Raw genomic sequence first — 144,179 nt, 5'->3', positions numbered from 1 at the left:
TTTTAAGGTGTAGCCATTTCTCGTGTGTGTTTCTTCTTATTCAAATTTTCGTTGATGAGAAATTGAGTATAATTTTGCCATGCTCCTACCGTCATCATAGTGCGGCAGCTAAATGATAATTAAGATAATAGCTGGGCGTGGCTCGAGGGCGTGGCCCAAATCATTATTATGATAAACGACGACCACACTTATTCTGACCCACAAACTCCTAGCATGACGTGATGTAGACCACCTTTTTGATTATCACTTTCAATCATTTTCCAGTTATATGTAAAACATCAATCAGCTTCTGCATTTCATTATTCTTTTCCTGAAATGTCGCGAAACATTGAGCTAGATTATTTTTTGTAATTTGCATGTTTTGTAAGTTGATATTTTGTACGCAGTGGTACATGTGGTGGTGATATGCTTCCGAGCAACAACAATTTATTATGCTTTTATCACCCCTGACCAGCAGTAGCACTGCTCCATTCTGTATTGTTTGTTTTTATTATGTATAATGCCATTTATGATTATATCATGATTTGGTAGAATTATAAATAAATAAATGATGGTAATATTAATGACAATAATTGATTGATTGATTGATGAAATTGAAGAATACCTTGACAGGATAGCCCATGAAAGCCGAAAGGCTTATTTCCAATGGGGTCCTATAATAATGATAATGCCAAGTCGACTGGAAACGTTTGAAATCTTAAATTCTCAATTCCTGGTAATAAAATTTGTTTAGGCTATTCTCGTTTTTAATTTGCGAAAGTGGCAATAATAATATCCGCGTTTTAAGTCTTTATATCTACTTTAGGTTTATTTATACAAACCAGCGTCATTCTTCAACGCTGTAACGATTAGACCTACGGATTACAATTTTACTTTGAAAGAGCATTGAATACACTGTCTTGCAAAATATTGATCAAAATAATGGAGAGTTTGAGAAAACCTTTAATTACAAAAGCATTTAAATATGATGATTTAATATTGGATACTTTGATATTGTCGAGAATTACAATGTAACACTATTTATTTCTAAGTTCAACAGACAAATCAATGATAAATCACAATAAAATAGCACAGAGTAAAAATATAACAAAATATTAATTAATTCAATCAAATTAAGGGATTACAATTCGATTTATTTTGTCGAAAAGGGCTCATTATTTCATGAAGAAAAATATTTTGTATCATACAACCATCAGGGTACTGGTCATAGAATTATTTGCTCCCTCTAAATGTAGTCATGGTAGTGTAAGTTTCAGAATGCACTGTGACTGCATATCATGTGAAACACTAAAGCTTGCTTAGTTGTAGTTTTCTGAAAGGAAATACGACAGAACTGGGCTGCATTATAACAATGCTTTCATCACAAACAGGCTAAAGATCGGTTTAAAGGATGATGAATCAAGTAATCTTTCATTCAGAAATCTCTTTATCAATATCATTCATGCTGATAATATTGATGTTGCAAATGTCCCATTTGGGCAAATCCACTTACCTTTGAAAGTGAATAAGACTATAATGGAAAGGGAGAGAGAGAAATGGAATTCTGGTCGAACTCGAAGTGTTTTCCAATTTAACACGTCTATACAAAAATATCTTTGATTTTTATGTGTGTATATATATATACACAATATTGTTTCATGAAGAGAGCTTGGTACACTTTAGATAATTCCTTGAGATTAATCAGATGATGATTAATAATCACATTAATCTCAGAACTTATCCGTCAAAGCTACCGAATACTGATCTCGCGAACCCCACACTTAGAGACCCAATAAAAGTACACACGATTCGCGCGTTGCCGCCAAAAAAAGTACAGAAAGCTCGAGAAACGGGCGGATGCGAGAGCCGCCCAAGACGCAGGGCAACGCGGCGGAGTTCTGAAGAAATTGCTTGGGCCGATAAAAGTGCAACATATCGTAATCGTCAAGGGAAATTGAGCCGCCGCTTTCCCGGACGCAATCTTCAAGAAAACACTTTGATCTCCTTCCCCCAAATTTGGTACACAATCGCTCGGTTATAGATAAAGCAACAGCAGGCAAAATCGTAGGCTATTTTTCAAACATAATACTTGACACTAATATTCGAAATGCATCTATATATTTACAGTAACAATTTTCATTCACAGCACAAACTGCTGTCTGTATTTGTAAACAAACAGAAAGATTCACAATATTTACTCGAAATCATGTTTTCTCATTGTGCAATTTCTTTTCAATTGAAAAAAAAGTAACCTTGTGAAGGTTCGTTTTGTTTGTCTATATCACGAGGAATACAGGAACAAAATGATAAAACCCTACCCTGCAATTTTCATGGTATTCCCAAAAGTTTCTAACTTTTCTTCTGTTTTGTGTGTTTATTCCTATATGATTCAAAATGATATCTTGTAGATCATTTTGATAGGCCCACACCTCGAAACGACATACTTCTTATCATTATGACCATAAATTCCATGCTACAGAATTCCTTGTCAAAACCTTGTCAGAGAACGGAAATTATAAGGACCACAAGAACAAAACATCTGTAAAACAAACACATGCGGTTGAAAAAAACATAACGAGGTGTATTATGCTTCATATTTTATTTGAAGGCCATTTTTTTTCATGTTTATGGTTTTACCCTCATTTTTCGTATTAGCTTTCTTTTGCTGTTATGTAAAGCTATGGATGTAAATTCATAGTGTGTCCTTGGGGACTCCCCACTTTACCCACCCACCCATTCAGGGGGGATATCAATATTATTTCAATAATCGAAAATGGTTCGAAATTAGTAGTACCTCTATTGATTCGGATTATAAACCCAAACTATAGGGATTTAACTTGTGTTAAGTCATCGTGGGTCCTTGAGTTTGATGTTATTATCGTTAACAAGGTATTTTGATGAAATTGGACCGTCTTAAATGATTCCCCAATCACAACGATTTGTCATCTTCAGTAGATAGCGATGTGTCACGTGCTAGTCACGTGACTTGGGGTCATGTGAATTAAGGTAATAATGTACCTCTTTCTATAGTTGATTTAAGATTAAAGTATCCTCACTTTTCTTCTCTTTTAGCAGATAAATAATATCCTCTACGTTTATAAATAAAAAACTAATAACATGTCACGGAAACAACAGAGAATGAGAATTTGAAAAATATAAGCCGATTTTTAAGATGAGAATAAATATAATTCTCATATCAAATCAGTTGACTAATTGATATTTATGAAAATGATACGTAGCAAAGAGTATCTTTGAAGGCTACTCCTCTGTCACTTACTATGTTTCTGTTTGGCGGTTTTATCAGGTAATTGTTCAGCACAGACAATCATGCGTTTGGATTGTCTTTTGCTGGCTATTACATAGCATGAACTTCTAGGATATTATTTGCTCTGTAGATAATGATGAAAAATGGCATAAAAGGCTGACATTTAAGTCCCCTCCGATGACCCAAGTTTTATCGATAGGAATTGGTGAGGAAATATTGACTTGAATATTTCAGAGGAAGAAAAGCGCAGCGAGGGAAGAAAGAAGCAAATATCGAGATAGGGAAGACCAAATGAGCGCCACAATTAACGCTAGAGGGATGACTGGAGTAATTCAGTGTACCTAATCAACCTGAGAAGATACCAAATATTTAGACATGATTAAGGGCATACAACTTCAAGCATTATTATACCTCTCATCGCTAACTTGTATATCTGGTCCTTTTATTCCATCTCTCTCTCTTTTTCCTTCTCTTACTCTGTCTCCAACCCCTCTCTACTTTCTATTTTGGTTTCCATCCTCTCTGCCCTATTATATAGTTTGTATCTTCTTTTTTAAATAGTCTCATAAGCCTGTAAAAGACTCAGTGATTCATTAATCTTTGAATGTATTTAAAAAGAGGAAATTCTTCCTCTATAAATCTCTTAATTACTCCCTTCTTCCCCTCCCCTCTCTCTCTATACCTTTCTTCATATCAACACACACACACCCACCTTCTTTCGCCAACTGTAGACTCTTGTCTGCACCCTCCCATCTTTCACCCCCCCCCTCCTCCCCCTCTCTCTATCCCTCTCTCACAACACACACACTCCACATCCACCCCTCGAAACACGTTCTATCGCCAACTGGGCCAGCACACACATCTTTCACGCTCTCTCTCTCTTTCTATCCCCCTCTTACTATACACACACACACACACACACCTTTTATCACTCTCACCAACTGTGTATCCTGCACACTCTTATCTCTCTCACACCCACTCTCTCTCTCTCTCTATCCCTCTGTCACAATACACACACACTCCCACACCCACCCCATTAACCACTATCTCTCACCAATCGTTGACTGTATCTTGCACCTTCACATCCATCTCTCTCTCTCTTACTCTCCCCCTCCCTCTCTCTCTCTTCCCTCTTCCATAACAACACACTGATACGCACACACTCACGCACACACACACCCACCTTCTCTCGCCAACCGTGGACTGAATCTTATACCTTCTGCACGCCTTCTCTTTCTCTCTCCCTCACTATCTTTCTCCCCCTCCCTCTCTTTACCAGTCTTCGTCTCTTTCCTAACCCTATTTCTCCTGGGTATCTTCACGCCATATTAAACCTTTTCATCGAGTTAATTGGTCGTGTTGGTAACTTGGATGGTAATAAGCCTTCTTGATTTATCCGGTAGACCCATCTTCCAGTGCACGGGGTAATTATCTTCCTATCGACTCTTAGGCCTCCTTCCCGCCGACAACTCGCCGTCTTCGGAGCTTCTCTTTATGCCCTATCTCCAGCGGCTTGGCGGTGCCTTTACTCATTTTCAGTTTCGAGAAGGAAATTATAACATTCGATCTTAATTGAGAGAAGACGCCGAATCTATGTACCGAAATACTGTAGGATATGCCAGTAATATAGGTCTATATAAGAAAATATATCGGTCTCCTTCTTGCTTTCAAACGTTACATTAAAAAAGTTCGGGATATTATCAAATTAGATTCTTGAAGAGCGAGTTTGCGTAATAAAACAAAAACCCAATAAATTCTTTAATGACCTTAGCTTCTAATCTTGAAATGATGAAAATATGTGTTTAATATCAGGCTGGGTCTTTGAACGGAAGGTAATAAGATCTAAATTGCAGTTCAACTAATCAAGCATGTCTGCACTTAGACTTTGTCCGGAAATGGCGTAACGAGGTCTTTAATCTCGGCTTCTTTTTATCAGAATTACATGAAAGGCAATATCATTCCAAGCTTCTTTCATCATAGTACTAAGATATAGAACATGACAGTCGTTTAAATAAAAACACGCAAGGATCAACTCTACTTTTCTATGACAAATGTATAAGTACAAAAAAGTAAATAAACGGTTATTTGAAATACAAATGCCAATTCTTCTTTCAAAAAGTGTCTTTTTTTAAGAGGGCACTATGTTTCCCGTGAGAGACGTGAAACACAAGATTATTATTCACAAGGCTTGACGCAGGCAGCTTCTAATGTGTTTGTCATTTTAGGTGATTATTTATATATATCAATTGATTTTATCGTTTCGATAAAGGCTTTTAGCGAAGCCTCAAAAGATAAAGTGAAAAGAAAATTAAAAAGGCAGACTTGAGGGTCGAGAAATAATCAGTATGATCGCTTTCTCTGGTTCCTTTTTAGTTTCCCTTTTAAAACTGTGGTACAGGTGAAGGTGTTTTGGGGACAGCGACGAAGAAGCGCTGTCTTATCTTGCTAATGTAAGTGAGAGGTTTACGGAGAGAGAGGCGCGATAATCATCAGCTTTATACAACAATTATTATGCATCAGATTTCTAGTATGGAAATAATGAAAGATTTCTTTCTATTCGTGATATCTTATGCAAGGAAAGAGAGCAAAATCAAGAGAAGTAGGAAGAGAGAGGGAAAGAGAGAGGGGATGGGGTTATAGTGATACAAGCCCATCTCGGTGGATCTTTAGTGATGTTGTTAAAGTGATGTATCAGATCAGAGCTAGCGATTCTAAGAGCAACCAAAGATGTGATCTTCAGTCGGCATCGCTTTGATCTTCCTCCTTGCCTCATCGTCGGCGCTCTTTTCCTCTCATCTCCCTGTTTCCTTATCATCATCCTTTCCTCTTACTTTTCCCCCAATCTTTTCCCGTCTTGCCCCTAAACCGCTAATAAATTCCATCTTCAGACTCGTGCACAGATGCTAATAGAGCAAGACTGACGTTAGAATGAATATCCATCCTGACCCCCTTTTTTTGTTGGTAAACGTAGGAAGTGTTTATTTGGAGTTTTCGGCCGGTATGATATTTTCTGGCTCCATTCTTTGAAGGCTAAACAAGCCAATTGTGGATGGAATTGTTTTGTGAACTAACAGTCTGGAGTCTCGTACCACGTGATTGTTATGCTTCCAAAAGTACTCGTGACCTTGGCTAAAGGGATGATCTTTGATTCTGAGTTATATACCCAGGTGCGTTATGCTCTGCTTAAACATCACGCGCTTCCAAACCATATAGTCAACCATTGCAATCTATCTTAAAATGTTTGAGTGCATGTATTTAAAAAAAGAACATGAATAATATTTTCGGCTCTTTGATCATGTTGATTGTCGATGAAACGATTATGCTACGGTCATTAATATCACAGCTGGCATTGTAACTATAGTGTTTGGCTTAGAATAATGTAAAGATGATGGCTAGGGTTTGATTTAGCTTTGGAGGTTATAGGTTCTTTTGACCTAGCGTGCAGATTTTTCAATCGGAGCAATTGTTATTGAACCCGATTGGCTTCTTTGTTTTTCTTTTGTATTGGATTAGACGTCACTGTTACACATCAACACAACATACACAAGTAAAAAGCAACATATTTACTCTCGCTGAAAGCAGAATATTGTCTCGTTATGAATGATTATAGATTTTAGATTTTGATTGAGATTTATTCATTTTCCGTTCACAAAAAAGCACAACAAAATCAAACAATACATAGTCAAATTTAAAGTACAACATCAATCGAAATAAGGTATAAACAATGGGAACTAATGCAAACTAAAGTAATTTTGACTATAATAACTATATAAAACAGAATAGATGTTGCAGTTCAGTGGATAAGGTCTACGGACTTTGAACTACAATGTCCGGGATTCAAAGCCTGCCGTGTTTGTATGAATATCGAAAAACACGGACACATATTTCCAGATCCTTGACAAGGCGTTTAGGGCTATACGATACATTTACCACTCTCCACCCAAGTGTAGTAAATGGGTATCTGGCCGGAAGAAATCCCTTTAATGCTCGAGCATCCGATCAGGGTCGTGTGGTCCAGTGGTTAGAGCACTGGACTCATAATCGCAAGGTTGTGAGTTCGAATCCCAACTCTGCCATTGTCTCCACTTTGATAAAAAGGCCCGAGAGTGATATCTGTCGTCTATAACGTCAGCCACTATGACTGATTAACATAGACGTTAAATGTTTCATTGGTAATTGGTTATATACCAGCTTGGCGTTTACCAGCAAAAAATGCTGTCCTGCCGAGTTCCTACGGGAGTTACCAGAAACAGAAACAGGGTAGCCGTGATGAAACCAGCGGGAAGTAAAAGTATGCTCCACGCAGAAAAAATGTATTGACGCTCTGTAAAATGTTGTATATCATTACTATCAATAAGTTGCTCTGTTGATAAAGGCAAGGGCTCTATAGTATTTTCGCATATAGCAAACCATAAAGATCGTCTACTTTCGTAATCAATAATTTTTTTTACAATGCTAAAGAATAATCATGCATCTCGTTCAATAATGGTAATCGATAACACCCCGTTGGACAAAAGATATCGTGATATATTAATTATGTGATAGATTTGGCAAACAATGGTAGGCATAGATTAATGAGTATTGTCAAAAGTTGAAGTGACGTAGATGCGTTATCTTTGCTATCATCAATTATCGTGATAAAGATCGTTGATAAAGAATCGCTATATTTATTTGCTGTGGTTTAGAGTTCCAATAGCATTCAATGTTAGCTGAGTAGAAAGCACCTGTTTGTGGCGGATTAAATGAAGGTGCTTAAAGGAAACCAAAACCCAAGAAGAGAAGCAATCTTATTGCAAAGAGTAAAATGAGAGGAACAAATAAAAAAAAAGTTTCATCAAAATCGGTTATGAAATAAGCAAGTTATAGACATTTAAAAAGTCTTGTTGTACTTTCTATATAGATCGTCAAATTGGCAAACGTGCTTCAAAATGGCTGATTTTGTGGACAACTCTCCATTTGTTCTGTACACAAATTTTCAGATTTTCCCCTTTATTTTAATATTTCATATTATCTCCTGACCTCGATATCATGTGGTGTGAATTGTATTTCCCCATGACATATGACATGCTCTGAAGGTGGCAAGATGCAATTTGAAAGATAATGAGGAAAATCTGAAAAATTGTGTACAAAACAAATGGAGAGTTGTCCACAAAATCAGCCATTTTGAAGCACGTTTGCCAATTTGAGGATCCCCATAAAAAAGTACAACAAGAGTTTTCAAACTCCCATAACTTGCTTGTTTCATAACCGATTTTGATGAAACTTGTTTTAAATTGTTCCTCTCATTTTATTCTTTGCTATAAGATTGCTTCTCTTCTTGGGTTTTGGTTCCCTTTAATAAACTTTGCTAAAATGAAACATGATTATTTTGAAGCGTTGCTTTTTTGAAAAGTTATGCAACAACTTCATTAAGTGTTTGGAACAAGAACGTTCAAGCATAACGCACTTTAATGTGGTTTAGAGGAAAACAAGCAGAAACATCTGCATTGAATTGGCACGAGTCTTGAAATAAATTGTAATAAACTGTGATTAAGTGGACAGTTTATATTTACATGCGTAATATATATGTCTGTTGCAACTTCAAATCCTTGAGACAATGGATCGTTACCGTAAAGGACATATCGGGTACCATACATCCGACAAAATTCGATTTATCCGACAGTTACCATGGAAACAGTCAGACATTTGTACGTATCGGCCGATCGGAATCGAGGGAAGTTGTCAGACAGCAAAATGTTACGCGCTCTACAAGAGACACAATTCATGTTAAGTTGGAGTTTTCCAAGTCCCTTTCAACCATCCTATCGATTCCAACGCCAAAACGAATTAGAAACAACTCCATCAAAGTCTTCTTTCAAAACAATTCCTCTGCTTAAACTGACATGATTCCAAAATAACACCCCCTCCCCTATTCAGTAGATATCTAGAACTAAAAGAAACGATAATATTGTGATAATCTACTCAACACAACATAATAAAAATGTCCAGCACAATTGCGCCCCCTTTTTTTTTATAAAGGAACCTTTTGTGGTGCACCGCAGGGCTCTGTTCTGGGACCAACGTTTTTTTACCAAGAGTATCAACATGATTATTTTGATCATTGATTATTTGTGAATGATCGCAATGTTTTTTGCATTCATCGTCCTTTAAATCAAAGAGACTTAATTTTCGCCCGAACAATAGGCAAGTTACATTGTGCAACTATAATAGGTGCGATGCTAATAAAATGTCAATCTGTATACAAAAAATGAAATTTCATGTAATTTTACGGTGAAAATACTGGGGGGTCTCATACGGTATACCGTAATAATCATACGGTACAAAGTCGTGCAGCATTTCAGTTGCCATGCATAGTGTTCGGTATAATGTTTTAAATTGTACAAAATTTACCTTTCTCTTTTTATTATTAATTATTTCACCCTATATCACCCTTTTCTTATGCACGTCATGGTCTTACTATGAGTTTTGTTCTAGATATTTTTATGCTACCTTAGATAATACTTTGATAATTCTCTCATAATAATTATGGGTTCCATTGCCGGAGAAAAAAAAATAAAATACAGAAATAATTATTCACATTTGATTTAAAGCCCGTTGACTTGTTGGTTTCATTCATTAAACACATGGATTTCAGGATTTTCTGAATAATTGCTTGATTATTTCATTTCTTTTCTTGCACGAAATTTATAGTATATGCAATGTCGCATTTCAAATTTATCACTGTACCTCGCATCTGAAGACTTTATCCAGTGATTCTCTGATTTTTAATTTTCATAATAATCCTATATCTTGCCTATACCATCCTCGAAGGAGATCCTCAATCCTTTCATAAACCACAATGATACACAAATGTTGAATTTATGATGTCCAAATATTATTTTACTGTGTGTAATCACTAATCATAATCTTTATGTGAAGTTGATTATGATATTTCTTCTTAAATCTCCTCTGATAGCAGTTTACGTTGTGTAAATACATTTAGACCTTGGTTATGATAATCAGAATGCTGTAATTAAATCATCTTCTGTCATTTTACTTCTTAATTCCGTAATGTTTAGGTCCGGTGTTAAGGATTTTGTTTATGCGAATTTCGGAATCAGATTTTATTTAAGCTCCTGACAACTAATTCACACATGTCAACTAAAGTATTTAAATATTGAGATAACATTGTGCAAAATTTCATGTTATAAGTGAAAAAAAAAAAGTGGACGTGTCTCAGTGGCCAGGTGAGTTGCATACCACACTGGATAGCCTGCATATACCACTTCCTCATAAAACCATTATGTTGTCGTGAGTTTCCTATACTTTACACCATCCTTTGGTAGATTATTTATGTCAATTCAAATTGATGTTTGCATACATGTAGACTTACACTCTTAAAAAAGATTGGTCAAAGTATAGAAATATACTCTGTTGGTCGGTGCCACGCCGCTAAAAATGGTCGATATCAACATATGAAAATTCTGGTAGCTTTGTAACCAATGAATTGATCGATTTTGATTATTTTTGTTGGTTGGACACTTTCGTGAATAAGGCATGTTTGACCGTTTGATCAATTACTAGTATATTCAAAGTTTTGCCGTTATGGAAAAGCAACAATGAAACCTACTTGAAATCTCCATTTCAATTTGGAACCGTAATTTTCCGGAAATAAATCTATTTTGCTTCCTTTTTAGATGTTATTCGTGTTGTCATTCAATAAATGACCCCGGAAGGGGATCAACCGTGGGCTGTGCAGGATGCAATTGTGCGTATACATTGATATCCATAAACATAAATAATGACTCATCATTTGTATACAATGTGTTATTCATTAAAGGGACTCCCCGTAACATACAAAACAATTTCCACCTATATACCACCACAAAACAAACAATTTCACCTGATATAGCTTATACATCCAACGCAAATATCAACATTCTCAACAAGGTTATAAAGTATGACAGAGAAGTAAATCAATCTCGAAAAACAGAACTGTAGAGTCTTTCTTAAAAATGCAACTTAATTTTAAGAGGTTCAAGGACACAAAATGTAGAGATGTTACGTCAAGTTCTATTCTCTATATTCTATTTTCCATTTATCTGTTTGTTGACGATGATATAAGTACTATCTGCTGTTTGCATATATATTTTCGGAGTGTTGACTTTCCGAAGCCGCAGAAAGGGGATGTTATCTTCATGGCGATGATCAGGAGGCCGAACCACGATGACAACAGTTGGCGTCCGTGTTCGGCTGAGCATGAAGTAATACAGAATACACACTCATTGTACGCAGACGACACCCACCCTAGCTTTCCCGCGCTCCGAGATGGCGCGCTAATTAAAGGATTCAAACCACCGAGTTTGTTTGTCGTCCCATTACCTTTATTTCATTGATAAATCTCCTGAGTAATTTACTCATCCTTGAAAGACACGAAGCAGCCGAAGAGCGCTCATGAAGTAGTCATCCCCCGCCTCTCTTGTTTGTTCTTTTGTCCTCCGTATCTCATATTTTATTGATAACTAATCATCTTGTCAGAGTATTATTACCACCAGGCGAAAGCTAATGACTTTTGATGCTGCTCAATATTCTTCCAACTTGTGGGTGTCTGAAAGAACGAATATCAATAATGCAGAGTTATCATGGTTATCATAGAACACAAAGTAGTTTTAGAAATGAAGATTTGAAGACTGTGCATCTCATTTTGGCTATTACGCATCAATTTGTTATCAGCCCCCATCACATTTTCCTCCCTCTATTTTGGCGGGAGAAATTACGACATTCACTTAAAGAGCGATTGTACCGTCGAGTTTTCAGTGCTCCATACTCGCAGGCTACCACACTGAGATGCGCTCTAGCAATTATCGGCCAACGTTGATTCATAAATGTTTCATGTAGGCACGCGCAAAAGCAACACTAAAGAGCCCCATTAGGTAATTGGGCAGAAGTGTATCGAATTAAACTAAGGATCTCGATTTTCATCAGCTTTACAAGTCGATCGGATAATCACCAATCATCCAAACGCGCTCTCTCCATTATTTTGGAGCTTAAGATATTGACACCATTTTGCGCTATCTGTGCCTGCATTTCCTGTCAAAATACCTTGTCTGTGGAGGCACCTTGAACGTGAAAGGCTTACAGAACGGATATTAAAACGACGTTTATCAATATGAAACCTCTTCTTGATAATAATGAATGAAAGCATTATATTTATACATACTTCCAAACATTAAAACAAAAGAACACAATTAAAATTCATAATCAAACATAACAATAAAAGATATACGTTGTAGAAAATGGAATCCCCAAACATAGATTATGGTTTTAGAGTGTTTGACGATTGTGAAAACATACTGGCGAATCTCGTCAGTAAATTATTGTAACCGATCATAAACATTCGAAGGAAATTACAAACCATCAGACGGCATTCGAAGTAGACAGTTCATGGCTTCAACCCATTTCTATAAGTTAGAAATCGAAAATAAGGGCATAATGATCATCTGCTCCCGCCATCCTACTTCTAACCATGCGATAATGAGCATTATCAATGGATTGGCATTACAATCTTCATAATGTCTGCAATTAATTTCACGGATATTTGCCGATTCTCTTTAATTGTCAATTCCTTCTTAAATCACAAATTTGCGATCGCATGGATGTGTCTTATAGCACTGACGGCATTCTGTTTGCATATAATACAGCGGCATCAGCCTGATTCCGATTCAGAGAAGCCGGGTTTTCGGCCCGGTTTTCGGCTCGGAAACTAGTTTTACTGACATAAGAGATAAACTCGAGTCAAAGCAAGACTATTATGGGTCGGTGTACTTTCGGTGCGCGGTTTTCACTGATAAGAGCCCGAAGTTCTCTGCCAACATTACTGAACATGCCTGTTGAGTATCAGAGAGAGAGAGAGAGAGAGAGAGAGGGGGATAGAAAGCCGGGGGGGGGGGCGTAACTCATTAAGACATAGTTTTGTACTTATAGACGCAATATAAACAGAAGCGAACTTGCAGAACAGAAAATCTAGCTAAGAGTTTTACAAGCCAAGCATCGAGTAGTGAGGATTTTGGTATCATCTCAAGCCGATGCTGGCGAACAATGGGTAAGAGACATGAAAGTCGGTGCTTTCTTGCACTATGACGCCGCGTTAAATGCCGCTCCGAGATCTTTCGCGCTCACCGCCATCGTCGATCGTATCGAGCGAATGATGGTCTCCCTAATAACGCATTAAATCCAGCTTTCTCCCAATGTTTCAATTAAACGCAATCTCTCGACAACGTTTAATAGTTATTGAAAGTCTGTAGTTACAGCACTTTTTCCCCTTTATCAAAGTGATGGTTGGTTGCTCTTTAAAAGTGTTAGTTGATATAGAGTTGAAACTTTGAAGTCTTTTTGGCTCTTGGTGAGCTGGTAAATGTGTTCTTAATTCTAATTCTCCCTGAATAAGCAAGCACTATCTAATAATGGATAATTGAACCAAAATATTGATGTTTGAGTTCTCTTTGTTTTATGTCCCGCCCTACAAATGAAGCTTTTTTTCTATTTGACCAAATAATTTGGTACAAAGTCAGTAGCGGTGAGCATGGTATCCTTGAATCGCAATTTTCCAAAGCAAAGCAATATTTCCCTCTCAGTTTTAATAGCCCAAGAAATTAACGAAAACATTGGAGCAAAGGGCACACATGAGATTCCTCTTTACGACCAATTTGAATCATTATTCGTTGAAACATGGTCAAAACAGGGGCGTGGGCGTTTTATTTCTATCTTAAATCGTCCTCTGTCTCCCTCGAAAACAAGACTTTTTATTTCTCCTATTTCCCCCTGTGAACCGTCTTTATAATAAAGTTCAATTCTGGGTATAGCTTATTCCTCGTTACAAGAGAACCGGCAATCAGAATTTCCCGCCAAGTTCACCGTTCCCTTTCTGTGCGGTACCTGACTGCACTCTTTGCGTGGTGCGCGTTCGAGATCTTCAAAGGAATCTCTTTTGGCCATATGTCGTCAAAGTACAACCTCTCAGGGTTCAGGCCATCACTCCATTTTTACTTCAAAAAAATAAGAGTGATCTCTTGCCTGCCATTTCCCCTAAAATATCTTCGAAGGGTAGAAGAGATGGTGAACGTCATTGCTTTCCAATACAAACTGTAATATTGTAAATCTTCGTGAAGGAATAGTTCATATCGTATCAAAAGCTTGCGCCGCCTTCGGTGGGATTTGATTAATGAAAGACCCAATAACATATACCTTAAACTTCGAACTTTTTTTCCACTTCGACATTTGGATTTTATGAAAATGACGGTATCTTGCTACATTACTGACATAAAAAAATGTATTGGATTGTATTTCAAGATATCAAACTTACAATTTCTTTAACTGATTTCTCTACTTAGTTAGAGATCCTCCCTTCCTTCTTAAACCCAAAAGAAATCAAGGCTACATGAGCAAATCAAAAATATGCAACCAAAGTACATTAAGCTCACCTATTATTGAAAGATTTTAATTACTCACTTTCGGTTTATAATGAAGTAAACAGTTAGTCAAAGTCAAGGGAAATAGTTAACCACAGGAATGCCTCTAACGAATTTCCAGCAAATATTTCCTGTTCTGATTTAATTCTAAATTGTAATTTATGTGATTTGGGACAATATTCTTAGTCAAACCCTAAAGTTTAATAATAAAGTTTGGTTTATTGTGTTTTCAGGATACTGAATATGAGTTATGAACACACGAGTTTTGAGAAAGAGAATTATAAACTGAACATAATTGAAATGTTTTACACCACTGAGGAAAACTTAAATACGAATGAAATTACCTCAAAAAGTTTTTCTTTAAACGCTGAGTGCAAACATTAATTGTGATTAATATGGAATACAAAAAGTGCATTTTGACTTAAAAGATTCGCATTATGGACATCATTGAAAACAAGCAATGTACTTTGGTAAACAAATATTTAAAATATAAAACCCAAATGCAGTTTAAAAGCGATCGATTCAATGTCAAAAAACTTCAGCTTATTTTATTTCTTTCTTTCAGATTTTGACCAAAATGAAATATTGATTGATTTCTGTCTTAGTAAATTAGCGATTGAAATGGGCTATTGTATTTTTCCCGATTTAGTTAACTAACTATCTTAACTAATTTAGAATTAATATTTTTTAATATATTCAATGTGCTCGTTCTATAATGGGTATATTGCATAAATAATTTTTGGGCCATCAATGGCAAAAGAACAGTGTTTAAATAAATTACTAGTGGAACTAAAAGATCCAAAAATATAAATAAACGGAAAACCAAATTTTCCCCAATTAAACTTTGCTCTAAATTATTCATAAAAGAATTCAATTCAATTCATTTATTCACCATATAAAAATCTTTAAATACAATGTAAAATAACATAATATATAAATGCATAAATATAACAACGCATACAACAGATAAATATACAACAAATAAATACAATTTATACATTCAAGTAAAGGAAAAATCAACAAATGGTAAGAGGCAACCAAAAAGATTAAAATCTTGTAGGCAGTTGCCCCTTTACAAGTACTCAACTAATCATTAATAATCATAACGTAATCAAAATACATTCACACATCAAACACAGAATCACCCACATTCAACACACATCCATGACCCATTGCACTCAAACAAAAGAGAAAGAGAGAGTAGAGAGAGAGAGGGGGAGAGGAGAGTATGTTTAGAAAAGGGAAAAAGAATCAAGATAAATAACCACTAATTAATTGTCTTTTAAGTAAAATTTTAAATGAAGAGGCAGTTGAACAGGAACGATGGAGATATACATCTATTTTGATGATCATTCACACGATGAAGATACATTGATTTCTGTATTAATAGACAAATAATTTCAGTGCATATATTCAATTCTCTCTTTGATCGGGAAAAATCAATTGATCATTATACCACTGCATATCTTGAATTATCACTTTCGATCAGTAAAGATTCATTTATCAATCTTTTATCATGGAATTCGACCCAGTGAGTGAGTTTCTCCAGTCTCCCCGCTTTGAGCCAAGAAGCGAAAGCCGAGGACAGGGGGAGAAACGGGGTCGATCTGTCATCGTCCCATTGCTATGGGAACTGGGGATGTCGTCCCGTCCACGACAGCAAATCACATTACCCTTTGCGTGCAGCCCTGAAATTAGGAGATGTCACAAAGGTTGAGAAAGGTTTGTTTAAATCGGCGTAGGAAGCGTCACCACAAACGATGGCTGCTGATACTTTACCCCCCCCCCCCTCTCTCTGTCTCTCTCTGAAATGCTGATGGAGGGATTAGGAGATGGAAATACATGTATAAGGTTTGATAATTTTCTTCGAAGCCAGAAATAATTTTTTTGTATTAAATAGTTTTTATTGACAACTTCAATATATATACAAAGTAAAATATACACAACAATTAGAAGTTTGATGTCATTACAAATTGATAAATACCTTGACAACTCATAAATTTAACACCATTGTTTTCTTGGGTGTTACAATAAAACACAAGATCAGACATCTTCCCATACATAATTATGAATGACATTGATGATAATAATATGCATTAAAACTAAACTTCTGCAATACATTTAACATATGGAAATTTTTCCAGTGTCAAATATAAACATAAAAAAAGAGATTTTCCAAATACTTTTTCATTAATAAAACCTAAAAGAATTTGCGAAACCTAAACGAATTATGATCGATCTAATCGATTCTATATTAAATATAACGGTAAGCGTCCAGTGCTATGGCATAATTTGAAAGCTAGGACAGACATCTTAATAAAGTTGACAAGACAATGCCAATTATAGTAGTCATTTTTTGTATGATGCATCGAGAATTGCTCGTTTCATTCACCAAAAAAAACACAATATTTTAGATGAATGTACATTTACTAGTATAGTAACACTTTACCTTTCCCAGTGTACAATGTAATACTGCATTATCGTAGAGCGCTATATAGTTCTGATAAAGTAAGTGCATAATTAGCAAGTATAAAGTATTATGAGTACACGCCTGTGAATGGAAATATATTAAAAAATTTGAGAATATGATACTGATTCAAGATACTAAGGCCAAAAATTACTTACGAAGATTAAAATGAGCTAATAATGAAAAGTGATCAACGATCTTAACTCCCCACGCAGACGAGACAATGGAAAATGATCAATAGGAGAAACGATAATTTGGTTCTTACTGTTATTTAATATTTTATTGTTATCAACTTTTCAATTTCGTGATCCTTTGCCACATGAGTTAACATTTTATTCCATTCAGTTGGGCTTGAAAGTCTGCGAAGATGAGATGTCTTCATGAGAGGAATAATAGCACATTATTCTGATACTTAGCAGTGATCGTGGATAAGAGAATATAAAAGCTAATATATTACTATTGACCTTGACAACATGGTATAGCCTTCTTAATAAAGCCCTTAAATGACAGAATGTAGTCAAACAGGCGAGTGACAGTGATTCTGATGTATGTTCTTTACTTTGAATTATGAAGATTATTTCTCTCTCCCTCTCTCCACCCTTGTTCAGGGCTCGCTGATTCCAAGCATGTGATATGATAGACTGAAAGCGTGTTGCACACTCGAAAGATCTCGCCAAGATGAGCATAATATTTGATTCCTCGCTCAGATAATTTGTAATTCGTGGGGGGAAACAAGAAAGAACATCAATCAAAGGCAATTCGTTCCTTGATGAGATCTTTACATATATCGTGACAATTGCCACAAAATAGCCGCCGAAATGGAGATGAAATCTTGGATGTCGTATTCCGAGTTTAATCAAAGAATCGAAAAAGGGGGAAGTGAAAAACGCGGGAAATGACGATGTTCGATCGTGCAATACTACACGCCACAGTGCATGCATGGTACACGTATCAATGTATTAGCTTTACGGTGTCGTTAATGAGAAAATGTGTAATGCAACAACAAAAGGCAGGGATAAAACGTGCTCTCTTGGCCTCCTATACCAATTCCACTCGTACCGTTAGACATACAAAATAAGATTCTGGTGGATAGTCGATGCTTACTTGATAAGTCTCTTGATTTATTTTATTGACTTTATTTCAATTTCCACGCCATTTCAATCAGTGTAGCTCATAAGGCTAACAAGGCCTGACGTTGATCATCGAGTCAAGGAAATGAGAAGTTGCTTACTTTATTATGCTAGCAACAAGTCGACCACCTAATTTTGAAGTGATGGAAAAGAATGAAGATAGCAGAGCGTAACGGTCTATGCAACATCATTAGTTACATTACGAATAATTTCATTCACTCTGACCAAAGTAGAGACAGAAAGAAAATTAGTATAGGCCTATAGAGATATGTTATAACGAGGTCTGTTTCAATAAGGTGTTCTTGTTCATAGCTCTAATTAGCCTTTCCTTAACACATAAGTCACCGTTTTAAGAAAAAAAGTTATGACATCGAGTAATCAAGGGGGGGGGGGCAACTGACATACTTTAACATCTCGACGTTTTAAAACACTTCTTTGCCTATCAAAACCGATGCGGAACAACCCAGAAGAAGCTGTATAGGGGGATTATTCACAGTGAAATTTGTTTTACGGAATCTTCGTCTACAATTTGCAATGTTCGTGAGGTAAGACAATGTTATATATGTTTTAGCCTAGGTCATTCCTATAATCAATTTCTTTACAAATTTGGTATTTAGTGAAATCACTCTCTCAATTCCAGACTCCTCTTAGAGTAAAAAAAAGGGACCGGTCATTTTGGAGTGGGGATTTGCATCTTTTGAGAGTGCCTTGTAACTCCTTACGGAGTGAACAGTGCATATTTGCTTCTTTTTTTTACATTTTCACTCCAGAATGAGCAATAATCCACTATCACAAGATGCAAATTCCACTCCAAACTAACTGGTCCCTTGTCTCACCGTCTCTGAGGGGGGTGTGATTGGGGACCAGATTAGCTCTTTAGCATTGATAGTGTAGCAGTTAAACATATGAGAATTACAATTTTTGTTGTCGAAAGTAGATCAATCAGTAACAATGACAACAGCTTCTCTAGCCCGCCCTGTTTTGAGACGGTCTGTAACTGTTTCGTTAATAACACCACCACTATCACCACGACCCACAGTCAGTCGCCATGCACTGCGATATGACATGTGTGTATCTACGATAGGTCTGTTTGCGTTGTAACAAAGTGGGCGCCAATATCGTGAATATAGTTCTGATTCCAATATCCAGTCTATACTTTGTACATCTGGGGCCTGTTGAATAAAACTTTTTACCTGAGAAAACTCTGGTAAAAACTGAAAACTAAGGTTAGTCTGATTTCTGCCATTGACTTTATCACAGGGCAAAAACTCCGGTAAAAACAACCTGAGTTTTCTCAGGTAAGAAGTTTTATGCAAAAGGCTCCTGAAAATCTTTCGAAAGCGTATATAAAGCCCCTTTCACAATTGACGTATGACCTCTTTACGACCGCCTGCAACAGTTTTTTCTTGTTGCACGATCGATCCCTTGGTGTCTTGCGAGCACTCGCAGTCGTTGTAGACGATCGCACGAACTCGAGGTGGTCGTGACTGGTCGCATCTGAACTTTGAACATGTTCAAATCCAAACGCGATCAAATACGATTGATTCACTCGCATCAGGTCGTACCATCGGTCGGGCGATCATCGTGTGAGTGTTGTTCAACGTTGTACGACTTGGTGCGAGAGGTGGCACAACTAAGTATAGTCGCATTTAGTCGACTGGAGGTCGTACAACACTTGCACATGTGCTAGAAACCTTGCAAGACCGATCGAAATTACGACTTACAACATTCCACTACCGTTGCATTCGCATGTATGCGACCGTTCAGCCCCTTCACAATTGACGTCCGACCTGTTTACGACCGCCTGCAACAGTTTTTTCTTGTTGTTGCACGATCGATCCCTTGGTGTCTTGCGAGCACTCGCAGTCGTTGTAGACGGTCGCACGAAGTCGAGGTGGTCGTGACTGGTCACATCTGAACTTTGAACATGTTCAAAATCCGAACGCGATCAAATACGATCGATTCACTCGCATCACGCCGTACCCGGGATCGTACCATCGGTCGGGTGATCATCGTGCGAGTGTTGTTCAACGTTGTACGACTTGGTGCGAGAGGTGGCACGACTAAGTAGTCGCATCTACTTGACTGGAGATCGTACAACACTTCCACATGTGCAAGCGACCTACATGTACAGAGACCTGTCTTGCGACTGGGTGCGATAATAATATGGGCCATAAGACTGTTGCAAGACCGATCGCAACGGCCTACAACATCGCACTACCGTTTCATTCGCATATATGCGACCATTCCACTCGCAATCCCTCGTGCAACACTCGCATGTGATCGCACGAACACAACAAGAGCATATGCGACTCACTCGTGCAACGGGGTTTACTGGGTGTTTTTGTTGTACGACAGCTGTTGCAACTGTGAAAGCCTCTGTGCGATCTTATGAGATGACCAGCGATTGATGCCTGTTGCAGCCTGTCGCACGACCAAAAGGTCGCAAATGGTCGTACGTCATTATTGTGAAAGGGGCTTAAAGTAGGTCTTCTATGCAGTGCAATATGAAGAACGTATATAAACGAAATCAGCCTCGTGCCGCAGTGCATTCCCTGGCCTGGATGCCTAACCCATCGGCGGCAGACTAACTCAAGGACCCGTATTCTGAAGTCGGATTTAACTTAAACTCAGGTTTAAAGTCGTGGTTTAAGTATAGACAGCCAATTGTTACATAAATTACTAACAGTAGAGATATCATATTTCAGCTCATTTGGTTCTCAAATCATTCATGATATGTCTAGGAAGTATAACTAGATGATTGTCTTCACAATTGATAATCAGGAAAGAGCACAATAAGAGACATAAAAAGTGATATTTTTGGCTTCCCATAATTTAAGCACAGAGTTAGACCATGGTCTAAGTTAAACCTGACTTCAGAATACGGGCCAAGAAGTCAAAAAAAGGCATGGAGTTCCCAACCCATTTCAGGTAAAAACAGCGATGCTATATAGGCTAGTCACACGAACGATACGTACTACAAACCGATACTACGTTATTTCCAATAGCATACCATCGATCGGTTTGGAGTCGTTATCGTTCATGTGACTGTAAAATAATGGAAGGTAGCCGGAGTTTAGGGGAGGGAAGCAGGCCGCGCTTCCTGGGCTTGGATGGGATATGGGGGGGAGTTGGGTTTGGAGGGTGTTTTACTTCTAATACCCATTCAGTTCAAATCGCGTCGCTATAAATTCTTTTCTGTTATATCTGTATTTTTTTCTACAGACTAAATATTTACTTTGTTCTAGAATTCTAGAATTTGAATGTTATATTTTGTATTAATTTGTATTTTTTTCTTGCATTATGAATAAGTATTTGACTCTGTTAACAATGTTTTGTTGATATATACTTGTATGATTTTACACTGAATGATTTTAATAAATACTATTACAAAACAAAACAAAAATAATTGACTGAATCTTCAAAATCTCGATCCAACCAACTTTTTTTTTCTCTCTCTCCTTTTCCCTATCTTTATGTATTGTTTATTCGGGAGGGGGAGGGATTGGGTAATGAAGAGTGGCTGAGAGTGTGTTTTCCTTGACCCCCCTTTTTTTCAGAACTTCCTCAAATTATTTTGATTCAATGGTATTGTAAAGGAGAGCTTCATGTTCAACTTGAGATTTATCTGTAGATTATAAGTATGTTTGTGTCTTATATTTATATTCAAAGAGATTTCCAGAACACGTAGAAAGTTTTGTTCTGTATTACAATTCTCGTTGTGTGTATAAGTTGTTAAAGAAATATGTACAGATTGATTTTAAGATTACAGTTGGAATAATCAATTAAATGTTTTTTTTTGCATGACTTCTAATTCAAATATGTTAATGATTTCGTGTTAATCATTATCTTCACATAATGACGAAGAAATAAAATATGAATAAAAATAAAACGATACCAACATTGCTATAGTCACACAAACGAATCCGCCTCCAATTTAACTAATTATCTACCATTGATAGCAAGATGTTTATCCCTTTGGTCACCCTAGAGTCCGTTTGGTTGGTGTGACCAGTTCAATAATTTAACTTGCCAGGATCGCCAATTTTAGGGGATGACGACATTCATAATTCACTGGTCACTGAAAGGCTAAGAAGAGAAATCAGATAACGATCTGCATGCTTACTATATGGACATGATGGAAGGATGAAAGATTATAATCAATCAGTATTAGATTTCCGACAAAACTAAGTTTTCTTTCATGATTTCTCTGACATACTGATGTCATCACTTTATGGACACTGCTATTATAATTCGAGGATAATACCCAGTGCCTGTAATGTTAGAATAATTCTAATAGAATCAGAATCGAAAAAAAATCCTCCTCTTTTGACATAATGTAGCATCCTTTGTGTATGTCCAATAAAATGTTATGTTGTATGAGTAAACCAGTGAATGAAAGTGTAAATGAAATGCCCATATTAAGCATCATTTTCATCACGATTGAATATTTCTCTTTTTAGCTATATATTTTGTTCCAGAATATGATCGTTATCATTATGAAGTCCTAACACAGAATACATCTTCAAATCATACAAGTTAACATGCTTTCTTTAAATGATAATAACAAAAACAGCACCAGTGATGTCTTCGTCAGAAGATAAGTTTTCTAAATGTCCCATTTCTTATCATTTCCCCTCTTCACTATTATAATTTATGATACTAGAGACCGTGGGACTAGATACATTGAACACCTAATCATGTCTTGTAAAGATCATCAAGCATGAATATAGACTAGATTGCGTGCATAGAGTCTTATTTTCGACAGCTTCTTTTCTTTGATTTCAAAATCTCCGACAATGAATTTCAATAACTGCCGCTGCTCGAAGAAACCGGCAGACCGTTAAACCATGCTGTAGCTCTGAAAAGAGATAAAGAAACTTGGCCTTCCAACTTCTCGTCGTAAACATATTCATCAAAACATCTTTTCATAAACCGCCATTGAACCCTTATGATTAAGGCTTAACGACGAGGATTCTTGCATTCCAATATTTTCTAAAGATGTTCCGGCCTAGCTGGCCCCTCAGTTCGAAAAAGAGAGAGACGCTATTCACCCCACGCCTATTGTGAAAAACCTTGTTTCTTGCGGTTCGTTTCTCGCAAGAAATGCGGGCATGAACTTCCCTTTCAGTTCCAGAAAGATCATAAAATTTATTCTCAGATTGTTAATTTCTTGGTAAATGCCTCAATTTTTCTTTCCATTCTAAGGCCTGTGTCGGATGGGTGCATACGCGGTCAGATCGGATCAGGTCCAATAATTTCCTGATACTGGTCCTATATATTTTAATGTTTCCTCAAAGAAATGTACAGTCCAATTTAAGTTGTTTACGAATTTATTTATCGCTTTGTTACTGAGATTGATGTTGGCTTAACCTCAGTTTATCATGTTTATGGCTAGTCTTAATTTTACTACACTATTTTTTGTTATTTAATCGGATCGCTGTAATTTTCTTGATGTTTCTAATATCAAAATGATTTACGAAGTCCTATATGGACATAGTTATGAAAATAATAAGGTTACATGCACATTATGTAGCCAATAAACGTGAACTTAGGATTCAGTATACAGAATTTACCAATATGATCATAATTATTACCCATGTTGAATTAGCCAGAGATCTTCGGGGGGGGGGGTCAAGAGGAGGAGCCAGTAAAACGATGCGAAAAAGGGAAGAAGATCATCTCCATGGGAAGATTAGATTAACATTAATTTAGACACGAAAATTAAATGTAGGCGAGACATGAATATTAACTATGCGAGAGATCTTAGCAACGAAAAAGAGAGAGTTAGAATTTTTTTTCAGCAGTGAAGTTTTAAATTTAGAACGTATACTGAAAGGATAAAATTTGATTTTAGTAGCAAAGAGGCGATTTGTGGAGACACCTGCAGTGGGTAACTTTCACTGGTAGATTTCGCATTTTGACTCTACAGTATGTTCTTTAAAAACGACCCTGAAATAAAAGGGCATTTTTTGTATTCAATAAAACTATGTACTTGAATTTGGCCCATAATAATAATTGTATGAAACTTTACATGCAATATCGGGAATATATCGATGGTTGAATGCTTTACAGTTTACCTAAGACTTTCAGCATGGTCACTGCTGATCATTATGAATAAAACCTGAAATGTACTTGTGTCATTAAAAAAATAATAATAATGTCTGACGTCGAACCTATTATGTAAATAAAAAATACAAATAATTTTTCAGTCACTTTAATTTAAAATATTTGTAAAGAAAATAAAGAGAGTAATTTATATCCATAACACCAGTGCATTAGATGGAGTTAAATGATGTTACTTGAACGCTACTAAACTATTGTACAGCGACCAATAAAACAGGCAGTTTTCAAAACAATTCATATTGACAAAAATTAATGCATCCGATGTATGGAAATGAAACAAGGATATTCATATTGTTCACTCCACTTTATGTGGAAGTGAATTGCATGAATTAAGTTGAATTGATTAATGATTACGGCTTGAGTTAGCTGCAAGTATACCCGTATATGTGAAGTAACACCTTGCATTTCGTTAATAACCATCGCTTTGTTATATATTGTCCGCGAATAGAATAAAATTACAAGTAAAGTGTAGATGCATATTATTTACTATACAGGGTACTAAACGATTTGGTTTTTCATCTGTATATGCTTGACCCGGTTAAGGAGCATCAGCATGGCTAACCTACGAAATATCTCAGAAGACAAACAAATTATGATTGAAAAAAAAATGAGCAGTAGAGCCTATCATAAAGAGATAAAGGAAGGGGATGTATTATAGGGAAATGCGAGCAGGAGGGGGCCTATATATTTTTATTTTGCTGAAGGGGCGGGGATGTACGACCTAATGAGAAACGCGGATCACCGGGTAGGGGGGGGGGGGGGGGGGGGTGTCCCCATTTCGGTGATTTCTAACTCCCGTAATTAATGTGGTGTTTTCCTTGTATTACTCACTCAATATCATGGAGACCATAAAAGCAGTCTATGATAATATCGTTTTAAATCAAATTTTCCTATTATGCAAATAATATGTTTACTTGGCAGTACTAACAAAGTGGGATGGGTGATCGAACAAAAGAGTGGAAAGCAGAAATAACATATGAAAATAGAAAAAGAGAGAATACAGAAAAAGAAGGGGAAAAAGAGTGATGATGAGAGACAAAGAGAGGAAAGGAAAAAAAGGGAAAGAGGGGGGGGGGGGGGGGGGGGGGAGGAAGAAAGAAAGACAGTGGTAATATATATATATGTATATATATATATATATCACCCAATTTGGGCAGATTTTGTTAAACCAGTAGTTGTGTGGACAGTTGTGTGTTGCCAAGGGTTGTTTGTGCAACCGAGAGAGAAAGAAAGAAAGAAAGGGAGAAAGAGAGAGAGGGAGATACACGCACACGCACACACAGACTCCAGACAGAAAGACAGAGCGAGTGTGCAGGTGGATTGGTGTCAAAAGACAGAAGATGGAGAATACAACAAAATGATGGAGTATATAAGACGCATAAAACCAGAGCATGTCAATTTCCATTGCCAACTTCTCATTATCAGAATATTACCGGATGAAATGAAATTATGAAAAATATGGCGGACCAACCCGTGGCCAACGATGCATTATATTTCATTTTCCAGAGAAAGTGCATCTGGCGAAAAGCAACAAGTGTTTGTATCTAGCTGTATTCCTATCTCAATCTACCCCCCGATTCTCCGGGTTAGCAAGTTGCTTGATGCCATGACTACCTGTGGAATATAATCATCAAGTCAAGGAGCGCTGGAGGGAGATATCCACCCCCTCGTCGTGCTCGTCGTGGTCGGCTGCGCATCCCGAAGAAGACCGCAGCTAATTTACCCTACCCAGGCCAAATCGTAATGCTGGCATTGTCCTACAATTTCCTTCATCCTTTCATTTCCCATAGACTTAATGAAGTACGAAAAAGAAAGACCCACTAGCGCGTCAGAATAATTTGAATTAATTTTCTCTTTGTGATATCCTTGATACATCTCCAATTATTGCTCGAATCCTAACGCAACGACTCCTTCTTATTTCCTGTTGCACTATAGGAGGTATCATGAATTCGTGTTTTTCATTATACCACTTATATCTCCTTCATTTTCTTGTATAATTGGCATACACACCACAGAATGATTATTTATCACGGTTTGATTAAAGACACACGAGGATGATATATCGGTGTCGAAAACTAAATATCCACAGTAAGCTGGGGTTGTTTTTTTTTTAGAAGTTTTAATTTGAAAGCCAATGAATGTCATTGTACTTCGTATTCTAATGATTGATTGTATAATAGAAACTTGAAATAGATTCATGAATCTAGTTTTGAATAGCTTTGCATTTTCGTCAGTAATTATGTTTACATCAATATGATTTCGACCTTTTTGTTCTTTTTCTATTTTTTCTTTCCTGTATTATACGCATATATGAATAAGTCGACAATATTTTCTTCATTTCTAAGGGGGATCCACACTTGACAAGCTCTGCTTTTAGGGACCCTCCCCCCTCATTTGTGCTCAATATTATATTGTTTTGGGTTTTTTTTGCGCAGTAAGAATACTCGTCTGTAAAATTGTATTTGATTTATATTAATTTATATCACTTTGTATAATGTTTTGAATGGAAATGGAATAAAGAATTGAATTATAACCATACGTATAAATCGACTTGTTTGTAACTTAAAAAAAAAAATTAGTGAGTCATTCAGGTTACATAATAAGTGTAGCAATCAATGCAGAGGTGCGCCAGGATATTACATCACAAATACGACTTAAGAATGTACTTCATTTTCCTTATACATGAGGAAGAGTTTTCTGATAATTATGAGCCTTTGCATTTATGTACTAATGTATGTGCTCATTTTGACGTCGCGACATTTTCTTGCTCTTTATACAAGATCCATCAGTCACAAAAATTGTCTTTTCGTTTTCATTAGATATGTGACATAATATGTCAGAGATATATTGAAATGAACTATCAAGTTAAAAATGATAACCAAATGTCTTACAGTGTACACTGTAATAACGATACGTTGCAACGTTGCGCCACTAATAGTAATATTTTCCAAAATATCAGATTATGGTATCATTTTGAAAGTTACAGACCAATGCTTTATACACTTAGAACACCTTGTAAGTTGTAACTGCATATTTTAGAAAGGGGGACTCGCCTGTAAAATGCTGCAATTTTGCATCCTTCGTTCTGCATGATGCAAAGTTGCATCTCAACATTTTTTTTTTCAATTCAATTCAATAATGGTTTATTCAAAACATGCCTCGCAGCCAAAGGCTGAATAAAAACATGTGTACAATTTACAATAGAAAAATACTTAAATACAAACATGCAATGACATAAGATTACTAGAACTTCTTATTGTAATGCAAGGAAATAAATTGTTGCAAGGAAATTAATTGTAAATTAAATCATAATTGTTTTGAACATAATAAATATTAAGTATGCAAATTATAAACATAATGAGGCACATTTTACATGCATGAATAAAAAGTATTAAGATGGGGAAGGATAAAGACGGCATAGGGAGACAGACAGAAAAAGTGAGAAAGGGGAAAGGGTAATTAAACGGAGATATAAATAGAAAGTACAGAGAGAAGATTGGGCCAGAAAGATGAAGATTAAACATAAGGTATGCATGTATGACAAGAAATTATGTACAGAGTAGACTGAGTGGGCCAAGGCGTATAGAATGAGGATGACTATCCTAGCAAATAAAGAAAAGTATAAAGAAAAGTATATCAATCATACTTAACATGTGCTTCCAGTGAGACATTGAAAGTGCAAAGTTGCACCTTTAAATGAACGTCCATGAGATTTATAAGGTGCAAAGTTGCACATTTGCATTGTGCCCCCAATAAGACATTCGTAAGGGTGCAAAGATGCAGCTATTTTCTTAGATAATATTATTCCTTACTTATGGCATTAGCAAATATCAAGCATATGCCTATGCCTACAGCTCTATAGATTACTAATTACTATGAAATAGCTAACTAAATTATGGTTAATATTTCGCCGTGAGTTTGCAGATTTGTGTATGTTTGTGGTTACTGAATGAAGTCCTTGGGTGATTCAATCTCGTGGAATCTCACCGACGATCCGAAGATTAAACAGCTAAAGACGTGATCAAGTATTGATATAGCATTACTCAAGGAGAAATTATCCTTATATATGATTTGATTTCTTTCAAATTTCATCTTTCTTGATGTTCTGACGGCTGCAGAATGCGTCAGACGGATGTGACTGGATTAACGTGAGCTAAGGGGTTGATGGAAACACACCTGACCGATTAGAAATACATTGAAAGTAAGAAGGAAGGAAGAACAACGTGATCGCAATGTTGTTACCACATAATAAAATCATTAAGAAAGTATGCTCCGATGAATGTACTTTTGAGCGCTCACATTAAACTTTGTTACCACATAATAAAATCATTAAGAAAAGAACGCCTCCATGAATGCACTCTAAATCACATTTATTTGAAAATCGCGTGAGTTTTACTCTCTGAAGTCATTCATCACCATTCATCGATAAGATAACGAATTATAATATATTTCCCCCTGCCCCCCTCCCCCAATATCACGAGACAGTATCACGTACTTATATAATGGAGACAAACTGGAGATACTTGATTATCATTGTGAAATGTAATCACACACTAATGAAGTAGTAAAAGAAAAAATGCAATTATATTAAATTAAACGAAGTCAAATTCATAGAAACGATAATTATCTATTTATTATCTAATGATACTATATTGCGCAACAAAAGGGTTTTAAAGAACTATGACGTCATAAAAGTTTTTGAAGTCATCACTAAGTTTAAAGATTATAAAAGAAGTACAAGCACCTTCCCCACGATGGATGCCTAAACGTATTTCCTATAAAGTTTACGGATCGCGTGCAGAAAATGATTCTGCCTTGGCAATTACTGGTAGTGTGGCCTTCCAGCCCATGTTTCATAAACAACAGATTACACATTCCGGCAGTAAACAATTACTCGGAGACCTTAAAAAGACCGAAACCAACCTTCCTTCCTCTCATCTTTTAAATTAAAATACCAAATGAGCTCTTTAACAAAATCTATTATTTTACTCCTCTTTTTTTTCCTTTTTTTTTTGCTACTCAGTTTGAAAGAAGAATGGATCTTCATATTCCGGTTGACACATAAAAACAGAATCATTAAAAACGAAGTGTAAAGAAACCTCAGTCAGATAAGCTACGATTGTTTTGTGTCATTCTTGGTTTACATCCGATTGTAAGTTGTTAATCCCATATAAGACGAATAGCCAGATTAAGGGATTAATCTAAATCACTCAGTGATGAAACTTGATCGTGAAATATGATAATTGTGTGTGTTCTGCCGTTTTTGCCAGTCCCTGCTTGAAAAAGTACGCCATAAGAATCGAGTGTCGGGCAGTTGCATTTTCAGTTGATTTTTTTTCTTCTTTCCAAATTTTAAACCTGAGACATTGAAAGGAAGGCTGGGAAGAGTTGAGTTTCAGCCAGAGCAATTTCTTGAAACAGATATGACAATAATCAGAAGTTATTTTAATGACAGATAAAGAAGCAATAGAATTAGTGTATTCTTCCTGTATGAGATGATTATCTCCTCGGTTATTCATTACGCAGTGAAGTATATGAATCATTCTAATAAACACACAATCAAACACCCATACGACCAGCGATATTCAATATACGAGAGAGGACGACTACATTATATCCTTGCTTGAATCTAAGGGACATTGAATATTTTGAAAAAAATAATTATTAAGATCTTATTAGCTCCCAAGGCAATGTATCAATACAGTCAAGTTCATCTTCATACATGTCTCTACATTTAACATTAAAACTGTAAACCCACGCCGGAGCCGAGCTGCGAACATTATCATTGCTTTTCTAAAAATGTGTGAATTTAATCATTATCGAGATAAAATACGCCTGTGAATGTTTGAACTTTCGATTCCTATATGAATTCATCTGTCATAATGCAGAGACTTGGTAACTTTATCGGAGAAAAAGAAATAGAGATGGAAAGTCAAATAATATTCGTCTTCATTCATATTCCCTTCACTATTTTCAAAATGAATATTTGAATTATTAAATGTATAATACTTAAGATCAATTCCATTTCACAAACCATCCTCTTGGAAGCATGCTTTTCGAACAGCTCCTTGTGAAGAATTATTTGCGATTTAAATGTCAATTAAAGACAGTGATTTATAGTTTCTTTGAGAGAACGATTGTATCTAAAGTGTCATAATATTTACTCATCAAACATATCAGCAGTATTAAGACATATTAACACTTTAAATCTTTACCTAAAATCATTTATTCACACATCCATTTACTTTCCTAAGAAAAATCCTCATTCGTATTCATTTTTTCACTTATCCACTCACTGAAACCGGTACACCTCTATCCCCAACGAACTCATTCATAAACCAACTCAACAATCCATTCACATCCTCATTCACTCGCTCATTCACAGTGTCATTACCTCGATCACTTTATCACAAACTTACACGTTACCCAATTAAACTCAGTACCCCATTCACTACCTCATTCACCAATTAAATGCACTCCATTCACACATGCTCTCACCCACTAACTCCACCACTTGTTCCAACCATCACTCACTCAATCGCCACTCACTCACTCACTACCTAATTCACTCACACACTCACCCACTAACTCAACAACTTATTCCCATCCTCACCCACTCACTCACCCACTACCTCATTCACTCACACCCTCACCCACTAACTCACTTACCCAACAGTCACTCACTACCTCATTCACTCACACACTCACCTACTAACTCAACAACTTGTTCCCACCCTCACTTACTCACTCCCTCACTCACTCACTCTCTCACTCACTACCTCATTCACTCACACACTCACCCACTAACTCAACAACTTGTTCCCACCCTCACTTACTCACTCACTCCCTCACTCACTCACTCACTCTCTCACTCACTACCTCATTCACTCACACACACACTCACCCACTAACTCAAAAACTTGTTCCCACCCTCACTTACTCACTCACTCCCTCACTCACTCACTCTCTCACTCACTACCTCATTCACTCACACACTCACCCACTAACTCAACAACTTGTTCCCACCCACCCTCACTCACTTATTCTCAAATTCATTTACCAATGAAACTCAATCACCCACTAACTCAACGACTCAATTACACCCTCATTCTCGCTCTCACTAAATTCGCTTTATCACCAACTCACTAACACGTTCACTAACTCATCCATTCACTTACTCACTCATCCACCCACTACTCACTACTTCATTCGCCAATTAAACTAACTTGTTCACACCGTCACTCATTTATTCACTAACCCCTTCAACATAATGCATTCACCCACCCAAGAGCTCATTACCTCTTTATCAGTTAAACTAGCTACCCCATTCACTCACTCACCCACCCTCCAACTCGCACAATAACTCAACAACTTGGTCACAACCCTCATTATTGTACCAACTCATTGAAACACCTTCAGTGCCTTATTCACTTATTCACCAACTCACTAAATTTGTACTTTTATCACTCACCACCTTATCCACATCCACCAATTAGATTCACTACCTCATTCATTCACTCACATGCTCACTCAAACAACTCATTGGCCCGTATTCTGAAGTCAGGTTTAACTTAGATCACGGTCTAACTCTGTGCTAAAATTATGGGGAGCAAAAAATTAAAAAAATATGTTTATACTGTATATCTCTCATGTTTACTATTTTGTTTCCTGATGCTTTTATAATGAATCGAAATATTTCAATTATTACTCCCAGACAATTATGAACAATTTGAGTGTCAAATGAGTTAATAAATTGAATGTATACTGTTAGGGATTTGTGCCCCAATTGGTTATCCATAGTTAAACCACCATTTTATACCAGGGTTTGATTTGAACCTGAGTTCAGAATACGGGCCATTAAGTTTTACAACTCCTTCCCATCCTCATCAACTCACTAATTCACACATTTACAATCTCACTTTCACAATTCACACATTTACAATCTCACTTTCACAATTCACACATTTACAATCTCAATCTCATTCTCATTCACAGTCTCACTTGCTCAAAGCAACTGACTCTTTATTGAACTCATCAACTGCCTATGTACTCACTTTTTGACCAATTCATTCACTCCTACACATTCCAAAGCTGATTATTAAATTTGGTATAATTTTTTATTCACATCATATATGTATCAGTTGATCTCAGTGGGAGAATTCAAAATACACTCACTCACTCAACCAACCAATCAAAATTCACTCGATGAAACTAGGCAATACAGCAATGCAATTTACGTTTTCTTACCATTTTATTTTCGGTATCCCTAGATGCCCAAATACACCATAAACAAAAGAAAATAAGAGAAAAAGGAAATAAAAATCAATACCATGAAATTCATCTGACATCATATATACATATTACAGCTACCATAAAAGTAGGGTATATCTAGAACAAATTGTACCTAAAATTCCTGACAAAACAAACAATGACATCAAGCCATTTACAGACCTGATAACACTCTCGATAATACATCATTATTTCATATTCTGCCTACAATAAATATCCATGTATCAAATATTATAATGTAAATACTCAAAAACAATTTATGTCAATCCAGTTAACAAGCATGTGAGCACACTTCCCATTGAAACCACATTTCTTTCTCTCTTGCTGGCGATAAATAAATGAGAGACTAAAAATAATATGAGATGTGATAACCGAACCCCCAATACAGTGCTTTTGTAAACAAAAAAGCTTTGTTATATAATACAGTAAAATATAAAATATGACACTTTCAAAATAATTGAAAAATTGTGTTGGGGAGATGATTTAGAAGTGGTCATCATAGCTTTGTGACAAGAATCGTGTATTTTGGCAAAAACAGTTTACGTTTCTTATGGCAAGCTTTTTTTTTGAGTTGGTCAAATTAGAGTTTCAGTTATTTAAATTTCAAACAAGTATACTTACTGAGATACACAAAAAAATGAAATATCCCAATTCTAATCATGAAATCATAAAATCCCTTATTAGAAACCTTGAACAAACCAAAAATATAAGACAAATATAGGATGGGAAGAAGTGCCACAAAAGCATGCCACTTTGAATATATGCCAACCCAGAATAATCACTTTAATGCAAAATTAATTTCATTCTCATTTTACATCGTATGTCTATGCTAAGTCTTATTCAGAATACAAATATACAATCTAAATTTCACACAATATTAAAATTAGGTACTCATAAAAATGTTCACACATATGAGGCACATTATTAAATCTTTCAGCCTAGTTTTCTACAAGAACACACTGCCAATATTTAAGAGATCCTTTACGAAGTTATTTTGAAGTAAAATGGACAGCCACTTTCATGAGCTACGTCAAATTACTGAATAAAAAAATTGTTTTTCAAACATTATTAAGAACAGTGAGTCATAATGCCACACATTTACGTACTTAGTCCCATTCCTGGACATACAACACACCAGGAATCAATTCGAAATAGGATCGGTTAATCAGAGTTGAAAGAAAATCTAAGCCCTTTTCTTATTAATTTGAATATTTTGAGGTAGACAAAATTTACATAGCTATCGGATTCAATGTGAAGGAAAGAGGGAGAGTTACACTCTTAAGAAAAATAGGGTTCAACTCTGCACCATTATTGGGTGCAACCCAATTGTACAATGGAGGATCTTATCCTGTTTAGAGGTGCAACTTTGCCCATTTTAGATCAGAGGGGGTGTGAAATTGCACCTGTAAACAGTACTCCAAGTGTGACATTGCTAAATGAACCATCACATTTTTTTTTTCCTTTGAAATATTGAACATAGAGAAGAAAAAGAACATCAACCCTATCACATGATCTAGCTAGTATCTCAATCAATAAATGGCAAGAGTCAATTAATATGTGGGCTGTAGCATGCTTTCATCATTATCCTCCATATGACACAAATTGTTTAGTACTGTTATAGATTCTCCATTAAACTAGGTGAAACAACCACAATCTCATTGTTTGAAAAAACCCTGTATATCCAAGCCAGTATCATTAGAAATTCAAACATAGCAAAATTCAACATCCTGGTGAGATCGGTGTGTGCCTGTACTCCAACAAAGAAATATAAGAGGAAGAACGTAGGCATTTTCTCTATCAATTTCTTTCCAAGAAATAGTTATTTGTATTGATGGCATACAAAAGATACTTGTGAAACTGATTTCAGTAAATTGGGTGACTTCAGAAGTTTGTCCTTTAATTTGCTTCTACTTTAACATCATGACTAGATGAATATAACTTTAAGGTAAGTTAAGACCTATTGATTCATAGCGAATATTCAAATAAAGGACTGATTTTTAATGTGAATTGCTATTCCTAGCAAAAATCCATGCCCAGCTCTACTCCTGATAAAAATATTAAGGGATAGAGGCACTCTTACTCAGAACAGTCTTGACTACAATAAATATTTCAATGCTGAAGAATCTATCTCTACATTCTACTGGAATGTCAAATACTATATTTTTTTCAATAATTTTTTATCAATAGCTAGAAGAATGGAGTATAAAAAAGAGGCACTGCCATGGAAAGAGTCCACACCACAGGCACTACAAGTATATAAAATACATTTGAATATTACTTTCAAATATACATCAAGAATGTTTACAAGAGAGAGTTTGATGAAAATGTAAAATTACTTTGAGTGCTTGAGTTTAGACTATCAATGGGTAGGAGAGAAACAATAGGAATAAAATAAACATGAATTAATAGACAAGGATGAAAAAATAAGACCCAAGGATTGCAAAGTCCCAAAATGAGATATAAAGAAGAAAAAAGAAAGAAAATAATAAAGTGATTATTGCCGACCCTGCCTGAGTGGAAGTAATCCTATTTACAGATTGCAGTAAGTGGTCAGAATTCTGATCAATATAATTTAAAACAATGATCATTATGATCATTTTAAAGGGATTGATGTAATTCTTTCCATTTATGACCAACAAAACACATAACTAACTTGGTATTAAGGACCAGATCTGAAAGCTGTTCAGAGTACTCACAATAGCTTTATCATCAGCAAACAGGGCAGTTTCTGAAGATCATGATTTATAGTTTCATAAATTCAATACACAATCTATGATCTTCTAATCTGCCATTCAAACAGTTAAATAAAAGCACTTCTAGTGAATGCATGTACACGGATCAGGGCAAATATACATCTTCATACCCCTTTTCCTTAAAAAAAAAATCACACATGATCTGATAATATATTTACAGCAAATCACATATAATTTACCAGTCTTCAGCAAGTGTTAATCAAAGCATGGTTTAGTAAAAAAAAGACTAATGGGTAATATACAAGCAGTCTGAAGTGCAAGTGCCCGTATGAGAGCTACTTCACTTCAGACGTGCAGACGAAAGCTCTCCGGTAGCTATCTTACGGGAGACTGACTTGAGTGCTCAGTACGTAGACTCTACTTGATCTTGGTGCTATGCACTCAGCTAATGTCTATACTATAAGCAAAGCTTTGGTTTCTACACCTACATTCATCACCTGGTCGACATATCAAAAAGCCAAGCACACACAACTCAAACAAAACACAACAGAAATCCTTGAGAGCACGTATTTACCGACTTTTGAGTTTCCTATGCTTTTCTTTGTCGCACAAAAGATGCAGCACGTTACCACCTTAAAAAAATGTTTAATTGATAGATGTCCCTTTCCATCAAATCACAAACTAATAGTCTAATAATATTTCATATTGCAGCATACATTGATTTTATTACGATTGTCTGTGAATGACATTCCTCTTTAACCCCAATTGCTTTCTTCCTCCAGGTTTGCATGTATCTATCTCTGCGCTACATAGGCTACGTTCAAATCCCTAAATCTCGAAGGATGAGCTATAATCTGGAGAACTAGAAGGAAGTGTTTATGATATTCTCATGACATCACTTGTGTGAACTTTCCTTGCAACAAACTCTTTAAACAGGCCAAGAAAATCTTCGTTTTCATTTTTTTTGTATAAATATTTCTTGGCATCCACCAAAGAATGATGACACTTATTTTTTTGGCACAAGATGTAACAGATTGAGCAGCACATGACATGACAGGTCTCCTTGTTTATGATTCAGTAAGAATCATCTCGTTATATCTAATACTTTGGTCAATTTCCTCTTCAAAATTTCTTGGTTAGGAAAAGAAAATTGACTTTCAGATTCACTTTCAGATGCCATCCCCATTTCCTATACAGTAGATGGTCTCTTTCACTTGCTCATATACTGATCTACATGATCTTAATAATAAAGAGTAATGAAATATATTATTGAAACAAATTGTTACTCTTTCTATAATATAATTTCTTTGTAAGAGGTTAGTTATTTGTATAGTGATTATTCACCTTTTTGCAACAAAATAAAATTCATCATGTGACCAAGAGTTGTGAGACAAAATGGCAAGTACAGTGGACTCAATCATTCTTTCAATTTCTTTGTATGGTCTAATTCAATGCAAATATCATTAAATAAAATAACATTATCTACTGATTGCTTGACATAAAATACTAATTATTATCAGTGCATCCAAAGATGTAAAAGGTTACCATGGAATATCTTTCTTTTTTTCTCTCTATCTCTGAAACATTAAATTGATCAAGACAGCAGTATGATCAATATCACGCCACACCTTAATACGCCAAAGAAAGCATCGAGGTGTTCTGATGTGGCAACTTGGAAAAAAATATTATTACATCTTCCTCTTTGGCTTAATGAATCAGGCAAGCTGGTTCAGCATTGTGGGCCTGGTTCCATGGACTCGGGCCAGAGTCTAGGCTGCTTATCAAATTGGCAACCCAAGCAAAGCAAGGCATGATCCTGAAGTGGTTTCATGCAGAAAGCCTGGCTTCATGCTTACTTCAAAAGGGTTTCAAGGTGGGGATATAAGAGCATGGTCAACAATTAAAATAAATGTCATATGAATTTTTTCTTCAATCTCACTTTTGGCTCCGGGTAAGTGGCTATGACAGGGTCGTTTTTAGTTTAATTTCTTTCTCCCTCCTCCCCTTTTCTTTCTTTCTTTTTTTTTCTTTGTGAATGTAGATTATGGATGACGGCCTGGGTACTTGACATGAACAACAGTGTGTTGGTGGGACATGGTTTGCAAATAGCCAAGGTGCGAATATTATTGGCTTCATTAATCATACTTTGTGTATTAGACATGTTGTTTTCATGACTGCTTCATCATCAATCTAATTCATACATGCTTCCTTTAGCACTTCAAAAGCTGCCTTGAGAGAGTGAGAGAGGGAGAGAAAGAAAGAAGGGGGGGGGGTAGACTTGTTGAATTTTATGATTAACTTCAATATGAAGCACTGAATGTTCATATTCAAATCATAAAAGCAATTTTGTGAGATATGATCACATAGAAAACACACCCAAACAAATGCAATTTTTGTTGAGTGTTAAAATCTAAAAAGAAATCTTGAAAATAAATTTGAGTGGTTTCTGCTTAATTAATTAAAGATTTAATTTAATAAATCAAGTCTTTGTACAATGGTAATGTCTTTGTTAATATGATGGTGCCTTTGTCTTGCTCTCAAAACTGAAAATGCTTTGGATTTATTTTATTTCTATTGTGGACATGATTTATTCAATAAAATGAGGAAGAATGCTTTTGATATAGTTCATGCACACACATATCCATAGAAATATGAACTAATAACTAATAATAAAGTAGTAATATATAGGATTATTTCAAGTTATCAAAGCACTGCATTTAAATGGCAAATGAAACTTTCAAAGACTATACTAGAACTATAAACTACAAAACTATTTTTTTTTCTGAGAATCAATTCAGAATATGGCACAATATTCACAATTCTTTTTTTGCAATCACATACAATGCGACTGCTTCAGATCGAATCAGCATATAATATGGCAGGCTCTTGTATACATGGTTTCGTTCTCACAGCAGCGGAGGAAAATGGCAAGCCTAAGGTTTTAGGAAGCTAGAGGAGTGTTTGATATAAGAAAAAAAATTGTCAGACGGTGTCATCAATCATGGTGGTCATAAACTTGTGTTTTGTGATTGAGATGAGTTTTAAATGGTGGGGATACATGAACAAAAGAGATGATAGCAGATGTACAATGGGGGCATGCTTTGCCGACTAAGGACTGTGGTCGGTATGAATAGGTTATTGCGGTCTGTTGGTCGATCCGAGTGCATAATGCATTCAAGCCCCTGTGGCGCAGGGAGGCTTCTCGCCCAGGGACTGCATTGGGGTGCAGCAGATAAATCAACTTTGTCTTCCAGCCTCTTTGACTTCATCAAACCATCTTTTGAATTCATGACAAATCACGAGGGAGGACACCATATTAGACAGAGCTGCGTAAAATGATTAGCGTTTTCTTCTAGGATTCAAGAATTATTCCTATTTCATGGTGAGCATCCTTTCTAGGAAGCGACCAAGTTGATTCTCAAGCAAACAATACAAGCAAGGGTGGAAAGAGTTAATTACTCGGTGAGATCCCCCCAAAAATTGGAAAATTGTCAAGCATAAGGCAGAAAGACATTCATCAGGCAAAAATGCAAGGGGTTGTTTATCACTTAATCAAACTTCATACAACTCTGCGACTTCGTTCAAAACCTTTAGCAAGAAAGGTGACAAATTCAATTCGAACCGGCCAGCCATCTGGGGCTTTGTTTGAAAAGAGCCCTCGTAAGTCACAGCTTTCATTATTATGCAGGGGGCAAGAATCAATTAGCTATCACAGAAAAGATCTTTGCAGTAATTAAAGATATCTAGAGTGGAAAACTTGACGAGATCTACGTACATGAAAGACATGGTTTCTATTCACATTGCTATACACTTAGAGGAAGCAACATACCGAAAAATGTATAGTTCATCTCTTATTGTACAATAGACCAAACAGGTGGTGTTCAGACAAGAAAGAACTACTGATCAAACACATTCACACAGGATAAATACATAGTAAGAATATAGAGAAGACTTTTTTTTCAAAAATGGAATATAGAATTCGAAATAGGAAGGGGAATAAGTACAAATACAAAAGATCAATTCACCAGAAAATTCATCACAATCGGCTTGCCTATGGTGGAATTTGCCACAGTTTGTCTCTTCAATATCATTTGCTTCTCTCGGTCTCGATGCTCTTGCTTGAAGTATGATGTTGCTATTGAATTATCAAGCTTTAGTTTTCAGTTGTTCCTGCTTTTATACGCAGTTCTATAAAAATTGCAAGATATTTTCTGGATTCATTTTGAAAGAGATAAGTTTACATTTTCCAGACTGCTCTTGGTTGTCAGAGAGGCAGTAGATCCAGGCAGTTTGGATTCTTGAAGAACGGAGGAAGGGGTTCATCCAGTTTGCTAATCACCTTGTAGATAGTCTTCTTCCAGGAAGGTTCGGTGTCTTTGCCGGACTTGATCGCTGTGAAGAACTCACGAAGCGTCGTGGTAGACACGTGCAAGAAGCCTTCGGGTACCTGCAAAAACACACAAGATGTATGAAATTGTTAAAATGGTTGAGAAAAGAAAACGGGCATGATTCTTTATCGATGAGATTGAAAGATGAAATATAATTTTGTGTGCGGTGCATACAAGGATGATCAACAGGGCAGGAAATGCATTAATGTCTAACACTTGATATATACATTCATAAAGAGGATGATCATAAACTAAATGTTTCCATGATACGGCCAAACATCTATTTCCAAATACATGGACATAGAGGTTTTCATTGGTAATCACTGATACACATCAATATTCTGTTCTTTTCCGACATAATTCCATTAAGTTATATTATCATGGACAAACAAGAGACAAAAAAAAATCTTTCATTTTCTTAGTGTACATTAATCATTCATTGCTAAACCATCTTTGAGATCAAAGGAATTTTATCAGGATAGAAGCACTAAGCTACTAGCCATCAAGAGGAGCCATGAGTCAAACATCAAAGATCAGCTATCTCACAAGATCATGGACTTGAAATTAGCATTATGAGATATTGGCTAAGCCAAGTTGATCATCAAAGATCATAACATGTTGAGTGAATACTAACAGGTGTGGACTTATAATGACCAAACAAACATATTTCACACTTCAGATTAATTATTTGTTTAATATTTAGAGAGTAGAAATGCCAAAGAAGTGTCACCGAATTTTCGTCAACAATTGAAGGCAATTAAAATTGAGAAGGTCCCAAAGAAGCATTCTTAATCAGCTAATGAGACACATTAACAGTCAAATCATTCTTAGTATGGCTTAATGAAAGAATCAACAAAAATGACCTCAGTCACAATCAAACATAAGATGGTAACATCCTTCCTTAGATATTGAAGCTACTTGCACACCAAATCTCTTCAAAATTTCTCCTTATTTTAAGATCACATTGAAAAACATGGCTTTTATGTTGACATGAATTTGCTATTACAAAAGTTTTAACCATGAGCTTAACTATGAACCTTGGTGAATGCAAAATGGCACTCTTAGTAAAAAAAAGTGATAATGAAGATGGAATAATGACAAGAACATAAATAATGATGCTGAACACAACAAAAACAACAATGAAAATACTTGCAAACAATTATTATAAGACAAGGGTAATAACATCCAAAATCCTGTTGAATTGCATAGAGATGTTAACAAGATATGCAATGCTGTATTTAAGATCGAAATATCATTGTTATCAAAGTTCACATCACCAAAATATGATATGTTACCCCATGCATGCCATCATGTCATTATTTCAGTTACCCTTGTGCCAAGAAGCACTTTTCTCATTCCTTTTCTATGCACAGGAATAAATACATTATTCTCAATTGCTTCAGGTGGACATTAATTTCAATTTTAGTTAGTAAGATGGAAGTCATTCTTCAGCTTGATCTCCGTGTGTCACTTTTCTGTCATTGTTGACAGGTGATTCATGATATTGTCAGTCATCACAATTCATGCTTCTCACAAAATTAGATTCAATTGGAAATAATCATTGAGGGAAGTGGAGATAAGAAGAGGCAGTTACTGAAAGAAACAAGAGATAGAGCAAAATAGAAAGAGACAATGAGAGAAATGTCATAGAGAGAGGTTGATAGGGATGGGGAGGGGAGAGAGAGGGGGGGGGGGGGGGAGGGGGAAGGGAGGGGAAAGGAGAAGGAGAGAGAGAGGATGAACCTAATCATAAAGACTAGTAGCAAGTGAAATAGAGGCTAATTTATTAATAATGTTCAATCATTTTATCCACATTCACCACAAGACAATAATTGCATTTTCACATTTTATTTCAATCCATTTGCTACCACAGATTTCTTTACTACATATAAGGCTACCCTGAAATTAACCTCCTAATTTTCAATAGATAGGCCCTAATTCATTAAGTCAACAAAATTTGGTCATTTAGTTGTTGGATGCTTGATATTTCTAATAACTGTGATATAATAACTAAGCAAAAAAATGATCTTACAGGATAAGGTAAATTGGCAACACGACGGCGCTGCGGACAGTGAGAGATTTACATTGAATTTATTTCCTGGCATTTTTTCAATATCTCTTTTGTTGAGACTTTGCTGCATGGGTGTCGGTAAAAGTAAATCAACTTAACCTTGTTCCGCCAAGCCAAGATATTAGAACGAAAATGAGAAAAGAGCAGAAGGTGATGCGTATCATCATCTGTCATCAAGTCTACCACACCTTAATGGCATGTGTGTAAGAAACTCAACAAGAGTTGACACAATATAGTAAATAATACCGGACTGAAAACATGGAAGGCGTAAGAATTCATAACAGATGGTTAACATGACAAAGAGATATAAAGATGAAAGGTAACAGTATGAATACTCATGACGGGATACATGCCAACATGAATATACCAAACAGGAGTCATCGTACAGATAAAAGTTAAATTAAAAGAAGGAGAGACAACAGAAAGAAAGGGAAACTGAACAACAGAGGATTGTAACAGAGAGATGGGGTTTTAAATCTTTATTTTTTCTTTTATTATTATCTTTGGGTGGAGGGGGCAGAAAGCTCAGATTATTTCTGCTTATAATTATGGCTGATTAACGAAATGTACAAATAGCTATGGTAGATTGTTCGTTTTTATATATACCATATAGAAAAGGCATGTTGATGCCATCCTTGGTAGGGGTAATTAAAAGAGAAGAGGGGGGTGAGGAGGGGGGCGGGGGTAGAAAGTTTAAAGTTATTTTATTTGATGCATAGAACAGATATAGGAAATGTATACTATTAGTAGCTATATGCTCTATTGTTTGTTTATTTTTTTTTACACCATATAGAAGTCATGTTGATGCTATCCTTGGTAGGGGTAATTTGAAAAAGGAGGGGGTGAGAAGAATGTAGCTGCTTGATGAGAACCACCCACTCCTGATTGAAGACAAGTGTTGAGGCCATGCTTCCTACCAGAGCATTGGATCTATCAGCACAATGGTAAATAAAGGAATTAAGGTATGAATATGAAAGAAATAAAGAGCCATTGGGGGGAGATGGAGAAAAGGGGTCTTTCCTAATCTATCCACCACCATGTCTAGGATGCCAATGAAGTGTTGACAAGCAGAGGAGTAAGGAATCAAAACAATGAAATGGTTTGTACCAATGCACTGTGTGGTTCATGGTCATCTGCAACACTTCGCTACACTGAAGGAAAGAGAGAGATGGAGAGAGAAGGGGATAGAGAGAGATAGACATAGAGGGGGGGGGGGCAAGGAAGAGAAGGGGAGGAGAGAGACAAAAAGGATGCAAACAGAGGGAGAGAAGGGGGATATACGATGAATGAAGGTTGGCATAACGGAATATGAAGAGAGAAGAGAAGAATGTTGACTGAGCCAGGGCAGGGCAACGTGGGTGCCCTTTCCTGGAGAATGATGCTGGTATGCAGAAGATGAGTTTACAGAAGAGACATACCAACCAAATCAGTGAGACAGGAAGAGAGAGAGAGACAAGGAGAGAGAGGGAGAGAGACAGAGAGAAGAAAAAGTACTATGAACCTGAGATGGTAATGGGAGTCCCTGACAGAGGATGGGCAAGGATGAGTAGTCTACCAAATGAGCCTTCTACAAATAGGCTCTAATTTGTGGGGATGACACAAACAAGGATGTAAAGACCAAGGGGTGTGACTGACAGAGACCCTACACTCATATCCATTGTAATCCAATTACACCAGCCCTTTCGCTTCTTCAAGATGCGCTAAACGAAACAACACCCCTACAACCCTCCCGTCTGATTCCGTGCAGCGCTGCTTCCGTCCCGAATACCACAGCAGCCGACCCAGCCAGCGATTCTGCAATTCATTGTCCCAACTGTTTATCTCCTAATCGGCAGTCAAGGATTCCCTTATTGGCATACAAAAGTGTAATTTTCCTCCCCCTTTTATGCAGTAATTTTCTACCAATGTGGCTTGAAGGAGAATGGTTAAAGTGACTAAGTGGCATATTCCTTTCCCTCTGTAATCCTAAGGCATTAAGTAAGCTTTATCAGTGTCTCCTAACCATAATGCACTTATACCGGCAAGAGTATTCATTGGCAAACCAAGGATCTAAATAAAACCCTAGCGTTTCCTTAGCAACGCAAAATACAGACCTGTTGCACCTACTTGTAGATTCCCCACAGAAAAGTACAGACGAAGGGCAAAGCTTAGTTGAGGACTAACAAATCAATTAAGGCTTTATGTACCTTGAAACTCTTCCTAAGCTCTCATGGATCACACTCCGTCCAATACCACTTTCTCGGTAATCACTCCATTTTTTATTAATAAACTCAGATTTGCGGAGTGGTGTATCCCCGGTAAGGATCTAATAGACGCTGTTTAATTTCTCCTGCACGCTACCTAAGATTTCCTGATATTAGGCGCCGATGCTGAGGATTTTAGACACAAGAAGTGCAATCAAATTGCAATATATTTTTGAAACCTCTAAATGGCAGGATGGTATGATGCGGTAATTGCTTTTTTATGACGCGACTCCCAATTAGCTAGACATTTAGACACTTGGAGGTAGATATGGGGAGCTGCAAATGAAACGCAAGTAGCTGCTGGCGAAGGGCTAATTTCTTTCAAACTGGATGAAATTGATTTAATGTTGACTTGTACAATATGGGAATTAATCCAGCCCCAGCACTTAATCACCATGCCTGTTGATTTGTCGTTGATGGCATATCACTTGTTGGACAAAGTTTCAAGGATGTCCTCTTGTTGATTTCAGTCTTTATTATAAGTAATTCATGATGACATATCAACATAGTGAATTTCAACTGGGGTATGAAAGTTTACATCACAATCGTGATTGTAATGCCTAACAAACTAATCACGCAATTATCAACCATTTTCTCTGACAAATTGAGAGACAGAAAGGTTTGGGCATTCATTTAAGAAAACTAGGATTTAGCATGTTGGCAACATTTCCTAGGGACAGAATCTAGTTGTTTGCACTATGCGAACAACTATAACAGGCCGAAAGTAGTACCAATTTTACAGGGATGAATAAAATAAACTGCGCTGAAGGAAATTATATCGTGGCGCTTTGCACTATGCGAAGAACTATAACAGGCCGAAAGTAGTACCAATTTTACAGGGATGAATAAAATAAACTGCGCTGAAGGAAATGATATCGTGGCGCTTTTTTTGAGTGTTTTAACAAACCAACCTGTAATAACCATGTACCCTTGATATTGTGAATGGGTAGATGGTGAACATTTATCAAGATTGAGACATTGGTTATGCTCATGACTCAAAAGTACTTTGAACTCTGGCTTCCTTTGAACCTTCTGTTACATCAATTACCCACCCGCTTTCTTTCCTCTCTATGTTAATGGGAGTGCGAGGGGTGGAGGGAACAAACAGAAAAGTACAAGATGAAGGATGGATGGAGGCAAAGAGAAAAAGAATTAAAAATAAAAGAACAAGATTCCACACGGCACAATTTTGAATCCACCAGCCTTGCTTTTGGGCCATCAGATGCAGCCTCTTTCCCCATATTCTTTAGTACTTGTTTATTTCTTTTATTACCCCCATTAACAAATACAACCTTGACTCAGTCACACGTTGGAGACTCTCAATTGTTACACACCCAGCTTGTTGGGAGAGCTATGCAAGGGAGCTGGACGCAGCAATTAGATTCAAGAGTAATCTGTCATGTCTTATTGTATGCCAGGCCGAGTGAAAGATGGTCTGCTGTTAGGGCACCCATCATCAAAGTCATCGGGCTGGAGAATGGTCGGTATGAATACCCGTCACCCATGTTAACCCGGGGATGGTTTTCTCATAAGGAAAGTACCGGTGAACCAGCCTCTTGGAGGTGTAAGAATCGGTGAGTGATGGGGGAGGTCTGACATGGCCAACCCTAGAAAATATCATGAGGACAGGGGACGAGACGGAAAAAACGGCAGAGGGTCCGGGCCAATATGATCTGATGAGGGAGGTGTGACAATAGCAGCTGGTTCACCACACTTCAGAAATTGAATCAAGATCACCATGAGACACACAATGCCACTAACACCTTAACTGGGTCTGGGGGCCGGCCAAGTCTTTACCAATCAACCTTGTGGCAAGTTTGTGCCACCTCCAATTACCTGGGACAATGTTGATTGGTGATGCTATGGGGTAGGGTGGGGTGGATGGAGAGCAGTGAGTATGCTTTCTGCGAGATGCTCTGAGCATGGGCAGTTAGGGTCTAGAGGAAGCCCGACTGTGGGAGTGGACAAGGATGGATGAAGGTGATGCAAGTATACGGTATCATCAAGGACACCAATTAGAATGATTAATTACTCTCAATCTCTTTTTACCATCATCTCTCTTGACATTGCTAGGAATAAAAGACTCCGGATGAAACCTCTTTTTATATCTTATCTATCTATTTACTTTCTTTGATTTCCTTTCAAACAGTAACGTCGCTTGTTTTAAGAGAACAAAAAAATGTCATTTCAGCTTAGAAAATAATACTTGACAGGTCTGATGTTCTCCTCTTTAAAACTGATACACAGAACTCATTCAATCAACTCAACATCCTTCCTGAGAAGAAATCCTATCTGTTACAGATTATCTTCAAATCCCGCAAGAAACAAGACATTTTTTTTTGCTAATCCATTTTTTTTCTCTCGCAAAAACAGATATCTATGCCAAGCAATAATTGTACGTCTGCCAGTCGTATTTTCCTCAATTTACATTCTTCTAATCATCATGACCAAGCAAATCCAAGTGGATACACTGATCAGGAAATGTATTAACCATTAAATTGTATCTTGCTTTTACTTCCATGGACAAGGAAGTTGTGACATAAGAATGAGGATAAGAAGGAAACATAAAACACATATTCTTTTCTTTCTCAGCAAGATCAGTGTCACTTCCTCTTTTAATCTGTGAAGACACCTTTCTTTGTACTTTCTTCAAAGCATCCGACTGACCATGGAAATTATGAGTCAACTATCATTATTAATTGGACCTATCTTACTCTGATGTGAACTGTCCACTTGTCAAGGATACATCAAGAAACCTTCGGGATTCTTAGACAAGCAACAGACTCCCTCTTCTTCTAATGTCCAAAAAAGAGGTAGAGAAAGAGTGGCAATGGCAAACTTAAAGATTGATTTAAAAAAAGTTCAAATCAGCCTGAAAGAGTACTAAATAAAGTTAAGTGGTGCCTTCTTAACCCAGAATATTCAATAGTTAAATGCACAAGTCCTATGGTACACAGAAAATCTTGCATAATCTCGAAACACACAATCATTTATAGAGCATGATGTAATGCCAGTTTAAACCCAGCAAGTAGAATCAAGAAACAGATTTTTAAACAGATTTTCTTTCTCAACAACATCCGGTTATCAACTTTTAAAATCAGGATGGTAATTTTTTCCCAATCATCTCATCAAATCATTGACAATTATGATGGAATTAATATAAAAGCTATTGGATAATAGACTTTATCAGCCCTGCTTTTTACCTTACATACAAATACAAATATAATCATTATCACTGTCGTTACTTTAAACCAAAATTTTAGTCAAGTCAAAGTCAAGAAACCAAAATCTTAATCAAATAGTTTGAAAAAGGAACTGGTTTGAAAATTCTTATTGCTTTTTGAAAAAAAAGTTAAAAAAATGAAAATATGATGCCTGCTGCTAATAGAAATGGCAAGCCACTTAAAATTCATCATTACAGCTTCCTTTGCGGACAATGATTTGTTACCAATTGTTTATTTTGAGTACAGCTCTAGCAAGAGTGAAAAACTAGGGTCTTCTAATTTCTTTTCGGAAAGGATAATACGCAGGCAAGGTCAGTGTATTATTGATTCAGGAAACTTTGTTTTAATGATGGAGTAAAGTGAAAAAGATATATTCCAAATAGGTATCTTCCTCTAACTGACATGTATCCTATTAGTTATTTCTGTTTCTTTTTCTTGACACAAAACACGCACTTCCACTGATGAAAAGGCCAGGTAGATATACAGGGAGCAAGTAAATGCTATTTTTGTTTCCTTTTCTTTGGCTTCTGAATAGTACAGAAGGCAATGTCCTTGCCGATGACACGCAATTTGGGAAGAAAATGAGATTTTTTTTCTTCTTATCGGCAGCTAGGGCTACCTGAACGCCCAGCAATAGTGTAATCAACCTATATATGATTTTCACAAAGACTAGGAGCTAATGATTAAGAAAAATTCCTGCTTTATGGACCCTCTCCGTCAAGAAAATGACAGAAAATGAGTGAGCTGCTCATTGGTTGAACAAGTAGAATAAAGTAATGGGGTGGGTAATTGTCTTGATCATAACATCCATTGGAATGAAATGTCATTGTACTTTTTTTTCGGAAGGAATTCAAGATAACCAACTTTTTTTGTGTTTTTTCCCCCCTCTCCTTTTTCTCGTTTCCGCGGCATCAATTTGGGAAGCATGTAAAAATGAGGACATTAACATCGGACCGAGGAATTTTTTATTCATTCATGACTTTGGAGTTGGTGTCCCAGATTACGTGAATGACAAAGTACTGAGAAAGTATTATCGAAGATTGAATTGGTAAAAACATAAATAGTAATAATAATAATAAAAACATGTCATGAAGTGCATCTATTCTTTAAACAAGGCCGATGACCATAAGGATGGATTGGGATTAGAGGGAAATTTGAAGAAAAGAAAAACAGATAATGAGAAACATATACAATTTGAGAGCTAAAATAGTGAAATAACAAGATGAATTAAGGAAAATAGATGGAGAGAGAAACAGCAAGGGGGGGGGGGGGCTAGAGGGGAGTATAAAGGTATAAAATACTGAAATTATATCAGGACTGGCATGTATATCAGACAGTATATGAAAATGAAAGGAGATACAAATACAACGGGACACATATTTACTACAATGGAGATGAACCAATGTAGTGCAAGGAAATTAACAAAGATATTGTTAAATATGAATACATTGATTGATCAGTTGTAGAATGATCAAAATGACGGACCAAACATACAATTTCTGGAATTTAAATCTTCACCAACCCACCCAGACGCAAAGAAGCATGATTTGTGTATATTTTTGTCCATTGATATTCACCTAGCAATTGATCAGCTGACCACAGTGCAATGCACTATTATTGCCCATCTAACCTAAGTGGGAAATGCTCACTGAGATACCTTCCTTCCTTTACTAATTCAGGATTTACAAGCCGTTACACAAAGGAAAAAGAGGGCAGCAGACATGTTCGTTCCAAAGAAAACGTCAAGAACCCGTTTTGGATCCAGTTCTCAAGAGAACTTGCTGAGATGTAATCTAATTATGTATACTTCAAAGTTTCATATCTATGAAAGATATATGGATGACTTAACACAGCTAAGATTCTAATCGCTTCTCAGATAACAAGCACTGAAATGGAGAATATTGATTATCTTTGTAATAATGGTAGGAATGAATCGTATCTTAACTCCCAGGAGATATTAGCATGTATTCATGGATTCGTCAATTATTTTTCACATCGATTGATTGATTATCAACGTTACCCTTATTCAGATTACAGCCTGTTATTTTGTGAAGCACTTTAAACCTTAGATCGACAGTATTTTGCAATTGTTTCCTTTTAAAACACGTCTCCTTTGAAAAGAGGGTTGAGCGTTGAGATTATGATTTAGGTGCAGGTTAATAAATTTCTTTATTCATAAACCATTACTATTCGACAAGAAAGGACAGTATGATGGCTTGATTATATTAAAACAATATTCCAAATGACAGGAAAGGGATAAAGTAAAGTATTGTTAATCACAGGAAAACCTTCAGTACTTATTTCCAAGATATTACCATTTTTTTCTATTTGGGATAATTCCAGGATAATTGCACAATGAATGCTATAAATCTCACTGTTTCATTATTCAAGAATTCATGGTCACTTCCATGTTCATTAAAAAGTTATTCATAGTGTCAAAGTTAAGGTTATAAAGGCTATATGAGAGCAACTTGAATAAACAAACAAATAAACAAACAAACACAATATCTGTGCTCAGCAGTTGTAAGATAACTGGGGCATGCTGTCAACCATGAACTTTTTGGCAACAGCCTCTTTTCTATCAACAAAGCAATAGGCCAACTTTTGTATGGTGCAAAGTAGTTAGATTTCAGGACACTTAGGATGTAAAAACTATTTTTAAAAATTGGAATATTAATAAGGAAATCTGCACCCTTTCTCAGAAGAGTATCCAATATTAGATGTTACAGAACATGACGCGATATAAATATGTTTATAAATCAAATAATTAAGTACCGGTATGATTTATCAAGTAGGCCTATGTTTATTTATCAAATATATAATAAGTACGTTGATTTATCAAGTATGTTTTAATATCAAATCATGAAAATTGAGACATGCATAGAGTCACTCTCATTTTCACACGCACACAGATGTGTAACGTCATTGTACATGTATGTAGTGCTAAAACAAAGATGACAACCTCATTCATTCAAACAAGCAGCAATCATTAAACATTAAACATTGATGTGATGGACAATGCAACCTACCAATGTGGTTTAAAGATCTGGGTTTTCAATTAGAGAAGATACACTTAGTCATCATTAACAGAAATAACCATATCAGCCAAAAACAGCCAAACAATCGATGAATAAACCCAAAATTTACACAAAAACAAGAGACAGCTTAAGAATATCATTTACGGAAGCATCTATCTCATCTTAGCCTTGTTCGGCTGACTAGTCACGTCAACAAGTTAAAGTAAATATTCAAGTCCTTTCAAATTAAGTTTCAGTGGCTGACAATGGTCATGGATTATTGATTCTCATTTTTTATTGATTAAAACCTATTTTCCTTACTGCTGGTTAAGGAATGTCCTTCCGTAAACAGATCCGTTCAAATATTACGAGGACAGGGTATATCATTTCTTCCATCATTGATTAGTGACGAACAATTTGAGAAATTATCACAGAATTTTCAATCTAAAAGGGACAGTGGGAACTTAATAATCTCTTTTCCTTCTAAAAACCACCCCTTCCTTATTAATTGTTGACATACTTGCATATAGAATTTTATATTTGTTGGAAAATTTGACCAATTTGTTCAAAGACAAATCAATGTCAAATAATGAAAAACATTAATCAAGGGAAGAATAGATTGATTTTTGTTTTCATAGCAAATGACCTGCATACATAACAGAAACACCACTTTGTCTGTTTTCTTCACACTTGTGAATAATAGATAAATCAAAATCCTGAAAATAGATGTGCCGGGGGTTGTTTTGTGAAATAAATTCCACAAACACCCACACTCGTCTTTCAAGTCAATATAGCAGAACAACAAACAAATAAGCAGAGAAATAAAAAAAATTTTGTCAATAAGTCTATCATAAATATGACAAATTGCCATTTACTCATAAAGAAGCTTTTGATTGCAAGAATATTAGGCGAAAAATGTAATAAATATTTATTTCCTTCATTTTCTCAAAGATGTTTAAATTCCCAAGATTTCATAGATGCTCAAGGGTAGCTATAAAATAAAAAAAAGTTAATCTATGAATAAACAGTCTGTTGGTTTCAAATGTGGATAGATTTGTTTTCTTTAATGAGAGAGAACATTGGAAATGGACTTACTGTAAATTCATTGCTCTTGTTGTAGTGGAGATTGAGGGCCCGGTAAAGCTCTGAATCCCGGGTCACCTTAAGATCTTCAGCACTCTCTACACTATCACTGACGGCCTGACGGGCAAACTTCTCCATCTGGATGTAATAGAATTCTCTGAAGTTACTGAACCACTTGATGATCTGAGAGGTGTTGTGGCGGTTGAACTTGACGTCTGGGAAATGTTGACGCAGAAGGGCAGAGCTCGGGTAGCGGACGAAGAAGAACATGAGCTTGGCCTTCCGCAGGTGGGTCGGTGTCAGGGTACAAGTTATCGAGTGTTGGTCAGTTAAGGTAAATATATTGCATTGCATTTCATATCCATATATGTGTAAAAATGTTAATCATGCTGATACATTCATGAAAATACTACCACTTTGGGAGGGAAGTATGAAAGAGTCAATGACAATTTTATTTTCTGTTTGAAATTATTTGCAAGAGTTGCATCATTTTGATGGAATATATGAGATTCCTATATTTTGGGTCATCAAGAAAGTATATAAATGCACTAAAATCAAACAAGAAGTTTTAATGCATTGTCTGGAGTTCACTCGGTGATCTTTTCACATTTGCAGTCATGCAATTTATCTTGTTCCTTTACAGGGCCTCTAAATGAATCAAGCAAATGAATCCAAACAAAAAAGGCAAATATTCCATATTTCAAGGAATTACTAAAAAAAAACTATCCCGGGACAGACAAATATTTTGTAAATCTGACAACAGATAGGAAGAAATAAGAAAAACAGAAACAACACCAATAATGGTGGACTGATAAAAGATGGTAGCAGATGTAATAAAACATGACCAAGCAGAAACTATTTTCTTACAAAAAAGACATGGTGGACCAGTATGAAAAGAAGGCTTTTCTATTCGTACCAGTTTTGGTGGCAAGAAATCCAAGGCCATTTTCATCCTTGGTCTCCTCTACACATTACGTGTTTACACCTTTTCTTGCACTGCTGAGCAGCCTTCGGGCAAAAAGAGAATATCTCACGCTGCATGCCAACTCAAAGCCAATGAATAAGATTCTTGTGTTTGCTTTATGATTTTCTTTGTATGGAAGAATGCCCGGTTTACTCTGCATTTGGATGCGTTTCTATTCACTCCGAGTTTCTTCAAAAAAAATATGATAAGGGACTTAGACAGACTTGGGGAAGGAACTACAAAACAAGTTAAGCCTCGTATTGACTTGGTCTGTGAGATTTACAGAGTCATGGAGATGAAAGGAAGATAAAAGAACAAAACGAAGAGATACACTCTCACGGCAAGTACAAGATTACACAGCAAACAACGTAATCTTTTGTACATGACGTTCTTTGTGCTTAATACATATAGAGAGAAGATGGCTAGAAATAAAAGAGAGAGAGGGGGGGGAAGAGAATGAGAGGAAATTAATCAGAGTGTAATGATAATGATGGAAATTTAGCGGAAATATGATGGGAGAAGAGAGGTGATTTGCGGCACACTGGCAGAACAGACTTGTCGTTACTTTTCGACGCTTGCTATCAATTAGTCTAATCACAGGGGTCATGCATGGCCTCTCGCATATCCTTCATTTTTGATCATTTAATGAAGAAAAAGAGCATGTACTCCCCGGCATCAATTTGGTGAAGTTCAGAAATGAAACATTTAGAGGAGAGCTCGGGGGACCCCCATCACACCAAACAAGGGAAAATCTTCCTGTCAGTTGTTCTCCGTCATAGTCTTGGGGATTTCTAATCTACAAGCAAACAATGAAAAGATGATTGGATATTTAAAATGGAAACCTGACAATTTCGTTTTTCTTTTTCTGGGGGTATCATGGTGGAGGAAGAGGCAAGTGGCGGAGGGTTTGAATGGGGGGGACCGATGCCTGGTTAGCCATGTAGAACCGGCCAATGTCAACGTCTCATCTAGAATAACATGTCGCATAAAGTCCCACTCTGATCCTCAAGCTGTGCTTCGGCTTCAAGGTACGGGCAACAATAAGGGTTTGAGTCTGTTACGGATGAAGCGGCTTCTTGAAAGGGACTCCCAGCAAAAGTGCAAGAACCTGGGATGAGATAAGCTAAATGAAGGCAGAGGGTTTGATCTTGAATGGGCGTCGGCACTGAAGTGGAAGAAGGACGTAGTGGGAGAGAGAGAGGGCTGTTTACCCCCAAAGCTTGGCTACGTCTGAATGAGAATGACCACACAGGGTTCATTCATCATAAAGATTAATCGTTCTATGGAAGAAACAAAATAGGGCGATGAGATATAGATATATATATATACTTCCATCGATCTGGAGTTATGATGGAGATCCACCTTAACAAAGGCTCTCAGTGGGAAGTCAAAACCAGCATCTAAAGGAACAATTCTATTCTATGAGAAAGACACTAAAGCAAAATGGAGGAAAAGTGGCATAATAGCTTGGGAAAAAAAAACTATGGCCTTGTTACCACAAAACAAATCAATTTTTGTAACCAATGAAAGAGAATAGGACAAAACCGGGAGTCGTTTATGTGGGTCTTTCCGAGCATCACAAAAGATGAGACGGAGAATAACATTTCACTATATTGAAGAGATAGATGCCTTGTCTTTTGAGATATCAACAGAAAACCACTACTTCCTCTCTTCTTTGACTGAGAAGAAAGAATTATTTACTTATAATTGCTCATGATAGTGAGGTTAACTTATTCTCTCCTTTCTCCACAGGGTTAATAAGTAACTTGGTTACTGTTTCTGTTCTCTATGGAAAATCATTGCCTCTATGAATAGGCACAATCAAACCATCTTTAGCCAAGGCTAAGTAAGATTAATATCCAGTTATCCAAAGAAAGCTATGATTGATGGTATTCTTGCAACATCAATAAAAATCAATCTTCATTTGGGGCAAGATATCAATGAGCAGAGTGACAATTAAAGAGAGAGAGAGAGAGAGAAGGATGTTGTGGTCAGAAGAAGTACCAAAGTTGATGGAAATCAAGTAAGATTTTGGTCAAATAGAAAGAATTATGATGCATAGACTCAGGAAATCCTTTAAAATTACCACAATTCTTAAAAGAAATAATCACTGTATAATGGAACCATCGGCCCTACTGGTGAGAAACAAGAAAACACCCATGAATTTGTTTCATTGAACCATCTACTTTCCCCCACATTTCCCAGCTTCCTAATAATTCCATACATGCATTCACAAAAACCCTGACCCTCAACTCAAAGACGATGATTTTTTCTTCTTCATATTTTCATTACAGAACTGTATGATATTTTGTTTCCAACCAAGAAATGTAAAAAATCATTGACATCATGATAGAATGAAAGAGAATTAATTTCAATTGATTGCACAGCAAAAGAAAATAGAAAGGAAATGGAAATTGGAAGCACCGTGAAAGGAGCGACAAATAAGGCATTCCGTCTACTTTATCCTCCATTTCTTGGGGCAGTCTTAAAGCGTAAGCACCTGATCAGGCATAGTGATGTCTCTACATTACCCTTCATGCTTCATAAAACAAGAAGAATCCTTAAGGAAATCAACGGACAAAATGCCTTTTCAATCTTTGATGGGCATATGAACAATAATTGAGAAATACTTTGGCCCCAAATCAGACAAAAGACCTAAAACCCCTCAGCGGCCAGATAAGAAAGGGCTCCTCATAATTTTTTTTTGAGGTATGGCGACAAGTTCAGCGATTCAAAGACTGGCATTTGAAGGGAAAGAATACGAAGCAATGCCGACGAGAAAGTACATTGCCCTCTGACTGTGATCATCATATCAGCCAAGATTTATGAATCAATTCAAACTTTATTTCGTCAATTTCAGCTGAGTATAGTGAGACTGCGGTGAGACCAATAAGCAACACATACACTAAAGAGAGCATGGGAGAATGAAAATCAACCTGTCTGGAATGAAATGACATGGGGAAATGAAAGTCAGACAGAGAGATAAGGGAGAAAGAGAGAGAGAGAGACAGGTAGCTAGTAAGGGAAAGATGGATAGATAGGTAAGGAGAGTATATAAACAGATGGAGAAAGAGACAGAATGAAAGGAGAGAAAGGGAAAGAGAGGGGGAGAGAGAGAACAGAGATAGGATTGAAGAGATATGAACAGGGGGAGGAGAATATCAGGAGAAATAAAGATATGGAGAGATGGAGAGAGAGAACAGAGATAGGATTGAAGAGATATGAACAGGGGGGAGGAGAATATCAGGAGAAATAAAGATATGGAGAGATGGAGAGAGAGAACAGAGATAGGATTGAAGAGATATGAACAGGGGGGGAGGAGAATATCAGGAGAAATAAAGATATGGAGAGATGGAGAGAGAGAACAGAGATAGGATTGAAGAGATATGAATAGGGGGGGAGGAGAATATCAGGAGAAATAAAGATATGGAGTAATCAGTCTGAGTTCAGGAGCAAACACACCTTAAGAAATATCAATAATAAGCCAGAAGATAATAATATAAGTATATATGGTTCAAGTTAAAATTTTAACCAGATACAGTAAAATCAGGATGGCAAGCTCCCCTATGATTTATCAACTTTGAGCCCCCCCCATTAAAACAAAAATTAAAAAAGGAAAAAGAATTTGAATTCATACATCTCAAACACCATTGAGAATGATTAGATTGTTGTTGGGCTCCCATTTACACTCATGAAAAAACCTTGGGTAGAAAGAAGATATTGTAGGGAATTTTTGTTCATCATTTGCTAGTTGTGTATCAACCCGCCTCACAGCAGTTTATTGCCTTTACTTTGTAGTGTTCTCTTTGTTTTTTTTCTTTGTTTTGGGGGCATATTTTGTAAAACATGTATTATTGTGGTTATTATAGTCTTGTATATAACTGTTATTTTTTATATGTTGTTTTGTGATATTTAAAAGATATGGAATACAATTTAAATATTCTTTCTATGGAAGAAATACAGGCAATTTATTTTTCCATGCGAAAGTGTGTTACATGTGATTTCCAATTTCTCCATTCATCACTTCTAGCATCAAACTAGGAACCTTTCCAAAGATATAAGCCTTGAGAATTTTATTTTTATTCTTGGAAGTGTATGAATGAAGTGAAAATAAACGTGAAGACAGAGTGCATTGTCTGATCTCTTTTGTCTTAAAGGCCATCTTGACATGGGTTTACAATGCCAAAACAGTCAAGTCGAGTCAAGACTGAGAAGCGATACAATTATACCAGCTTTCTTTTTCCAAGTGAAACAATGTGGCCAAGATCGATCACATGATATTGTTGGTTGGGTTTCCGAGTGCTTACTTGAAAGGAGTCTTGAGAGTAACTCTAACTGGTTTGCTTGGCACGCAATTTCCTGAATGATAGCATTACCAGATACCAGATCCAAAACATTGATCTCAGCTCACTTCCTTTGCACGGCTGACCGTCAAGAATCTTGTCTCGAATCTCTATTTTTGGTGGTTACGTTCGGCCCGCAAGTCGTGGGAAAGGAAGGAGGAGCAATCACAATAAGAAAATGACCGCATACATTAAAAATTTTAATCAATAGGGAAGAAAAAATAGGGAAAATGATAGAGAAAGTAACAAGTATGACTTCCAGATGGGACATATCCAATCCCATTATGTTTATTTCTTTTGGAAACTGTTGATATTAAGCCTCAGCATGGCAGCTTGTAATCATTTGGGAAATAATTACCGTCAGGTGATTGTCATCTTCTAATAGAATAGGAATGGGATTTACGGCTGATATGGACTTTCTTTTCATTTTCGAGATAAAATGTGTCACATGTTGGCTGCTGAGAGGATCCTTACAATGACAGGATCCTCGTCACAATCCAAGAAATGTATAAAACGTAACAGAAAAAAAGATTTTTTGGAATTATGTCATTAATGGTCCATTTGTCAAAATAACTAATAAATCACTGCTTACCTGGTAGTAAATTATAATTCCCCCATACTCATCAATTATCAATGAATGAAAATGTTAAAAAGATGCAAATTCTAATAGCTTGAATACATACAACATGCATATGAAGTTCCTCTTAGGGTAATAGTGATTTTAATGATATATCAAATTGAAGCGTTATATGTTTTGCTTTACTTTCATTATTTAACAAAGAAGACGCTAAAGCAATTTTTTTTGTTTATGTACAACACTTTCATATGAAATATACCAAAAAATATTTTCTACTACTCTTTTTGGAAGTAAGTGCTGTGGGTTGCTCTTTTATATTATGCATATAATACCAATGATTATTTCAGCAGTTGTTATTTCACCCCCTCCCTCATCCACTTCTTAATTTTATAATTTGTTAAAAGAAATATGAGAAAGGATATTGTTCCATTGACTGGTGAGTAGTCTGAGAGATCAGCTGAGCTGGGCCTGTCGTGCATGTGAAGAGGTGACGTATCCCGCCCCTCTGGCTTAATCATCGGGTAGGCCGGACTCTCCCCAGAAAGATGGGAGAGGTCACCGGGAGATGACCGGTGGTCACTCAGGTAGTTGAGGGGGGATAGATGAGAGTTGGGGATCAGAGGACTTCCCGCGTACCTGGAGTCAAGAGGGAAAAAATAAATGAAATGATGGTTATGATCAATGCATTTGGAAATCTACAAGTTGAATGATAGCATGAGAGAGAGAAAAAGAAAGAAAGAGAGATGAGTAACTCAATATCAATGAAGAGATAATAGATTTTCAAAATAGACAACAGAAGATAGATAGATCAATAGATAGATAGATAGATAGATAGCTAGATAGATAGATAGATAGATGGAGAAAAAGAGGGGGGAGGCAAGACATTGCAAAAATGTTAAACACAATGTAGAAAATTTGAATACTTCAAATATACAATGACAACAAGAGGATAGAGGGAAGAAACACAAGAGAAAGGAAATGCTGGATGTAGAAATGAAACTATATATACTTATTTTAACTTATATATAATATGATATCAAGAAAGTACATCATTATGATTATGACCTGTCTTAAGTCTTGGAAAAGGATAACAAAAACAGAGGGGAAACCCAGAGACTATTCTCCATTCAAAAGAAGAAGGAAATGATGATCAATAATAATGCTATAAAGTGTCGCCTCAAAAAGGACTTTGTTGAAATGGAGATACTTGCATCACCTTGAACTATATCACATGGTACTTGACTTCAGTTTGTCTATGATTTATTGCAGGATGAAAGGAAAAGATAAATACTGCTGCCAAGTGTTTGTCTTTAATCTCATGAAATGATATTACCGATGGACGATATGAAATATTCATTTAACCATATACTTGCAGATAAAAACTCTAGAGGAAGTAAGGAACATCACTCATAAACTACTCGCCCAGGTGAGCCATATTCCTGAAGATGGGTTATAAACATGTCACAGCATAAAAGAGAGTAACAGCCGATGAATGATCTTTCAAACAATGTCGGCTGCAGATGGGATCATCGTACACAACAATGATACATCCCTTCTCTTTCTAACACATCAAATCCATCAAAAAGAACTCTAAACGGAAGAAAGGAAAGTGAAAGAAAAAGCAGACCCTGTACAGATTTCCTGCGAAGATGTTTTTGCAACGTGAGAGCGAAAAGCCCCGACGGCCTGCTCTTTGCACGCCAACTTGTTATATCCTGTATGAGAATCCTCGGAGATAGGTTTGGTTTGCTAGCAGACCAGGTGAAAGAGTATGACAAGGGGATATCATGTCTTAATCATCTATAACAACCAGGAAGGATGCAGCCTACACACTTGTACACAGCGAGAAATGGGGCAGGAGTTGAAATGCGAAAGAGGGGAGAGAAAGAGCGTTCGGAGAAAGACGGGTGTGATAATGCTATTCATTGAGACGTTTTAATGAACCTTGTTTTGAAAGCCATTCATTCCATCCTATTTCTATTCATATTGTGTGATTCTTTGAACTTTCTATTCCCTAATAGACAAACGTTATATCTGTATCAAAAGCGTAGGGTTGAATCCCGGAGGCGACAACAAGAAATCATTGAACTTATGTCAATAAATTCATGCATATTTTTAAACAATGACAATTAATACCAGTAGCTAAAAGGTCCTTTTACTTCATTACAGCAAATGTATCTATTCCCTCATCCAGCAGTGTATTAGCAAAGCAATATGTCAAAACCTGTATTAATATGACATATGAATCACCAAGTTAAAACTATGAATCAATACAAGTTTATATCTCCTATCTAGGTAAGCATTCGGATGAAAGATACAACACAAGATACGACAGGGTATGAAGTACAGATCTAAGCAGTAAGATTTCGACCTAATCCGAAGTAATCTTAAAGTGCGTGGGAACATGAGATAATATGAAACACCGGTATACACGCTCACAGCCGAGTCTAGCAAAGATTGTAATACATTATCCTAATCTTTCTCTCCTAATACCCATGATGAAATTTTATGTTTTAGGAGTCACTTTCTTTTAATCATGTTCAAGAGTGGCCAAGTCACGGCAAATTCCTTTTTTATTTTTCCATTGGTTGGCTTGGGGATATCCTACAACCTTAATGATATCAGAATTAATACTGGAGATTGGCAGGCAGTGATTACAGCCAATACTTGGGATTAGAGATGCAATAATTAATTCTCTGTCATCTTCATTGGAATTACTAAGATTTCTACACGATCTGGAGTTAGGCAGGGTTAGGCGTTTCAAGATCTTACCATGCACAGTAATATGGATAATTTGAGACATTATGGAGATTGTTTATGGAGAGACTCTAAGTATTGTTTTATCCTAGAAGATCGCATGTGCATGCTTACTTGATAATGCAAGCAATCATGACTAAACCAGAGCCTGATGGGGGTACTCCTGAGTTTCTGATGACTTAATTGCTCACTCATTTTCAGGCAAGTCACACACACTAAAAATGAAAATAAAAAGCTTTGGGATTGATTTACAAGAATGCACTTTTTAGGGTCACAGCCACGTGTAGAGTTTGTGTTTTGGAGGATAGGAATAATTTATGTCACTCTCCTCGCCAACATTTGATCTTTTTTCTTTATTTTTTTTGAAGGGGCAAGTAGCTCAACAAGTCAACTTCACTGACAAATACAATGAAGTACTTCCTATACTAATGATATACTGCAATGGGAATTCCTTTTGTGTATCGAGAGACGGAGACAAATCCATCGTAAGTCGGTGATTCAACTGTACATTGATTGACGCTGCTTGCGAGGCAAGCTGAAAATAGAGTTGTTTGAAAAAAGTGGAGCTCTGATGAAAGTTGAGCTGTCTGAACTAAGATTGGCTGATCCGCGGAAAAGTCTTGGCAAGATTCTCGGATTAGGAGGCATCGTGACAATTAAGAAATGAATGCGTCTTGTAAAACCTCAAAATATGTTCTTTTCACTTTTTATGTTGGCCTTCTATACACAGGATGTGGTGATTTTTTGATAAATTTCTTTTCTGATCATTTCTAGGAGCCAATGCAGACTAAAATTTCAATTGAAAAAAAAAATGGATTTGACAAAAAGAAGTGGAAATGGTCTATTAAAGGATTACTGTCGGTGAAATAAGATTAATAGTACTTCAACTGAGGTATACAATTTATCCATTTTTCTTATTTTGATGTTTCAACACCAAAATCTGTTTTTTTTCTAAGGCCTGTTAATGACATAACACAAATTAACCTCAAATTGGAACGATCTATGTGGAATTGTTGGCTACCAGCACTATAAGGAAATTATTAAAATTATCTTCTGCAAATTGAATGCATGAATGATTGATTCTAGTTTCCTTCTAATGGGGATAATAAATATTTGTCCATTTCAGTCAATAAAGGAGAAGAATTTGCCAAATATCTCTTTTTATTTGTTCCACAATGATAAATCTACTGGAACATTAAGGCAAATGAAAAGGCAAAAAGAGCTCTCACCACATATTTTGATGGTTTCGAATTCTTGTCCAAATAGGAGATAGGTCACAGATATTGCACATCCAAATAAACAGAATCGCAAGAATGTAAATCAATGAATCATCATATATCCAATCAACTTCAAGCATCTGGCTTATGATTTTTTTTTAAAGAGTTATTGGCATGTATTCTGCGTGACTAAATAATTAATTATAGATCGCACTTAAGGTGGAGCTGCACCAGCCCGGGTTTGCTCAATTTCGAGATTTTAACCCGTTCGGCCCTCTTCGAGATTCAAGAAACCCATCTCCACCATTGCAGGAAGAGTGATTCCTGCTCGAGCAAGGCATCGATGCATTATGGTCTGACGCCATGAATAAATAATCCAGAGTGCGTATGCACCTGCAAAATTAGCGGGATACTTCGTAAAATAGCGCGCTATTTTCAAAATAATCCCAAGTTGACTTGGGATTGCAATCTTGAGATTAATCCTGCGAACTAAAACGATATTTGCATCTACATTACAAATAATCTCGAGATTGATCAGATCGGGATAATTTGCCGGATCAGAAATAACGCGCTAAGCTAATTAAGGCTGGTGCAGACTGCCTTTTCATGTGGTGATTTGACTTGAATACATGAAGTCAGACCATTGGACTAAATTAACATAATATTTATAGAATGATGGTTTTACTGCTAACTACCTGAATAATTGCTAAGCTGTAAAGTACTGATTCCTATTTAATTGTTCATTTGAGAATAATTTATTTTAAAAAAATTCACTCACTTTAGGACTGAGGCCTTGGAATATGCTGGAAAAGGGCCTCAAGCATACACATACAATTAACCCCATAAGAGCAACAAAAAAAGGGATTAATATGAACTAGGATGCCTCATTTAATATGCTGGTTGATGAGGAGAAAAAGACTTATAAGAGGGATTGTAATTAGAAGTGATATCCAATTTCAATTGAACCAGAAAGTAATATTTAATTCTTCTTTATTTTCATTTTTTGTGGTTAACAGCTGGCAGCATTGTGGATTAAAGGAATAGTGCACTTTTTTTATAACTGATAAATTTTAAGTTACCATTTTGCACCTACAGGCACAGCAATGTATTTTCTGACAAAAACCCCCCAACATTTTGAGCTTGAATCCCCCTTTTTAAATGCCTTTTCACACTCTTGAAAATAAGTAATAGGAAAGTATTAAAGTTTAAAAGGGAAATGTGACCATACCGGATATTTTTCTTGAATATGGCTCTTAAAAATTTGATAAGGATTTTATGTGAAATTGCTTTCGAAACATAGATGTTACAAAATTAGGATACAATGATGGATATACATACATACAGACTTTTCACCACAAAAAGAAATTCTTCACCCCCCCCTTCCCAGATAATTTAATCTTCTGTTGAAAGTACTGTAAATGTTCTAGGTGCATGTTAATTAATCATCAAAGAACATTACTAAAAACACAACAGGTTTGGTTACACTTTATACCCAGCACATGCAGAAAAATCCTAATCTAGGGTGTTCAACCAGCTAAAACTATTGCATTAAAATTGCTTTTGAAGGAAAGTAATACTTTAGAAACACATTGTCTTAAAATTCTTAAAGTTAACATGACCTTTTCAGCAATTTTTGATTAATTAGTATAACATATGGAGGGGACAGGCACATAAATCATCATTGTATTAAGTATGAATATAAGGCGTGATGTAAGAGAGTAGAATAAAAGAGTTCTCTTTCTCCGATCGGTCGGATTGCTTTATTTCATTTGAAACCATTGCAATTGAACAGATGGAAAAGAAAAATGATATTCATCATACTTACAAAAAAAATAGCAGAACTTAATACTTCATTTAGAATTAATTATAATTTCTTAAGCATTTAATCTACTGACTACTGGTATATGTGGTCCCTGTATAAACCTTATGAGAATTAACAAAATTAGTAATTAATGAGTTGAAAGTAAAATGAGAAAAAAAGACAATACGCACATTACAGACTAGTATGGATTAACTATGATTTAACATTAAAGAAACCCTTCATGTAAGAAAGTATGTGCACTATGAGATGATGTAATACTGGGGTTTTGAATAACAGATAAGAGAATACACAATCATTAATTTTTTTACACTCACACATTTGTTTAGTACTCACATATAATACGAAGCATTTTTTTCCTTGTTAAATTTCTTTTCGTAATACATAGAAAACTAAGAAAAGTATCATGTAGGCATGCGTCTGGAAATTCAGTCACATGAAAATTTGTATGTTCAATTTTGGAAATCCTTGCAGCTTGAGTTTCTAACGTTAAAATCATATTATAACATCTGTGGTACAAGCATGTAACATTTTTGCATTTAATTTCCCTTCCTTTCCCCATTTTAATGTTCAGTCTAGATCTTCCCCTGCTTATCAATTTTTGGCCTCTTTCACATAGTAATCATGCAATACATGTTTAGATAATAAATGAGAACTGGATGATAGAAAGAAGAAAATTCTTACATGTACCTGAGGCTCTCAAAGTGCTCCCTTGGATCCGTCGCCATGGTGGGTGCCATGAAGCTAGCAGCAAGGGTAGGGTGAAGGCTGGGGTTGGGTATGGCTACGGAGGTGGGTAAGCTGACCGGTAGGAGAGGCTCAGGTTTCATTGGTAGATCTCCAGGATGGAACCCACTGCTGGCGTGAAGGGGTCGGTCATTGCTCCTCACCCTCTTCCGACTTGGTACCACCAATGACATGGCCTCTGTCTGCTCCAATGGCGTAGGGAATGGCCTCATAAAGAAGCTTGGGTGAAGAAGGGTTGGCGGGGGAGGTGTCGGCTTGCGCTCCTGGGCTGGGGCAGGGGGGCTAGCAGCATTCCGGGCTAGTACTGGATTTCTGCCCTGGTTACTACTGATTTCAGTCTTAGTGTGGGTCGAGTTGTTGTTGCTGGTGTTTTTGCTGCTGGTGCTTTTCGTGAGTTTATTCATAACAGAGTCTACAGCATTGAGGAGGAGAGGGGGCAACTCTTCCTTCAATGTTTGTCTTACGATATAACTTGTCGTGCGGTCAAGAACACAACTTCCATCCGCTCTTCGTTTTCTATCGTTTCCATGACGAACAGGTGAGCTGTTTCCACTGACACCATTGACCTCGTATTTGGGGATTGCACTACTACCTGTGTCGACTGGTTCATTTAAATCGTCCATGTCGTCAGAGTTGTCTGATAGATTACCATCATCTTCTGTGTCAAACATGTTGAGGTATTTCTCCTGAAGTGTATCAAGCTGCGTTTGAAGGTGGGATAGGATCCCTTTGAGCTTAGTTTTCTCTTGTTTGCGGGATGGTTTTCCTGGAGAGTCTTCGTCTTCAGAGTCCCATCGCTGGGGTTGTGGTTGGTATTGCTTTCGCTTTGGCTTGCGAAGACTGTCCTCCAAACCCAAAGGCTCTTGGCCCCCTACTGCTGGTGGTGAATGCCTCATACTTGTGATAATGTTTTCGACTCGGGCGCGTTTGGCTTTGAGACTATCTGTTTCTTGCATTGGACTAGTTGATCCGTTACACTCTTCCCACATTGCGGTTTCTGCAGTGGGCATGGCTGTGGAATCTCCACTCTCACTGGGTACCTTCGCGCACTCCAACTTTCTAGCTTGCCAATTCCCACCAAGTTCAGTATCTGCGCTCTTCGCAATTTGCTCTTCTAAATCAAGTAATCCGCGACGGTTCTCAGTCAATCTGTCCTGCGTCAGAGAATCTTGTGATTCCGTATCACTGCACAAACTGAAGGACTTGGCAGGACTGCCACGATTCAAATTTAGCAAGTTCCTCAAAACTTCAGAGTTGTGTTCGACATTTTCCTGGAACACACCGTTGATGCTGGCAAAACCGTTGACTTTTGTATGAAGACTGCCTGTAGGTAGACCGTGATCAGCTCTGTGTCGCTTTACTTGGCGACTGGATGCATCCTCGACCTTATACATTGGCTTGCCAAACAACGACGATGTCTCCTTGACTGTCCTCTACACCGAAGCACTTCAACGGTCCAATGTCTCTACAGTTGGAACGAGAGGTGTGAGTAAATTCCGTCAGCTGACAGCTAGTACTTCACTCGGCCGCAAATCACTCACTGTGTGAGGAGAGAGAGAGAGAAAACACCAGTTATAAATAGGCTAACAATACCACATTCTACCTGATGGGCAAGTACGCATTCATAATCAACGAGCAAATTTAAGTACCAGATGCACTTTTTTTCAGGGGCACGGAGGAAGCGAGAGCCCTGTAACACACGTCTTACCCAGATGGCTTCTTACTTCTTTCTGCTTGTCACCAGCGAGTCTCGCAGAAAGATTGTTGGCTCTTCAGCCAATTGTTTTCAACATAACCCTGATACTTAACTTCCTCTTTCCCTGGTATCCCGTACACAACCAAGAAGATTGGTTTGTGGGAAATGAGCTGCTGAAGACCAAGATAACGCCTACTTTACTATATCCGACTTCGCTAACCATCCACTACTGGCAACCAAAACCAAAAAAGATATCTAGCATAATACTCATTTAACCCTCCTAAATGAACTATTTCAGATTTTCTCTGCATAACTCATTGGGGGTTAAAGTACTTTCTATCAATGCAGCAAGGACGCACTAAGATCATGCTAAGTACAAATTTTGCTACAGAGTTGCTACTTCCTAAATACAATTGCAGATTACATTTCCTCTTTGGCATGATGTCACTAGTTGATATTCTACCTTATATTATTTCATTCTTATTCTTTTCACGGGATCACTTCTTTGCTAGAGAAACAAAGATGGTTTAGATAGACGCCTTTGTGTCTGGGTTTTTTTTTTCTCAAAAACAACCTATTGCTGTTTGTAGATAGAGTAAAAGTACAAGTGAAGGAAAAGGGCTGCATCCTTATCTCAATTGTTTATCACGCTGGCAAAGGATCACGAGTTACGTTTCTGCATATAATTTCTGTCTTTTCTTCTTTCTTTCTCTCATACTGTTGATAGGTTTAAAAACACAAAATGCATTTCATTCAAAATAATCCTGTAATTCAGAATGTCTGAAGTGCATAGTATAGACTGTACACTTAAATGGGTAAATTAATAAGTAAATCAGAATAAGGAACATCAGCAATTTCAAAGAAATAAAGGTGTGGATAAATGAACCTGACTACAGTTTTATCAGTGCAAGAAATAATCTAGACTCTCAAAATATATATCTAGAACCACTTGTTTCGCATGCTAATGTTTTTTGCTCTATTTGTTTTTTTAAATATTATCTTCTTCTGAAAATATCATGTTAAAATATCATGTTAATTTCAAAACACTTAATTTAGCTGCTCAGCTCCAATGTATATACAAACTATAAAAAAAAACATTTGTATCTTTTTTTTTGAAAAGTTATCAGAAGGCTTCCTAAACTACCTCTAGGAAGAAAAATCAACTTCTCAAAGAGTGGATGATATAAAAACTATTTCCTACAATACACTATTCATAGTTACCTTATACAGACATGTACACTGCGCCTAACAATATTTGCCAGAAGAAGGAGAGATTTATCAACAATTAACTATTCTTTAAGAAAATTGTTATTCAAGGGCATAGATAAAGGTAGAGGCCAAATATAATAATGCTATATACAGTATGTCTAGAAGTAGGGGTTACTTCTTTGCTCTCTAATTCTTATGTCCTCGTCAAACAATAGACCAAGACCGATGATATCAAAGCTTGACCATTGACCAGTAGCCCTGGCCGGAGATGACCAAAAGACTGCAGGGTGATTAAACCCTTACAATATAAAACACCCTAATGTGACGAGCAATTTCTACCAAATTAATATTCACTTTTTCCAGCTTCTTCATTCAAAACAATTTTTCAACAACGCATTTCTCCTTAATTCTTCTTTAAAAAAAATATTCTTTACAATGAATTTATTTTATGAAATCACTGTAAAAAAATCTACATTGAAAATAAAAAAATTGGTAGGTCTGCTTTGGGGCAAAAACAACATTACAAGAATGGTACTCAGATCTTACAAAGTGATATATACTACAACCATCCTTAATGGTTGTGCCTTTCTGTATTACATTATTTGTTCATACTTTCAATGTGTTTTCATTTCACATTCATGTCAAATCATCAACGATAATCAAAAGGTAAATATGGAATACCATACAAGTGTAAAGCCTATAGCTACTTAATCTAAATATATAATTCAAATGCGAATGAAAAAAAAGAAGCTTAATTCTCTATTGTCAACACCCTTATGATTTCACTTAAAAATTGATACTGTTTAAATGTTTGATACAGCTCTAATTAAAAAAGGCTAATTTTTGTTTAAAATGTGACAAAACTAATTTGTTTATTTGATTTGTGCTCCTAGTTTTACTTTGTGTGTTAATGTGGATTAGTAACCTTTTTTCACAAAAAATGAATTAAAATAAACAAATAACAATAAGTAAACAGACTTTCTGAAGGGTTCTCTTTATTTCCACCTAAATATTTGTTTCCCAAAACTAGTTGACAAAATTGATAATCATAAACATCCATTGCCTTTGCCAAAATTATGAATGAATACAATCATTTTTTTTTTCAGTTACAGAAAGCCTTACCTTGAAATATCATTTGGACATAGTGTGCCAAAAATGGAATTTGACATAGATATGACCTATACTCATGCTATGAAAATAGAATGTTTAGAATGGCAGTGAAGTTATTCTAGGGTTTATGAAGTGTGTTAGAAAAAAACTTTTGTGTAACACTGACAGTATTACAAGGTATTGAGAGTTAAAAGCTGAAAGTGAAAGGGATTTTGTGAACGCAAGAGATTGATGCCTCAATCCAAGTAGTCAAAACTTTTCAAGATAATGTACATTGTAAGTTTTTTTGTAAGTAATCAACATGTTTAATACAAAATAAACCCTGTTACAAACAGCATAATTTTTCCAAGAATTATTTTCATGAACAATTAAATCTCTGCTATATCAAATTCAATTATAAAGTTACAAAATAAGATGCAAGTACTTAATGATAAGAATATATCGGTTATAATTGAATATTCAATCTGGGCTAGGAGTTAAAATTGAAGTCCTTAATAACTTAAATCTCCTCAATTCTTCCAATTTTCATATTTGCAAGACATGCAAAAACAGAACTGAAGCATCTCATGTTTTTGTTTCAACAGAAGTTTAAACTTTTTACTTAGAGGTGATTTGTCATTTTCTTTTTAAATAAAGATTGTTAAATATTCTTCTATTTCTTTACCACACAGCAAGTATTGTCAGATAACATAATTTTAATGCACTATTTAATGCACTATCTTAGATAATGCTATGTTAAATCAATTGTGATTTCACTTTGGAAAGTATTAAGGCACCAAATTAATATCCTGGGTCAATTTTCATTGGGAACTTTACTATACTAGCATGTCTTCAGTGCATGTAAGTAAAAAGTGAAATAAACGAATGAAAAAAAATCCTACAAATCACATTCTAATTTCAAAACGTTAATGCATGTCATCATAGTTAACTTTAAGAACTGTATCTTTTCCAATGATATGCTGTGGAATGGTATTAGAAAGATATGGCAAGGAAGAGAAAGAGGGACACACATTGATGTCAACTGAGCGTCTTCATTCCTAATATAGATCAGATCCTTCCAGCTACTGGGAGGGTCTTGAAGGGGGCAAGCTTAAACATCTTAAGAGTTGTCAAGTGGTTAGTTAACTGGACATTGTTTCATATGCCACACCAGACCTTGACTGGATTTGTCTTTAGACAGAACAAAGGCACATCCCTCGCCTTGAGATATATCAGGAAGAGATCCAACCTGGGAGGGATATGGCTTATCTTATCCAACAAGACTCTGGGGGCTGGGAGAGGCGATAGTCCAAAGATTTAAACAGAAATCTTCAGGTAATTTGACAAACAAGGAGAAAGAAGAGGAAATGAAAAAGCTGGATCTTGAAATGCACATCTTGCAATTTCTCTTATCTTATCTCCTGTCACCAGTTCCTGACCCAGACTCCAACAAGGAAGGAGATTATGCTTTAAAAAAGAACTTAAGAGGATTTTTCAAAGAAGGAACTACCAAGGCTGCGACTACTGTTGCCGGAAGAAGGACTTATAAGGAATGATACCATCTGATCACATGATATAAGATGTGCCGTGTTACATAATGGAAGTGCCATAAGGAAAGAAAGAAAGGAAATGAAACGGCCATTGCTGAAGATAGATGTAGCAGCACGACTCCTTTCAATAAACTCCACCCCAACCAAGAAGTCACCCTCATGTAAACTAACTTTTATTGACTGAGCTTGAAGAGCCAAAACCTTCTAAGATGGCAGTATGACTCTGTCAACAATCCATATATAAATTCTCCTGGCAAACATACTTTTATCAATCTTTGGTCCACAAAGGGGGGTTTGAACAAATACTAAAGGTTGAAGCTAAGAAGCTCAAACACATGTTCCTTAAACTGATCTCAAGATATTCCACAAGTTGTTGAGAAGTAATAATGGGTATACAATATGAACGCACCCAGACCTTTGTGTTGACCTTTTTGAGGTAAAGTCTGCATTTAATATCCATCATTCATCTATACACAATGGTATAAATGAGATATTTACATCATCGCCTACTTTTTATGGATATAGAGGGTGGGAATGTGATAGCAATGATATGTAAGAGTGATGATTGATTTCTGATGGACATTTTTCTTAAAAAATTGGTATACATAACTCAAATCACCTGCATAACGTAATTGAAAATGAATATAATGAACCCTTGATTAATAAAGAAATTATAGATAAAGGTATTAGCATATTTTGATTTTTTTTCAATCTTATAGTCAAATATTTGACAATATTTAAGTTAAGACAATAAAGGATCAATTGAATGATATAAAACATCATAAAATACATTTCAGCTTCAAAGGATAATGGATTTCAATCAATTATAGTTCAAGTTCATGCAATAAATTCAAAATCTTTAGGAGTTCACAATCATCATGAGTCAATCCTACAGGTATCAATTTACATCTTGAAGAAACAGAAATTCAATAAAGATTTGTGAGTTTGGTTTCTGAGAAAAGGAGGAGGAAATATGTGCATACTTGGTAAACTAGTTTGGTCGCAAATCATTTTTTATAAAAACAATTAACCAAAGCACTTATGAGGGTATTTTTCCCCTATAAAATTTGAGATTTTATTTTTATTTTTAGGATTGCTACATTAATTGCATTAACGATCACAGCAATGTCTGGAAAAGTCTTGTATCCAGTCACTCCATGCAGATAATAAGCCGAAACAAATTCAACTTTATTACCCATATTCTAGTTGAAGAGCAATGGAAATTGAAATCAAGCTTTTTGTTACTGGTAGAATTGATCTCTCTCAGAAGATTTCTGTTCAGTTCTTTTCCTTCTCATCCAATGAAACAATGGATGATCCACTTAAAAATAAAGTTCTGGTAGCTATAGTTTTATTTTATCACCGCCTGCATTGTGCGGATGTACATTTCAAGGAAGTATACGGTATCTTTTACCCCTTTTACAGGAAATATACACAAACAGAACTATATCAATACAAAACCTATACACAAGGCTGTATCTGAGATAAAACACTGTCATCCATAAATCACTATCTTAAAAAAACAACAACTACCACTTGTATTCTTTCATTACATGGTAAAATGACCAGCATAATCATCAAATGGGTGTTCTCTTTCTCAAGAAAGAAAGGAAAGAGCCCACCTCCTTAAAAAGCAGACGGAATCAGATTAAGCTACTTCTAGCTCTGTAATGTCTGCTAGTAGTCATATGACATCGATAATATTGTTGATTTATTGATCAATATATTACTTTGAATTTAAATACTGGTAGGAAGTCAAGGTTTAGCATGCAATGATTTTAGTGCACTTCTTTTCAGTAGGCCTGGCCAAGATTTTACCAAAAAGTACTACAAACTTAAAGCTAGATATTCTGTATATGCATTTTAAAGTAAGAAAAAAAAACATAGGCCTACGGCCTACTTAGTCATTAATGCTATGGTTAATGATTTACAATCTGTTTCCATATCAACAACATAGCATGATGTTTCTTTGCCAATTTGATTATTATTTGTGAGGGAGCTGCTTAATTTCTCTAGAAATGTAAATTTTCTTCATCATATCTTAATATATTTTGAGTACAAAATGAAACTTTCCTATTATAACATAAATTATTTCACCTCGTATTTGAATGTATGAAAAATACATTGAGATACATACCTTATAGATTCCAGTCAAAGAAATAACAAATATATTTATTTGATCCACAATATTGGAACAATATCATTAAAGATATCCTGATAGTGTTCAAATATATTACTAGATGCTGACAAGAAGAGCAATCTCCTTTTCCCTGATAAAAAACAAGTTTCCTATGAGTGAACTGTAAGAATACACTGTAAGTAGATGAAAATTGGCGACCACGATCAACCGAGAAGGTAGCGGGAGCTCACAGGACTGACTGCCTCAGACTGCTGCGTGAGTGAGTGAGAGAGAGAGCATGCTGGCTGGAGTGAGCAATACAATTCACCACCAATCAACGCACTGTCTGCACCATCATCAGTCAACCTGTAGCACCCAGGCCTATGGGAAGAGCAAGGGGGAGGGGGAGAGAAAGCTACCTAGGTATAGAGCAGAAAGAGACTCACCGGCCGGCCGCTGAAGCTGGCTCCTTCGCAATGGTCTCTATCCCTGATGGCTTAAATCACTATCAACAGGAAGTCTCCAAGGATAAGTCATCCAATTTATAGAAACAGGAACTTGAGTGATAACAACCACCGAATAAAAGTAAAATATACTTCAGCACAGCAATCACAATGCAACAGCCTTGATCTGGGCGATGATATTGGGGCTAGTCGATGCTGAATGCCATGCCATGCACAGCTTTGGAAATTTGTTTGTGTGTATTAAAACAGGAATAAGGTGATGGCATATGAGAAATATGATAACACTTGCGCAGAGCCGCCCGGGATAGAGTGAACTAGCAACACTGGTAACTGGAAAAGCAATACCCCCCAGAACAATGGGAAGAAACCATGCATGCTGTCTGAGGTATTGTTATAGATATATTGTGAAGGGGCGGAGCTAGTGGAGCGGTGGCTATTGATCGGGTCGGAGGGGAAAGGGGCGGGAGCTGTCCACATACCATCATCTTATAACAAGTGGCTGATGCAAGCATGGTCACATGATCTTCTTGCCAATTTTCTTACACTCCCGAACATATCCTCCCTATATAGCAAATAAGGAAGTCTTGAACTTTGAGCTAAGAAATGATACTGTAGCCTATCTGCTTACTTGCTTCTTAAATAAGAAGCTATAAGACCCATATCTCAATATCGCCTTTTCTCACAGTAGCAGACATTTGTTTGTAGAAACGATTGTTACCTGGGGTACAGGCCACCAAGGGTTATGGGTATATCAATTCCAAAGGATGGGATTATGATATTTGCTTTATAATGAATCCAGCCATGAAGACAAGGCATATCAAAATAATAAGAAAACAAGGGTTGGAATTAACAAAGAAGTATCGACGACTATACCTCTGCATGGGCGATCCCCCACATAGAAATGTCTTAGGGTATGGGATTGTGTTTGAATGGATTGGTAAAGAAACTAGGGGGATGGACCGCCTTTAAGGAATGGTGATCAACAAGATTGGGGTGGGTGTCACAATAGCATAGCCTTTTTATATTAGCCTTCGAAGTATTATTCAGGACAAGACTTCTATGGCATCGCAACAATAAAGGAAAAGGAGCTTCAACAATGAGAACTACATAGTCTTGACCTGATCGGGTCAGGGTGCCTGGCTGGTTATTCTTGTAGTCATAATTCTTCACTTCTTCTTTACCCCTCTCATAATCCATCAGGTCTTTTTTTTTGTCATGCTATAACCCACTTGAAAAGAAATATGAATAGACACTGAAGAGCAGAAAAATAATCCGGCGCCATTGGGATTCAAACAAACGCACTGTACGTGCATAACAAGATATTAATAAGGCGAGAGAAGAACGCCACCGTATGGAAGACTGAACACTGTTAAGCAGCTGGTGAGGAAGAAAAAAAAGGAGAGAGAGAAGATCTATTTCATATCTTCACAAACTAGAACATCCCTTGAAAACCGCCACCTGGATGACCAGCTACATATCTCAATAACACAGAATTCAGGGCCATCTATATACCCATCCACACTCTAGAGATCTTTAACAAGAATTAAGGGGAGAGAGATGGGAGAATAGGAGGACTGTCCTCGGCTAGAAGAAAAGAAGGAGAGGGAAGACTGGCATAGATGTGATGGGATGATAACAGCTGGAGGAGAGAGATTAAACAATAAAAAAAGATACAAAGCAAGGGTAACAAAGATACAGGCTTCAGCCATTCACACGTGCACACTTCCCGAGGGTTTGCGTGGCTCCAGTGTCCCCATCCCCCTTCCCTGAATATATCACTGTCATAATTCAATCTCTGTCACCCTTCTATTATCATCCCAGTTGTCCACCTATACAACCTCTCATCTTCCCCTCAGTCTTCCCAGCTCCTCTTCTATTCTCCTGCTTCGCCTCTGATCATTCGGCCATTCTTTGGGATATTATTCATCTAGTCGCACTTAAAAAGCAATGAATCAACAAGGCGTAGGGCCCGTTTCGGACTAAGGAGAGACAGGGAGTATAAAGGAAGGGGTGCACATGGATCAAATCTGTCTTTATACTTGACAAATGTAGAGAAAGAAGCAGGCATTTGGTCACATTAATCTTACAAACATCCGTGAGACAAGCCGTCTCTACCTCACAATCCAAGCCAAACTTCTACTTCACAAATCATGCAGAAATCTGATACTGAATTTAAAGGCGAAGTCCATCCTAACGAAGAAAGGGCAAGTTTGGGCTCTTTCAAATGACTATAATAAAATAATAACTTTTCAATGAAATTTGCATCAACACCATCCAAGGAATTTGTGTTTTAAATTAAAATTTCAAAAGATAAATCCACCCTAATGAAGCGTGGATTTGAATGAAAAGAAAATATCCAATAAACATAACACTCAAATTTTATCAAAATCGGATTTGAAATGAGAGAGTTACAACATGTTAAAGTGTTGCTTATTTTCACAAAGCATTTTTATGCACCTCCTTACCTATACTAAGGGAACTGATGATGTCTCCCACGCACTACTTTGTTTGTATGTTATTTACATGAAATATGTTAATTTTTTCCTCATTATGATGTGAAAAAGGATTTGTTATTTCATTAAATATGTGAGTTTGCAATTGCTGTGACTTATTGTTTTAGAATGAGTATGCCAGTACTGTCAAATCTGTAAAAATAAATAAATAAATTCTCTGTATTTCCTTTAATGAAATATGATAACTTTCATATTTCATACCTGATTTTGATTACTGTATCTTTGGTTGACCTTTTCTCTCTATGTTCAAATACAATTCTTGTTGGGGGGGGGGGGTAATATGCCTGAAGAGGTAAGCTAACATGCTTTGATTCAAAATATTAGACATCGATGTATGTAGCTCTAGGTAGAACATTGTCAAGCATTAAAACCTTTATTCTCAGTCACAACTTCACTGCCTACCATAACAAATTAGCAAAGAGAATTGAAAAAAAAAATGAAAATTAGAAGTATCTAATGAATCATTTAAATTGCTTATGGCCTTTTCAAAGCATACTCCTTATAAATGTATTGTGTGACCTGAGAACACTTGATCAATCAATTCTAGTTTATATCACATTTCTAGTTTCCCATGGTTTATTTCATTGTATTTCGTAGATGAGGGGCTTTGATAACACGAGAATAGACAGGAATCACAATGAGAATAAAAGACATCTGGGGTGAGGAAATAGAACTCTATATACTGCCCTCTGTTGTTCATAACTATGTAGTGAGTGTTACAATGATCTGTGGACAAGCTGATACCAAAAAAAAATAATAATAAAATGAAGGTTTCCCCATATATCAACCCAACTTGGTATTCCAATAGGGTTTATCAACTAACAATGCTTTTTCATCATCCATGTGACATACACTGTATACTGTAATAAAGAAGTTCATCTATATCAATTTTTATCACCAAGTTGAAATAAAAGGGAAATAAAATGAATTCATTACAAATTATCTGTTTTATAGAGTGTAATTATTATCATATCAGACAGAATAATAATTTGTATTTACCTAGTTAATACCATTGAATAATCACAAGAATTATAATTTGAAAGGTGCCTATTTTCTACTCTTTGTTTGTTTCTAAAAACAATAATCACTTTATTTTATTCCACAACAAAAGGTATCAGTCACTTATTATAACAATACAAATAGAGGAATTATGAAAAGTTTTTTATATGAAAAAAATGGTAAAACACAAGAAATGGTAGATGCGAAACAACCTGGGCGATAATTTTTGCAAAATCAAAATTTAATACCGAATCCAACAAAATGTGTGATTAAGTCTTTGGTGATGATTATACTTGTCAACAAGTGCACAGTACAGTATCATGCAAGTACATCGAATCTATAGAGTATAACATCAATAGAATATTACACTAAAATGTGATAATGAAAGCCCAGTTTCTGAGGGTAAGCCAAACTGCAAGGACATCCCTCTACTTTACTCAGAGCAAAAGCATTTCACCCTATAAAACCTTCTTGTACTACGGCTATCAATTTTAATGCAATTCACTTAGGCTAATAACCCACCGACTGACTTCATGTATTATTTGTAAGGAGAGAAGAAGAGAGCTGACACAGCAACTCAAACAATCGTGAGATCAATTTCTAGATTCTGTAATTACTTGACGATATGCATAGGGTGTCTGCATGGCAAGTCAAGCAAGAAGAATAGTCTGCCATTTTTCCTCCGCTACCGTCGTCGTCGTCAGGAGTGCGGCTAGTCTAACATAATGAGAAAGGAGCAGCAGCAACGGTGTTATAAATTAGATGGATTAACTAATCTGCCAGAAAGTGCTGTTGCTCTATCTTGCCATAAATTTCATTATTGTAAGCAAGATCTCAAATGAGAGAGGAAAAGATAAAGAGCTTTTTAAAGGAGTACTCTCCTGATGAAACATTACTTTATTTGTTCATAACTTATTGTAATTTGACTAGATTTCAAAGTTTTTTTCTTGCTCATTTTATCAATTCAATTTATTTATTCATTTGTTTTAAAGCTATTCATTTATTTTTTTTATTTTGGATTGTTACTATTATTGTCATTTTTTATTTGTTTATTTCTTCTTCTTTTTTTTTTTTTTGGGGGGGTATTTCTTGATTAATTATGAGAGGTCATTGTGTAACACTTTGCAGAAAACTCTAGAGACTTCTCTTATGCTTGCCAATGCGTCTTTACACATCAATATTCAAACATTAATACAATACAATCTTACCATTATCTTATTCAAAAGATTTGGAATCAATAAATATGCCAATTTTTGAAAAATTTGAATTATGAGTTATCTGCAAAATATAAAGGCCCAGTCTAAAGCTAAAAATGATACATCAACAGAAAGATAAATACATTTATGTAAAATATGAATGCTCAGTACAATTCAAAAATTTGCTTTCTTTGTCTGTATTGATAAAAACTGCACTCATTAAAAAATAAAAAGTAAATGCTTATTGTGAGTTCCGCACCACATATATTTTATCTATTATAATATATTATATATTTTATTGTTATATTCACAGACAAAGTTTTAATACTTTTTTACCCTTAAAGTAATAGCAAAATAAATGCTTGTTTGTTTGTATCTATTTCCATATAAAACAAAATATATACATGATCAAATTTGAACAAAAGAAAAAGAAAAATCGTCAAATAAAATATGGAGGATTGTCCATTAAAAAAAATTGCATATGCATGCATTTACAACAAATATGAAAGGTATAATATTCATAACCAGGCCAGTAAAAGAGATTTTTTTATGTTTGAAAAGCATGAAAATTAATTATATCTCAGCATAAACAATCAGTTCAACAGTCAAGTTGAATGTGAACATGCATGAGGAAAAAGGTGTCTTGACAAAGGCAAGAAAGGAAATGATCTATAATTCTGATATGACTGAGCCTTGTAAGGAAAGTGCTCCCTGTCCAGTTGTCTTGAATCAATCTTGCGGTGAATCTGCTTCTTCGAACCTGGAGCCAGGAAGTGGGCCTATACCTTGGAAGCTTGCTTGACATATCACAAAGTCAAGACAATCCAGAGTAACTTCTGTTCTGACATAAGGCGTGTTTCCATTAGACAACCAACAAACTACAAGGCTGTAATCAAATATTAAGTAGATCTCATCTTAATTCAATTTGAAAACTTCAGCAAGGGTCCAGGATTATGCTTAAGGAATCTCAAAACTATCATTAAGCTTGATGATGATTAGTGGATCAACTCATCCCACTAAGTCTAAGATCAGCTCATGCTTTATATTTTATGATATCTTTTTTTCCTTAAGATGAGGGTTGGACTCCAGTATGAATTAGCCAGATTTTTGCATTCTTATGAAAAGCATGGACATGTCGATTGCTGCAAGCAATGTCTAGCTGGCCGTGATGGAACTTAACAAGAATGATTGGCCCAAGCTGGACGTTGATGCTGATGAAAACAGGTCTCTTGCTCTGATGTCTTGACTCATAGCATCCCACATCTGTTGAAGATCTTCCCCAGTGAGAGCAAAGGGGTGCAAGGAAGGGGGAAGTAAGGACCAATTTTGATGAAATTGTTACCGTAATTGATTTTTCTTTACTGATTCAAATCACTATTTTTCTGGAGTGGACTTGACCTTTAAGAAACCCGTCTTTGGGCTCCATTAACATTTTAAAAATAAGCAAACAAGAAAAAGGTGACTGAAAAATGTGGGTGAATACATCCATGGGAAGTCCACAAAAATAGCTATTTTTATAATAATATTTTAAGAAAGACAACAATAATATAGAAAATACATAGAAATTAATAGATATCTTACACTTTTGCTGAAGTGTGAAGTGTTATATCCACCCATCCCCTCTCCTAAGGTCATTGAGTTGAAATCAAAATTAGCCTATTTGAATTAAATTTAGAACAGGATTAAACAATATCTAGAAATAAAATTCAAAATCAAATGTGTTATCCAAATGAAGGTGAAAACTAAATCTATTGTGTATAACAAATTTTTGCTTCCAACATTCAAAAAAAAAAAAACATCAGAGAAAGTCTATTCTAGGCCCAACACTTATAAAACCCTGATTAAATATGTATATAAATATTTCATCTAAAAAGAAAAAATAAATATTTCATCTAAAAAGTAAAAAAATACAAACAAATAAAAGTATTTGAGGGTTTGACAGGCAGGTAGCGAAGATCATTTAAGGATAGTTTTAGAAAATATAACAAACATAGTCCTTTCCTGATTGATAAAGAAAGAGGGAAAGGAAAATCAGGGAATTTAAAAAGATAGAAAACTATAATAAATTTTCAAACAAACAAAAATAGAAAACAATCAAAATTAATTTCATAAGATTCACAATGAACTTATTAGAACAAATTGCTGCAAACCTGCAACGACCAAACAGAGCTCAACTCAAATGAATATCAGCTACTACTTAAAGGAATACAGGTTGAAATATCAATTTCATTATCAGTCCAAAGATAAGAGAAATAGAAACAAGAATAGGGCCGTCTGCACCATCTCGAGTTTTCAAATTAGCGCGCTATTTCTGATCCGGCAAATTATCCCGATCTGAAAAATCTCGAGATTGTTTGTAATGCAGACGCAATTATCGCGCTAGTTCGTAGGATTAATCTCGAGATTGCAATCCCAAGTCAACTCGGGTTTATTTGCAAAATAGCGCGCTATTTACGAATTATCGCGCTAATTCGTAGGTGCAGACGCACTCGGGTTTGGACTCGGGTTAATTTATTCATGACCTTCAGTCCATAATGCAATTCGCGTTCCATTTCCGCCTTGGTAAAAACATAAACAGCGATAATACCGAACGCATGCGAAAGTCAACTTTATCATAGCGTTCATCAATTCCCCAATCAGCAACGATGGTGTCAAGCCCCCCGTGAATGGATTTTGGGAGAGACCAGACCGATGGGGGAGGCGCTCATTATCGACGATGGTCATAGTCAATAACAATACTGACAGCATTGTCGTCTTATTCCTTCGCAAAATGTGAGCAAATAGCATTTCTTTCCTCCCCCCTCTCTCTCTCCCCCTCTGTCGTTGCCTCGGAGTCCGCCATCATATTAAACGAAGAATACAATTCACTCGCTTATAATTATAGCGCGGCTGAGCTGAGAGGATTGTTGCATAACAACGGTCGAATTCGGCGAAAGAGTACATGTACTTGATTGCATATCGCGGGAAGTTATTCAAAAGCGCGGGCCGTTGAAACTCCAAGATCGAAAGTGCGCATGCTCGGAATATCGGCTTGTTGCCTCGCTCGAGCAAGAATCGCTCTTCGTGCGATGGTGGAGACGGGGTTTCTTGAATCTCGAGATTAATCGCGAAGAGGGCTGATCGGGCTAAAATCTCGAGATTGAGCAAACTCGGGATGGTGCAGCACCGCCTAATGGTTCCAAGAAGTTGTTGTTGTTTTTATTTCTGTAAGATTAAAAATACCAAACAACATTACAAATAGAATGTACAGTATATACAGATAAGATGAAATTACGGCTGGTAGCTCATATTCGGCTGCAACTATAATTGTTGCTGCTGTTCTTCCATGGGGCTAGTGCAATGTACGACAGTCAATATGACAAATCATAAAATGAAATATAATCCATTGATAATGATACATCAAATTAAAAAAAAATAGAACTAAAATCAAACAAAGCAAAACATACATGAAAAGAAAAAAAATATATATATATACAAACATAATCAAGAGGTACAACTTAATAAAAACTAAGGTGAGTAAAGTTCATGAAGGTGATTTCTAAAGTATACAGTCTGAGCATGACAAAAAATGAAAAGTTGATTGCAGTAATGGTGTGATTACCATTAAGAATGAGAGGGAATTTACTTCACAGCATCATGAGCATAAAGAATAGTCATATTCTGAGACCGACTACAAAGGAATACAAAAGATGAGAATACTTGATGTCTCATTTATCATGCTTTTAATCAGTTTTTTTTTCTTCCCTCCTCCTCCTCCTCCATGTTCCATTTCACCCTATCATCATATCAGCGAATATCATCTCACTCCTCAAAATAAAAAAAAATCACTCTAGATTGCTCTCTTCAATACATGTCATGATGACTTCTCCGACAAATAAAGCAGCAATATATCACAGCTAGAGATGTCTTGGTTCATTTACACTATATTCACGATAACATCTAGGGCTGAACGTCGTCGGCCAATTTTAATGAAAATGAAAAGTAGTTTGAAGATATTCTCTTCAATCAGTTAAAATTTGAGGGAAAATATATAATAGCAAATAAATATGGAAATAATAATTGGGGGTGCCAAAAATAAGGTTACTCAGTGGCCCACTGATATATTTGTCCAATACAAAGTAAATGTAATTCAACTTTCTTTTTATATCTGTTAGAAAAAGAATGAACTCATAAAAAGGTAAATAAGTAAGCAAGTAAATAAGTAAGTAGGTAAGTAAGTAAGTAGGTAAGTAAGTAAGTAAGTAGGTAAGTAAGTAAGTAGGTAAGTAAGTAAGTAGGTAAGTAAGTAAGTAAGTAAGTAAGTATGTAAGTAAGGGGGTGTTGCAAGAATTTGCAATCAATTGCAAATATTCTGTTCCAATTTTGCAAGTAAAATATCGATTTAAACCACAGCAAATCAGATTACACTCCATGTTTCAAGGAGGAAATTAGCAAGTAAGTGCAAGACAATCAATTGCAAGACATACACTTCATTTAGGGACCAAAATTCGGCTTGCCATTGATCACAAGTTTCTTGCAACACCCCATAAGTAAGTAGATAAGTGAGAAAATAAATAAATATATAATAAATGTACAATAAAATAAACTGCACATACACAAGATGCAAAGGCAAAGTCAATAGGTAAAGCTGATTTTTAAGAAATTAGAGAAAAACAAAAGTTTATTAAAAAAAAATGGATTCATGTGATCGATGGCAATGACAGGGAATGGAGAGGGAGGGGCAACCAGAAGAAAGTGATCTGAGCAAATATTCATATTGCCTCTTCATCAAAAGTCTGGACCTTGATGAAACAGATTAAGCACAAAACAAACCATTATAGCTCGATTTCTGCAATATATACATACTTGAAACTTGCAAAACGGATGTCAATTAGAACTTAAATGTCACTGATTAAGAGGTTTATCTGATGAATATATGGGCAAATGATGGGAGTAAAGTTACTCTCATCTTTATAATGCAATGATCACTACTAATGTATACAGAATGAAATATGAACATCCGCTACACAGTTTTTTTTTCATTGTATTTTTTTGACACTCGTTTTAAAGATACCATCTTCTAGACATCCACACGTTCCAAATGTCACCAGCTTCATTTATCAGTGTATACAATCAGCAAGATTTTATATACTACCCCCACTACTAACCTACCTCCTTTGCAATGATCCAAAATTTATTTGAAGAAAAAGTTTACAAAGATGTCTAAAAAATATTAAGCTACATCGTTTTAAAGAAATATCAGCAAGGTGTTCCTGGGTTTAGTAAGAGAATATGAGAATTCTGGACCTACTTTGCACATTACCCAGCAGGAGTAATTCCTTGCATGCACTGAGCACCGGTGATGGTGGCTCAAGCTAAAGCCGAGGTAATAAAAGTAGTGCTTTGTATTCTCTGGCAAAAAACGTTTTATAAATATAGCTATTATTATCATTATTATTATGGTGTCGGTCTAGAGAGATGGAGCGAAGCGAGTGACCAAAAGTCATAACCTTTTTTTAGTACTATACTACTACTATTTCTACTATTACTACTACTACTACTACTACATTTACTACTACTACTATACAACTACGACTGCCATACTACTACTACTACTATAGTACTACTATACTTCTACTACTACTACTACTACTACTACTACAACTACTACTACCATACTACTACTACTATACTACTACTACTAATACTTCTTCTACCACTACTATTACTTCTACTGCTGCTGCATTATTAATACTACTACTATTTCGACTCCTACATCACAGAAATATGATTATCATTACTAAACCAGTTACTCATTTATCTTTAGTTCATTAAATTCTGGACCTATTTTGCACATTATGGCGTCGGTCTAGAGAGATGGAGCGAAGCGAGTGAGCAAAAGTCATAACCTTTTTTTAGTACTATACTACTACTACTACACCTATTATTACTACTACTACTACTACTACTACTACTACTACCACTACTACTACAACTACTACTACCATACTACTACTACTGCTGCTGCTGCTTCTGCTACTACTACAACTACTACTACTACTACCATACTTATGCTGCTACTACTACTTCTACTACTTCTACTACTATACTACTACTACTACTAATACTTCTTCTACCACTACTATTACTTCTACTGCTGCTGCATTATTAATACTAGTACTTTTTCGACTCCTACATCACAGAAATATGATTATCATTACTACACCAGTTACTCATTTATCTTTAGTTCATTAAATTCTGGACCTATTTTGCACATTATGGCGTCGGTCTAGAGAGATGGAGCGAAGCGAGTGAGCAAAAATCATAACATTTTTTTAGTACTATACTACTACTACACCTATTACTACTACTACTACTACTACTACCACTACTACTACCATACTACTAATACCATACTACTACTACTGCTGCTTCTGCTACTACTACTACTACAACTACTACTACCATACTTATGCTGCTGCTGCTACTACTACTTCTACTACTACTACTTCTACTACTACTACTACTACTACTTCTACCACGACTATTACTTCTACTGCTGATGCATTATTAATACTACTACTATTTCGACTCCTACATCACAGAAATATGATTATCATTACTAAACCAGTTACCGGTACTCATTTATCTTTAGGTCATTTAATAGAGATTTCATTTTGAATAGGTGTTAATTGAAGAGACGACCGTGGGAAAAAATGTAATAGATTTATCATGTTCCACTCACCTGAAATGACTCAAGGAAGTCGTAGATTTGTTCTAAACTTCAATCTTAAATGGGTGGACTTCCTGCCTGATGGGTAGAAAGAAATCTCTCACGACAAAACACAGATGGGTGTCATTATCTTCAGGCACCATCCAATCACAAGCTACTTCTGAAAAGTTGCATGCAACTTACGTTCTCACTTGGGAAGCTCGCGCGTTTGGCAACAGAAAGGAAAGCAGAGCGATATCCGACAGATGATTTCCTAAACCAAGGTGTCTTAAAGCATGCATAAAGCCATGAGGTTTCAGATATTCATGCTTTTTGATGGCAGGTAACCTATGCAGAAAATATTCACACTTTCATTTCCTCAGGAACTAATGTGCTTGTCGTGATGCTTCAAGAGCTCTGACTGACTAACTTCTGCACCAAGCAGGCCACCAAGTACTCACCGTCTCTGGCAGCACGCCCTGAGACGCAGGGGCAGTCTGAGCACAGATTGTTACATAAGCCGACTTCTATCAATAACCACTCACTCCTAAATCTCTACCAGCAATCTGTATTCAACCCTGGTTTGGAGGCCTTACAATCAAGCCTAGTGCATTGTCTCCTCCCCCACCTTATGAATCTATAACCCTTACAGAGCGAGAGAGAGAAGTAAAATATTGATCCTTGAGGGCCATATGGCCCGTTTCACATCGTGCAGTCTTAAGGACACTCCAACACACACCTTACATTTGTGCCATATTGATAATTCCTCTTCTTTTGTTTGAAGAGGATAATAATACACAATCTTACAGCGCCATTCCAATCAATACCTCTAGCATGCAAGCTGTTTTGTCTATACGTAGTAACATTGAGGCATACAATGCCAAGATATTTCTTTGTGTGTAGTTCAAGTATTTTGTATAGGAATTCATACTGGGCTTGACTGCATATAGCTGGATATAGAAATGATTTCAAACTGAAAGTACAAGTTGAAATTTGGACTCATTCAGCTTAATATGACTAAATATTTTCATATCATACCATATCATGGATTAAGATCATAACTATTGAAAATTTACAACAGGATAAATAAAATTTTTGATTTTTTCACTGAAAATAGACTTTCCCCAAGCTGTAACTGAGATGTACCCAAGGTGCCCATTTCATAAGAATTAACAACTCTTGAAACTTTGTCAAAGTTACAGCAGCTGTAACTCTTTATGAAAACTGACCTGAGCTTTTGTACAAAGAAACCCTGTAAATGTTTTTTAACTTTTCTAACATAAAAGGCACTAATGACTACAATATACTCGAGCACAAATATGCAACTGAAATATAATAGAAGAGTTGATACATTGAATGAAATACCCGACGAATAAATCTTGAAATGATTTAGGATGGTAAATAGAAATGAATGCACAGATGTTCGATTCAACCCTCATTTACATTTTAATCACCTTGAAGAGATTCTAAATACCTCGACAGAGAGAGAGAGAGAGAGAGACACTCTTTACTGAAATCAATACTTACTGATTTGTACTATGGGTCTAATTGCCAATACCCTGAACAACAAGTAGAGTACAGAATATTGCCATCCTTTGCCTGCACCTAAAGACAAAAGAAAAGAAAGAGATCTTTGAATTTCGATCAAATAAAATTTGCTGAAATGAAATGATACTGAACTGAGCAAAAAGGAGAATAATTCCTTATATACTGCAGTAAGAAAATAGATAATGGCTTATAGCAATATATGAGCCTATTTAACTGTAAATGCTGAATCAGATATACACCTTCAAGAATCTTGCTATATAGATTCATATCGGGCTAGTGCTAGCAGCTGCGGGAACGGGGAGCTTCGACCCGCCCGGCAATCTATTGCTCCTTGATTGCTGCTCCAACCTGCTTAGTAGTTCATGATGGACGCCCAAAATGGAACAAGACGGCACAAACTTGAGGGTCTCCGGAATGGGAATTTTTTTTTAAAAAATTCATGGCTTTGTGAATTGGTGATGCTCTGGAACGAAAATTTAGGCTGAAAACGGGGGTCTCAACCACAGCACAAATGTATCATACATTTATACTAAGTGCCCTCATCCAATGATATCTTCAAATGGAATCCTTGATTTTAATTGGCTCATGAGCAGTTACCATGGTAGTTACTCTATGATGGCAAAGTTAACATAAGAGTAACTTTTATCCAACATGCCCCAGAACTGTAACAGTTTCACATTCGTAGTACGATACAGGTAATCTTGAAACTACTTTCTTGAAAGCACAGTACATGCTAATAAATCAAGGTACGGTTCCAAGGCTGTTTTAAGAACGATGACCCTGAAAGAAAACATGTTTGCATACAAAGATGCAGGTACATGCAAATCTAGTATGCTCCTTCAAACTAAAAAAGAATAAATCAGAAAAAAAAACAGTTTGTGAGTTGAGTTAATTGTTTCTACACCGAAGTCTTATCATTTGTCAAAACAGACTGGATTAGAAATTATGTACAGCATGTACTGAAAGGAATATGGGGTGTAAAATCAAATTAGTCATTTACTTCCAACAAAGGAGTCAGCAAACAGTGACATAAAGAATTACAAAAAAATATATGTGAAGTTTTCAGGCCTCAACAATCAAACTAAGTGTAAATGAGGGTCTATGGTTATTTCTGATACGTTAAAAAAAAAAATATTAATATACAGTCATTTGATTGCAGCATAAACACATGTTTTTCCTAGAACTTACCCTAGATTATAACATGGTATAAGGTATATGTTTACTAACAACCTTCTCAATGTGTACAGCAGGATATTAGGGGTGGATCCAGGACTAAAATGAGGGAAGAAGAAAGGGGGGGGGGAGCAAAATATTCTTCTTGGAAAAAACCCCACAAACACACAACTACCCCGAAAATTGGAAGACATTACTTAAAATTAGTCTTCAAAAAAAAAAGGGATTAGAAAGGCAAAAATATAAAGGCAAAAAATTGTCTTTTATTTAAAAAGTTGCCAATTTTCCATTATCACTTCAAATTGGAGGATTACCCCTGGATCCAGAAGTGGATGAAATGGACATTTCTAGGGGCAGGAAAGGAAAACGTTTTATTTCCTTCTCACGGTGTTTTCTAGTCACCAGCAATAGTATATAATATTCAACTACGAGAAGGTTCATCAATTACCAGTAAGATTAACTATAAGTGTGCTGCATAACTAAGCTGAATATACATTACATCTTATGTTCTGCATACAGCTGCTTGAGAAAGCGCAGGGTAAGAGAGATCTTGTACACACATACACACACGCAACCAACACTTTTACATAAGAGGTCAGAAACACATCTTGACTTTTTTTTCAGTTGTTTTTTGACTTTTTCCAGTGCTCATGCACTCAATCATAACTCTAATCTCTAGACAGAAGTTTTTGAAATAATGACCTATTCAATTATACTGGTCTATTGTAACATTAGACCTACATGTAGTTGATATGTTCAAGAGTTTTTATTCAAAATGATAATAGTTTTGTAAGTAAATGGTCAGACACAAATCTATAGCCTCTCAGTTCTGATAACAGGAATACCTAACTAATATTCTAGAGTGTATTCTAACTCATACAATTTCTTTCTCCCAGCTTTTCATTGGCTGAATCTCATATCCGTTTTCTTGCGTGCCAATTAAACTTTCTTGGACTTTGGTTGAACTTCTCTTTAAAGGCTGCTATGTCGAACATTCTGGTAAATCCAGATCAATATCCTGCCTGTACAGACCAATCACAAGCATTGAACTATATTAGCTATGCTGATTATACCAGGAGTCCATTAGACCAGGTTTAAAAATCAATAGTAGGGTAAGACAATTCCACGACAGCTGTCCCCCGGTTTGACACTCTTGAACCATCCCCTCCAGAATGCTCACGACGACCCCAAAAAAAATTCAATAATTTTTTGGAAGCAGATTCTCTAATGATGTTGCACTCTATTAAAGTATTAGTATCTTCATTGATTACTTGCACTCGTACGACCGACAAAAGTAGTTTTATAATATATGCTCTAAGTTAGAGCTGGTATCATAGCTGAGATGATAATTTTGTGGAAGATTTAGCATAACATCATTCTTCAGGCACCGAGTACACCCCTAAACATCATTGATAAATTATCTGAAATGAATTCTTGAATAAACAGAGAAAAACCAAGAAAGTAGAATGCTAAATATGCATCAAAACTGGAGGTAAAATACTAGAGTTATATAATTGTCAGTATTTGCTTATTTTGACGAGAGTGATATGCACCTCGTATGAGCAGTATACTCATCTCGGCATGAACTGTTCACATCAAAATATAGTAATATAATTTAAATCTATGATTATGTTAATGACATATATCATTTATCTATGTGGGAAAAAATATATACCTGAAAATTCTGATTTCTTTCTTTTTTGGGGGGATACATTGTACACTGTAAGATCTCAACTTTTTTTACACTGGAGAGAAAGGAACTATATTGAGAAGGAAGTGAAAGTCTTGGAGTTTGTGCAGATATGTGAATATATTAGTGATTTTTTTCCCTCTTATCTGATGCTATACTTTTGTTCTCCAAGTGTAGAATAAGAAATTGCACGACAAAGGTCAATGCTACATTCAAAAGAGAAAGTGAAACATGTTTTATTTTATTTGCTTTCTTTAGGGAGACTAATGAAGCAATTAGCATTTTGTTTACAGTTGGAGAAATGAAATCAAATGAAGCAGAATCAAGAAAGAAAATAAACGGAAACATGCATTCGTGTCAATATGCATGCTACAGAAACTCCACTAACTTGAATAAGACAAGTGTTGTGTGTGGTATACTTTTAAAAGTGCACCACTCAGGCACCTTAATATGAATAACTTCACAAAAAAAATGACAAGAATTTTATTTAGCTGATTAACTTCTACTGCACTTTAGACTCAGCACTAAAGGAATAGAAAATGCACAAGAAGAAAAAATGAAACCGATTATCACAGACACAGTGTCCATTTCTATTCCATCATTATATAAACTGAACTTTTGTTCAATGCTAAAAAGGTCAAATTCTATTCAATATGGTTAACTTAATGATGGAATGGAAATGTAAAAATTGTATTTGTTCATACAAACTGACTAATCTATTTCTAAAAACAAGAATTTCAAAAGGAACATGCACCAATGAAAGGAAGAAAGGAAAACAGAATGTTGCAAAGTTAAAGGAAAATGAAACCTTTGAAAAAAGATAGCTTGTGTGAATACAGAAAAATCAAAGAAACAGATCAACAAAAGTTTGAGAAAAATCAAATAATGAGAAAGTTATGAGCATTTGAATATTGTGATCACTAATGCTATGGAGATCCTCACATCGGCAATGCAACAAAGATGTGTGATGTCACTTGTGAACAACTCTCCCCATTACCTCAGTATATATTTCACTAAAACTGCCTCTTTTATCACATCTATCAGTAGATCATGTGTTCTTTCTATAGGAGAGCATGTAATAGAGATTTAAAAAATACATCATGGATAAAGAGTTTGTATCACCATAAGAAAAAGCAAAATGAGACATTTGGGGGGTATTTTATAGTCCAACATAGGGAAAGTTGTGACATCACACATCCTTGTCGCATTGCCCATAGGAGGATTTCCATGGCATTAGTGATTGCAATATTGACATGCTCATAACTTTCTCATTAGTTGTCCGATTTTTCTCAAACTTTCTTTGTTCTAATCATTTCATTTTTCTGTTTTGGCACAAGCCTACTTGTTCCAAAGGTTTCATTCCCCTTTACAAATAGGTTTTTCATTAATTCACTTTTCTGTTTGGGTTCTAAATCAACATTATCAAGCACATCATCTTCAACTCTCTCTCTCTCTCTCTCTCCATCCATCCATCTTACCCACTCTTCCTCCCTTCACTCATCCCTATCTCCTATCTCTCTCTCTCTCTCTCTGAAACACACAGACAATAATGTATAAATGAATAGACTTTCGTTCTTTTCTATTCATCTCTCTCCTCCAGGCTCCATCTCCCATCTCTTTCATCTTCACTCCATGCATACACCCTAAAGGCCTGGTCACACCGCCCGAGCGTTGAAGGAGCCTGGTCGTGGAGCGAAGTGAGAGAGGGTCCGAATTTCGCTCACAAAATTGGGGAAAAAATCAACAACAAAAAATTCGAAATCGAAAATGGTGAACGGTAGCGAGCGGTGATGATTTTTTTTCTCTCCGCTCCACGACCGCTCCAACAATGCTCGGGCGGTGTGACCAGGCCTTAAGTAAAACTCCTTTTTAATAATTACCATAGCGTATCTTATTTTGTTTATTTTTCAGGAAACTTTATAGAAGGAAGGAAACAAACGGGGAATGAGTGTATGTGCTGTCAGGTAAAGTATGACTGGTTATGATTCATGGCAAGGCTCCCTGACCTTACACTCCCTGTCCCCTCATGTCAACCAGCCCCCACCTTGATTGTAAGTAACAATCTTAACCAACTCCCTGACCCCTTTCACATCTTCACTTCATTCAAGAAAGTTACCTCGGAACAGCTGTAGGGAGTCCTCACACCTGACACTCCTCCACAAGAAACAATCAATTCTAAGATGACACACTCTAAAACCATCTCCCCCCTCTTCCACAGATGGCGAATTCACAGAGAACACCCCTCCCATTTTTTCTTCTAGCTAGTCAATTATAAAATAATTCAATAATGTTGTCAAAATAGGATAAGGTTAAGAACCATGCGAAAATAGAGTAGTCTGCAACAATAAAATCTATTTAAAGTAGAAACAAATCATCTATCGTGCTTGAAGGTAGTATAATTTCTAGCCCCTCCTTGTACAGCTCAATGAATAATGATTACACATGTTAACTATATTGACCAAACTTGAGTAAATCATTACATTAGTTACAGAGACTCACACCTATTCTTAGCAGTCTGACATTTATCACTCATTGAAGTTGAACTTCTGCTGCAGCAATATTGTGCATCTGTTGACTAACAATTGAATTGATATTCATACATGCATTGATTTTTCATCGTTTAAAATTAAAATAAATGCCTTTCCAAATTTTCTTTAAGTACAATATGTTAATGGTTGAATTATGCAATTTTGTTTGTCATCAGTATCCATACTGGCATAGACCATAGATACTTATAGTAAAGCACATTTCTCTGAAGGTCAACAATACATTTCAAAAAAATAATCACAGTTTGGTAATTTAAAATGTCAGATAATATAATATTATAAATTATTAGCTACATTTTCAACAAAATAAAGATTTATGTGAATCATAAAGTGCAAGATAAAATATTGGCAATTTTTATTTGGTTTATAAACAGATTGAGCACAATAATTCTCATAAAGAAATATGATAATCACAACATATGATAAAGAACACTTTTCTCAATAATTTGAAAAAAATGTTTTATGTCATACTCTGACAAATACAATACCCTATTATTAGTTTTCTATACGACTAACCCTATTACCACAGACATAATACCTGTCTTGCAAAAGCCGTTGTTTTTTCATGGGGTTATGGGCACATAATAAATCTTTAAAAATGCATGATTAATTAAATTCATCTCTCCTTTTTAAAAATTTTGCTCCATCCCCAACCATCCTTCCATCTCTTCGGATTTGATATTACAACTTCAAACAGAGGTAAGATAATGAAAGACCCAAATAATTCTCTTACAATTACCCTTGGACAATGTAACGAAAGAGGCACTTCCTTTACTTCAGTCTCAAGCAATCAAAGTAATATATATTGCCATTCTTTCTCTCTTTGTTGCATCTTGGTATAGATGAATCAAAACAAGGAATTGGGTCAGTATAGTTATCATCATACGCTATACAGCTCACTTACATCCACACCAACCAATCCATCACATAATTTAACAAAGTCAGGTAGTCTATGCTTCAGACATCAATTTTTTTAACATTGATTCTTTGCAAATTGTAATAAAGGCTATAAGTGTTGAAGGCGTTTATATATATGCATTGAAAATGATATCATATAAGAAAGTCTTGGACTTGGGCATTGTTTATGCTTCTTAAAAAGCAGAATTTTTGTGCATTACATGCTTTTGATAATATCTCGTTACTAATGGCAATGATATACTATGAATTGTAACTTGTGCCTGTACAGATGTATCCAGCAGGTCATGATGAATAAATAATTCTTTATTATTATACTACATTCTTACTTCTGCTGTCTTTGAGCGTCTGATACTCCATCCGAAAACATAATACCCTCATTTCTTATGCCCTTGAACGGTAGACTGTTCATTTTGGATTTTCGCAATTGTTGAGACTACAGACTTCAAGGAGGAAACGCTACTGTTGCATGAAATGCAACAATGGATGGTGAATACATGAATAGCAAAGTGGAAAATTATATAAAAGGCATTCATTTATGATAGCTGCAGGAAGAGACATGGTGTGAGGAAATGCAGGTTTGAGAAGCTGATAATAACTGTGTTGGCATAAATTGGTTTATGCATGTGGAGAGAGTCCAAAGAATTGGAGAAGGGGGGAGGGGTAAAAGGGAGAAGGGAGGGGGAGGAGGAAAGAGGAACAGGACAAGAAGAAGAGAGGAGGGGGGGGGGGTTGAAGGGGGATAGAAAGGGGTCAGGAGAAAGCGAGTAGCAATACAATCATCCAACTTCTAAGCCATTGCTGGGACAAGGGTCATTATTAAAATGAAAAATTGTAAAGCAGAAAATTATATGAAGGCTTTTATTTAAGATAGCAGCAAAAAGAGAAAGGATGTGAGGAAATGCTGGTCTGAGAAGCTGATGATAAATGTGTTGCCATAAATTGGTTAATACATCTGAAGGAAGGTAGAATCAAATGAGCCAAAAGCTAACTTAAAAAATGAAGAAAAGGGACGAGAAAAAAAGAACTTAATAACCAGGGGTGTGACAGGCCCAGGTCAGTGGGGGGGAGGGGAAAGAGCCAAAAATTTCACAGTCACATCATGATATGAACAGGCAGAGGCGTTATGAGGCAAACATTTTGAGGGGGCTACATATAGCGTATCGGGCAAAATTTCTTTAACAAAAACAAGCGAGCGAGCAAAAATGTCAACCCTTTGAAATGAGTCACACAGTTACAACAAGAATTTAGATTTGTCAGATTAATGAAAGCAATGTATTACTATTACGTATTTTTAGGCATTCATAATGTAATACCCTTTTAAACCCTTTAACTGCCAAGTTAAAAACACCAAAGATAAGAATAATTGGGGGGGGGATCTGGCTCGTCTCCCCCCTTTTTGAGAGTCATAATTAAAATGTATGCCATTTTTATCTAAGTGTGCCCCCCTCCCATTTAGAACCAAGGACCTCTTTTTTTTGCTTTCCAAAACTTTGGAAATGTTTGAACTATAATTATGATTATATATACTAACAATCTTTATATACTTGGGGATTAGCCCTAAAAGAAATTTATCCATTCCTTTACAATAAAATGAAGAAAAAACATATATTCGGTTATAGCAAATTAACAATGCCATGAATGATATATTACAAAGAAACAAACAAATGTGGTGATCTGCACAAAGGGTTGAATGTAGATCTTTGAATAGAAAAAAAAACACTTCATGTAGGGATGTGTAAAATATATTAAATAAAAAGTGTAAAATCTACTGTCCAATATTATACAGATATTGACTGATGGGGTGTGTAATATAACATTTTTTGGACTGCCGGATTTATACTTTCCCAAGGGGTTATATTTTCCTGAAGCGCGCAGCGCTGAGGGAAAATATGATCATGAGAGAAAATATTAATCGTTTAGGTGGTCCAAAGATTTTTTTTTTTACACATCCCATCAGTCAATATTTGTTATATTAGATATCTTTTAATGATATAAAGATAGGCCTAAAGATGTGTGCAGCCTGTTGTTTATGATAGTCACAGTGATTGATAATTTTATATTTGGAGTTCATATAGTCCAGTAATATTGTATGATAGAACGTTCACTATTTATTATAGCGAATCGTACAATATGCCTACTTAGATTGTTGTACGCGTGCAAATGGGAGGCTGAAAGTCAAACATTCGTATTGTTGCATATGCACCATCCAAAATGTACCATCCATTAGGTACCTTGCATGGGTCAGGAATAGGTGACATCACTATAAAAATTAAGATTCAACACATTGCATGTGCTCAGTAAATGCAGACGCGCAGGGCTTACTGGCTATAATGCGCATTGCCATTGATCGATATTCTCCCCATTCATTTACTACAGGTTTTACCCTCCAAAAATTGAAAGTTTATATTGTACATATGTACAATATATTTTTTTAAGGGAGGTCATGTGGTACCAATCTAGCCAATCACAGCTCATATTTTACTACCACTATTCACTATATTGTTGTTGTTTGTATTGGGCCTGTTTCACGCCCTAGTAGTCTCCTCAGTAGACACTTGGTGTTGAGAACTCAAAGGTAGAAAAACTACTCGGTAATTGCTTTATTGGCAAGTTAGGTGGCTAGATGTTAGTGCTGGTGGATAAGACAAATACTATCACACACAGGGGCATCGATCCATTTTTCAAATGGGGGGGGGATCATGAATCAATGTTTCAAAGGCGCTCGATCAAACAAAACAAACAAACCCACCCACACATAAGCCTATATATATATACATACATAAATATAAATACATATATAAAAGTATAATATATATATATATATATATACATGTATATATGACTCATGAGAAAGAGGCTCATATCTCACCAACAATTTAATGCGAGCGCGAAGTTTTTTAGTATACTGTCTTGAAAATATATCACACTACACAAATAATGCGAGTGCAGAGAGCAAGCTTAAATTTCTTTATATTCTGACCTGAAAGCTTGATATTCTAAGCATTTTTGGTACCATTGATTAAGAGGGGTATCTAAAAGAACAATAGATGCGAGCGTGAGCTGAAAATTTTGGTATTTCGATCTGAAAAAAATGACAGTTAAATATACGTTTTTAATAAAAGAACAAGATATATATCCAAAATAAGATTATTGCAAATCGAAGCAGAATTTCTTTTGAGGTTAAGAACTGAAAACGGGACATTCTATTCACCTATTTAATCGTGAAAAGTATGGGTTTTTGCTCAAGAAATCATACAAGTGCGAAGCGCAAGCTGAAAATTTTTACATTCTAATTGGAAAAGCAGACATTTTGAGCACGATTTCAAATAAAGAACGAGTTGTGTATCTCAATCTCGCTTGCTGATTTCTGTGTAGCATTACAATCTTATTTTATTTTTGCACATGCGGAATTATTAGGGGGGGGGGGGCAAAACGATGTTCGCCCCCCCAATATATTCATTGGTGGGGCGATCTGCCCCCCCCAGGATCGACGCCTCTGACCACCAATGCTCTAATAATAGATTGCATTTGCTTGTGAAGCCCATATATTAAATTATAGGGGCATTTGTACTCTTTTCACTCTTTATTGTCTTTTTCCATCATATTTTTTTCATTTCTTGACAAATTTTAGCATCTTCGACATTAAATGCCCCCATACTTTTGTCTACTCAATATTTCTTAAATTTTCATTTTTAATCTTATTCTTTGATTTACATTTTTCCCAAAATAACTTTTTCTGGAGGCATGTCCTAAATTCATCTTCCTTTTAACATTGAGAAACTAGATTATTTGTTTTTGTATAGATGGGGGGGGGGCTTGATCTATTAAGTTCCATGACCCCCCACCCCCCCTCAAAAAAAAAGAAGAAAAGAAAAAACCATACAAATAAAAGGGGGAAAAAATGAAACTTCTAGTTCTACAGGAGTAAGAATAAACCTTCTCAATAGTACTAAAGTAAGGGGCTATGCATTGTAAAATTCTTTCACAAAATTTAATTTCAATTTCTAACAGGATCAGCAATATCTTCGTTCACTTTGCCCCCCCCCCCAAAAAAAAAAAGAATGTAAGCACTTTAAAATTACACTGGCCTCGCTCTCAATTTTTTTTTTGCTCATTTCATTTTCATCAAGACCAAGCGCTAAGTCATGCTGTCACTGTTAGATCTATACCAGCTCTGACTCCGAGAGTTCATAGAATGAGTCGGATGACACTATAGTGACTGAGTCTGTCTCATACTGTCAGGGAGCCGTTCATATCAACTCATTAAACTAGTAGTAGATAAGATAGTCTAAGTAACTGATGAGTAAGTTTAAAAAGAACATTCTTATGTATCACTAGCACTTTAATAGACTATACATTAGAAATTAAGCAAAAAGTGACCACTGGATAAGCATTTAATCGCTTCGCCCCTGCCCTTCTTCTGAATTCCTGGGCCATGACATTTCATTACATTCTAGGCATTTATACGGTCATGGGCATCGCGGTCCGGGCATCAGGAGCCGAAACGTGGTCGTGAGCAGTGTGGCCGCGCCGCCGCTGAAGCCCCGTCTGCGAGCAGCAGCTGTATCTCGGTCACGAAAAAGGATGTCTGCTGCATTATATTTTTGGCATTAATATTAGCTTTCTTAAATTATCTGCTTTCTTACTAGACATCCGGTTTCTCAGAATTCCATCTCCTTGGTCTTACATGTTCATCCATTATGACGATATATGAAAACAATACTCAGAGTCCGAGTCAGACAAAAAAAATAAGGTTAGGGAATGTTACGGCACCACGACCAGTTGAATGAAATCTTAAAATTTTGATTAATGCAATAACGTACAGTATTGCACGATAGAGATATGTCCACGATCGCCGAGGAAATAGTCTTAAGCCAGAATTTTTGTATGATGAGCTACGTATACTAACTAGTATTATATGCAGCTATCAAAATCGAAGTATAAAAACACCTAATTTAAAGACTACAACCAAATTGACGAAATGGATTCATTCACTAAAAATAAATTTAGAGGATAAATACACTTCTTTTTCCTCTTAATTTATCTTTTTTCTATATTTAAAAATATTTTTTTGGTATGAATAATTTATTTTATTACTAAAATGATTCATTTGATTTATTAAAAGATAAAATTCTACTAAAGTAAATTATCGGTGTCTGATTGGCAACTTTAACCTATTGAAATGGCGATGCTGTCAGCTAATCTACTGAGGAAAATTCCTCAATTTCATCTAAGAGGAGTTTCTTCTACACTAGAAAAGGTAAATGTAGAAAAAATAATTATTTCCTCCTTAGAAATATTCCGTTCCTTCTGTTTTCAATTCATATATCTTGTGATATTTTACTGTAAACATGCGATGAGATGACGGATGTGATATTGAAATTGATCAAGTTTTGTGTGTGCGTCCTGCGGGTTTGTGTAGCATTAATTTCTCTCGCAGCGGCAGTGCATGCATGCAAATTGCAGTGCAGCACCTAGTAGTACTAGATCTAGGTGACCTAGACAGGAATAACCGTCGTTTCTGGGGATTTATTCAACAATTTCTGACATTGTACTATCATCCCCATTCACCGATAGTAGAGACTAGAGTCTAAAGTGTTAGTGTGAGCTCGCATGTCTTATTTGCACGCCCTCCTTTTTGTCGATTGACTGTCCAGATTTCGATGTGCTTTTTTACATCGAATTTACACTCTTAAGGATTTATCATCTACAAGATATCAATTTATAATTTCTAATCAATGAAAAAATGTCAAAGATATAAAAAGGTATGAAAATCGTAGGCCTACTTTACCAATGTTTTCTTGCGACTTGGACGCCCGAATCCCAAAATAGCAGCCAAAATTACAAACGAACGGAGAGTGCATCGACAATTTACGAATGTGATATCGATATTGCTTTCGATGTTTATTATAATGCGATCTGCTCCACATGCGAGCTCAACTGCTAAGATCACAGGTAGCAGACAACATTTGATAAACGAGACATTAAGTACGATAATGACGTCATTCAAGATGGCAACTTGCTAGAAAAACCGTCAGCTCAGGTGAAAATGTCTTAGATGAAAGGTTTCTGGATCATCCAGAGGATTTTTATCAATAACTCCGGTCCAAGGTTTGCAAGTACTTAAATTTCCCTGATAATGGAAACCATGAAACTGTAAATTTTGCTTAAAAAACAGTTTTAAATCTCGACCTATAAAATATTAGTTCACTTATTGTACATTGGCTGTACGTATGGGCCTCCAAGCTCTTCGGACTATGTACATGTATTGGTGAGTGGAGCCAACATAGTTCAGCGGAACAACCAAAATACAGAGACTGAAGCTTTTGGTCTATGCAGCACCTAGACCAAAAGCTTCAGTCTCTGCATTTTGGTTGTTCAGCCAAGCAGAACTAGCCAGGAGACTTCTTGAGAGTACAATTCATTTACTAATGTAGGCTTACTCTCAATGAAGCCAGGTCTTCCTTCTCATTCACCTACCGCAAGTACGAAGGACGCCAAGGCAAAACCTGAAACTTTCACCCCTGAGATTTCTAGAAATTCTACTTTCCTTCTAAAAGATCTAGCCCTAAATCATGTACATGAGATAAAACTTCATTTCCGACATTTCTACGCTCTCGTTATTTTTTAACAAGAATTCATCAAAAAAATGAGAAAAATATTGTGAAAAGTCGGAAGAGACTTGCCCGATGTTTACGCCGCCATCTTGTTTCCTATTGTTCTTATCCTCTGGATATTGGTACTGTCTGATCTTCCTCAACATGTACCAAACAAATTTGATAAATTCAGCTTTGAAAGACATCGAAAGATCTTAATTGTCATTGAAGAATTAATTCAGGTTGATATTCAAGATTTATTGATAGTTTTACATGATTTATAGTATACTTGAGAGATGTCCTATTTTGGAATTCATGAAATAGTCGGCACTTAAGCATTCAGTTTAGCGGGGATCGGAAGATTTCTTCCCCAGTTCTGGTAGCCTAGATATCTGCTCTGTGCTGCTGTCACAGCCTGTGCGTGAGTGTGTGTGTTTGTGGTGTAATTGAGGCTGAGCTGTGCACGTTGTGAAGTGATCTACACTTTTGTGGAATGATTACTACTCCTAATCTCTGTTGATTTTTTTATTAGGTTGATTTACAAACAATGTTGGATATTTGATGCACCACGCCGTACACCGGGGTACCGTAGTACCCCGGTATACGGCGTTGTGCAGCACCATCTCGTGTTGTAATAGTGTACAGTTACGATCAGTGTGGTGATCACGGTCGTACGATCGGTGCGACAATCATGACAATGAATGAGGACAATGATCACAACGCCTATTTCTTTTCTTTGATACAATCTAATGCCAATAATAGTAAACAAATTATGTTATACTTAAGAATTTAAGTATACTTTCCGACAGCTAACTTACACAAAAGATTAGCTTATAGTCCCAAAACTCGCCCTGGTACACGCGGTGGGGGTGGTGTAGACTTATTACTCGTCCATCACAGGCACAGCGCAGTGCATGTGCAGCGCATTTGCAATGGTATTGCATGAATTTCCAAAAGTGTATTCAACTAAATAATAGAATTGAATGGATTCAAAGACATAAGATCAATAATGACAACTACAGGTATCATTATTGAACAGTGAAGATTTGAACAGAACATGTAAATTAGAATAAAGTTGTCATTTGCATGTATTAATTGTTACATAAGGTCACTAAAAAGAAAAATAAAATCTGTACAAAACATTAAAATATACTTGTACACATTTTTTGGTAACCCAGGGTACAGCGCAAAAAATAAAATAAATAATTCAACAAAATGGCGGATTATTATTTGGTACCCCAGGGTACCAAATACTGCATCATTTGTGGAATGTTATTTGCATTTTTTATAACACGTGATAAAGAAGTTGATTAAAGGGTATTGTTTGGAAATAGCAATGTTATTTGGGGAAGAAGTTAAAATAATCAAATTGATGTGAACTTCTTTTTATTTCTCTGAATAAGAATAGTCTAGACTGTAGAAATGAGTTTCGACTGTAAGGTCAAGATTGAACAAATAATCATTTTAAGAAGTGGAAAGGTAGCCCTCTGAAGTTATCAACCAGATTTTATTTTGATGCCCCTGAATATTTTTTCCTGACATAGGCCTCGATCTAGATCTATGATGATAACAAAGTGCTGTAGGTCAACTGCGCTTAATACTTTTTAAAAGAAAAATTTGGCCTTGGTAACCTTTTGACCTTCATGCCTTTAGAATGGCCTTGATGCCCCTTTAAATTTTGGGGGTATCCAAGGCCACTTGCTCCACGCTGAAAGTGCCCTTTTTAAAAAAGGCCTTGCCTCTTCGAATTCTTAATTCAAGCCCTGCCAATGGACCTTATCGCGAACGGGCGCGTCTTGGTCTAGTGGTTCTGACTCGCCTTGCAAACAGAGGGTCGTGGGTTCGAATCCTAGCCATGGCGTGTTTTCCTTCAGTAAGAAATTTATCCACACTCTGCTGCACTTGACCCAGGTGAGGTGAATGGGTACCCGGCAGGATTAATTCCTTGAATGCACCAAGCGCCTTTAGCAGCTGGAGCTACAGCCGGGGTAATATATAGTGCGCCACTGAATAGGCAACTAGATAGAATCGGCGCCTCATAAATGCTATATATTATTATTAGATTCACGCAAAGGATCATGGGATCGAAAAGGGAGCAATAGCGCCGCTATTGTCTGGATGTGGCCATGTGAACGCTAGCAGCCGACAATATTGTGTACGATTTCCATATCGCATCCAAATACGATCGACGCCCACAGCCGACATTTTGCTTTTTTCAAGTAAATGCTTCGTCATATTTGTGACAGTGTCTAACATATCATTTTTGTCTCACCTGCAAAGCAGAGTGAGACTATAGCTGCGCCGCTTTTCCGACGGTGTCGGCAGTGTCAAAACCAAATCTTAACCAAAGGTCAAGTTTTTTAAATGACAGCATAATCAAAAAGTATATGGACCTAGTTCATGAGTATTACTGAACATCCTGCCTGAATTTCAGGTCACATGACCAAGGTCAAAGGTCATGTAGGGTAAATGAACTTTGACCATGTTGGGGGTATCTGTTGAATTACAATCATAACTTTGAAAGTTTGTTGGACTAATTCATAAAACTTGGATATAACAGTAATCAAGTATCACAGAACATTCTGTGCGAATTTCAGGTCACATGAGCAAGGTCAAAGGTCAATGAACTGTGGCCATGTTGGAGGTATCTGTTGAATTACCATTTTAAAAGTTTATGGATCTGATTCATTAAAACTTGGACATTAGAGTAATCAAGTACACTGAACACCCTGTGCGAGTTTCATATCACATGATCAAGTTCAAAGGTCATTTAAGGTCAGTGAACTTTGGCCACATTGGGAGAATTTGTTGAATTACCATCATAACTTTGAAAATTTATTGGTCTAGTGCATAAATCTTGGTCATAAAGAGTAATCAAGTATCTCTTAACATCCTGTGCGAATTTCAGGTCATATGACTAAGGTCAAAGGTCAATGAACTTTGGCCATGTTGGGGGGTCATTTAAGGTCAGTGAACTTTGGCCACATTTGAAGTATTTGTTGAATTTATTTATTGGTCTAGTGCATAAATCCTGGTCATAAAGAGTAATCAATCTCTGAACATCCTGTGCGAATTTTTTGTTGGGGGTATCAATAGACTTTAATACCATCATAACTTTTAAGGTTTAGGGATGTGATCCATGAAATTTGGACATAAGAGTTATCAAGTATCACTTATCATCCTGTGCGAATTTCAGGTCACATGACTAAAGTCAAAGGTCAATGAACTTTGGCCATGTTGGGGGTATCTGTAGAATTACCATCATAACTTTGAAAGTTTATGGATATGATCCATAAAACTTGGACTAAAAGAATAATCAAGTATCACTTAACATCCTGTGCAAGTTGCAGGTCACATGACTAAGGTCAAAGGTCAATGAACTTTGGCTATGTTGGGGTTATTTGTTGAATAACCATCATAACTCTGTAAGTGTATGGATTTAGTAAGGCTGTAACCGATTTTAAACTTGGCTCCCGATTTTATCCGTTTTTACCACGATTGGCGATCACCTTCCGATCTTCGATCATGCCACTTGAAGGAAAAAAAATCAGATTTTAAAAATCGGCTTAGATCTAGTTACAGTGCATGATCGTTCAGAACATATTTCAAGATTTTTCTGAGGTGCTACATTGTAGCTATTTAGAGGTCGCATTAATCAGGGAGAAAGAAGCAGTGTTATCTCTGATAATGTTTACGAGGATAGATATCTTCTCTTCAACCTCGTGGTGATAGTGGACGCCGCCATGAATTTTTAAAGGTCTTATTACTGACGGAGATCACTGCGCTATGCTCTTACATTGTTTATAATGATAGACATCTTCTCTTTAACCTTGTGGTGATAGCGGACGCTGCCGTGAATTTTTAAAGCTCGCATTACTGACGGAGGTCACTGCGCCACTCTCTTACATCGTTTGTTATGATAGACATCTTCTCTTCAACCGAATGGTGATAGCGGATGCCGCCATGAACTTTTAAAGGTTGTATTACGGACGGAGATCACTGCGCCAATTTCTTACATCGTTTGTGATGATATACATCTTCTCTTCAACCTCGTGGTGATAGCGGACGCCGCCGTTAACTTTTAAAGGTCGTATTACTGACGGAAATCATTGCGTTTCTCTCTTGCCTCCTTTATGATGATAGACATCTTCTCTTTGACCTCAATTTACTTGTCATAGCAACTTCGTCGGGAGATGCTTCTTTTGTATTTCTTCTTTGATATCAAAAGGTCATTTCTCAAGATATTGATAAATTGATTTGTAAATGCTAACTCCTCAAAACATTTCAATAACATGTTCCGAATCATCGCGCGTGCATCATTCGTTTATCTTTCTAATAAAAATCACTTAATTCTAAAGCAGTTACACCTAAAAAACCTTTTTAAAACATGTTCCAAATGATTGCACATGTTGGCAACTTCCATTCCAATGCATTCGTCTTTGTGACTTTGTCAGAAAGATGCGTGCCACCGCGAACAAAATTTTAATGTATTCCTTTGTTTTTAGACATCGTTGATTAGATTTCGATTTTAGAAGCTTAACTGCTGATCCGATTTTTGGTCTGATTTTTTTTATCCGATTTACAACATTAGGATCTAGTTCATAAAACTTGGACAAATAAGAGTAATCAAGTATCACTGAACATCCCTTGCGAGTTTCAGGTCACATGACCAATGTCAAAGGTCATTTTGGAGGTAATTATTAGATTGCTGTAATAACTTTTAAAGTTTATAGATAGTTTATAAAATGTGGATATAGGGGAAATCAAGGATTACTGACAAGTCTTAGGTCGCATGATCAAGGTCAAATGTCATTTATTATTAATGAACGTAGTATTGTATCATTATATGCAGGGCTCCACACTAACCCATTTTTTCTACTGGTCCAACCTATTCATGTCGGACCAGTAGATACCCAGTTTTTCAAATTTTTACTGGTCCGAACCTAAAATCTACTGGTCCCCCAAAATAAAGAAAATATTGAAAAAGGGCGCAAGTTTAATTTTTCTAGCCTTTCGTTACCCCCCCCCTAAAAAAATGAAGGACAAAAGGAAAGCAAGACAGAAACGAAGAAAGAAAGAATAAAAGAAAGGAAGGAAGAAAGAAAGGAAGAAAGAAAGAAAGAAAAAAGAAAAGGTAAAGAAAGGATAGATGTGAAGGAAGGAAAAAAAAGAAAGAACTAAAGAAGGAAAGGAAGGAAGGAATTAATGAAGGAACAAAAATAAAGAAAGAAAGAAAAGAAAAAAGAAATGAAGGAAAGAAATGAAGCAAGCAATACAGAAAGAAAGAACAAATCCAGAAAGTAGTAAAGGAAAGAAAGAAAAAGCAATAAAAAAGAAAGGGTAAAAGGAGAGATGGAGAGAAGGACAAAAGAGAGAGAGGAATGAAGGATTAAAAGAAGGAAGAAAGGAATTAAGGAAGAAATAAAGTAATGGTAAAATGATAGATAGAAGGAAAGAAATAAATAATGGAAGGAAGGGAAGGCAAGAAGCAAGCAATATATAAAAAAGGTAAAAGAATAGATGAAAGGAAGAAAAAAAGAAAGACTGAGAGACAAAGAAAGGAAGGAATGAAAGAAAGAATAAAGGAGAGAAAGGAAGCAAGCACTCAAAAGAGAAGAAAGGAAAAGTAAAAGGATAGATTTAACAAAGGGAAAATGGAAAGTACAAGAAAGATAGAAGAAAGGAAGGAATGAATGTAAGAAAAAGAGAAAGGGCTGAAAGAAGAAATAAAAAAAAACAAGAAAGGGTTAATAAATGATGGATGGAAGGAAGAAAGGAACAAAGAAAGTAACAAAGTATGAAGGAAAGAAAAGGGTAAAAAGAAGAAAGGAAAGAAAGGAAGAAGAGAAGAGATGAATATAGGATGGATGGACTCAAGAATTAAAGAAAGAAAAATATCCAAAAAAAGAAAGAAAGGAAAAAAGAAAGGAAGGAAGGAAGAAAGGAAGAAAGAAAGAAAGAAAGAAAAAAAAGAAATAGAGAAAAATATTTTTTAAAAGGATAGAAAGAATGAAAGAACAAATTAAAGAAAAAAGGGAAATTAAAACAGACAGTAACAAAAAAATGAAAGAAGAGGGGGAAGAAACAAAGAAATATTGAAAAGAAAGAAGGAAAGAAAGATAGAAAGAAAACAGAGGAAGAAAGCTAAAACTATCATAAATAATTTATCAGTTTCTTTTTGGCTCAATAAAAATAGCTATGAAAGAAAGTCAGAAACCAAGCGTTTCATCACACACATAAATGCATATGTGGGGCTATTATGTATTCAGACGATATCACCCAAAACCCGATCTGTTTGAACCAAAACAGAAGTGACAATTTCTCCTGTTACTGCTTACAAATGACAGAGTTACTCCAATTTTTAGGAAATATGGACATTATAAGAGCCTTTCATGATTATGAACCGTGAATTTTGACAGTTCTGTGAGAGATTTCTGCCAGAGTTTAGCCAAGCTTCGTTCGCGCAGCCATTAGAGAATTTACAACGTGGGTGGTGTGGCTGGCTACATGTACAAGCTGTATGCTACTCTAGCTCTAGTAACACTTACGTGCGATCCATTCTGTGTGTGAATGGCAGAATTTAACGGGGGAAATGGTTTGCAGTGAATTTGACCATTCCTGGAAAAGTTATTAGCCCAACAACGGTTTTTATTAATGGTCATTTCGGACCCTTAAATCTTGCTATTTTTGGAAAAATTACTGGCCCGACAATGATATTTTTTACTGGTCATGTCGGACCAGTAAATCTTCCTATTTTTGAGAATCGACTGGCCTGACAGCGATTTTTACCGGTCTGGGACCGTCGCTAGTGTCGAGCCCTGTTATATGAATGGTGTATTTTGTGAATAATTATTTTATAGTAGTTTTCAAAGCCAGCACTGCTGCTATATTGAATCGTGCAATGCAGGTGAGACTGCCAGTTTTCGAGAGCCATTTTTTTCATGATTCAGTGCATGGTTTCGCATCACAGTTGGTCCTGATTGTTTACAAATTCATTTAATGTTAAACATTGTTTATATTATTTTTTTTTCATCATTATTAAATGTTTAATTATTATTTGATTTATTGTTGATTTACATGTAGATCTATTGTTTGTATCTTGTACATTAAATTAACTGGATGTTGTTTTTCGTCCATCAAATTGAATAAGATGAAGTTTATCAAATCTGAACAGAATTTTTATTCAGAGGAATCCTTTTCATAATTACTTTTTGATAAAAACTCACTTGAAAATTATTTAATGAAATATTGAATGCATCACAGCCTGACAGCTAACGTCAACATGTCAACTATTTCTCAAGCTAAGCCATGCCTATGCGCAGTCACTGAACACGACATAGCTCTCAGTCAATCATCACCGCAACACACAGCTCACAGCCAATCATCACCTCAACACAGGCGGGTATGAAACTGCATTAGCGCCAATACATGTATACACTCTGGCTCTGACTGTTACTCATCAAAATCCCCACTGACTGTCCTAATTTCAGTTAGAATTCCGGGATCTGCTTCAAATTTCTATAGCGCCAAGTGGATCAGTTCAGATTTAAGAAGTGGAGTCGCTAAAAATTACTCTGAAACAAAATTCTGTGATTTTCTTCTTTAGGATAGTATCTTCAAAATTAATCCAATAAAAAGGGAAAAAGTTACAGCAAGACAAGCCGGTGCCGCGCAGCGTTTTGAAAAATAGTACCTAGGATATCGAGAGTTTGAATCTCGATACGCATTTTTCTGAAGCACTGGGCCTGTGATTCTAAAAAATCCACTCAGTTACACGCCAGAACTCGACGATCCATGAAAGTAGAACCTGCAGTTTCTCTGGCCTGGCTGTCTTGACTATTATGCAGTCATAAATGGGAGACTGGACGGGAGCGATTTTCATGTTGGGAGTCGCTCGGTACTTGGCAGTTTTAGGCAGTTGCGAGAGCGATTCCAAAGCACATGAGGGCGGAATCGCTTGTTGCTCCTGTCTATTTTCAACCCCGGTTAGATGTCAGATTTCAAGATGGCTTCTCTCTTGAAAACAATTGATTTCAAGTGACATTTCTGATAATTTTCCCTTTATTTGGGTAACTCTGTATGTTCATCAACTGTCACAAAATAGGGAAATATTGACAGGTACATATAATCATATCCTAAATAATATCAATCGTACGTGGAGCAGGGAATAAGTATGATCGGATAGATAAGATTCTGAACAAAATAGTGGTGTGCCACGTGTGTCATTTCCAGTTCAGTTTGTTGTACTATTCCTAAAGCAAGGCTTGACATTAGCGGTGGCCCGGGGCCACCAAAAATTCATCTCGGGCAACCATTATTGAAAAAATGTTAAGTTTTGGTGGCCCGAATCGGGCAACCAATAATTTTCAAAGTAGCGCAATTTTTCTCCCGATTTTGCAGGCATTTATCAACCTTCTACAGTTAAAATTGCAAGTCAATTCTTCATGCGCCTTTTTTGTTAATCTACACACAAATACACACACACAAAGATTGCATAGTCATGACAGTATGTAGGCCTACCGCTAGCATACAGTAACTATTATTCAGCCGGCCGCGCCGGCTGTCTGGCTGAGCTTTGCATGCATGAAACCACTGCAGCTAGCTAGCTAGTGCGCGAGCAGACTATTCAGACTCAGGGAGCTGCGATACGAAATGTTACTGCTAAGAAATCTTCCCCAGAACTTTGGAAATCTACGTCAAAGTCACATTTTACACCAATGAAATGCCCTTCTACAGTCCATATTACTGAAACCTGATTAATTGCAAGCATTAAAAGGAGGAATTATGACCTCTCTTTTGACTCAAAAAGACCGATTTCCAAATGCATTAATACACATAAAACACATAGGTGAGTACATCACAGTCCCATATGTGCATTTGTATGTATGTTGATATTTGGTTTATTTCGAAGCTGTGTCTCTTCGAGCCAAAAATAAATAGGCCGCTCTTTCTTTCTTGTTTACAAATGACTTCTTAAACCACTCTTAAGGAAGTAAATACTTTGGGAAGGCATTTCATTGATATGACATGTGAATTTTTTGTCAAATATAGGGAAGGAATTTTCTCACTGTTTTTTCCAGATAACTTTTGCCATTTTATTTTTTTCTTTCATTTTTTTCACAGTGATTAAACCATTTATACCCCTTCCCATTGAAAATGCCTGATTAAAGAACATGTTTCTACTGAATAATAATAATTTTCCCCATTTTTTGATAATTTTGTTTTATTTATTTTTCTTAAATTTTCTTTTGTTTTTTCTCAATTTTTTTTTATGACCTGTTCTTTGTTTTTTCTTTCTTCATTTTTTCTTTTGTTTTATTTCACTTAACGTATTCATTTTTACAATTTTTGTTTTCTTTTTTCAATATACTATTCTAAAAATTATTTTTGTTTATTTCCCCCTTTTACACATTGTTCTAATTCTGCAGCATGTGATTTTCTCCTGCTATAATATGCTGGAAAAGAGAAAATAAACTGGATTTGGGGCCTGCATAATCTAGGTTTTACAATCAAAAAGGAAGAAAGGAAAAATCATTGTTTTGTAAATCTATCTGAGTTTGCACTATTTATTTACTTTACCATTATGAGTATGTGTCTATACAGAGATTAAAAATCTACACAACCTAGGAACAATACAATTCTTTTTTTCTCTTTCAATCATTTCATATTTACAATGATAGAACAATTTATATATTACCACAAAATAAGCAAAGTAAAATAATAGCAAGCACGATTTACATACAAGATGTACAAAGAATAGTGGTACGTGTTAGTGATTGCAGAATATTTCAGTTTGTTTTATTCATTTTTAATTAATGTTTTTCTTTATATTTTTCGGGCCACCAAACTTTATTAGTGGGCCACCAAAAAAAATTATTTGAAGGTTTTGGTGGCCCGAACGGGCCACCACCATAAAAAGTTAATGTGGAGCCTTGCCTAAAGGCCTTTATACTCATTCATATTACTGTGTAATTTTCAATACAATGAAAAAATAAATAACCATTTATCTTTGGCAGGGACAGAACTACATTCTCTTTCCCTACATATATTTTACATTCTGATCAACTTTAGCAAAATATTGACTCTTGATATTTCCATATTTATTTGTTTTACATATTTTTTAAAGTGGTGAGTGATTTTCGTTGCTGATATCTGGGGTAAAAACAGATCTTTATAAATTTACGTGTAAAACCTCTTTAAGTTTATAATTGTTATATAGTCATTATTTGTATTTATCTATATCTTTGTAGGTATGCATATCAAGGAACATCAAGTTGAATATAGGTAAGAAAATAGAAGAAAATAGACATTGTGGGATACTGACGGTGATACTCCCTAACTCATAAGGCCTCTTGAAGAACTTTACAAATTCATTTTGGTAACTACATGTACCATGGCAACTTGCTTATCACCCAATCAAAATTTAGGTGTCCTTAGTAGTTGGGAATAGTACTGCAAGGGGGCAGTTAGGTGACCACCCCTATTTGATTTTTCAAGTAGCGATGGAAAGATGAAGAAAAGGAAAGAAAGGGGAAGGATGTCTATGAAAAAGAAATGTCCAAGAATATAATGCCCTATTAAAGGGAAAATTCACAAAAAAGTTTATTGTAAAAATGATAGAAAAAATAATAAAAATATTTTCCAAAGTTTGAGAAAAATCCATCCAAGAATAAAAAACTTAATAGAATTTCAGTTATTTGATTTGTGACGTCATGTGCGAGCAGCTTTCCTACATATCGAATGGTCAATCAATGAAATGTAATGTACTTTCGAAAATTGCAAATAATTTTTGCTGTGACATTCAGTATATTTCACACACCCTCCTAAAAAGAAAACAAAAATTAGTTGTCACAAACCATTAAAAAGTTGATTTTTATGCATTTTATATTACATAACATAAGGGGCAGCTGCTCATTTATGATGTCAGAAATCCATAACTTAAAATTCTAGTAACTTCCTTAATAATCTTTAATGGATTTTCCTCAAACCTTCACCAGTATTTTTCATTATTTTTTTCTGCTATTTTTACAACAAACTTTTCTTCAGGCTGAACTTCTCCTTTAAAGTATTATTCAATTGAAGAAAAGGACATTGTTTTAAGCAGGGACGTGAGTGCCCCGTTTTAAGTTTGTGCTGCCCCCAATAAAAAGACCCTATCACTGACAAACCCATTTCCATCTTTTTCCCTTTTTAGAACAAATTCATATTGCATAGAACCTTATATGTATGGTTCATAATTGTATTTACCTTGTTAACAATTGCTCACCAGGCAAAAATAACCAATTAAGAAGGGGTAAGGGAGTAGCGGCCTCTTATTATCAGGGCTTATTTAATAGTAGCCATGAATACCCTTCTGGTAAAGGAGGATTCCCTGCAAAAGCGGGGGGTCCCGGCAAAAAGCCTTGAAAACATTGTTCGGTTTTAACATATAGCTCCAAACATTTGGAAATATCTTGTGTTGTAACTTCTGAAGGTTTCCATGGCGAAGAAGAATAGTGTAGTAAGTTTCACGGTACACCATGTATCTTTCTTGGGCAAATGTTGGTCCTAGAAAGGACCACCCAATCCTCAGGAGAACACACTTATTGAAACGTCGAGATTGGGTGGTCCTTTTCAGGACCAACACTTGCCCAAGAAAGATACATGGTGTACCGTGAAACCTACTACACAATATGTTGTATATTTGTAAGTTCTTGTGTAATTTTCTTTGATTGTATTTGAACAATGTAACTTGAAGTATAAGGGATACATTCATATTAACTGATCCTTGATTTTTTTTTTTACAACTTATTAGCCTTTATCTTAATCTCTGTGAAAATGGTTTTATTTTTCAAGCTTCATCGGAGGGATGTCAGTGGAGGGCATATAATCATCTTTCAAAGTATCAACAAGGTCTGAGGTATACATTTCCTTCATCTCACCATCTCTCTCCTCCATTCATCTTTACATTCCACCTCTTTTAATTTCATCCCTGAGTAACCACACTAAAAGTCCCCAAGGCAGACTTGTTGCTTTTCATTTAACTTCCTCCCTTTTGCCGATATTGAAAGCATTATTGATTGCAAGAGAGGGGGGAAAACTTAGACCTTGATATATTTCTCTTGTAATCATATTTGCATCCATGGATCATTAATAACAGAAGAAGGCCGCAGCAGGGGCTCAGAAATTCCCTCGTGTGAGACAGATCATGAATAATTCACAGCTAACTTTGTAGATGCATTAAGAAGAGCAACAAGATGAAAATACATCCAAGGGTCCACCTCCATCACAGCCAGTTTAGGCAGATAATACAGCACGTTATTAATTTTCCATCTCTGTATGCCGTTATGCAATGAAGCATGGACCTGCAATGGCCAATGATCTGTAGAATGGTGGATAAGGTATAATGCTAATCTTTCAAGTGGTTTGAACAAAGCAGAGTGGAGAATGCAATGCAAATATTATACCACCCATAAACGATATACAATTCAGCCATCAGTGATGACAATTGTCAGGGGAAATGGATATATTGACAGTAGAGAAATTGCATTGAGAGGGGTGATATATGTTTTTCATTTAAAATCTTGGGAAGGAACCCTTTCCATCAAATGCAGCTCTGACCCATTTTTCTGTTGTTGTAAAGTAGCCTCAAATGATCCTTCGTCCCCTTGATTGGGTATTATAGTAGTGCTGTGTTTGATTAGAAAAGAAAGTCTCCCCATTCTGGGTAAATGCACTCTGGAAGTGTGTGCTCATGCTATCGGTCATTCAAGTGAAATCATTTGGAATGAACAAAGACTGTGGATGCCGTGCCAACAGGTTCCTCTGAAGCCGAGAGTAATGTGTGAAAATTAGCCCCCTAATGTGTGTATCAATCATTATCTACCCTCATAGGATAAAGCAGTGGTCATTATGAATAGATTTAGACATGGTTAGATATTTTGATATTCACCAATTTTTGTTTAGAGGGGAAATGGAAAAATCATTTAATTTTGGCTTTACTTGAGCATTCAAATCAATTATATAGATGGGATGATTTTCATTTAAGACATCTTGGTCTTTTAATGCCGGGCAATTCCATAAAATGATCAACCTTTTTGTACGTCTGACCCCCATTTTTCTCAAGTCATACTTCACTTCATTAACTGACCAAGTCATGGTCCTTTGAGAACATTGCAGACTGTCATAAGAACCAGAAATCAGAAACAGAAAATTTCATGAAGGTTCCATATGAAGGGGGTCGGACATACATATTTTTTTAGAATTGCTCTGCTATAGATAGACTGCAAGTACATAATCATTGTGTTTTCATGTTCATCTTTGAATTTACCCACTCTCATATCCTAAACTTTAAAAATGCTTTCTCTGCACTGAATTATTTTTTCTTCTTGAGGTCCATGCTGTAGGAAATCAGACGAGAATTCTCTGTATATAATATGTTTTAATTCTCGGCTCAAACAACTTCTTTCTAGATCGACTGCATATTATTTTGTCTTCCTTTACATTTTAACTTAACTTATTTTAATTTTTTAACAGTTGAAGTGTTATTCCTAATTAAATTATATTTTTGGATCCATATTTTGGAAAATTAAAAGGGGAATTCTTTTTTAAGGATGTTTTTACGTTACTTCTTTACTCAAACATCTGCTTTGTAGATTGATTGCATATTTATTTTGTCTTCCTAGACATATTTAACTTCACTTATTTCAATTTCTGAACAGTTGAAATATTGTTCCTCACTCAGTCATTTTGGGAGGATCCATATTGTGGAAAATTAAAAGGGAATTTTTTTTTAAAGAGAAATTCCAGTAGTCGCAGTAAACACTGATTTCATGAGAAAGTCTGTAAAACAAGGCTTAATTGTCAGTATATCATCGAGGATCTAGATCTGATACAGTTACATAAACTGAACTTTGTGAAATCTTGAAATCTATGCTGAAAAATGTTCACACTGAAGATCACCAACACAGATAGGCACACGTGGGACAGTGTATTAATATTGCTGGAATAAAGACCCGACGGAAGTGACCGAATCCGCGCTTATTTCTCAGCAATTACACAATTTCTTCCAGAATACTTTGGGACATATTTTTTATTCATACAAACAGACACTCAGGTGATCATTGTATTAGATTCTGTAAAAAGTCATTTTGAGGTTGTTACCAAAACTGGAATTTATCTTTAAATGACATATTCCTTTTTTTCTCTCTCTGCTCAACCAACTTCTATAAAGTACAAGGATACAGCCAACAATAGGAAGCTACCAGTCACAACCAATCTGGGATCTAAAAGGAATCCATACTTCACATTATTATAGTAAGTATAGTAGTAAAAGATCGTACCTCTACATCTCACCCCACCATAATACCATGTACCTTCAAGGGAAATTCCAGATGAGTCCAATGTCCAATTCAGTGGAATGTTCCAATTGTATAGGCGAAATATCATCATGGCAAAGCCAGAATTTTTGTTTACTATGTTGTCTAATTCAGGCAAGGAGTGAGTTAGACTTATATATGCTTTTCACACTGCATATCCTTAACCCCATACTATCTTTTTTTATTCACACTGTCTATCTTAACCCCATACTATTTGCTTAGCCGGGGTTAACACCTTGACCCCGGACTATCACACAGCTCATGAATATTGACGAGTTTACCAGACAGAGCGCGATTAATGTGCAACTTCAACTTCTGTGATTGGCTAATGCTTAGCCCCACATTTCCTTAGCCCTGTTTTGTTTCACACTGCATCTCTTAGCACTACAATAAGCTGGCTAACCCTGCTTTTTTGTAGGGCCAGATAGTACCGTACTATTTACCATGCTAGCCCACTTTGCTAAAACATAAGTGTGAAAACGAAGTGGGCTAAGCTTAACCCTGGTAAATTGGTGGGGCTAAGACCCCCCCCCCCTAGCCCCACCAATTTCCTGGGGTTAAGGAATAAAAGTGCAGGGTGAAAAACATTAAAGAACAGCTTCCTAATAATCATTAAAATGTTCTTGGTTTTAGAAGGGATAGACTGGTCAATTTTTTTTGTTTTATTTTGTGTTTCAGATGATGAGGTTAAAGTGGTAGAAACGCCTCCTTTTGCCGAGTCTGTGTCAGAGGGCGATGTAAGGTGGGATAAAGGTAATATAATTCAACTTTATATTATTCCTAAGATACACCATTGATCCATGTGAATTTGTTTTGCTTTGTCTCTTTTCTTGTTATTTTGCAATTATCTCTTTCTTATGAAGTAACTCTTGTAGGAATTCAGCAGCGCAGCTTTCTATCGCATTAACATATTATACTGTTCATTCTTTTAGCACCATATTATCCTGGTGAAAATTGTTCATATAATCTACCAGTAATTTTTCTTCTTAATAGTAAATACTTCTTATCTATCACTGCAAAATTAATTTTCCACTGTATACCAAATTTTATTTTCTTTTGTCATGTTTATTATTTTAGTTCAATAGTACACATCAATACACTTCTAATCATTTTCAGGTAACATTTTTGTCAGCTTATCTTTGCTACAGTAGGTAAAGCATGCGTCACATTGTCACCCCTCCCAAGTTTCAACATTGCTCAGTGTTACCCCCCCCCCCGTTATGGTGTTCAACCCACATGTTATCTTGGTATGGAGCTTCTAAATTGGTTCAAATAGAAAACTCTCAGATTTATATGATTGATCAAACTGTTGAAATTTAACCCTGTAAATTGCTTATATGCCATTGTTATTTATACATGTAGGTTACAATTACTGTACTCAAAATTATGGAAGAATACATTAATTTGAGACCTGTTGTTGGTGATACCCTTGTATGCACTTTCTTGGTTAAGTGAATATGTGTTAAAGGCTATACTAGGTCAAGTGCAGATAAAGGTAACTTCCCTTTCTGCTTATGTGAATATCATCTAAAAGGCAAAGAGAGTTGAAGGAGAATAAGAGAAATGATTTAAAGGTTAAATCAAACACAGATCATTATGAATTATTATTAACCCTAAAAAGACTGGGGGGAGCTGATTCAGCCCCCCCCTCGACATTTTTCGCGATAAATCCGCCGCGCAAATTTTTTTTACCGCGTCGCTCGCTGACTTTTTACTTTCAAGTCTTGCGCAACTTTTGAGACCAAAATTGTGACCCCCGGGTACGCGGTTCCAAAATTACGCAACATTTCGGAAGTGTATGCAGACCCAAAATTACTCAAAAACATGAATTTGTGTACAAATCCAATGCAAATAGTGTTTTTAGCCAAAATTCATAAATGTATCATTATTTTTCCTTTTACTGCTTAAAATCAATTAATTTTATCTTTTTTATGGTAAAAATAAAGTCCCCAACAATTTCCATTGAAAAAACAATAAAAAACAAAGTCGAAAAACAAAGAAATACATAAGAAATTTAAAAAACAATAGAATACATAAGAAAATAAATGTGATGTTGAAATTTTTAAAAAATAAATTTGATCAGATGCCTATCTAGAGTATGTGAAACAAAAATTAGCATTTCAGGGGCATTATTATATTAATTAGAGCAAACTTATGATTTTACGCATAAATTAGCATAATTAATGAGACATGAGATTTTTTGCAGAATTTGATGTTATAGTTTTGTAGATAATGCCATGGGTAACGCGTGTGCCAATTTTCGTCGTGATCGCGCGATCGACGGCCGAGATCATAAAGGGGGGGCTGAATCAGCCCCCCCCCCGTCTTAGGCGACGAAATAGCCCAGTCTATTTTAATAGGGTTAAAGCTTACCCCCCCCCCACGCAAAAGAACAAATGGCTGTGTTGTCTGGCAATTGAGAAAATAGATAATTATGGAGTATGTGTACAAATGAATTTCATGATTTCCTTTTAAGAAATACCCACCAGCTTGATTGAACTTTAAAACTGACACAGGAGCTTGTAACTTCATTATCAATGTTCTCACTTATTGATCCTTTCAGTAGATCATGTTCATTGGCTTTATATCTGTTATGTAAATATACACGATTGATTGCCATGGAGGACTACATCTGTGAGTCTAGGCCTACTACATGTGTTTACAAGAAATATTTATTGCTTACGACTTTGCCGAATAGATTGGAGCTATAGGTTGATGCAACCATTTGCACACACCTACATGTATTGTTCAAGGTGACGTTAGCATAGAGATTGTACGGTTGTAGCCTACAGCATGCATTTTAGAAATCTAATTTGGGGACTACATGTATTAAGAGTTTAGATTCTATTCTTTATCATTAAAAAAATGATGGAAATATTAATAGAAATGAGAAAGACTTGTTTTTGACACGTGTATGGTGCCATTAGTTACCATAATGTGACAATATTTCATCGGGGCTGTGTCCCTCTCCCCCTCCCCCCCCTGCATTTATGAAATAAATGTACAATGTAGTCACATTTATTTTACTGGAGGTATAATAATAATAATAGCCAATTTTTATAAAGCGCTTTTCCCAGAATGGCCCAAAGCGCGTTACAGCATATTATTACCCCGGTCATTGGATTCATTTCAATCCCGCACGAAAAGTGCACAATTTCCACTCCCTGGGGAGCATTCCTTGCATTCATCGCAGCCTCATTATGGTGCTGGCAAAATCAAACATACAATATCTTTCGCATCCTACCGGGTACCCAAATTCTCTAGTTCCAAACTCTCTAGGTCTTCTGTATAATTCTTTAATACTGCTGTACTAAATATCATTGCAATTTTTTTATATTAAATAAATCAGAATGATGATATTTATACCTTGGTCACATTTGATCTACGGCGGCCGTACGGCGAGTCGACAACAGCCGTTTTATTAATTTCAATTCAAACCATCTATATTTGTTTGGTACAAAAAGTGTTGAAACGGCTGTTTTCGACTCGCCGTACGGCCGCCGTAGAGCAAATGTGACCATGGTATTAATCACCATTCTGAACCATCAAATGACATTTTCTGAATTAAGGCCTCTTCAAATGCATCCATGTTCATTGGGGGAAATGGATTTATTTTGGAATGATGATTATAATCTTTAATTTTCTTTTGTTATATTTTGCCTTTTTGATGAGGCATCAACTCGTTTCTGACTTCTTTCTCTGATAGAAATGTTAGGTTTCTTTTTAGAGTTTTTTATTTTTTTTTATTGAAAGATGAATAATACCCAGTAGTACATGTATTTGTATAATGAATATAGCTTTATTTTTTTTTCAGACCAATTAAGCAGCATTTATTGCAATGCTTCAGCATAAAGATACAAAAAAATCATTTGATAGTCCATGATTGAAGTTGGCTAGTCTTTTATTATTGTTTATCCATGTATTTGTCTTTTTTTTGTTTGTCCTACACGTACAAACATTTAACCCCCCCCCCAAAAAAAATGGATCTTTAATGTTGTATTGGTTAGATTGTATTTGTCTTGTAATAGTGGTATTGTATAGTTGCATTGAATATGTTTTTGTTCGAAGATCACTTTCATTTGAGAGGTTTATTTTCTTTGATCCTGTACTGTAAATACATTGAGCAAAGTAGGTGCACTTTGTCATTTAAGTGATGGAGTTGTTGACGGTTTTCTATACCTACATTATGTATCATTTGTTAGTGAGGGAGGTAAAAGCCAAGCCTGTTAATATGACTGTGTGATCATTAAAAGAATCTGACTCTACTGAGGGCAATGCACAATTGGAAGTGTCAATGTCCCTGTCTTAATCCTATTCTTATTGACATCGTGTTAAAGGGTGTCGGTCATTGATTTTAATATCGGCAAGGAATTACCAGAGATCTCTTCTATTCTACCCAAACAAACCTCCTGCTGTAAACACCATGTCCACTCCCGCGTGCACGTGCCAAAGCACAGCTGCCTTCCTTTCACTGTTACTACAAGATTTCCTCTGGGAGATCAAAAGAAATATTGACGCGGGGCCGAGATGGCTTTTGGAGAAGATGCGGGATGAAAGGGAAGAGAATGTTTGGAAGGATATGAGTAGGGATGAGACAAGTCACGGGGTGTGAAGGGTTGCCTGGAATCCAGATGCCTCACACACCTACAGGTTGCCCAAGTGTTGGCATTTTCAACTTTGATATCACTCCAGATGGTCTTGAATTGTCAAGAAGAGGTTAAGAGATTGGTTTACAAGTGGCTTTTGAAGTGAATTTAATGCAGTCGGTAGGTGTTGGGTTTTACAAATCACATATATATAGAGATGAAGTTTTAATTTATCGCTTGCTGTTGTATAAAAGGAAGCAAAGTTAGGTGTAGGAGCTCTTTATCATGCAAGATGCCATGTACTTGTTTAACCTGATTTTTTTTCATGTTTCTTTTATCTGCAGTCCTCCTTTTTTATTTAAAGGGGGGGGGGTGCTCGAAGTATTTGAAGCATTCTGTATTTTCAGGAACTCTTTATCATGTCAAAGTCATGTATTTGTTTAAGTTGATCCTTTCTTGTTTTTGTCTGCAATCCTCTTATTTAGTATATTGGTAGTGGGGGTGTCGGGTCAAAATATAATGAAATGACGCGGTCTTATGTTCTTCATTGATATATAATACATCATGCCATCTGTAATCACATCCCTCTTTGGGAAAGCTGGAATCTCCATCTCTTCACAGTTCTTTTTCTATTTTTTTTATATCATGATTTTTAATATTACTAGAAGCAAGATACATGTATATAAAATTAATGTTATTTCTGACCCTTCAAATCTGATGAATGCATCAATACAAGACTTCTCGTAGACTACTCTATACAGTTAATGATCTTTTGTAGTTTACATGCACCTGGTACTATTCTGGGTTGTCCAATAAAGATATTAACTTGGCAAATATCATAAAATCTCTACATGTTTGTATGAATGCACTTAGGTTTATCTTTGCCAGCGTATTGCTATATTTAATTTTAACTACTTGCACTTGTTCGATCAATACTCTTTTTTCTTTTTATAGACATGTATATTTCCTGATTCACAGTTTTCTTGACATGCTCTAGCACTCAAGCTTGTAAAGTGACTCATTTACTTGTTATGCAGCATCTCGTCTTTCTACCAACATATTAAATATTTATCTTCTCTGTGGTTTGAACTATGGAAAACCATGGCCTTGATAAATGAAACAAAAAACATCTCCACTTCATCTTTCTACATGTAAATTGTATTCTTTGGAATATGAAGATTTTTTTATTTTCATTCCATCTTTCAAAAAAAAAAAAGACTTATGACTATGAATAGCTTGCTTGGTACAGTAACTGGAGCATAGCAATAAAATGAATCGAAACATATTTCTCAAGAATAGGGGAGAAAGGCAGACGTTGACAGTTTCTATTTATGAAGTCATGCATAAGAGCTTGGCACTATTGTGGTAAACGTTCTATTGTCTTCAAGTCATGTGTCTTCATCGTAGCTACATATAAGAAGTTGTTATTCAATTTTTTGTCATTTTGTCTCAGTTGTCTGCAAAGAGCTCTTTATTTTCACAAAGTCACTCTGGAGAAATTAAGAATAATGGTACCATCAATAATGTATTGCAATCAAATAAATTGACATTTGTTGGGAATATAAATTTTCAATATAAGTTCATTATTCATTCATTTTTTCTCTATTTCATTTCCTTTTACAATCCCTTTGAATTTTCATTTTAATTCATGTGCAAATGTTAACAAGAACTTGCTATATGTAATAATAATAATAGGCATTTATATAGCGCCATCTATCTAGAAATATTCTATTCTGAGGTGCGTCGTTATTATTATTACCCCGGCTTTAGCTTGAGCTGCCTTTCAGCGCTCATGCATTCAAGGATTTAATCCTGCCGGGTACCCATTCACCTCGCCTTGGTCGAGTGCAGCACAATGTGGATAAATTTCTTGCTGAAGGAAATTACGTTATGGCTGGGATTCGAACCCACGATCCTCTATTTCAAAGTCAGGAGACTGGGCTCCAACGCTCCTCTATGTACTGTGCAAATAGATTTGCATGTAAATGTATCAAGATCAAATAAAATTGCCAGTTGGGTAAAAAATACAGGAAAATATATTTTATGATATTGATAAGGGTTGAAATATTGTTATAGAGGTACTGTACTGTAGATTTTGAAAATAGATTGATAGATATGGCCTTCACAAATATCAAGCTTGAATATAGCTTATCTTGTAAATTTGAATCATTTCAAAGCTCTTCCCATTGCATAGTTGAAGGTGGATTGTTTATTTGTAATAAGAACAGGCAATTTGATGAACAAATAAATTGAAATGAGAAAAAACGTGAAAGAAAGAAATTAAGAGAAACCTACTTCATTCTAATGGCCTTGAAGTAATAATGACATTTTCATTTCAATCCTGTCTCGAAAGCCAAAAAAAAAAATAATTGGTATATTGAAGGGAAGCAATTCGTCTGGCAAGCCCAAGCCATGTCCATTTGAAAAGTCTTTCCGACACCTCAATCCAAAGACGAGGCTAATTGAGCTATCCAAAGATGAATGGCAAATTAGATAAAGTGCTCATCTTTCTTGTCTGAAAACTAATCATCTTTTAGCTTGGGTGATGCGATGCGTGGCCGCTTATCGGTTACGGCAAGGCCCCATTACTATCCTCTGGGGTCTCGTCGTATTCTCATTTTCAAATGCTTCATTTATTCTCCTAAATAATTGATGACATCTTGCTTCCTCTACAATCATCTCTCTCTTCAAACTGTTGCTCTTTTTATCATCACTTCAGGGTATGCCAGAAAAATAGGTGTTCTTATTTATGTATTTGTTTTACTCAAGCTGTTCAGAAAAAAAAAATACATATTTTACGTCTGGAAAGTGGAAATATAGTATTATAGTTTTTGGGTGTGTTTTAAAAGGTACATGTAACAGGAGTTATTGGAAATAAAAGCCCTGATGTATAAATTTTTTAATTTATCAATTTTAATTGAATTAGTTTACCAATTTCTATTGAGTTCCTTCTCATTTTCTTGCCGATTTGTTGTTGTTGATTTAATAACGTAAGATTTTTGTATTGTATTGATGTGCATACTTGTACATATCATAATACAATTTCATTTGGAATTTTTAAAAAGAATATTAATTCTTTATGTAATTTAAGCATTGCGTCTGTAATAAAAAAAAAATCAATGGAGAATAGAAAGTGACTTGTGTAAGGCACATGTTTTGATAGATAAGGACATACTCATACATGCAGTGGTGACACAAATGTCTTCAAATGAAAATCATTTTGCTATGCCAGTAGCATACTTGGTCTAACATTGTTACAAAGCTTACATGTACAGTAGTTCTTTCTGAATTCTCTTTATTCTTCAACATATATAATATCTGTACTTTTCTGAACTTACGATAAACTTTTGTTTTGGCTATCAAATGTATTAGCTTTCAAAGCAAAGATAAGGCAGTCCAAGGATGAATTTTCAAGAAGTATCTTATTAACCAGGATACAACTACTTGTATTTCCAAGAAATTATATCTCAGGCTCTCATTTGATAATTATCTACAAAATAGTTGGGTCAATTTACACCTTACATGTAAGTGCTAGAGTTTTATCCTTGAATTCCCGAAACTTGCTCATAAGTCATAAACTTAGCCTGAAATTCAGATTAATTTGGTCAACAACGTAGTTTCCTGAATTGTTTGCACATCATTTTTACTTAGTTATAGTGAGCATTTTTCATGCTCATTCTTCATACAGTGATTCTACTCGGCATGCTGCTGGTACTTGTATATATATGTTTTGTCCTTGACGTTGAAATTCTGCCTTAAATTCTTAATGTAGATGTTCCCAGAAGTCCTTGACTTTCAACCACACAGAATTGCTACCAATCAAATTTGGGGATTTTTTTTTCAATACAGAAAATCAGAAATTTCACGAGATACCTGTTTTTGTGTTTGAGATGGTGGTATGGATTAATTTTCTTCTGTTTTATGATATTTATGAAAAGTGGACTGTTACATGTAGCACTGATATCCATGTGAGATTGTTTTAGATAATCTATTTCATACTTTGAGCATATCATCTGTTTAAAAGTAACTAGTATTAATGAACTTCATATGTTTTGTTTTGTATCCATTCTTTACTATGATTTGCAGGTGTTGGAGACTTTGTAGAGGAAGATGAAGTTATTGGAGAGATCGAAACAGACAAGGTATTGACAATGATATCCAATGGTCCCATTTCAGTTGTGTAACTCTACGTGGGGCCTGTAACACAAAGCTTAGCAATGATCGTAGAGCATTTTTTCTGCGATTGAATCCATTGACGACAATGTACAATCAATCGTGTAAATCAAGCGTACGAGTAATCACTAACCTTTTGTGTAAAGGGATCCTGGAGGGCATGTGTATACTGTGCATGTACTTCACGTTGGGACCACGAGTCACATTATCAAGTGCAGTCATTGTTGGGTCATTTCCTGTAAACCTCACATTCCCTTCCATTCTTTCTCTTTATGAAATCAATTGATAACATTACCAGATGTTTAGTTGGTCCTTAATGTTACAGTATGTATACCCCTCTGATGAGTCTGTTTGTTATTGTTGGTCATGTGCACTTTTTATGCATAGAATCAGGGTACTGGTTTTCTTTTCAATTGTGTTTCCAAAAGAATATTGAATCACCTTATGAGGAGGCTTCCGTTACATTGTTTGTCTACATTAGTGGGTGTTTGTGGTGGTAAAAATAGATGTTAAGGAGTTAAAAATGGGATAAATATAAAGTGTGTATTGTGAGTAAACAAGGGAGGATGTAATAAATTTTACTTTTGATTTCCAATAGAGGCTTGAATGTAGCATGAACAAAGAGTGCTAAAGATATCTGGATGTAGCTCTTCTTGAGCTGTTATTTAAGCTGTCTGGCATGAGTCTACTCTAGGTTAGCTGTATTCAAACAACATGGAGAAGGAGCTCCATGAATGTTATGCTTTTGATACTATTGTGTAAATGGAGTTTCTTTCCATGTTTTTATACAGCTAAAACGGAGAAGGCTGCAAGGCTTGAATAAAAGCTGAAGTACAACTATAGCAAGTTGTCTTAGCTCTATTTTGGCTTCACATGTTCGGTATAGAGAAAGGGATTTGTATTTGAAAGCGGCAACAATGCTGTTTATTGCCATTGCTTTGTATTACTAAGTCGAATTCACTATGCGTAACATGTACGTTCTGGGAATAGATTTACTTTTCAAATTTGCTTAGCATTTTGGTTGTTAAATACATTTAATAGCTTGCAACTATGTTTTGTGCAGTCTCATGTAAGAAAAATGATACACTAACAAGGAAACTTAGTGTAGCAGTCGTACAAAAATGTGGAGCAAATTGCGATGCGATTCCGTGACATTTCACGAGTCCTGTTATTTTGAATTCAATGTACGTTGAAATTGACGTTAAGTATGTAAGGAGGAAATCATTTAGCTCTTTAAAATTTCATCTGTGGTGCTTCATTTCTCTCCTTCATCTTTCCTTCTTTCTCTTTTCTTTCTTTGACTGTCTGTCTGTCATTCTATTTCTCTGAATTAATTATTCTAATAGATTAATGCAATGATTGAGATATTATTTCTTAAAAAGTTATTTTTGTTGTTGAAGCATCTCTATCGGTACTGTTCACCGGTCAAGCTCAATACGCCCATCAATGTGTTGTATGAAGCCTCTTGTACATGATTATCTGCCCCACCGTGCAAACCTTCAAAGATCATCCTATATATATATTGTCTTGACAGACTTCTATCCCAGTACCAGCACCATGCAGTGGGGTCATCCTTGAGTTCTTGACACCAGATGGAGAGAAGGTTGTAGCAGGTCAAGAGCTTCTCAAGATCCAAGTCTCAGGTAAGGTCCCTCCTTCCAGTTTGAACACAAAATAGAATTCAATGATCTCTTGCGCTACATGTACAGTCACACCAAAGGATCTGACTCCAAACCAACAGATTGTATGCAAAGATACTACAAGGGGATGATCGGACACTTCAGCGATTTTTATGAAGCGTTCCCAAATGCACGAAAAATGCTCCTGGGGAAGGACGCCCACTAGCATTGAGTAAGTAAACCATCACACATTGGCACGCAGCTGTGTATAAAACATATGGGGTAAATGAGAAAGGGGACTTTGGAGAGGGCTCAAGGGTGGTCCATGTGAATGATTCCACCTTTTATTGTCCAGAAAACTCTGAATCATATGTTCATCTTTGATATAAACAACAACAAAAAATTTGAATGAAAGAAATTGTATGATGTTAAAAATCGTCTATTCCTTCACCATTTCTCTCATATGTTTTGTACTCAACCAACTTGCAATACACAGAGGTAAAAAAAGGTTGTTAGTTACTCAATGCTCTGGGGCGCTCTTCCCGGGCGTTTCATCACGCGGTCTATGTACTGTCCGAACCTCCCCTTGTAGTGTTTTTGTTGTATGTCATTGAAAACAACTTTACAGATTTGGTTGGTTTGGACTCGGTTTCACCGGTGTGACTGTCACATAAGATGATGAATGTGTGTTTCAGGAAGGTTTTGAAGGATGGTCTTTATCGCAGATTTCATTTTGGATTCCTGGGAGAATGTAGGATCAGTGATAAATGATAGCTGCATAATTGTATTAGTCAATGTGTAATATGTTTTTCCTATTTTATAAGTACAGAAATATTGGTGTGGCCAGACAATTTGTTCAAGAAAATATTTAGATATCCTTCCCCATAGTTTTGTTGCCTTGTGCTAAAATGACAAGAAAACATTGCAGATGACCTGAGTGAAATGCAATTGAAAATTTCGGAGTTGCATTGTTCAATTGAAAATGACTACACACTTTCAGAGACCCTGACATAATACATACTAGATGATATGCTGTTTAATCCCTACATTGTTTGCGCTGCCCTTCATTCTGTTATTGGTATAATCAGGAAATCGCTTGATTTGAATCGAGAATAAATCTGTGTGTATGTCTGCAGGAAATCAAGTTAAATAGGAAATTCATTGATATATGGTCAAAGTAGGTCAACTTCTAAAAAAAAATCTCTCGTACTTACAAATTGACCTGGCATATTAAATGTGATAATATCGAGATCAACAAAGTATTTGTTGATGCAGTGACTATTTGTTTGTGATTATAGATTTATTTCAACTTAAGACTATAGAAATGTACCTATAATAACCCGGCAAGCATTAAGGATAAGGATAATTATTTCTATTGCACACTTTCAGAGTAATCACTGTATAAACTAGAATAAAAGCAAGGAACATAATTATAGTCATTGACATAACACAGACCTGCCAACCAGTACATTTTTGGCGTATTTGGTACGTTTTTGCAACCAAAATACGGCAGTACGTTTTTTCTTTTGAAAAAAATTGTTTTTGTTAAAAAAAATAATATTTTTTAACAAAATTCTAATTTATTGAGAAAAATCATCTCTATATGTCTCTATTTCATAAAACTTACACAAATATGGTTGTTAGGTCAATGTAATTTCAGATAACTTGTTTAAAAAAAAATCATTTTGTTAAAACCAGGGTGAGGTAAACACATTTTTCAATGTTTTTATTTTTCATCTGCAAGAGCAGTGTGCATTTTTTAGGTTGCATTCAGCTTGAGTTCCGCGATGAGCGAGTGTGCCACGTATTTTATTATGAAATACACTTTTTTGGGGAAAATACAGTCGGTTTTTTTATCATAGAATACAGTTTTTCATTCCCAGAGGTTGGCAGATCTGATAACGTAAGGAAAGTGATATTACTTCTCTAATGTTCTATGACAGGAGATGCACCTAAGAAAGCTGCTTCAGAAGCTGCCCCAGAGGCTGCAGCCCCTCCTCCTACCCCTCCACCACCTGCTGCTGCCCCAGCCACGCCCCCTCCAGGAGCATCCGCTGGGCCCATACCATCAACTCCACCACCACCGCCCTCTATACCTACAGCTCCTATCACATCTAAACCAGGTATTGATTTATTTCTAACCCATAATGTAAGGAGTTATCAAAATGATATGATGTTGATGTTTTGAAGTAAGATGGTTGTGAGAATGGCGTAAATGTCTGACTCTCGCCTTGTAATCAGAGGGTTGTGTGTTTGAATCCTTTGGCAAGGTATTGGTCGATGCTTTGTCGCTCTCCACCTTGTGAAAATCAATGCTGTATGCATGGCAGTTGAGTTTGAAAACTCTCTACAATGTTCCCCAGTGAGTGGAGAGAGTGCATCAAGCGTGTGCAGGCAAGTCAATATCCAATGACCGTATCTATAAAGCACTATGAATGCCCTTGTAATATTATCCACAATCAAATAATGGAATATTTATTACAAAAATGGCCAGTAATACCATTGGAAATATGACTACCAATTACAAAACCCACAAAATTTGTAAATATGAAGTTAGAATTTAAAAAAAATAGTGTTTAGTTTTGAACATGAGTTTATATTTTAAAGTAAATTACATAAGTCTTCTTTTGAAAGAAAAGTAAGACCACTCCTTGCTTGTTTCGTTGTAATTCTCAACTATTATATCTAGTATTAAGGGAACTGACCTCTGAGTATTTTGCCTGAGTCTAAATGATCTTTCAATGAACTATGCAATGTATATCAAGTGTCTTGAGGTTCAATCAGATTGCTGTTGAAATCTTGATGTTATTTGATCTATATTCATCTGTGCCTTCATTTGATAAAGAAATACCCTTTACAATTATATTATGTAATAGATAATAGGTATGTTGGTCTTACCATGTGCACCTTCAAGAAGGAAAGTCACATTACTCTAAATGGTTCTTGTAGAAGACAAAGTGTAACTAGTCTGTAACTAGTCAGACCCATTAGGAAAATAGCTTTGAAAGTTTTCTAGGTCTGCTCTATAGAAAAAGAAATATACAATAATAATGGAGAGTGGATGAAAGCATGCTTGCTAAATTGATAGGCTGGTAGAAGCATTAACATTTTATTATATGATCATTCCTGGCAGCCATTTTTTTTCTGTAAAAATACAAATAAACTTATATGATATTATCCAATCCAAAGGTCATTTGATATAGCCCCCTTTCTTTTGGGTGACAAAGCACTGCGCACACACTAAAAGTTATAAGTGATGAGAATAAAAACACTAAAATATTTTTACAATAATAACAATAATATTAGGCATCTAAATACCACCATCATTGTACCATTTTAGTGATTTCAACAAGCATACTGTCTTTTCCTTTGATCCCTCCACCAATTATATTATATATTATATAGTACTATAACAGAGAATAAAAAAAAAATAAAGCAAGGATATTACGAGACAGCCAAAACAAAAATTAGACTTCTCCAATGGTGTTTCTTGCAGTGTCTTAATCGCATGTTATATTCATAGTTTATTACGTTCATATACATTGGCATATGCGTATATCTCAAAACGACTGAAATGGAAGCTAGCTATCTCTATTGCATGCGATTTTCTTTGCGAGACCTGGATGAAGCCAAACAACACTTTGCAGGGACTCCTTGCTCTAACACTTTAAAAGAATGTTATTGAGGATATTTATCTTGTGAGTATACAACTTTTGGGGTTACCGGTAGTTTTGCGCTTTGATCATCTTGCGACCATGCCATGTCAGTGGTGGTGCATGTACTGGGGTCAAGCGAGCCGGCCCCCTCATCGTTGACGGGCATGGCTCGCCAACACCCTCCTGCAGGTGCAGCTGCAGCTGAGCTATAGCACTCGGGCTGCATTTCAACTGGGACAAGCGCATTTTTGATAATGACTTTGACACTACCGATGCAATTTTTCATCTTTATTAATATTACACTACATCACCTAGAAAAATATAGATTTTAAGGTTCACTGGTCGGTGTGAACAATAAATTTGATTGCTTGAATTAGAATCTAAAATGAGTTTATAGATTTTATGAGCCTCGTTCTTATTCATTTTTCACTTTAATACAAAATATATCAGATAGAGATCTGCTCATAATATATTATTAAATTTGAGGAGGAAAGGCCCCTCAGATGTGCTCAGATTGCAAGAAAGCATCTAGACCTTGCACTTTTAAAGGGACCCCAGAAGACTTGAGCTTGCATTTTTGGCTTGTGTTGTGTGCAACACTCACATAATCTTCTAAAATAAAATTCAGGCCCTGGAGCCATATGCCACTGGTACCCTTGCATTTAAGCCCTGAGGTAGGTTTTGTGATCATCGTCAAAGTGGAAATCTTCATTGTAAGGTCTGAAGATCTTTGGACTTACTGTACTATTGTATAACTGTACAAGTGCATCAGGTGATACTCTTATCATTAACATGGGACAGTGCTGTCTTTCGTAATCAAGATCAAAGCATAAATCTTTACTCTTAGTTTTGAAGAACTTTGGATTGACTGTACTCTAGTACAAGTGCATTATGTCATATTAGATATAATGATACTCTTCATATGGAATAATAGAGGACATTATGAAGTAAGTGTAAGACCCCACTGCTTCCTAAAAATGAAAGGGTATTAAAAATGAAAGGGTATTGTCCTGACCAGTCAAGATCATAGTTGGGAGTCTTGATAAGGGCTGAATTCTCTGATTTCACTTTGCCGGCTGCACTATAGTACAAGTAATATTATGTAATACAAGATACAAACCTATCTTAGTGCTGCGGCAAGTCTATGACCTGTGTGCTATAAAGGTGGAGATGAAAGGGTAATATCCTCTGCAATCATGGTAATCAAGATTGTTGTCAAAATGCTGCTCTGGATCTCAGGTTGCTATTATAGCTATTTATCGTTAATGAAAGAAGTACAAACAATGCATTTGGTTAGAGGTCACTGATCTTCTGCAATACATTTTCTGTAACAATCAAATATCGGTGACGTATCATTTGCTCCTGCAACAGTTGCTCCGGGCTTAATTTCGTCTAAGATGTAGGGTTAGGGCCTGGTCACACCGCCCGAGCGTTGTTGGAGCGGTCGTGGAGCGGTAGGGAGGGGGGGTCGAATTTCGCTCACAAAATTGGGGAAAAAGTAAAAAACAAAAATCGAAAACAAAATAAAAACAATCAAAATCGAAAATGGTGAACGGGAGTGAGCGGTGATGATTTTTTTCTCTCTCCGCTCCATGACCGCTCCTACAATGCTCGGGCAGTGTGACCATGCCTTTAGCATTAGGATTCAATATGGTTTTATGTAGCTTTAGGGTAGGATACAGAGTTAAACCCAGGGTTGAAGTTGGTCATTTGATAAGTGTGTGAAATTGACAGCAGAGCAAATGTCATGGAACCCAACTATAAAACTTTTAGTGAGACTCAACACTGAAATGATAATGAACAAATCGAAACATGTAAAATTTCACACAGAAATTCAACTTCATTCATGTAAGTTTTAAAAGCAAGTTGTTGGCAATCCAGAGATCTTCTGCCACTGCTCACATACTTGCTGCTAGAGCCTGGTACAATCTACATGTAGTCATGGTATCTTCGGGAGTCTCACAAGTTACAAGTGGCCTGTAATACATTTAGAGCCATTTTAACATTTTGTCTACTTTGTGCCCACCATTGCACTCTTTATTCTTGCATATGTGTATGCATAATACATAATAGATTGGCCATCTTCAAAAAACAAAAGAAAATATAGGGTGATGTGTGTGTGTATTTGAGTTTTGTCAGACGTGTATCAATCAGATATGATTATCTACATCTGGGACCGACCTTTAACGTCACCATCCGAAAGACGTGACCAGGGATCGAACCTCGAACCTCTGCATCAATTTGTAACTTCCCCACAGCTTGGATTACAGGCGCACGCCACAACGCCCAGTTAATACAGGTCCATCAATAGTCTCCTACCAGGCAATGGCTGATGTTTAAAATTGCCACTGGGTTCCGTAACACAAAGGTTAGCAATTGATCGTACTCTTGATTTTCACGATTGATTGTACATTGTAGTCAATGGAATCAATCATAGAAAAAAATTCTACCATCTTGCTTTCACGATTGATAGTACATTGTAGTCAATGGAATCAACCATAGAAAAAGATTCTGCCATCATTGCTAAGTCTTGTGTTACGGGCCCCCTGGTGTAGAAAAGGCTTTAATTGCAGAGCAATCATTGAACTTGAAGAAAATATTCTGAAATGTTATGCTATGTAAGGCACTACTTAGACAGAGGTTAAATGTCCTCTATGATCAAGGTTTGGGCCACAGTATACAAGAACTTTAATAAAGTGATAAGCTTGAATACAATAAATACACTATTTCCTGAAGGTCTGGAATCCTATTTATCGGATTCTAGTATAGATATAAATGTAGTTCACCAGTGTGGTTCATTGTACTTTAAATCGAATCTCTAGTAATACATCTGGAGATCCATAACTCCTGATATAAGTAGTGCTATTTAAGGAAGTGATACCTTTATTTATGTTAACACCATTAAGCCTGTATACCAGGATAGTAAAGTAATAGTTCACATGATATTATTGCATAATCAGTTTCAAGCTGCAAAATCTATTGTTTCCTGTTCTTAAAATTTTTGAGTGTAATAAATATTTTTTTTTGTTCAAAAGTTATACTTACCGGTATATGAATATGAATTAGGTCACAGATATTTGTAGATTTACAGAAGTGTTAAAGTTATAGACATCTAGCTTGAATTTGAAAAATATAGATGATGAAGAATAAGAATTTAGATTTATCTCAATTCCTTGAACCTTTTGTTGCTGGTAATCATTATAGATTAGGTGAATTATTAATTCCATGGCTTGTTTCCATTTTGAGAATGATTTAGTATATTTCAAGTTGATGAATAATATAGCATTTTTTCAATACAACTACAGCAGTGGTGTATTTTCTTAGTTGATGATTACTATTTAGATTTGATGTATGTGTATTATTACACTGTTCTGTACCTAAAATATGTTTTACAAGGAGTCACTATGCAGTACCGGTATACCAGTTTTAGGCCTATATATTGTATTTCTGATTTCATTAAACCGAGCTGAACACACCAAAATTTTGTGTACAGATAGAAAAATGGAAATAAAAGTCAAACAGCATTCCAGAATTTGTATTATTTGTTTGTGCAATAAAGAGGTATGAAATGTTCATCGTGTAGGCATTATCTGTATTGTTCTTATATGAGGCACCATTCGCACCCCACCCCCTCCAGTGTCAAGAAAATAAATGCCTGTAGGTATAAGATTTTGTTTTAACCATTATCTGTTTACTGCCAACTTGAAAGCTTTTTTTCATGGTATTACGAAGATTAATGCATTTCCTGTGACCCATGGCAAGTCTGAGCCCTTTGATCATCTTGGTGAATGGCTAGAACCTGAGACAAATCTTGGTTTATCTGTGAGTGAGAGTACTTGCACCCCACTCCCTTTTATTTCATTATTTAAAAAAAAAATGTTTGTGGCAAGATGTGTTTAGATTGATGGTAATATTTAAGTCATTGTTTGCCTTAACGAATACCATTGCATGTTGTGTGGTTAAAGCGAGACTGAGCCTGATTTGCTTGTGGATTAGTGGAAAGACCATTGGTTTGAGTAGACGGGACTTAAGGTCCTAGGGACTACGCCTGTGTGCAGGTATTACCGGAGGTCTTACAGTTTGACTTGGCATTGATACCATGATATAAAAGCATGACTCAACCAAGAAAGATTAGGTATAATGGGATAATTTGATAATTAGAGATAATAACCCCAGGTCTCGAGCAATTTCTACAATTGTCAGATGATATCAGAGCTTTTGTTATGTTCAAATCTTGATGATTACTAGTATCCTGTGGGGGATAGCATGTCTCACTGTCTTAGATGTCTGAGGATTGGTTAGCTGCAGACTCGGCAGGCCTGCCCCAGCTCTAATCCACACAATGCAGAGTTTGTTAGATTGGATTGGAGTTAAAGAAAGTACTCGGTTGGGTCAAACAATTGTCATGAGGTGGCAGAAATCACGTAACAGTTGTGAAATTCTTGCACACTTCCCGTATATGTCATCTTACTTTGCCCGCGGAACCCCTCTTTAATCCTCCCGATTGTACTTCTGTCAGTACCAAATCACATTATATCAGACTAAGGAAGTAAAAAATCAACTGTTCAGGGGATCTATGTCACAGAGATTTGCTTAATCTCATTTGCATTTTTTCTGACAGTCACTGCTTGTAAGTGTCAGAAAATCTTTGAAGGTATCAAAATACATCCCTGACTCACACAGCCCCAAAACAATAGTCTTATTGGAAACCGGATATTCCTTGTTTTGCTCCAAAGATTGCATATTCCACAAATGTCACATCCAATTCTCCAAGCGGTTCCGACCATCGTCGGTAATCTTCACTGACAGAAATAACCCCAGTATTTGCAATCCTGCTGCTCTGTAAAATCAACAGTATTGCATGAAACGGGATTATCCGGGTAATTTGAAATTAATTTTGTAGATTAAACCTGTTGCTTGTAATTTGACACCTGATTATTGTGATTTAAATTGTCAAAGGTATGGCTGTAATAGAGAAAAGGAATGATAGGGGTTGGCAAATTTCCTGTTCTAAAACGGACCACACGATGGGCCATGAGATTAATACAAGTGTATTAGATGATTGGAACAGAAAGCCTCTATCTGGTTGTAATCTTATTTCTATTTTGCCATGCTACTTATTTCGGCTTTTTTTGTTGTTGTTCGTTTGTTGAATTCCCTTAGCACAAGAAAATCCAATTATTTTTGTACAGAGTTTTTCATTGTTGTTGAAGTTGATGTTGACCTGTAATGAGTATAAATTTTCTTTATATGAAAGTTAATTTTTGAAAAATTTATCATGGATATAGTGCGACAGATAGGTCAAGTATTATAATCATGTAAAGTAAAAAGTTGAAATTCGATAAAGTATAGATCTTTCAAAAACAATCTCAATCTATTGATTTGATTTTTTTTAATCAATTGTATGATGTACCTTTGAATTGGAAGTTAAGATTCAATATTTGTTTTTAAAACATTTGAAAGATTTTTTTAGTGATTCTGTATTCATTGTTGATATAGTTTAAAATTTCCTTAGTGTATTAAATTCCCTGTAAAATATTTGTAGTTTTATATTATGACTAATTGTCCGTTTCAGAAAGGGTCAGTGTTTGTCTTTTTTTGCTGTTTTATTTTTATTTTTGCTGATGTACATGCATAACATACATGATCTCATTTCAGACTGATTTTCAAATTTTAGTGACAATGCTTTTTTAAGGTCAGTTTCATGTTGATATGGGATTGTGATTTTTACAGTGTATGAATTAATGCTATATTTCATTAATTAATTTCCAAGATTTTCCTTTGCAAAAAGAAAATTGAAAATATCCATCTGTAAACACTCTTTCCTAATCAAACAAATCCACTGCTTTTCTGTTTTTTGTAACAAGTGTCACATATTTTAGGCCTGAAATATTATGTGTTTTTTTTGTTGTCTTTTTTAAAACATTAATAAGAAGCATACTTATCTGTACAAGCAGTTTTGGGAAATAATTCCATATCATACATATTCTTTACCATCTTCTTAAAATTCATGCAAAGAGTCTATTAAACCAAACCCTGTATCCATTTCTGATCTGACATACAACCTTGACATTCTTTTGATCTTATCACTAGCCTATTACTTTAGATACTTCATTTAATAGTATTATCCTAGTTTATCCTTAAATAAGAATAGTGATACCTCACAACCACTTCTCTCTGTTAGAGTCTATTCTTCGAGAGTAAATCAGAGACGTATTCCCTCTATCTTCAATCTCTCGTTAATCACTTAGCCCTCATTATTCTTTCACAAGAGACATGTCTTTGAGGGAGAACCACTGCCTTACAAACGGAATCGTTTGCTTTTAGTCTGAATAAAAGATGAGCACTGCATGATCTAAGAGCATGTATCATCTGCTTCTTGGCTTGGATCTGTGCTTCTTGATTAATCTTTCATGATTTCATACTGCAATCAAGATTTGGAGATTCAAGTGTATTTACTGAAGATTCAACGAAGAGAAATGTTTTGCTTTTAGCCTGAATTAAAGATGAGTGCTGCTAAAACGAAAGTGATTTTTTTGTTTGTTATGTGCTTGTCTTGGATACAAATTGGACAGTGATGGTTACTCTCAGTTGAAAGTTGTTTCAGAATGCTATTTTTTTGTCACTGAAATGATCATATAATACATTTATGAAGCTGCAATATTGGAAATGAAATTGCAAGCTCATGTGCTTTTTTGCTTTATACTTACTTATATTGTGATGAATTCTCTAAATCTTGATTTGGCGCAACTGATATGATTGAAGGCACTTGTGATAATGAGATTTATCACCCAAAAAGTATATTTAATTTATGAACTTGCAGTAGTTTAGATCAAGTTGGGAAGTGTAGATTTGCAAATTCTCTGTAAAGTCTAATGTACATGCTTCAAACTACACTGTATAGCCATTGCCCTTTCATCTGCTGATTCCATAATGTTTTTTTTTTATAATTTACATGTATATGGGTATTCAAGATGTATGCTGATACTATCAATTTTCTCACAACAGGCTAAAATGGGGGGAGGGGGGGGGGCTACTTCTCACAACTTAATGCCTAGATGTGCTACATTGGATATGCTTTAACTACGATGAATGGGGATTTTTGAGGCTCTTTTTTTTTATACCAGGTACATACAACTGTATGTGCTATTTAATCATTCATTATACTGTATGCTGATTCTTGTCATGACTATTTGAGCAGGTATTTTCAAGAATTTCACTATTTAAGAGCAGTGAGAATGTTTAATTTGTGACAAGCATACGTAATGTAAACATATTGTAAAACGGTGTGCTGGCTCACGTGGAGCGTCCATTTCACAACCGGGAGGTTGTTCAAACCCCGGCCACGTCAGACCAAAAGACGTTAAAAGATGGGAGTTGCTGCTATCCTGTTTGGTGTTTAAAGATTAAAGAGATAGAGCCTCATCAATCTGGCACTGCACAGCGGCTGCTGGGCCCACATATTTTATTTCATGTCTATTTCAAAAAATAAATTATGGATTTTCACCATCATTTTTTTCTCATCAAGAACTTTTGTGATTTATGTAGCGCCATCTAGAAATAATCTTGAGGTGCGCTGTTATTATTACCCCAGCTCTGTCTTGAGCTGCCATTTCCCAAGGCTGAGTGCATTTCAAGGAAATAATTCTGCCATGTACCCATTCCCCTCACCTAGGTTTAGTGCAGCACAATGTGGGTAAAATTCTCGCTGATGGGAAGCATGCCATGTTAGGGAATTGAACCCACAACCCTCTGTTTCAAGGGCGAGAGTCAAAACCTCTAGACCTCAACATCCCTGTATACTTTATGCAGGCAATGTATTTTCTATGCACATAGAGATGCCATTTCAATGTGGTATTAAGGCAGAATATTGCGATTTATCATAGTGATATAAATCCTCGCCACTGACATCTGTCTTTATTTTTCCTAATTTGTCTATTTTTTTTCTACAGCATCATCAGTCCCTATCCAGCCTGCTACAGTATCCCAGTCAGAACCTACTGGCTTTGGAACAAGATCGGAACAAAGGGTAAGATCACTCGATGATGGAACTCTATTGTTATTTATCATTCAGTACTGGCATGTTACTGAAAATGACTGCAAAATCTGTAGTTTGGTTCCAATGCTAAACTCAAGAAAATAGATTCCTGAATGTAATGACTATGTAAAGAAGATGAGAAAGGCAGTATTTATGAGCAGTGTTCTACCTAGGTCTATTTTAGTAGTGGCCGCTTTTTCACAGCATTACAGGGTTTTTTCAGGCCGAGTTAGTGGTCTTAAAGCCAAAATTAGGGATATCAATGTAATAACATTCTGACATCAAGATTTTGAAAATAGAATAATATTTATCAAATTTAAGAATGTTTATTGTAATTTACGCAAATAAAAGATTAAAGATGGAAATGAATGCAAGTGCAATTCCTCTTTGCAAGGAGTTAGTTTTGAAACACATCATTTGAAATTACCGAAGGATGGAACCAGTGTTTTTAATGATGAGTGGTGGTCAGAAATCATCTGTGCTGGTTGGCCCAACCACTGCTGTCCACTGTAGCTAAAACACTGTTTATGAACAGGTGGTCTTTATAGAGAGGTTCCTTGAATATGTGTTTCAATGGAGGAGGGGGGATGTTCCAAGGAAACCGAACTTGTGGTCTTTTTAGGCTGGTGGTCCTTTTCTATACAGATTGTTTAAGAAAGGGAAAGTTTCACTCAAGAGTTAAAGGGTTCTTCAAGCTGGAAATAATATGGTTCAAACAGATAAAAAGAAAATAAGGCGAACAAAAAACTGAAAATTTGATCAAATTCAGACAAGGAATAACAAAGTTATGTCATTTTGAAGATGTATCATTTCAGTGAAGCAGTTTTATGTATGTCTTCATGAATATTCAGTGAGCAAATTTATTATGTCATATCCCCACTTGTTTTTTTTATGTATTGCATATTATAGAATTATGTTTATTCCAATTTTGTCCAAGAATTAAAAAGATTGGATTGACAACTGATTTAATGCTTTGGATATTCATTGCCGCAAATTTTTTTATTAGAAGGGAGCCATATCATGCAGACATGTATGAAAATATGAAATAATTATGATTTCATGTAATAACATAAGAAAAAGGAAAGTCGGGACAGCACATCACCAGCCCACCTAATGAATATTCACGATGATGTGCATATAACTGTTTTCACGTAATACTGCTAAACTTTTGAATTCAATAAATTTTTTATTAAATTTTGAAGAAATTTTCAGCAGTTTGCTTGGTAAATTTTATAGATATAATTATTTTCAGCCCAGAATACCCCTTCAAATGTAATTTAGAGTCATGCTTAAATGCGAACGCAATCATGTTATTCAGTGCCTAATCTTGATTGATGGGTATGTTATATCATGGAGTATGGTTATATGGTGTTGCACATCCCATGCACATGATTTGACCAATGGGATGATGCATTGCATAATTGACGTAATTACCTTCAGTAAGGAATTGATCCACAATGTGTTGCACTCGACCCAGGTGAGGTTAATGGGTACCAGCAGGAAGTAATCCCTCAAGAAGCTGCGAGCACCAGAATCGGTAGCCGAGCTTAGCTGGGGTAGTATAGGAGTGCCTTAAGCACCTAAAAAGGTGGGTATATGTACTATACTATTGTGGAGCGTTGTGGCCCAGTGGATTGACTTTGAAACAGAGGGTCTTGGGTTTAAATTCCAGCCATGGCGTAAAATCCTTCAGCAAGAAATTTATCCACATTGTGCTGCACTCAACCCAGGTGAGGTGAATGGGTAACTGGCAGGATTAATTCCTTGAATGCATGAGCGCTGAAAGGCAGCTAGAGCTAAAGCCGGGGTAATAATAATAATAATAACAACAGGCCTCGGAATAAAATATTTCTAGATAGATGGCGCTATATAAATGCCTATTATTATTATACAAATACCTTAACTATATTATTGTTTTCCTTTTTACGACAAACTTATTTATCACAGGTCAAGATGTCCAGGATGAGACAGAGGATAGCACAAAGACTCAAGGATGCCCAGAATACTGCTGCAATGCTTACTACATTCAATGAAATAGATATGAGGTGAGCACCATTCCAGGGGGCACCTTGGTTCGGTTTCATAAAAACTTGTCATAATAACAAGTGCACAACTTCAATGATAAATTTGCAATCAGCCAGTCTGAACGAAGGATTTCCATAGCTCTTCATTGCTATAGTAAACTTGTTTCTATATTTATAACGAGTTTTAGGAAACAGGCATTTTGGGAGTGTTTCATCAACATTTTTCTCCAACAAGTTGTCAGACCTGACATCTTTCCTTGATTTTGATTGGCTGAGAAGCACCATTCCTATGGTAATTGTCAGATAAGACGTGACTTGTCTTATAAAATCGTCTGACAAGTTCTTTCTTGAAAAACTCCCCTGATCTCTGTCTCTCAATCTGTCCATCCTGTTTCCATTCTTGCAATGTCTTAAGAACCATTTGATAACTGGGTGCTGATTGCCCACCAGAGGGCTCACTGTAATATACTGTCTTGATGCTTGGGAGTGATAGATAGAGATTTGTATAACATTACATGCACATTAACTGAAAGATCATATTCATTAATGAATCCAATATGAAAGTACATTGATTGCTCTTCAATCATTTTCATGTAGTCAGATTATTTAATTGAATTTTCATGTGAAAACTACTAGTTTTCGGTGTGCAACCACTATCTTTGAGGCACTGGTGTTAAAGGGGAAGTTCACCCTGAAGAAAACTTTGTTGCAAAAATAGCAGAAAAAATAGTAAAATATATTGGTGAAGGTTTGAGGAAAATCCGTTAAAGAGTAAGAAAGTTATTAGAGTTCAAAATTTTGGATTTGTGACGTCATAAACGAGCAGCTGCCCCATGTGTTATCAATATAAAATGTATGAATTTCAAATTTTGTATGGTTCCTGATGACTTAATTTTGTTTTCTTTTCATGATCGGGTGTGAAATGATTTGTCTATTGATATACAAAAGTTACAGTGGAAACCATTTTCAATTTTCTGAGAAAATGACATTTCATTGATTTTTACCATTCGCTATGTAGGAATGCTGCTCGCATATGACGTCACAAATCAAATAATTGAAATTCTAATAACTTTTTAATTATTTGATGAATTTTTCTCAAACCTTCGGCAATATTTTTTATTATTTTTTCTGCTATTTTTACAATAAACTTTCTGTCAGGGTGAACTTCCCCTTTAAGTTTGTTTTAAGTGCACCCTTAAAGTATTCAACAAGGTTTGGATAATGAATTTAAAGAAGAGTCACTATTCCAGTCCTTCACTTTTATTAGAAAAAGTGAAAGTGCATATTTATCTGTCCTATCTGTGTCGTTATTGATTGTTGGTCATGGCCCATCAGCTCTATCCACTATGTATTTATCTTTTTCTTGTCTATAGCAATATAATAGCAATGAGGAATAAACACAAAGATGCTTTCATTAAGAAGCATGGAGTCAAGTTGGGCTTTATGTCAGCTTTCGTCAAAGCATCATCTTACGCTCTCAAGGAAATGCCCGTTGTTAATGCAGGTATGTAGTTGGTACCCAACATAGCAGTTGTAATAGAAACAAACTCAATTGGGGGTGTTGCAAGAAAATATTTGCGATCATTTGCAAATATTCTGTTGCAATTTTACAACTGATAGATCAATGTTAACTGCAGCAAATTAGATTAAACTTCTTGTTTTAAGGAGCAGATTAGCAATCAATCACTAATTTGCAATTAACTACAGAACATATGATTGATTTAGGGACCAAAAATAGACTTGCAATTGATAGCAAGTTTCTTGCAACACCCCATTTTAGGGTTGCACTGCCAATCATCCTTTTGATGCAGCCTCATGTCGAGTCTCTTTTGATAACCAAAATGTATATTTACTTACACGGTGCATTCTTACTTTTACTGTATAAACCTGAAACTTTAATATACAGATATAAACAGTGTATCTTCATCTTGTTCACAAATCAGTATTCTGAGAACTGGCTGACAACTTTTTATGCCATCAGTAACATCAATAAAATAGATTGAATATCAATAATATAGATTGAAGAGCGTCTAGATTGAAGAGCGCCAACTTAACTTCAACACCAACCAACCAATAACATAATCCAATCATTTTACATGTCCAGTGCATATAAGTCGTTTCAAGGGACGACTTTCTTTGTCTATCCCTGTGGCTCGGTGTTATACAAGAATTGGAAGTCATTGCGTGGTTTCATCCCCGTACTTGATACTTTTGTGCACAGAAGCCACTTGAAAGATCCAGTATTGTATTATTCTTAAATGCATGAATATGCATTGTGTGAATGCTTATTCATGCTTATTTTAGCTGCTTTAATGTGGGAAATTAAACTCCTGATTCAAATCCCTGTATTGAATTACTATCATATTTTTCTGTCAAAAACTCAAAATCTTACATTACACATACCTAGCAGCATTTAATTATAAATTCTCTCCCGCTTGTTACGCAGGGATTTGAAATGGAGTTCTATTTGTATTTGTATGATAGCAATTTTTTTTTCAAGGTCAAAATAACCAAAAGCACAGCTAGCTTTATACAGTCATTTGAAATCATCTCCAATATTTGTCACCATATGGTGCCAGCAGTGATGCACATCCATGTGATGCTTGCATTCAAACATTTTCACCTTTCACTGGAAATTGGGACAATTTTTCTTTTTCAAAAGAATAATACAAAGTCAATTTCTATGATAATATTCTATACAGAGTCAAAAGAGTATGTTCAAACCATTGTCAGCAGAGGGATGTTTCCAACTATTTGCAAATTTTTTTTAGACATATTTCCCTCTAAACCTTATCAATTCATTCTTGCTGTCTCCAGTTTACCTTAATTTTCTACTTTGTTCGTCACTTCTTTGTTATCACAGTTATCGATGAAAATGAAATAGTGTATCGTGACTATGTTGACATCAGCGTGGCTGTGGCTACTCCTAAGGTATGTTTGAAATGATTATCCCCTTTATTCTATGAATTATGAGTTCTCTGGCTCTGAAATTCGAAATTCAGCGAGATAATATAGAATTTAAATGCTCTTTTCCAGTTGAATATTATATAATGAATCTGTAATTCTTTTCAAATATAGTTTGTTTTATTTGCATTTCTCCATTTACATACAATGTGCATATCATCAAAACTGACATTAATTTGCAGACTGAGACTTTTTATCAAGTACATTACAGCAGAATGAGTCTAGATTGTTGCACTATGCTTTTTTATTCTCTCCCCCCCCCCCCATTTCCTTTCAATGCCTCCATCAATTTCAAGCTCCAATCTTAACATGGCAGTCATCCCCATTTCATTTGTTGGTGTTTATACATTGCCCTTTTTTAAATAATTAAAAACAGATAAAAATTTCCAATTATTCATTAATTAGAATAATATGTATGTTAATCATTATGTTTGAAAACATGTTTGTTTTTATGTAATGTAGTGTAATGTTGAAAAATGATTATACTCGCATATGCTTTTGTTGTTGAGACGTGGAAATGAAATGCAGTCAAATCAAAACCATATTGTTTGATCTTTTCTCTTCCTTTAGGGTCTAGTAGTTCCTGTTCTGCGGAATGCTGATGGTATGAGCTTTGCGGACGTTGAGAAGGGGCTCAATGAGCTTGGTGAAAAGGTATTTTCGCTTCTTCCAACCCCCCCTCCCCCCACATTCTGCCAAGCATCCAGAGAAAAGGATGCAACAGACGGCAAAAGATAGTCAATATATTTTTTTGGGGAGCGGGTGCATTTAAGAATGTTGCCATCTTACCATTACTAATAGCAGATATATTTATGCTGGCCTACATTTTCTGAATAAAAGAAAGTGTCAACAATTTCAGATGTACTTATTCACAACAAAAAATCAAATCTGCAAATACTTTACAAAAAGGGTTTTTATAAATTTTGTATAGAAGGTAAAGAATGATAGTGGATTGATTATGTTTGGAATGTATTGATCACAGAGAAAAAGTGATACAGCATGAAGTGGGAACCAGAATGTTCAGAATTTCTTTTTTTTTTATAAAAATGAAAAATCAAAGTGTCAACTATTTTGGCTGTACTTTTTCAAAGTAAAAGATTCAAAGATTTAAAAAGATTAAAATTTTCAAAGTTTCAAGTTCAGAAGGTAAAGTTTGATATTGAATTGAGTATTGTTAGAATGTATTTATTACAGAGAAAAGGTAATGTGGCTTGAAGTGGGAACCAGTATGTTCCCAATTTAGCATAATTTACGATCAAAGTTCATTTCAAGTCAACTAAATTCGATAAATCCTATTACATGCTTAGATATTAAAGAGAAATACCAGTAGTTGCAGAAAACACTGATTTCATAAGAAAGTCTGTAAAACCAGGCTTAACTGTCAGTATATCATCGAGGATCTAGATCTGGTACAGTTACATAAACTGAACTTTGTGAAATCTTGAAATCTACGCTGAAAAATGTTCACACTGAAGATCACCAACACAGATAAGCGCACATGGGACAGTGTATTATTATTGCTCTGAATGGTGGCCTGACGCTTGACACGAATCCTGTGCTTATTTGCTAATTTCTCAGCAATTACACAATTTTTTCCAATATCCTTTGGCACATATTTTTTATTAATACAAACAGACACTTTGGTGGTCATCACATTGGGTTCTGTACGAACTCATTTTGATATCGTTATCATAACTGGCATTTACCTTTAAAATCTTCAGATTTCATTTGTGTGCAAACTTGATTCAACTTCAATAGTTTTTATTGAAAAAGAAGAAGTGATATTTTCTTGTTACAAGGCATGTAAGTAATGTTCTATAATTTTGATGTAAATAAGCTTTATCCATCGTTTTTCGTAGCTAAGAGGTTTGCTTTCTCTTCTTTCACATCTTCTTTGTCTATCCAGGCCAGATCAGGAACACTAGCAGTTGAAGACATGGATGGAGGCACCTTTACCATTAGTAATGGAGGTGTATTTGGTTCTATGTTTGGTACCCCGATCATCAACCCACCTCAGTCAGCAATCCTTGGAATGCACGCCTCGTTTGATAGACCTGTTGCTATAAATGGAAAGGTGAGCTCCTCAAATATCATCCTCATTGCTGCTACCACTACTGTAATCATTATTACCATCATAATCACCATCATCATCACCATCACCATCATTATCATCATCATTATCATCATCATCAGCACCATCATCATCACCATCATCATGATTATCATCATCATTATCATCATCATCATCATCATTATTATTATCATCATCATCATCATTATCATCATCATTATCATCCATCATCACCATATCATCATTATCATCATCATGGTCACTGTCAGTGTTTGTCGTTGATGTCATCATCCTCGTCATTAATATCACCACTACCACCATCATCATCATTATCATCATCATTATCATCACCACTACTACTACTGTCATCACCATCACAATCATTATCATCCATCATCCCCATATCATCATCATTATCATCATGGTCACTCTCTGTTTGTTGTTGATGTCATCATCCTCGTCATTATTATCATCCATCACCACCATCATCATCATCCTTTGCCTCCGTAATCAAAATCAGAATCATCATTAACATCACTAGCATCATTTATTTCAGTTCTCCTTTTTTTGTCTTGCTTGAACAAAGTTCAGCAGAGACCTAGTAATCATTTTTCTTGTTAGTCCGTTGGTCTGTCTAAAAAATTGTTAATTTTTGTTTAACTTTTCTAAGCGTTTCTTTTTTTCTGCATCAATTGTGCTCACACTTGGTACAAACTATCATTGGGTAATACCACATGTGATCCCACGAGAATGATGGGGTCAAAGGTCATTTAGGAGTGAAAAGATCATGTTGCCTGTTTTAATGATTTCAAAATCAGGTAAGACTCTTGGTTCGCAAACCACCTTGTTTCCAAATGTAGGCCAGTTGAAAGATCTTTTTTTTTCTGTTAGTTGAATATATATCGATGCAATGATAGGGACCCATGATTAATTTTTTTTTTTGGTATATATGTTTCTTACAGGTTGAGATACGGCCTATGATGTACATTGCCTTGACATACGACCACAGACTGATCGATGGTAGGGAAGCCGTTACCTTCCTTCGTAAAATCAAAGCCGGTGTCGAAGACCCCAGCATCTACTTACTAGAAATGTGATTTACTCAGAGTTATAGATCTAGATATATTTAAGAAGATCCGTTGAAGAAGTAGCAGTGAAGCTGGACTTGTGATTGTAATATTCTGCAATGAGGAAATTGAAGTGGAAGCTAGGTGAAAGTGAGATCAGTTGAACTTGACTGACAGCTATTCGTTGTTGAAATAGTTTTTGTTGATGGGTATGTTTGGTCTGTACCATTCACCAACCGTATCCCCTACACTTTTGATGAATATTATTTATTTTGATTTCTGTAATATCCAATGGAATTTTGATGAAAATTACATTTACAGAATTGTGGTATTCATACAGTACATACTCGTTATGATTGATAAGCATTTTGTTCTTTATTTGTTGAATTTTATAATTCATTGCCGAGTTACAGTTTTTGATAGGTCATCCAGAAATGCTTCTTTTGAAAATTGTACAATGTTTTAGATAAAATGTACATATTATATAACATTAACAAAAATATGTGAATCAGATATTGTCTTGGGGTCTAAGAGTGAAATGTTAGACATGTTTTTGCCCACGGTGAAAGTATATAACTTGATGCAAATGACTTCAAATATGATATACATTTGAATATTCAGTCAGTGGCTAAACAGAGTCAATTTTGAATACTGTGGCATGTCTCATTGATATTTATTAAAAACATGAGTAATAATCAATGAGTTTTCTCCTTTGTCACTGCATTAATACATACTATCTTCAAATGTGTCACACTACTGGTAATCATCTAAAATTGAGGTGGTATGCTCTAACTACGATTGTACTTCACATTCTTGAAAAAATGCCTTTCTGAAGCTTCTAACAGAGTCTCAGTAGTTTGTTGACCTGTCAATTGATAGTGAAAAACTTATGTATATGAACAAAAAGACAAAAGGCCATTTTGTTATAAATCATATGGGATATATGCATCATTTGTGAAGTACCTCAATATAAATAATTCCAGAGTCACTTGGTAAGAACAATTGTTATAAAGTATTCTGAAGGATGTTTGCAGTCTGACTTTGTATTTGAAATAAGTGACAGATAAGTAGCTGATACTTTGCATTACAGCTCAGAAAGCATGGATGCTTTGTCATTGAGCAACCTGAACACTGAAGGTCCTCTTTGATAGACCTGTGTCCCCTAACACAAAGGTTAGCGATTGATCGTACACTGGATTGTACATTGTAGTCAATGGAATCAATCTTAGAAAAATGTTCTATGATCATTGCTAAGTTTTGTGTAATGGGCCCCAGGGGGTGTTTCATAAAGATTTAAGTGTGGCTTAGAGTCGCATTTTAAGTCCCAGTTGCTTCAGGAATTGAAGGCATCACCGCATCCGTCAAATTGTGCTGAAAGGATGCGCACTACTGCTTTATTAATCAATAAGATTGCACATTACACCAAACACCCTGGTTATGAAGATGAATGCCTTTCCGTAGTCCACTAGGCACCGACCTGGTTTTGAAACCAGGGGCCCGTAACACAAAACCCAGCAATGAACGTAGAACATTTTTCTATAATGGATTTCACTGACTGCAATGCACATTCAATCGTGAAAATCAGGCATACAATTAATCGCTAACCTTTGTGTTAGGGGACCCAGGACCCTGTATTACGAAGAGTTACAATTGATCCAATCAACCACAAAAATGGAAGACCACCAACGTCAACGTCTAAAGTACAATTGTTTCTTCAAAATAGAATAAATAAAATACAATTCTCTAGATATGATATATATTAAAACATTCACTGTTTTCTT

The 144,179-nt window shown here is 35.9% G+C and overlaps 2 protein-coding genes across 6 annotated transcripts; one reads left to right on the top strand and one right to left on the bottom strand.

Moving 5' to 3' along the window:
* Positions 1 to 33,733: 33,733 nt before the first annotated feature.
* LOC121418266 (prospero homeobox protein 1-like) lies at positions 33,734 to 96,056 on the bottom strand. Of its 5 annotated transcripts, XM_041612040.1 has the most exons (6): positions 95,894 to 96,056; positions 84,900 to 84,977; positions 63,784 to 65,386; positions 57,729 to 57,942; positions 51,435 to 51,740; positions 33,734 to 39,843 (listed from the first exon to the last, which is right to left on the bottom strand). In XM_041612040.1, the coding sequence occupies exons 3-6, from the start codon at positions 65,238 to 65,240 to the stop codon at positions 39,661 to 39,663; spliced, it is 2,160 nt and encodes a 719-aa protein (XP_041467974.1). In that variant the 5' UTR covers positions 65,241 to 65,386; positions 84,900 to 84,977; positions 95,894 to 96,056; the 3' UTR covers positions 33,734 to 39,660. The 5 variants fall into 5 exon arrangements, with proteins under 5 accessions (XP_041467974.1, XP_041467976.1, XP_041467977.1 ...); XM_041612042.1 differs by lacking the exons at positions 84,900 to 84,977; positions 95,894 to 96,056 and adding an exon at positions 83,406 to 83,993; XM_041612043.1 differs by lacking the exons at positions 84,900 to 84,977; positions 95,894 to 96,056 and adding an exon at positions 71,956 to 72,351 and having other exon boundaries at positions 63,790 to 65,386.
* Positions 96,057 to 96,389: 333 nt separating this feature from the next.
* LOC121418268 (dihydrolipoyllysine-residue succinyltransferase component of 2-oxoglutarate dehydrogenase complex, mitochondrial-like) lies at positions 96,390 to 143,328 on the top strand. Its single transcript, XM_041612044.1, has 15 exons — positions 96,390 to 96,507; positions 108,094 to 108,127; positions 109,679 to 109,742; positions 112,056 to 112,138; positions 112,879 to 112,953; positions 120,873 to 120,928; positions 122,494 to 122,602; positions 124,522 to 124,701; positions 134,187 to 134,263; positions 136,220 to 136,317; positions 137,670 to 137,800; positions 139,160 to 139,227; positions 139,831 to 139,914; positions 141,167 to 141,334; positions 142,294 to 143,328. The coding sequence occupies exons 1-15, from the start codon at positions 96,430 to 96,432 to the stop codon at positions 142,426 to 142,428; spliced, it is 1,440 nt and encodes a 479-aa protein (XP_041467978.1). The 5' UTR covers positions 96,390 to 96,429; the 3' UTR covers positions 142,429 to 143,328.
* The last annotated feature ends 851 nt before the right edge of the window (positions 143,329 to 144,179 follow it).

This window comes from Lytechinus variegatus, chromosome 7 (assembly GCF_018143015.1).
Source record: "Lytechinus variegatus isolate NC3 chromosome 7, Lvar_3.0, whole genome shotgun sequence".
Lineage (NCBI taxonomy): Eukaryota > Metazoa > Echinodermata > Echinoidea > Temnopleuroida > Toxopneustidae > Lytechinus > Lytechinus variegatus.
Note: the sequence above shows the minus strand (reverse complement) of the source record. Positions and strands in the feature narration are given on the sequence as shown.

What these genes read in the sequence shown, in the direction of transcription:
- LOC121418268 (XM_041612044.1), top strand. Translation starts at nt 96,430, where the DNA reads ATGGCGATGCTGTCAGCTAATCTACTGAGGAAAATTCCTCAATTTCAT. An exon ending in AAGTATCAACAAGGTCTGAG is followed by an intron (nt 109,743 to 112,055) that starts GTATACATTTCC and finishes ACTTCTATAAAG; the next exon opens with TACAAGGATACAGCCAACAA. An exon ending in CGATGTAAGGTGGGATAAAG is followed by an intron (nt 112,954 to 120,872) that starts GTAATATAATTC and finishes TATGATTTGCAG; the next exon opens with GTGTTGGAGACTTTGTAGAG.
- LOC121418266 (XM_041612040.1), bottom strand. Translation starts at nt 65,240, where the DNA reads ATGTATAAGGTCGAGGATGCATCCAGTCGCCAAGTAAAGCGACACAGA. An exon ending in ACTCACCAGTCAATGGAACA is followed by an intron (nt 51,741 to 57,728) that starts ATATCCTTTCTC and finishes ACTGACCAACAC; the next exon opens with TCGATAACTTGTACCCTGAC. An exon ending in ACAAGAGCAATGAATTTACA is followed by an intron (nt 39,844 to 51,434) that starts GTAAGTCCATTT and finishes GTGTTTTTGCAG; the next exon opens with GTACCCGAAGGCTTCTTGCA.